Genomic DNA, 143,621 nt, shown 5'->3' on the forward strand with positions numbered 1-143,621 from the left:
TGCCCCCCGAATTGGTTACAATACATAAGAGCAGATCCATCCAAGTGAAAAGAATAAGTAAGAATTAAAGCAGCAGCTGTATCAATAAGCAGTACGAAATGGTAGCTCGAGCATAGGTAATGGTTATGGGTAATGATGTTGAGGCAGTCTCCTGATTAAAGCTGTTGCCCCTTTTTACTGGTCTCACACAAATTTGGATGTACAGGATGGCAATTCTACATTATTCAGAAGCTAACACCTACACTCGTACCTTTACTTGCAGATCATTAACTGCAACCGTTAAGTCAATACAGAGACTGTACATTACATGTCTAAATCTGATCTGTTGGCGTTGATGTGAGCGTAACCCAGTGAACACACATGGATTTCAGTTCATATGGCCTTCTTCCCCTTGGCATGCTTCTATCTAACGTTCTGAATTGTGAGCCAAGGTCACAAAAGACATTGATGCAGCAGTTTGTTAACACAAATCATCATGTCAATTGTGTCATGTTTCATGTGATCTGTGTCTTCCCGTTGCTTGTACATGATCTGTTTATGGGTATTTTGAGGATATAATTGCATTGTAGAACAAATTTCAGGCCACCTATTTTAGAAAAAAAATATGATTGGGGATGAAATTCCACAAAGAAGCGGTGTTTTTCATGAACTGTCTTATCCAATCAATCTTAAATGTATTGTTTAATGTTGAAAAATCCAAAAAGTTTAGTCCTCCACAATCAGTAGTATTCATAATAACAGTTCTTTTTACAAAATGTGTCTTGTTCTTCCATAGAAAATTAAACAAAAGGTCATCAATCTTTTTATGCAGTTGCATTCTCAACAGGTAAGGAAAGAGCAGCAGTCCACCAACAAGTGCAGCAAGTGCATGCATATCAACAATGAATACATACCTAAAAAAAAGTTTTATTTTACCATTAAAATAGCTATGGAGTGGATCTCAATGCCCCAAGTCCTTGTAAGAGTAAATAGGTTTGTGTAAAACCTGTTATTTGATGAATGCACATTGGCATTAACTAAGCTATTACTTTTAATGAGATTGATCACACTAACTGAATTCAAACAATTAAACAAGGTTTTTAAATATTGCATATGCCCAACTTCACACAATGCCCGTTACCCGTCTTACTCCCCTGCATCAGCGGCCATGGTGAGGACATGAAACGTCACATGCTCTATCACGTTCCCCAGGAAAGCCCTTTCTGCCTGCAACCACGGCTTTGTATGCATGTTAACCTGCAGGATTGTAGGATTGTAGCTTTAGCGTGTTTTGGAGATCCAGCAGTGTATGTCTGAGAGAGGGATCTGAAGATGATTAAAGAGAGTAGGCTGTTTTTGCAGGAAAGGTTATTACAACTACCACTGTGCATCTTCTGAAGTCCCTGAGGCTTATATATACATATATAATGGCGGCAAGCTCCTTTGTGTCAAGTGAAAATTGTTTTCTATTCTCCAAATCTAAAGAAACTATATTATGGGTAGCAGAGACTATTTTCAACTGATAAGCAATCATTTCCTATACACACTCACGCACAAACAGAGGAAACACCACACATCTCAACGCAGCGAAAGTAAATTAAGAAAAGGGAAAGCGGAATGATTAATAGGGCTGTGTCTGAGATCTGTCAAATCAAGTTTCAAACTGACAACAAAAAAAAGAGGCTGTAAATCTGATTAGGGAAGAAAGGAAAGGGGAACATTTTAAAAATCTATGGCTATAGCAATGAGCTCCTCAAACTATAAAAACAATAAAGCAGTGAGAAAGGCCAATACATCTGAATTACAAGATCTCGATTAATCTTGTCTAGGCTGCAGTTTGCCACAAGTTCAGCGCAAACACTCCGGGGAGACGGGAGGAAGGGAGGTGAGAGAAGCAAGATGTCAGCGTGGAAAACATCCTCCGAGTTTATAGACAGCCGGTAAACAATCTTGAACTGAAATGTGTTAAGTGTTGTCACAGTATAAATCGACCGTAAAGCCATTAGCCTCTGGGCTAGTAGCCGTCAGCTTTTGTTTGCAGTAGTTGTCATCATGTCATCTGTCTAAACAAAGACTAAGCTGTTCTTCCAAGGGGAGAACAGAGGGAAATGAGAGAGCTGGCAGAGAGGTCCATGTCATGTGGAACATTCTATAACGGGCATCGTTTGAGTGAAGAGGGGGGGGCAGTGACACACACACACACACACACACACACACACACACACACACACACACACACACACACACACACACACACACACACACACACACACACACACACAAACAGGTGTTCACTGTCAAACACAGGTTTATTGTGGTTGTGTCAACAGTTCACCTGCCAGGCTTCAGTGTGAACCTATCAGGCCTAGGAATGTCGCAAAACTGGAGGGTCAGTATATATATATATATATATATATATATAGAGAGAGAGATAGATAGATAGATAGATAGATAGATAGATAGATAGATAGATAGATATAGATATATATACGTATATATATACGTATATATATACATATATATACGTATAGATAGATAGATAGATAGATAGATAGATAGATAGATAGATAGATAGATAGATAGATAGATAGATAGATATAGATATATATATCAACACGGATATGCCTGATGAGTGCGAGACGCACGAAACGAAACAGGCCTGTACTGCTATGCATTCAAATCTTTTTTCCTGTATCCGTGTTGATATTCCGCTCCTCATTAGCCGAGCACTCAACAGCATCGACGGTTTCGGAAAAAACGCTTGAGCGGGTTTTTTTCCGGAAACCATCAATGGTGTTGATAAAAGTGCTCAACAAATGAGGAGCAGAATAAATGGCTTATTTGTAATTGCAAATTGTAATTGGATATATATACTGCTCAAAAAAATAAAGGGAACACCTAAAAACACAATATAGACCTCGATGAAGGAAATATTTCAGCTGAAAATCTTTATTTATTAGACAGAGGCATGTGTTTAGAGCAAAATAACCTAAGAATAATCAATGGAAATCAAAATCATTAGCCCATTAAGGTCTGGATTCAGAATCATACTCAAAATCAAAGTGGAAAATGAGAACATAGGCTGATCCAACTTCTGTGGAAATTCTTCAAGACAATTCAAAATGAGGCTCAGTAGTGTGTGTGGCCTCCACGTGCCTGTATTCACTCCCTACAACGTCTGGGCATGCTCCTGATGAGACGACGGTTGGTCTCCTGAGGGATCTCCTCCCAGACCTGGATCAGGGCATCGGTCAACTCCTGGACAGTCTGTGGTGCGACATCGCGTTGGCGGATGGTACGAGACATGATGTCCCAGAGGTGCTAGATTGGATTCAGGTCTGGGGAACGTGCAGGCCAGTCCATAGCATCAATGCCCTCGACATACAGGAACTGCTGACACACTCTGGCCACATGAGGATGAGCATTGTCATGCATGAGCAGGAACCCAGGGCCCACTGCACCAGCATATGGTCTGACAATGGGTCTGAGGATCTCATCCCGGTACCTAATGGCAGTCATGGTACCTCTGGCTAGCACGTAGAGGTCTGTGCGGCCCTCCAAGGATATGCCTCCCCAGACCATCACTGACCCACCGCCAAACCGGTCTTGCTGGAGGATGTTGCAGGCAGCAGAACGTTCTCCACAGCGTCTCCAGACTCTCTCACGTCTGTCACATGTGTTCAGTGTGAACCTGCTCTCATCTGTGAAGAGCACAGGGCGCCAATGGCGAATCTGCCAACCAAGATGTTCTCTGGCAAAGGTCAATCGGGCTGCACGGTGTTGGGCTGTGAGCACAGGCCCCAATTGTGGACGTCGGGCCCTCATACCATCCTCATGCATTCTGTTTCTCACTGTTTGAGCAGAAACCTGCACATTAGTGGCCTGTTGAAGGTCGTTTTGTAGGGCTCCGGCAGTGCTCCTCCTGTTCCTCCTTGCACAAAGGACCAAATAGCGGTGCTGCTGCGGGGTTGTTGTCCTCCTGCGACCCCCTCCACGTCTCCTGGTGTACTGGCCTGTCTCCTGGTACCTCCTCCATGCTCTGGACACTGTGCTGGGAGACACATCAAATCTTCTTGCCACAGCACGCATTGATGTGCCATCCTGGATGAGCTGCACTACCTGAGCAACTTCTGCAGGTTGCAGATACCGCCTCATGCCACCTCTAGTGGTGAGGGCACTAGCAAAATGAAAAACTAACCAAAGATCGGCCAGAAAAGATGAGGACAGGCAAATGGTCTGTGGCCACCACCTGCAAATCCATTCCTTTTATAGGGGTTGTCTTGCAAATTGTCTAATTTCCACCAGGTGGAAATTAGACAATTTACCAACAGGTGAAATTGATTCACAAATCAGTGTTGCTTCCTAACTGGACAGGTTGATATCTCAAAAGTGTGATTGACTTGGAGCTACATTGCATTGCTTATGTGTTCCCTTTATTTTTTTGAGCAGTGTATATACACATCCATTATCCAAACCGCTTATCCTGCTCCCAGGGTGGCGGGGATGCTGGAGCCTATCCCAGCAGTCATTGGGCGGCAGGCGAGGAGACACCCTGGACAGGCTGCCAGGCCATCACAGGGCCCCTGTGATATTAAGATAGATGTAGGAAAAAAAACCTTTAATACACTGCAGTACAAGCTTGTCTCATGCGTCACGCACTCATCAGCCGCCAATGATTTTACACAACAAAGAAAAATACCCAGCCAATAAATACTACGCTGCCCCGCGTCACGCCCCTAGTTATGGTGCACAGCAACCAATGGGAGGATAGAAAACATCTGAAAAATTACATCAGAAACATTACAACCAATGGGGTAGGGATTGGGGCCCGTTTTGAAAAAGCAAGGACTTAAAGGACCAGTCCACACAAGAAAACCCATATGAACGCCCATATGAGTAGCTTCAGGAATGAGCATTTAAGAAATGCAATGGCCTTAAGCCGACACATTTGGTCATTGGTGGACAAGAATATTAGTTACTCTATCTCATGGAAAATCCTCACAAAGAACAACGCATATTCAATTTACAGCAAAAGATGCAACCTATGCTTGGCAGAGGAATATTTTATCATTTGCCAGGCTGATATATCTAGTACCTTGAACAGTAGAAATGAATTGGCCACCAGCTGTAGACACAGAAAAAAAATATCTGCTATGCAATTACAAGTAAACCAGTGTCTTTAATACCCCCCCGTTAGATGATATACATGTGATGACCTTTATTAGATGCTATATTTTTATGATTTAACTGTCTGCTCTTCCAACTGTGCTCCAGCACCACTCCACTATATGATATACGTAAAGTACCCGATTTGACGTTGTCTTGTTATATTCTAAATACTTGCTTTTTCAAAACAGGCCCCAATCCCTACCCCATTGGTTGTAATGTTTCTGATGTTATTTTTCAAAAGTTTTCTATCCTCCCATTGGTTGTTGTGCACCGTAACTTGCCAGGCTGATATATCTAGTACCTTGAACAGTAGAAATGAATTGGCCACCAGCTGTAGACACAGAAAAAAAATATCTGCTATGCAATTACAAGTAAACCAGTGTCTTTAATACCCCCCCGTTAGATGATATACATGTGATGACCTTTATTAGATGCTATATTTTTATGATTTAACTGTCTGCTCTTCCAACTGTGCTCCAGCACCACTCCACTATATGATATACGTAAAGTACCCGATTTGACGTTGTCTTGTTATATTCTAAATACTTGCTTTTTCAAAACATGACGCAGGGCAGCATAGTATTCATTGACTGTGTGTTTTTCTTTGTTGTTTAACCACATTGGCAGCTGATGAGTGCGTGACGCACGAAACAAACTTGTACTGCTATATGTATAAATATATACGTGTGTGTATATATATATATATATATATATATATATATATATATATATCGGGTTTTTTTCGGAAACCATCAATAGTGTTGATAAAAGTGTTCAACAAATGAGGAGCGGAATATTAAGATAGATGTAGGGAAAAAAACTTTAATTCATAGCAGTAAAAGCCTGTTTCATGCATCACGCACTCATCAGCTGCCAAGTTGGCTATACAACAAAGTCTTTGTATATGTATATATATATTAGCCACCTGCCTAATATTGTGTAGGTCCCCCTCGTGCCACCAAAACAGCTCTGACCCGTCGAGGCAAGGACTCCACGAGACCTCTGAAAGTGTCCTCTAGTATCTGGAACCAAGACATTAGTGGCAGATCCTTTAAGTCCTGTAAATTGCGAGGTGGGGCCTCCATAGATCAGACTTATTTTTCCAGTACATCCCACAGATGCTCGATTGGATTGAGATCTGGGGAATCTGGAGGCCAAGGCAACACCTTGACATCTTTGTCATGTTCCTCAAACCATTCCTGAACAATTTTTTGCAGTGTGGCAGGGGTGCATTATCCTGCTGAAAGGGGCCACTGCCATCAGGGAATACCATGGCCATAAAAGTGTGTACCTGGTCACCATGGACACTGACCGGTCTGTGGCTATGTAGCCCCATACACAGCAAGCTGTGATGCACTGTGTGTTCTGACACCTGTCTATCATAGCCAGCATTATCCTTTTCAGCAATTTGAGCTACAGTAGCTCTTCTGTGGGATCAGACCAGACAGGCTAGCCTTTGCACCAGTTGTCTTTCCTTGGACCACTTTTGGTAGGTACTGACCACTGCATACTGGGAACACCCCACAAGACCTGCTGTTTTGGAGATGCTCTGACCCAGTCGTCTAGCCATCACAATTTGACCCTTGTCAAAGTCTCTCGGATCCTTACACTTGCCCATTTTTCCTGCTTCCAACACATCAACTTCAAGAACTGTTCACTTCCTGCCTAATATATCTCACCCCTTGACAGGTGCCATTGTAATGAGATAATCAATGTTATTACCTTAGCTGTCAGTGGTTCTAATGTTTTAGCTGATCAGTGCATATACACCATCTATGTGCTGCTGTGCACATGCATGTCAGCACGTGTTTTCTTGGTGAACCCTGTCTTGTCTCTGACTACATAATACGTGACAAACAACAGACATATCATATTCAACATTTTGTTCATTCTACTCCACTTCCCTCAAGACCAAACAGAGTCGCTTCTTCAAAAGGGTCATTTACAAAGACCCGCAGGAGAGCACCACCATATCTAAGTGTCATTCTAGTGAAGCGCGCGCGCGCGCACACACACACACACAGGCCAGAGTTATTGGAGTAACAGGCCATAGTTAATGCATCGCTGCTGTTGTTGCTGTTGTTGTACTTGCTGACTCTCCGTCCCTACTGGTATGTCATGGGGATACAACTAGCTCATAAACCTTTTCAGCCAAGGATCCCCCCTAGATACATTTAGTCTTCCCCTGGCAACCAGACTGACTGGAAAGATCCCATGCAGCGTTGATTCAAAGATAAATAAACCAGGGGGTCGTCCGGGTAGCGTACCGGTCTTTTCCATTGCCTACCGACATGGGGATCACCTGTTCGAACCTCGCTGCAACAGTCGAAATTGTGAAATGTACCTTTAAGACAGGGGCGTACTGTGTCGCCTAGGAGCGACGTCATTAGACAGCGCCTTTGTTTCTGCCTTGAATCGGTTGAGCAGCGCACACAATAAATAGACGGGCGGGCATCGCCCACCTGCTGTTTATTTTGCCTCTCAACTCAGCAGTAACGTTTAGGTTACGTGTGGCCTCGGTTTTGTTCGTGTATGATAAAATAGCAGCCGTACAACCGGGCTTGGTGAGGTTGGTGTGTAGTTATTAAACGACGAGCATTTGTTAAATGCCAACACTTACGTGGATGTGAGTTTGTTGAGTTTTTGCCTTAGTTCTCCACTGCCTCAGCCAAGACACACGGACCTAAACCGTTAACGCGTTACCGCCGGCTTGGTCGAGCGTCCCTAGAGACGCAACTGGCCGTGTCTGCGGGTGGGAAACCGGATGTGGGTATGTGTCCTGGTCGCTGCACTGGCGCCTCCTCTGGTCGAGCGGGGCGCCGGTTTGGGGGGGAGAGGGGCAACTGGGGGGGATAGCGTGATCCTCCCACGCGCTACGTCCCCCTGGCGAAACTCTTCACTGTCAGGTGAAAAGAAGCGGTTGGCGACTCCACACGTATCGGAGGAGGCATGTGGTAGTCTGCAGCCCTCCCCGGATCGACCGGGAAGGCTCGGAAGAGTGGGGTAATTGGCCGGGTACAATTGGGCAGGGGGAAAAAAGGGGGGGGGGTCACAAAAAAAAAAAGGATAATAGAAAGCTGATCATAAGTTGTAACCAACAGTAACATGTAGATGCTAGTGAAGACGGGAGACTGACTAAACGTTTGCGCGCTTATATATAAATATAAATTAAGCACAAAATAACCCAGGGACCAAGCACAAATAAAACTTTAATTCCAAACGCTCCTTTGTGCCAGCTTCAATAGCCCTGTATATCCATGTTCTCTCCCTTATTAGCAAAATACAAGCATGAATTAAATATCTCACTTTATTACATTAAAATTAAATAATGATTAAAAAAAGACCCTCTCCATCATCCCTAATTAGATTATTTCTCGGTGAGGCACTTCAGAAGTCATTGTGTTATTATGAACTGCACGGGCTGTTGGCCTTGAAATATAAACAGAGCAAATGAAAAACCAATGGAGAGCACAGGTTAGCAGACCGAGTAGGTGTGATGGCGGAGTCTCTCCACATTTGCAGCGTCATCCACTTTGGTGTGATATTGAATCAGGCTCAGGCTGGTGAACAACAAGATGAGAGGGGCGGGGAGGAGGGTGTGTGTGTGGGTGTTGGGGGGGTCAGGAAGAGAAAGAAGAAGAACAAGGAAGAGGAACTACAGAGAATGAGAATGTGTGAGAGAAAACGAGAGAGAGAGCGAGAGACGGGCAGATGTATGGATTAGAGGGAGGTAATGGGGAAGATGGAGAGCAGACTATACGTGGGGTCCCTATTCAATTCACATACTGACACTGGGTCATGAGCAGCCAGCTGGCAAACTCAAACCCCCGCCCCGTCCCATACACTCCCACTGCCAGCCCTCACATAAATTCAGCTACACTGTCCCTGGTGCCATCAGTTCAACCTTCCTCACTAGTCTCTTCCAATTGATTTACAATTCCAAGTTCAAATATAAACTAACTGTCGACAAACACAAGACACCAAGACAAACGTAGACAGATGAGAGACAAAGGCCATAAAGCCAATTCTCTACTCTCTCTCTCTCTCTCTCTCTCTCTCTCTCTCTCTCTCTCTCTCTCTCTCTCTCTCTTTCTCTCTCTCTCTCTCTCTCTCTCTCACACACACACACACACACACACACACACACACACACACACACACACACACACACACACACACACACACACACACACACACACACACACACGGATAAGGCACGTGGGGTTTGCTCTCTCGCTCACTTGGGCGTTCAACCATCAACATGAGGCAGTTCGATTTCATGCCACTGATGTTATGAGTTTGTGCTCTGTGGCCAATTGCGGGTAAACCCGACACATCTTCCCCCCCCCCCTACTGACAGACCAACAGGCATATGGGGCTTTTTTTTAAACTTCCATTAAAAAAAAAACTGTTTACACACTCTGCCAAGTGGAACCATGTCTTTCATTAAGGAACTCTATTTACAAGTGAGCGGGGGAGAGGTGGAGGAGCAGATAACGGCTGATTAAATCTTCCTGTGGAAACATATTAAGCCCCTGTCTGTCATTTCAACATCATATAGCTGTTGAATATTATCAATGGAAGCGTGAGGCGTGCCATTTGGTGGCTGTAGATGCTTTTAAAATTGTGCATCAAGACAGCTATTGAGGTATTCCTGTAAATCGCCGATCAGTGAGTGATCCCGCCTCCGAGCTCTCCAGCTGGTTGTGGTCATTGGTGTACTTGTGAGAGAAGGAGGTTGTTAAACTGCGGCCCCACCATCTGTGCATGTGTCACTGGCAATTTGGCTGATGGACAGGTGTAACACAATATGTCCACAAAAAAGGAGGGAAGAAAATATACCATTAAAAGATATACAATACAGGTTCAACAACCCATGTTAGTATTAACAATCGGTACTTTTGCACTGCTCGCCGCTGGTGATGTCATCACCCAAAACTCTTCCATGTGCCTTTAAAACTGACAGGGCGAGACAAGACAAGGCAGCCCTACATGCATCACTACAAAGACAAGGGCTTTCATTTCGCTGATCCATTAACTGCCAGTCACCTGGGTGGCAGACCATTCATTATAAGTGTGCTTAACATTGTCTTGGGGGGTAATATCATATATCTATAACTACAGTTCCGGTCAGCATTGTTGGCACCCCTGAATTTTAAGCGGCATGTGCAATATCTCCTAAAAAGATGCATAGTGAAACAGCTTTGGTCTATATGCACTCGTGTTTGACACAGAACTGCACAGGATAAAACAATTACAACTTTTAAAAGAAATAGGAGGAAAAAGTATAAAAAAAGGAAACATTACTATGACACAATTATTGGCGCTCTTTTGAGGAATTCAAATCAATTTGAAAAACAAAACAAAACAAAATGTGCTACTCGGTGTACAGAAACTAGGTTTGGGTCGAAGATCATGGGTCCTCCAACAATGCTTACAATGGGTGTTTTCCCCACTGTGTTTAAGCAAGCTTGGGTCACCCCTCTGTTCAAAAAACCTACACTCAACCCAGCCCAGGTTGAAAACTACAGACCAGTTTCACTCCTACCCTTTCTATCAAAAATAAAAAGCACATGGTCTTTAACCACATCTCTGAATTCCTTTCTGAGAACAATCTGTATGATCCGAATCAGTGTGGCTTTAAGCAGGGTCACCCTACTGACCCTGCACTCCTGTCGGTAATGGAATAACTGTGTCTGGTTAGAGCTGCTGGTCAGTCCTCAGCTTTACTGATCTAATCTTGTAATCGTAATCTCATTCCCCTGTATATATGAGACATGCATATGAGGCAATGACAAATAAAAGCAGTCTAAGTCTAAGTTTATTGCTGCTAGTTTTATTGCTGCTAGATCTGTGAGCTGCCTTTGACATGATTAACCACTAAATCCTCCTCTCCACACTCACTGAGCTTGGTATCTCAGGATCTGCCCTCTGCTGGTTCATGTCCTATCTCTTGGGGAGATCTTTAAGAGTATCTTGGAGTGGAGAAGTGTCCAAACCACACAGTTTATCCACAGGGGTGCCTCAGGGGTCAGTGCTTGGTCCCCTTCTCTTCTCAATATACACCACCTCACTTGGTGGAATCATCCGCTCCCATGGTTTCTCATACCATTGCTATGCTGACGATACCAAGCTCTTCCTATCATTCCCACCAGATGACCTCACAGTCTCAGCACGGATATCGTCATACCTTGCTGATATCACTGCATGGATGAAAGAAAGCCACCTTCAGCTTAACCTATCTAAGACTGAGCTCCTTGTCATCTCAGCCAGTCCATCCTTACAACAACAGATCAATATCCAGCTCGGATCAACCCAACTCATGCCCACAAAGTCTGCCCACAACCTGGGTGTCATGATTGATGACCAACTAAACTTTAAGGTTCATGTGGCCTCAATTGCTCGGTCATGCCAATTTGCCCTGTACAACATCAGGAAAATTAGACCCTACCTGTCTGAGCATGCAGCATAACTCCTGGTACAGGCTCTTGTAATATCACGCATTGACTACTGCAACTCCTTACTGGCAGGTCTCCCTGCATGCAATGCGTCTGGTCTTTAGCCAACCCAAAACAGCACGTCACTCCCACCACTGGCTCCCAGATGCTACTCGCATCAAACTCAAAACCTTGATGCTCGCTTACAAAACAGCAACTAAAACGGCACCCGCCTACCTGAACTCCCTCATTCAGGTCTACACTCAGTCCCGCTCACTACGCTCTGCCAATGAAAGCCACCTGGCACTTCCGCCACAATGGGGACCTAAGTCACTAGCCAGACTCTTCTCTTCTCTTATGTAGTTCCCCGGTGGTGGAACGAGTTACCAAACTCCATTCGATCTGCTGAGTCCCTCTCCATCTTTACGAAGAAGCTAAAGACCCAGCTCTTTCATGAACACCTCCACACCTGATGGTATATTGAAAAAAAATCTTCTATGCACCCTATGCATTGCCTTTGTGCCCTGCCTGTTGACACCTATGTCCTATTGGACTTGAACCTAGTTTTTTTGGCACTTACTTGCATTGTTGCCTCTTGATTAGATCCTTGCTTGTGTTGTATTAACTCTCAGATGTACGTCACTATGGAAAAAGGCATCTGCTAAATGAAACTTTAACATTGTAACATTGTAAGATAAGGACCCAAGGCACACATCCAAAAGCACAAAAGAATGGTTGAAAAGGGGGAAAATGGACTGATCTGAACTGGCCAGCAATGAATCCTGATCCCAATTCAATGAAAAATCTTTGGAGAAAGCTGACATGTGCCATTGGGAAAAGAAATCCTGCAAACATTGATGAGCTTGAACAAATTGCAATGGAAGACTGGGAGAACCTACCAGCAGACAGGTGCAAGAAGCTTACAGATGGCTACAAGAAACGTTTGGAGGCTGTCATTGTTGCCGAAGATTGTGCAACCAAATTGTTGGCAAGGGTGCCTTTAATGATGGGAAATTATGATAGCCTGATCCCTGTCATTTCATGTCAGACTTGGTCCCTTTTGTGTGAGGGTCTGCCAATGAGGCTGCACATCCACAGACTGACAGGCAAAACGTTTTTATTAGGTAGATTTTTTAGCTTGAGCTCTGCATATTAACAACTTTTCCCCCCATATTTCTCATTCAAACAACATAGATGCTGTGCAAAAGTCTTATAATGGTAGGAAAAACAATTTTTTTTCTGTCCATGTGTGTGTGTACAGAGAAGGGGCGATACGTATGCCTGGCGGGAGACCTGCACTCTACTGAGGGCACTCCTCTAGTTTTTATGTATATAAATTCTGTACTTTTTTTAATAATATTTTATATAACTTATGTAAAGGGCTTACTGTTTGTTTGTTTGTTTGTTTGTTTGTTTGTTTGTTTGTTTAACTAAAATCCCAATAAACAGACATAAAAAAGAAGTGTACTTAACAAAACAGAGGCTTTGACAAGGTGCAGTGGCACTGTGCATGTGGCAGCTGAAGAGATGGTGGTGGCAGTGGTGCTGGGAGGGGGTAAGGGTGCACCCCTAGACCGTGGGACTTTAAATAATGCCATTCCTATTCTACGCCAGATGGATAGTGTCGGTTTAATAAGCTCATTAAAAAAGACAATTACATTAAAGGAAAAAAAAGGAGTCCTGCTGGGGAACCGGTGGCTCCCCATTGTGAACGCCTGATACTTTTAATCAGCGGCATCATCTAAGTTAACCTAAGATCAGTCCTGCCCACTTTTAGTTTGATAAGAATTTATGGGGTGATTTTAATACATCAAGTAACACCAGGCTGTACCCTATTTCAAAATAAATAAATTTCATGAGTTGTGAGGCTTATATATACTTTGAGCAATGTTTTTCCCTACAACAGTGAAAGTGGGGTAACCTGCTCCCCAAAACCCCTTAAAGAATTTGATTTACAAAGTTCCACTGAGGAGAAAAGGTGAAACAAAGTCTTAGCAGGGTGACACGGATGTTTCTTTGCCATCAGAAAAAAAAACTTAAGGAGGAAAGTGGTGCACGGAGTATGTGCAGACATGTGAAAGTATTTAAATACTAAGCTTCTGGAGCATTTGAACGGGCCATTGGGAGCCGGGTTTGGCTTTTAGCAGCACATGTCAACACAAAGGGGACAGTGTGGACACAGACGTATGCACTCGTGCGCACGCACACACGCACACACACAAACATACGGCACACTACCCTCGCCATAGAATCAAAGGGGGGGGGGGTCACCTTATAAAGTCATTTCACATTCCAATAAGTTTTACCCTATAAGTCAAAAAACAGGAACCAAAAATGTATTACGAGACATTTGCTGAGGTTCCAGGCCCAAATACAGACAATACTGTTGGAGAAAAGGTGTCGGTGTGCTCTGGCGACTCTATGAGATGATCCAGGCTTTCCAAACAGTGCAAACGTGGATACTTCCACACTAGGATGTTAACATTACAGGAACATTCCCAGTCACCTTAGATAATTCATTTGCCTGTCTATGCTGTATATAAATCCCTTCACGAAGCCCCTTGTGCATGACCACGCAGTGTATGAATGCAACAGAAAGGAACACAACTTTTTTTTAGAAGCCACCTTACATGACCAACTATGACAAATGTACAGTGACGTAATGGAGGAAGACTATTGTATAACACCTTGCAGCGCCTTACATGGAGATAACAGGAAATCAAATACAAAGTCCACGTTGGGTTGCCTTTCAGGTAAGCAAATAAAAATAAAAAAATAAAAAAAACATTTTTGGTTCATTTCCTTGTGTGATATATCAATTATTAACGTGTAACACGGCTTATTGGACTAAGCCCTCTGCGTAGAGTGTGGTCCATCCTTAAAAGCCACGAAAATCCTCTAAAACAACATTATAGGGAAACTGTGGATGGGGTCTTTGTGGCTGCTAGCTACGAGCGCAAGGAGGAAACTGCAAATTCCAAACACCCGCTTCTTTTGTGAATTTTGTAGCCAGTGTGTATAATCAGACAATGGGGATTTCTGTCTTTCAGGATCGGTTTGTGTGTGTGTTTAATAGATAGGGTGAGACTGTGAGATAGAGAAAGAATGTGAGAAAGAGAGAAAGGGGGGGGGGGAGAGAGAGAGAGAGAGAGAGAGAGAGAGAGAGAGAGAGAGAGAGAGAGAGAGAGAGAGAGAGAGAGAGAGAGAGAGAGAGAGAGAGAGAGAGAGCATGATGCACCTGCTATTCTCCTGACAGCTTCTCCTCCACTTCATTAGACCTCTACTCTGTGTTCAGTCTCCCTGTTTGTTGCGAGAGATGGAAAATACGAATCAAAGTATTCCGAGGCTTGGTCTCTTACTTCTTGCTAGGAGAAGAAGAGAGCACTTACACTGCAACAAAATCCTCTCTGGGGAGTGAGGAGAAGAGTGAAAGAGCAGACGAACACAGCAACACAGCACTTTCAAAACACCCCCCTAGGCCAACGCTATAGGATATGGCTGGGCGATGTGGCCTCTAAGTAATATTACGATATTTTTAGGCTATATCGTGATACACGATATATACCTTGATATTTTGAAATCTCCTCTAAAGCACTTCATAAATGCTCGATTTAAGCCTTGATTCACGCAGTCACACCAGCGTGATGATTCTAGTAGTCCCCTGCAACGTGTCCACATTAAAACATTCTTGCTTATATTCATCAGTGGTTTCTATTTGAGCAATTTTAAACTTGCATGCAAAAAGGGGGAAATCACAACCAAGTTAAATTTAACAAAACCGTATTTATTCAAACCAGACACAGCTGTTAAATGAAAATGAATAATGGCATGATGTAGGCCTACATACTGTAGCCTAGTTCTACGGAGCGTAAGCTCAACAAAGACCCTTAACAACAAGCACACAAAACCGTCCACCATGGCACTATTTGTTGTCCCTCCGTGTGTCCATACAGCAGTTGCGAGTGCATCCAACTAAACGTCCCTCTCAGGTTGTCCATGAGTGAGTGACCACAATTTGTGGCACATAGCCCATGGCGGCAGTTGCGCACGTGCCGTGGAAAAACAGAGCTCAACGCAACAAATCCAGTGCTGTTTCTTTTCGGGAACCAGTTCGCCCCGCCTCCATTTTCTAGTACTGTTCCCGAACTCAACACGCATAAACTCGCTTTGGGTTTCACTTCTTTCGCTCTCTCCAGGCTCTTTCCCTGTCCCCTCCACATACAAAAAACACACGCCTCACCACATCACACACATTCGCCCAGGAGAGTGGTCTGGATGGGCAGACGAGTGTGTGCGACGTATGTATTTGAGTTTTTTCTCTTTTGTCTGCGAGAGGGAAAGCGAATAGAGACGTGAGAGAAGCGAAACACAAAAGCGAGTCTTAAACAAAGTGCGTGACATTTGGCACTCAATGTTGGATACTACATCCCACATAGAACAAGCCACAATACATCGAGTATATTTGATATACTGCACACCCCTAATATAGAGTGATAGTTGTGTGTACCTAAAACACACAAATTCTGGGTCAAATAATTTGCAGGAGAGGTCCTCCCAAATCTTTTGAGATTTGCAAGGAACAGTGATGTGAAGAAAAGAAAAGAAAAAAAAACACCAAAAAAGTATAAGTACAGTCCCATCTTTCTGCTGCTGTACCAACTTCCCTGAAGGAATAGACAGAAATGTACTGCACAGATGGAAAGACTTGACAGATCTGATGAACTGAGGAGCTACAGTCATCCCCAGACATCTTGCTGCACAGCTAACAAATTCAGTCCCATGCTTGTACTTAATATAAACTCATAACTTGGAGGTGCACGAATCATAAAAGTTACACGCACACCTTGACATCTTTTATAACCTGGATAATACACACGGATGGACATTACGGTCCGTACAGATCAAAATAACTTACATGCAGACCTCAGCAGACATCCTCATCTACACACCTCACAAATCTTATGGATACACGTACCTTGTGTTTCACCAACAAGTGTAACGGTGTTAAATATAGCTCTCAAAGGCTGTGGAAAATATAGGCTTTTGGTGCTTGGGTGGCACAGTGGACTAATACACTGAAATTCACAGCTCAAATCCAGTGTTACCTCCAGCTCGACCGTTGTCCCGCATGGAGTGCGATTGGTAATGCTCCTGGGAGGGGAGCCGGCAAGGATACCCTGTGTCACCATTGCAAATTGTAACTCCTATAGATGGTTGGGAATCTGTACAGGTATCGGGGGGGGGGGGGTAGCACAGGCCTCCACATGCATTACTTTCTGATAGAGAAAACCTGCAGCCAGAAGGTGAAAAGAAGCAGCCAGCTGGCTCCGCATACATCGGAGGACATTGACAACCACAGAAATGGATATGCCAAATTGGGATGAAAGCCAAGAAAATTAAAACTGAAAAAAGGACGTGTAGGCTTTTTTTTCTTTTTTGGATTTCCCCTCTTTTTTTCTCCCCAGTTGCATCCAGCCAATCATCCCACTCTTCTGAGCCTTGCTGGTCGCTGTTCCACCCCCTCTGCCGATCCGGGAGGGCTGCAGACTACCACATATGCCTCCTCCAATACATGTGGAGTCGTCAGCCGATTCTTTTGACCTGACAGTGAGGACTTTTGCTAAGGGGGACGTAGTGCATGGGAGGATCACGCTATTCCCCCCAGTTCCTCCTCTCCCTCCCCCGAACAGGCACCCCTGACCAACCAGAGGAGGCACTAGTGCAGCGACCAGGACACATACCCACATCCGGCTTCCACCCTTCCCACTCAGACATGGCCAATTGTGTCTGTAGGCGCACCTGATCAAGCGGAGGTAACACAGGGATTCAAACCGGCAATCCCCGTGTTAGTAGGCAACGGAATAGACCACCACGCCACCCCCGGACTCCCCCAAAATATGTAGGCTTTTAACACTCATTGGCGATGTCTAGGGTATGGAAGGCAAGTGTATATTTAGTTACCCTGTATTTTGAGACTGTGTGAGCACCTTACAGCATGTATCCCGATGTGTACGCTGTGTTAAGCACCAACCCTATTTACAGTTTGTCTCTCAATCACACACACAACACCAGAGAGGTTTTACCCACCCCCCCCACCCCACCCCCAGGTCTTCAGCAGCCCCGTCATTTCTCTTCCTCATTCTTCACTGAGAAGCTGGGGGTCCCTGAGGTCAGCCCCTTAACAAATGGAGCAAGCCATTGAAGGGGAGGATGGAGCGAAAGAGAAGAAAAGAATGAAAGGATATTTGTAGCTGCCAGACCGGGCGGCGACCTCACCATTTGGACAGACCCCTGAAACCCCCTCCACTATTCCCCCCCCCCTTTTAATCTGAAGTCCACTTAAGGATATTCAAAGCAGTGCCACACGAATAAAGGCTGTGAATTGACGAGGCCCGCTTAATGCCTGTGCACAGAACACTCTCCATCCCTCGATCATATTCTACCCAATACACATTTCAGCTCGCCTTTCCCATAATCCCATGGGACACTGATCCCCATCTGAAAGTGTGAGCCTGACACGAGCCTCTGAATCAACCCTTACCCTCCTCCCTAAAGCCTGCCACACACACACACACACACACACACCACACACACATACACACACACACACACACACACACACACACACACACACACACACACACACACACACACACACACACACACACACACACACACACACACACACACACACACACACACACACACACACACACACACACAGAGTCGTCTCAGGGAAGAATATGGGGCCCCCGGGGCAAGCAGGTGCTGGGGCAGACCAGTAGAGAGTAGAGTGGTGGCTGTGTTGTGTGTATGTGGGGGGGGGGGGAATAGAGAGGGGGGTAGAAAGGGAAAGACAGAGAGAGTGAGAGAGAGAGAGAGAGAGAGAGAGAGAGAGAGAGAGAGAGAGAGAGAGAGAGAGAGAGAGAGAGAGAGAGAGAGAGAGAGAGAGAGAGAGAGAGAGAGAGAGAGCCGTTTGCCGTCTGTCAGCCCAACCTGCTGCACCACTGATGAGAGTCCCTATGGTCCCTGGCTACATATGTATGTGTGCATAAATGTGCGTGTGTGTGTGTGTGTGTGTGTGTGTGTGACACACACACACACACACACATATTGTTACAAAAGGCATATGACTGACACACCAATGCACCCGGGATTATGTAAAGTTCTAAGTGTACTGGTGTGAGTCGGTGTCAGCGGGGGTGCACACCCCTAACATGCTCCCCCTGTATGCTTTGCTCCCACTCCTCTGCAAGCACCAAGGGGCTTCACTCTGGCTTCGCGTCCGCAGAAGTTTGGTTGGACAAAGCCACAGCTGGGTTACATGTTATCCTGCGGGTGTTGTCCAGTAAGAGGACAGGATTCAACTATGTCTGTTTTATCAGCTAATCTTACAGAAGTCGTAGCAATTAGGCCACAATATGCAGAATTTTTTCTTATTTTGATTTTGAGATACTTTGTTGATCCCCGTGGGGAAATTCATGTTCTGCATTTAACCCACCCTAGCTGTGTAGCTAGGAACAGTGGGCAGCCTCTGTGCAGCACCCGGGAACCAACTCCAGGTCTTCTTTCCATTGCCTCGGCCAGGGGCACAGACAGGAGTATTAACCCTAACATGCATGTCTTTTTGATGGTGGGGGAAACCGGAGCACCCGGAGAAAACCCACCGCAGACACGGGGAGAACATGCAAACTCCACACAGAGGACGACCTGGGATGACCCCCAAGGTTGGATAACCCGGGGTTCGGACCCAGGACCTTCTTGCTGTGAGGCGCCAGCGTTAACCACTGCCGCCCAATACTGTACCTATACCATTTTGCTAATATACTATATTCATATTTAACAGACTAACATGCACATTGACTTTATCCAAAGTTTGCAAAGCTGACAATATTGCCAAACTAAATTGCCCATGTGTCGTGGTGCAAAACACTGCTACGCCCCCACTAAAGAAAACACTGTTTGACATTTGGTACCACAGATGAAGCCAGAGCACCAGTCATTTATCATGCAGTCAACTGAAAGGCATCTCAACTTAAAATGTCTAGACATGCAAATTAACAACAACAAAATAAATAAAATAAAAATAAAACATCTTCACAGACAGAATGAAGGCCTGTTAACCGCAGTACATACCTTGTCAAACAGAGACTTCCATTGCTGAGACAGGGATGGAAAAAGAGAGAGAGATCAGCAGTGAGTGACAGCAAGGAAGAGACGAGAAGGAAAAAGTCAGTCAGAAAGTGACGTCACTTTAGCAACCTGTTCGGAAAGGGTGAAGCGTGCGGACCACTATCCCTAAGTGCCACCACCTACACGCTGCCAGCCTGCTCTCCCTGGCCACGGAGGTGCTACCACGTGACTATGTGAGGCGAGGACAGCTCTCGGACGCGACTCTGGGACACGAGGTTCCCCCAAATAAATCAACATTTTACGCCCGTTTCGGGTGGTGTGGTGTGAGACTCACGTCCTCCACTGCCACGGGCAGAACGTCGGTGCTCTCCAACACCTCGATCTCCTCCCCCTCCGCGTTGGCCGCCACCGCGGGCGAGGAGTTCACCGGCACCTCCCGGGCTCCGCCCGCCATGCTCCGGCCGCTGCTCCGGGTTGATGAAACAAACAAGCAGAATATCCTTTTAACGGGGACTCCTCATCGCCCCGTGGTCCCGCTCCGCGTGTACTCCAGAGAGACAGGAAAAGAGGGTAAAGGTGTGGAGGGGGGCGCAGCGCGGGGGGGGGTTATTTGGACATCTCTCGGACAAACTTCACCCGTCGTGTTGCGGAGTTAAGTTTTGCCCGGTTGCGTTTACTCCGCGGGTTAGAGCCCATTCCTTGAGTATTATTTTTCAGAAAACAAAAAAAAATTTTTTTAATCCGCCGACAGAAGTAAAAGTTGAGTATAGCCTACCAAGTTGCAGCATGCGTTTGTTTTCTTTTTCCTTTCTTTTTCTTTTAATGTGCTGCCGCCACACCGCCAGACCACCGGTGGTCTCCTCATAAACTGCAACGATGAACGGGTCCAGCTGTTATTTCTTATTAGAATAAAAAAGAGGCAGCCACGGAAACTTTGCAAGCCGGAATAAGTGTCCCTTCAGAGGGATGCGATGACGGACGTCGTCGCCGTCATCATCGTCATAACCAAACGCACGCCAGATTATTTCTATTACAGAAGTGGGAGACCGACCCTCAGGGTCCCAGCTGGAGTCCTCCTCCGTTCAGCCGCGGAGACCTGCAAGTCGCCGTTGTCCAGGTTGTGTGTGAGCACAGCGCTCCCTGTCCGGCTTGTGTGCTCGGGGGGAGAGAGCGAGAGAGAGATAGAGGGGGAGAGAGAGAGAGAGAGAGAGAGAGAGAGAGAGGAGAGAGAGAGGAGAGAGAGAGAGAGAGAGAGAGAGAGAGAGAGAGAGAGAGAGAGAGAAGAGAGAGAGAGAAGTCAGGGGAGGCAAGTGCCAATTTATGGTGCGTCACGGTGCCCCGGTGGCGCAGCGCCGCTCAGCCGCAACGCCGTCCGCCCCCTCCCACCCCGCCCCGCTTGTGATGATGAAAGCCGCGGACGGACTCCCGACGGCTGGCACAGTCCCGCAGGAGGAAGCCCGGCCCAGAGCCACATGCACAGCCGCATGCGTGCCTCACTTCGCAGGGGAGGAAGAAAGGGAGGCACAGGGAGAGAGGGAGAGAGAGAGAGAGTAGTGATTGGGGACGCCACCCACACACAGAAGGGTTTCGAGGAACTCTTTCCCTTTACACCATCTCTCCCTCTCGCTCTCTCTCTCTCTCTCTCTCGCTCTCTCTCTCTCTCTCATAAACACGTACGCATAGGGACAGCGTAGCGGTTATTATTTATTATTCACGTGGGGTAGCCCTCTCACCAACACGCACGCACGGCGGTGTATAGCGCGCACCCCAGACATACTTTCCGGCGTGTGTTCGGTTTTTTTTTTTTGCCTCCTCGTCACGTCATTATGTATATGCGGGACGCATTCCGTGCAATGCAGCTCTGTCGGACACGACCTGAAATCTACCTCTCATTCATCATCGTCATTCATCTCACCAACTTCCTCAGCACGCACACCCTGTGCCATGGAGTGCCAAGGGTATGCAGCTTTCCCCCCTCCAAACCGACAGGCTGGCTACCAGGTAGTCTCACACGTCAGTCTGTCCTCTCCGGCTGAAGGACAGCATACTCGGTGAGATCAGCTGGTGTAGTGACAGGATGGAGGGATACTCTTGGCACTCCATTGGCACATGGTTGCCAGCGTCGTTGACGTCGGCGGAGATGTCTGAGCACACATTTTCCTGTAGCTGACCAATTTTCAACTCGCGTCATGCAAACGTGAAACAGGACATCGATTGTTGACCAACTGACTGATGGACGAGTGAGTCCCCAGGACTCTAGCAGGGAGATATCCACGTACAATACGAGATGAGATAGTATGGATTGTTTGTGCACATTGATTACCGCGACAGGGCAGTTACTCTCCCACTTTATCATGCATTCTTACGTAAATACATGAAGACGTATGTATGCAAGATCAATAATGGACAGGACTGCTACAAATGCAAAGGCTTTGATGGTTTATTTGTAAAAATCTGTGACAAAATCTACCAAGCCAGTGCAGCAGCTGCAGCCTGTGAAGCGGCGTCACGTCACATATTTAGGATCCTCCACTGTGTGTGTGTTGCTGTTTTTTGAGCTTGTTGGGAACTTTGATATTCATAAATAACGTTTCATCTTAATTCCTTTGGTATGACATCAATTTCTTCACCGGTGTAATTTCCTGCTTCGGGTCAAAAAAAGAAGGTTGTGTTGCTCCAGTTTGTGTTGCGGAGGCTCCATCCATCCTGACAGCCACCGACCTCTTAGAGATGCATCAGTTAAAGTGATCATCAGGTGGATTTCACCATTGAGAAGAGTTGGCTTGTTGGCGGCGTTGTGTGCTTGCCAGTGATGGATCTTTGTCTTGTGAAACTTCCTCGGTTAATGAATTGCATTACCATGGAAACAAGGTGCTCATTGAATATGTTTAACCCTTGGGGGCTTTTTTTTCTTCTTCCTCCCAACAAACACACAGCAGTTTGAGGTTAAAGCTAATGGCGGCTACCCTCTTCCTGATTGATTTCCAATGTACATTTTTCTTTACAGGTTGGACTGAGTATTAAGGATGCAGCGGACAAAATATATGAGTATTATTCAAATGCAAGGACCAAAATGCAAGTCCTCTTTGGAGTTTTTTTTTCTCTTTTTGTTAAATTTTGCATAATCTAACACTTAACTACACGACTTGTCTACAGTCAATCTTGCTTATTTTCTTGTCTTCCGGGACCCACTTATACAGCTCAGAACCCATCCTCCACATCACCACCAAGCACACAAATGTGCGCCGCTGGCCCGCCTCGCCACCTGCAGCAGTTAAAAACAGTAGGCACAGCCTATTAACAGCAGCTAATTGGGTAAAAGGTGCTTTCACAAGGCTTAGGCTTCATTTTTGCAAGTCATTTGCTGGCACCTGCTCGTGAACTGCATCACAGCTCTGGAGGGCACGGACAGGGGGGGAGGGAAGAAAGAGAGAGAGAGGAAAGAAAGAGAGGGGGAGGAAGAGAGTGCAAGAGAGAGAGGAAAGAAAGAGAGGAGAGAGAGGAGAGCGATGAGGGTGAGGGAGCAGACAGGTGAACACAGACAGGAGAATCACTGCTATGTGTTATGACGTCACGAATTGGAAGTTTGCCGCTTGTCACAACATGAACAGGTGGGACGTTCTGCAAACATGCACACAGACACGTTGTTTCTCTCCACGACTATGTACCCCTCTCTGCTGACCCCCCACCTCCTCTGTGTGTGGACAGTTGAAAGCCCCTGTTGCATACACATGAACACACACTGTGAGGACAATCATCAGCGCATCAGTGGATGCTCTGCAGAGAAGCAGAAGAGTTCATTTTCTCATACAGCCTCTGAAACTACTCGGCTTTCAGTTTAGGCTTCAAGTTTCGAAGAGTTCATCGAAGAATTAACTTGCACTCGTGCACTTTCTCTGACGATAACGTTATATACGTAGGGGGGTGTTGTGTATTGCATATTGTGCGTTACACAACAGTGTATTTTCATCTTGCACTGTACATATGGTGACATATTTGTCTTTGTACGGTGTCCTTCATAGGTCAAGGCAGAGAGAGCCAGAGCAGGAGTGCTTCGTTGTATTTTAATACGGCTCGTTGTATTTGTAGTGCACATGACAGTAAGTTGAACTTGGAAATATTTTGTTTTAACAAATTCCCCGGTGGTGTGCAACAAGTGAATTCAGCTTCCTGCACGCTCCTTTGATTTTGAAATGCAGCTAGAGCACAAAAAGCAGCCCATCAGATCAATACAGCGAGGGAGGAGATCGGTGCTGACATTGTCGGCCTGGAGGCCAGATACAATGCTCTCTGGGATTACTTATTCATGGGGAATATGGCAATCTGCCCAGCTGGATTGGCCGTAGCTACTGTGAACTTTTATGCTAATGGCAGGTTCTCCCGCTCGCAGTTTCTACCTCCACGATTACGGATCGCTTGCATTATCATGTTTTGCATGGTCAGTGTGAAATACATCTTCATACCAACTCTTGATGTATAACAAGATGCAAGGCACGTCTTCGTGCATGCTCAATAATCCGGGTAAGAAAATCGAAGGAAGTTGAATCAGTTCATCTGATTTACTCAGCGAGTGACATCAATACTCATCTAAGTGACCTTAGATGAGCGATGAAATGTATCTGTCAATAAACGCTGTATCCGGACGAACTGATTCAGCTTCCTTTGAAGGGGCAAGGCAGTCACATAGGAGGGAGAACTTTCTGACAGCCACTCAATACAAGTCCAAAAAAGATAGGTTAATGGAGTTTGTTTTTACCTGCCAGTGTATAAAGCATTAGTAGATCTCACCTACATGACATTTTATGTTAGTCTTGACATTATCAACTCCTAATCTGACGTATTCCAAGACGCTCGTGTACAGCACTGCTACGCCTGGTTCAACTCCAGAGGCAAAAAAAAAATGCATTGGCAAGCACGACACTGTACTTTTCAACCGACACAATAGATTTCCAATAAAGCAGCACTAAAACTTCACTCACAAAAAACTTTTCGATGAGGACTTTCCAGTTTGAGCAATGCTGCCACCTTGTGGTTGTGTACACATATAGGAGTGAAGGGTCAACTACCCCACAAGTCTCTCCATCCCAACAGATCACGCGTTATTTTGATGAAACATTCTTGACCTTTTCCAGCCATGCCTTAGATTTTGCTGTTTTTCTTTTTTTTTTTGGTGGGGGGCATTGTCCTATAGGCGGACGAGTCTTTGCCCCGGCTGCAGAGCTCCATCATCTTGCCCCCTGATGCAACAAGCTGTCAAGTCCTTCCTGCTCCCTGATGCTGGGCTGTGTTTGGTTTTTGTATGTTTTCAAGCCCACCACCTGAGTCCCATCAGACAACAAAACTCTCTTCTAGCAAACTGTAGGTATGAATTAATGCTTGGGGTTTCTCAGAAATGGCATCCGATTAGGCACACTTCCAAAATATTAAAACCACCTGCCTAATATTGTGTAGGTCCCCCTTGTGCCACCAAAACAGCTCTGACCCACTGAGGCATGGACTCCACAAGACCTCTGAAGGTGTCCTCTGGTATCTGGCACCAAGATGTTAGCAGCAGATCCTTTTTAAGTCCTGTAAGTTGCGAGGTGGGGCCTCCATGGATCCGACTTGTTTTTCCAGCACATCCCACAGATGCTCGATCAGATTGAGATCTGTGGAATTTGGAGGCCAAGGCAACATTTTGACCTCTTTGTCATGTTCCTCAAACCATTTCTGAACAATTTTTGCAGTGTGGCAGGGCGCATTATCATGCTGAAAGAGGCCACTGCCATCAGGGAATACCGTTGCCATGACGGAACGTACTCGGTCTGCAAAAATGTTTAAGTAGGTGGTACGTGTCAAGGTAACAGCCACATTAATGCCAGGACCCAACGTTTCCCAGCAGAACATTGCCCAGAGCATCACATTGCCTCCATTGGTTTGCCTTCTTCCCATAGTGCATTCTGGTTCCATCTCTTCCCCAGGTGAACAACACACACACACCCGGCTGTCCACATGATGTAAAAGAAAACGCGATTCAACAGACCAGACCACCTTCTTCCATTGCTCCATGGTCCAGTGCTGGTGCTCACGTGCCAATTGTAGGTAATTTCTGTGGTGGACAGAGGTCATCATGGGCACTCTGACCAGTCTGCGGCTATGCAGCCCCATACACAGCAAGCTGTGATGCACCGTTTGTTCTGACACCTGTCTATCATAGCCAGCATTATCCTTTTCAGCAAATTGAGCTACAGTAGCTCTTCTGTGGGATCAGACCAGACAGGCTCGCCTTCACTCCCCACGCGCATCAATGAGCCTTGGGCGCCCATGACCCGGTCGCCGGGTCACTTGTTGTCCTTCCTTGGACCACTTTTGGCAGGTCCTGACCACTGCATATCAGGAAACCCCATAAGACCTGCTGATTTGGAGATGCTCTGACCCAGTTATCTAGCCATCACAATTTGGCCCTTGTCAAAGTCACTCAGATCCTTACATCTGCCCATTTTTCCTGCTTCCGGCACATCAACTTCAAGAACTGTTCACTTGCTCCCTAATATATTCCACCCCTTGACAGGTGCCATTGTAACGAGATAATCATTGTTATTCACTTACCTGTCAGTGGTTTCAATGTTTTGGCTGATCGGGGTGTGTATATATATATATATATATATATATATATATATATATATATATATATATATATACACTACCGTTCAAAAGTTTGGGATCACCCAAACAATTTTGTGTTTTCCATGAAAAGTCACACTTATTCACCACCATATGTTGTGAAATGAATAGAAAATAGAGTCAAGACATTGACAAGGTTAGAAATAATGACTTGTATTTGAAATAAGATTTTTTTTACATCAAACTTTGCTTTCGTCAAAGAATCCTCCATTTGCAGCAATTACAGCATTGCAGACCTTTGGCATTCTAGCTGTTAATTTGTTGAGGTAATCTGGAGAAATTGCACCCCACGCTTCCAGAAGCAGCTCCCACAAGTTGGATTGGTTGGATGGGCACTTCTTTGAGCAGATTGAGTTTCTGGAGCATCACATTTGTGGGGTCAATTAAACGCTCAAAATGGCCAGAAAAAGAGAACTTTCATCTGAAACTCGACAGTCTATTCTTGTTCTTAGAAATGAAGGCTATTCCATGCGAGAAATTGCTAAGAAATTGAAGATTTCCTACACCGGTGTGTACTACTCCCTTCAGAGGACAGCACAAACAGGCTCTAACCAGAGTAGAAAAAGAAGTGGGAGGCCGCGTTGCACAACTGAGCAAGAAGATAAGTACATTAGAGTCTCTAGTTTGAGAAACAGACGCCTCACAGGTCCCCAACTGGCATCTTCATTAAATAGTACCTGTTAGAGCCTGTTTGTGCTGTCCTCTGAAGGGAGTAGTACACACCGGTGTAGGAAATCTTCAATTTCTTAGCAATTTCTCGCATGGAATAGCCTTCATTTCTAAGAACAAGAATAGACTGTCGAGTTTCAGATGAAAGTTCTCTTTTTCTGGCCATTTTGAGCGTTTAATTGACCCCACAAATGTGATGCTCCAGAAACTCAATCTGCTCAAAGAAGTGCCCATCCAACCAATCCAACTTGTGGGAGCTGCTTCTGGAAGCGTGGGGTGCAATTTCTCCAGATTACCTCAACAAATTAACAGCTAGAATGCCAAAGGTCTGCAATGCTGTAATTGCTGCAAATGGAGGATTCTTTGACGAAAGCAAAGTTTGATGTAAAAAAAATCTTATTTCAAATACAAATCATTATTTCTAACCTTGTCAATGTCTTGACTCTATTTTCTATTCATTTCACAACATATGGTGGTGAATAAGTGTGACTTTTCATGGAAAACACGAAATTGTTTGGGTGATCCCAAACTTTTGAACGGTAGTGTATATACATACATACATATATATATATATACTTATATATATATAAGTGCTACATAAAATGCAACTAGATTGATTTATTGGTTAATATATAACATGAACTAATAGATCAGTGACAGTGATAAGCCACATCAGACAGCAGGTAAAGTGAAAGACTACCAAAACACAAAGTGATATAAACTTGTAGATTTATTAGAAACCTTTGGAAAGGCAGGGGTGTGTAAATGACTCAAACAACCTAGAGGTGGCAGGAAATGTACTGGAATGAAATAATCTTACACCATGTTTACAAGCTTCTGTGAGCAGGAATACGGATCCAGGACCACTGTGATGGCCACATTACAATATGAAATTAAAAAACAAACTGGTTTCGACTCGGAGCTTGTATTATAATAAATTTACAAGACTGGATTACCATGAACTAGGAGGATTATGGAAAGGAGGGAAAAATGCAATGCTGGCATTGCCCTTTTTTTGAACAAGTGGTTCTCCAAAACTGGAATTTGACTAGAAATCTGTAAGCATGCAAAAAGCTCTCAAAGATTGAAATGACTACGGTGTAAATTTACCGTAGGTGGTAATAGAATGGGTGTGTGTGCAGTGTGAGAAATGACTGTACACTATAAATTATCATACGCGGTAATGCATTGAGTGTGTATGCACAATGCTTGTGTACACACATGCACACACACAAAATAAAGTGACCGATGTGGGTAGGAGCATCGGCTAATGTTTTCACAGGTTCAGATGTGATAGGATGCAGCTAAGACCATTCAACATAGTAGCATATGTTAATTCAGCATGACTCCTTTTGAGATATGAAGACGTACAAAGGGAGAAACCAAGCTTTCTAACGGATATTGAAAAACCTGGTTGGCAACACAGCAGCAAACCGTTGTCGAATCGATGTTGGTGATCAACAGTCTTGTCATTTACTGAACCGAAATTTGAACCAACACACTGGCATTCAATGTTTTCAGTGCTCATACTGCACAACTTGTCCCTTTTGAACACAGACAAAGAAATTTTCAATCTAATATCTTATATACAGCATTTACATCGTTCGGCCCAACTAATATCATTGATACTATTGTGTACCTCACAGATCAGTCTTTATCTTAAGCAGTTAACATTAAGTTGTCCATGTTTGAATCAGCAGGTAACCAGAAAAATATCTAATTATACTGCACAACTCACTAAGCCTCATGACCACTTACTATACTTCTTATAGTACAAATAAAAATATATTATCTATAGTTTGAGCAAAATACTTGCAGACAAAGAAATAAAATGAGCAACATACATAAAAAATAAATTATTTTCACTTTTATACCCACATGGGGAAAATATATATATACATAATTTTACCGCAATGAAGAAGGAAGATGATTAAGCCAAGTATGCTCAAGATTTTGTTTTTCCACTGCTCAAGACAAATTTTTCAGATTGGGACACTTTTGCAGCCTTCTGAACTTCCTCCATCATCTAACAGCTTTAGAGATACCTCGAGTTTGTAACTAGCTTCAGTTCTGATCCTGCCGAAACGCCGTCAGTGTGTATTGGGTCAAGCGAGGATCACCGTGGTTTGAGGAGGACTCTGTACATGGCAAAGCCCAGCACTGCAAACACTGTGGCCCCGACGCTGGCCCTCAGCCAGAAGGTCGAGCTCTTCAGGTCTGCCTGGCTCACGTGTCTGAGAGAGAGAAGACACAAAGAATGACATAACTAGAATGACAGACTTACAAAGAGGCTCAGAGAGAGAGAGAGAGAGATCCAAATGCAGTAACAAGACATGTGACAGTGATAAAGGAGATGAACGGACAAAGAAAGAAAGAGACAGTGAGACGGATTAACTGAGACAGTAAGGAGGAATACACAAAATGAAACCAGCAGGAAGGTAAAGACATAAGAGGCCTCAAAGGTTGTGTGATGGTACTCAACTACTGATTTCTTTTCTTTTGGTTGTTTGACTTTGAGATACTTTAATGATCCCCGTAGGGAAATTACGCTCTGCATTTAACTCATCCTAGCTGTGTAGCTAGGAGCAGTGAGCAGCTGCTGTGCAGTGCCCGGGAACCAACTCCAGCTCGTCTTGCCATGCCTCGGTCAGGGGCACAGGCAGCAGTACTAACCCTAACATGCATGTCTTTTTGATGGTGGGGGAAACCGGAGCACCCGGAGAAAACCCACCGCAGACACGGAGAACATGCAAACTCCACACAGAGGATGACCTGGGATGACCCCCAAGACTGGACAACCCCAGGGTTCGAACCCAGGACCTTCTTGCTGTGAGGCGACAGCGCTAACCACTGGACCACCGTGCTGCCCACTTGAGCCTGTCAATATGTTATGACGTGATTTGTGATTATCAAAGAACAAACACACACACACACACACACACACACACACACACACACACACACACACACACACGCACACGCACACACACACACACACACACATATCATGTAACATTATTTACATAACCCAGTATATTAGAACATAAAATAATATGGGCACTCTGTGCAAAAAATGACTCAAAAACTAATATTAATAACTTAGCATCACGAACACACAGCTCTCTAAATGTGATCTTATAAAAAAGGAAAATAGGACAAATAAATAATGTGACATGGGCTTGTGGAAAAAACAACCAGGATGAAATGAAGTAAGAGGATGAGAAAGGAGGAACCTTAGACTGCAGAGATCTTGAAGTAAAAGCCAACAAATGTGAAACGTAGTTTCAGCAGCACGACATCGGTGCCAACAACGACCTATGACCTCTGTGGTGCTAGTCCACACAGGTTTAACCACAGGTATGAAAGCAAAGCAGACCAAGATGATAGACAGACACCAACCGCTCTACAAGTAGCATGCAATAAAAAGGATGAAATGATTCTAAGTAACAGAAAATAAACTTGAACCTTAACTCAACCTAATGACAACAGCAAAATGAAGACGAGAAAAAAAAAAGGTGATGATATCTGCATGAATGTTTTCAGTTTGAAGGTAAAAAGTAATGCATGTTGCTGATAAAATAAACAGAAACAGAAATACAGCGAGAGGATGATGATGTAAGTAGGAGAGCAGGGCATGAGAAAGGGAGCGGACCTGCTTTTACACTGAATCATAGAAAAATAGAGTATAGAGGTGAGAGGAAAAACTGTTTGAAGAAGAAGATGAAGACGATATCCAAGTGACAGAATTTAATGAGGAAAAATGGCAAGGTGGAAAACAGAAATTTAAACGAAAGAGGAAATGGGGAGACAATGCGACTCGGAAAGCCAGATACAGACTCAGAAAGCCAGATACAAGATATAAAAAGAGGACAGATGGAGCTGGAGGCGGTAAAGAGGACCTGCTGAGTACCACAGCGTAGAGTTTGGCCCTGACCGTCTGCAGCAGCTCGGAGTTGAGGAAGTTCTGACACAGGCAGAAGGTGCACCTGTTACACGTGCACATGCAGCGCAGCCGGGCGTGACTGAGGAAGGTAAGGAGGGAAGACACACACACACGCGCACGCGCACACACACAAACACAGACACACGAGCAAATGGGGCACACATTCAAAAATTCAAATTTGGTAAAATTTCGTAAAAAGTTTTGGAATTTTTTTTTTGGAATTTTTTGAAAAAAATTGGGCACACATTCAAAAATATGAAGAAGTTAATCAGAGTGGTAATTTACAATACCATCACCACGACAACAGTGAGTTACATCACTAAGAATGATAGTGCAAAGATAGGAGGGAGGAAAATATTTATCTAGTGAGATGACAAAGCTCGACTGGAGTTACTTTACAGGAAAGATTTGATCTGCGATGAGAAATATCCATAACTATAATCTAATCATTTCACACTGGCGCGAGTCTTTCACCAGCTGAAGTTCAGTATTTGATCACTGCTATAGATTGGTGCCTCTTCAGGGATAATTTTCAGCTTGCTACCTAAATCAGTGACATCCAGTTCTGACCAGCGATTTAGATTCATTATATTCTACAACTACAAACAAACAGGATCCAAACCCATAGAACTGGACACGCTGTAATCAAAAGAGCACTGAAATCTTCCAGCTTGTCACATCAGATGACAGTTGACTTGATGACACTGTGAGACATCTTCCCTGACTCACGAGACTAGAAATCCTCTCCATAGGCTGAAATTGAATAAATGAATGAATGAATGATTTTAATGTCATTGCACAGCTGTACAACGAAATTATGTGCAACTCCCCAGTGGTACAATTAAAAAAATTATTAAAAAAAATACCCATGACAAAAACTACAGTTCGAAAAAATACATTGACGAGTGAATCAATCGCATGAAAAAACGCCCCTGGTGCCTTTAACCTGCTATTTGTGGATGACACCCTGAGGAGAAAAAAAACCAAACATAAGAGATGAAAAAGTCATCCATCCATCCATTTTCTTAACCGCTTATCCTGCTCTCAGGGTCACGGGGATGCTGGAGCCTATTCCAACAGCCATTGGGCAGCAGGCGGGGAGAAACCCTGGACAGGCTGCCAGGTCATCACAGGGCGCCCCCACCCCACCCCACCCCACCCCACCCCACACCACACACACACACACATTCATTCCTAGGGACAATTTTAGTATGGCCGACTCACCTGACTTACGTGTCTTTGGACTGTGGGAGGAAACCGGAGCCCCCGGAAGGAAACCCATGCAGACATGGGGAGAACATGCAAACTCCACACAGAGGATGACCTGGGATGACCCACCAAGGTTGGACTACCCCGGGGCTCGAACCCAGGACCGTCTTGCTGTGAGGGCGACCGCGCTAACCACTGCGCCACCGTGCCGCCCTGAAAAAGTCATACTTGATCACAAATTCACAAAGTCCTTCCTTGTTTAAGGCGATGGTAAATGTGATGTAAATATATGCACGGTGGCCATGTGGTTAGTGCGGTCGCCTCACAGCAAGAAGGTCCTGGGTTCGAGCCCAGCAACTGCTGGAATAGGCTCCAGCATCCCGGAGAGCAGGATAAGCCGTTAAGAAAATGGATGGATGGATGGATGGCAAAATAAATAAATTATATATATATATATATATATGTGTGTGTGTGTGTGTGTGTGTGTGTGTGTGTGCGTGTGTGTGTGTGTATATATATATATGTATATATATGTATATACGTATATATACACACACACACAAATAGACAAAATACAAATAGAAATCGTCTGCAAAAGAGATAGTTATCTAGCCTTCTTAAAAGGTAAACCAGTAAAGAAAAAGCAATTCAAACTTACAAACACAAATATTTCCCACAGATGAAGTGATAAAAATAAAAATAAAATGTATTTCTTTTCCATTGCATCCCTCATTTGAATTCTCGATTTAACTGAATGAAAATACTTTTTAGATTGATTTTATGTTCATGGGTGTGAGTGGTAAACTGGGGTCACATCTGTATGTTTGTGTGCTGTGACCCCCCCCCCCCAACTCATTTCTTACAAATTTTCCTTACAATTTTCCTTACCTTAACCCCTTCAGGGGAAGATAACTAAAGTTAACCTCTTCTCAGATGTGCAACCTGCAGGGCTGCATACTAACACAGAGGGCAGGACTTCCTAGGACTTGTTGGGATACGGGTGGGAAAGTGTGTGTGAGCTCTGCTGCACTGTCTGTCGGTGAAGTTCAAGAGTCTGGGATTATGGCTGACGGAGGAAGGGCTTTTCGACTGTTTGTGAGCTTATGTAACCTGGAGACAGGTGGTGTGTGGTCACAATGATCACTCTGACAGGAGCCGACATTATAGCTCAGTGGGAGTTAAGTCATCCTACTCTGTAAAGAACAACAAAAAACAAAACTGAACTACTGAGAAGGTAACATTTCCACAATGCTTTGAGCAGCAATGTGAAATTAAAATGGTATATTGTAGTTTTCTCTGCAGTGTGCATTGCACAGTATGACTGCATTGCATACACATTTCATGGATTATTGAGTCCATGAAGTATGTCCATGGTCTGAAAAATGAGGAAAAGGTGAGTGTAAAATATAATAGACCTACATAAGTCAATATCTTCTTAATGTTTCAGTGCAAGCATAATTCACTAGGTTCAAGGCCAGTTTAAATATCCCTTATCTGAGTTGAGCAGCATTATGAGGCTCATCAGCTACCTCTTTTTGGGACAGCCTTTGTCACCGAGCAAGTGACATCAAGCAAGAGACAGCTCTCCCTGAGCACCTGTGAGTCAGGCACAGACCTGGGCCATCTGTCAGCTAATAATAATACCCTTTGCATTCATTATAATTTGGGTTTTGTGACTGGAGGTTGTGAGTCACAAATGCATCTTCGCCCATACTTTGTCAAAAACCACAGTATGTGTTCCATATTGGCTATAACACGAATAACTTCCAGAAACTCAGCAATTTGCATATGGACAATCTAGATTATTTTACTTTGAGATGTTTGTTAGTGAACTAATACATTGCTATTCCATTGTTGTGTTTTTCTGGTTACTGAAAAGTGTACATATACAAGAACTTTCGTTTTCATGGACCTGGAACAAGATCTAGACGTTTATGGAGAGACTGCATCTCACATAAACTCAATCAAATAATATTGCATTTGGATCGTGTCAATATCCTTTCATAAACTCGCCACTGTTGACTGTTGACCCCCATGGTTGGACAGCCTCAGGGTTCGAACACAGGACCTTCTTGCTGTGAGGCGACAGCGCTAACCACTGGGCTACCAGCATTACGCAGGTAATTCAGAGGGGTTGAGCATAAGTTGCGTTTTCCCTCAGATGTAACAATAAACATAGATTTTTCCCCTCAGGCCGGTCATGTATGTGATACATCTTTTATTGTCGGGGAGATCACTTCTACCATCCTAGGCCCATACCAACAAGTTTTCAGCTAAAAAAAAAAAAAAAAAAAATCTAAAAATGGGTTTACCCCTTTAAGTGCTTGTATACATACGGGTACATGGCCATGGTGGTGAGTTTGGTATAGATGTCTTTGCTGGGGGCTGCAGCGGTGTTACAGGTGAAGGACTGAGGAGGGGGCATCTTGTGTTTCCTGCAGAATTCCAGTGGGCTACAAGCGTACAGCTGTTTGACCTCTGGCAGGTCTGATTTAGTTGCTATCATCATACATGGGGTCTTACTGTCCATGAAGTATTGCTGTGGGGGAATTGACAAGACAGCACACAAAATCATAATTTTCATCAGCAGCAACATTTGGGACACCAGAGCTAAACTTCTATCAAGAATCAAAAGTGGTCGACACCAAGTGACTACCTTGAAGACTTTGGCGCAATAGTCAAAGGAGAAAGGGTTGCTGGCGTCATAAACCAGACAGACAATGTCGCAGGCCAGGTCAGTGTCGGACAGGTAGTCGACATCTGGGAAGACCTCGTGAAGCTGAGCACAGGGAAGGAGAGTCAGGCCCACAACATAATCCCATTTGAAGGCAATTGAAATATACAGTATGGTAAACCATGAGAGAAGAGAGCGTCTATGTTTATTTCAGAGCAGCAGGGGTTATTTTCAGGCAGGGCTATGAATGTTCCATTTATACTTGATAATCCAAAATACTGCTAGCTGCTCACTCCTCCAAGCCTCCAGGGCTAAACTCTTCACCAAGGGGACAATCTTTTTTCTGCACAGTTGGCCTCATATCAAAGAATAAAAAGCCACGCCATCTGAGGACATGCCTCCTCAGAATCTGGGCTCTTGTCACAGCAGCCCTCAAAAGCCTCTCCCTGTGCAAATTAGCTGATAACCCTCCACATCTTTTCCATCAGAGTTCTTTGTATTTACTTTAGTTTTTAGTTTATTGTTTATTTGACAGGGACAACGCACAATTTTACAACTGCACCTATTTTAGTTCAAACACCCACACTCGCACTGCATGCGTTCGCCAACTGCATCTCTCCGGCCGGCAGTCTCGAAGGAGACGCCTTGCCACTTTCGTGACAAGGCGAATCCAGGCCGAACCACTGCTTTTCCCGACACACCCAGAGACGCATTCATGTGACGAACACAAGCCGACTTCGCCCCCCTCTCCCGCAGACAGTGTTGCCAATTATTGCTGCTTCATCGAGTCCGGCCATAGTCGGATCTGACGAGACCGGGGCGTGAACCCTGGTCCCCAGTGGGAAACTGCATCAACACAAAGCCAATGCTTAGACCGCTACACAACCACGGACTATGTTTGTGCTGATTTTAACCAAAGCTTAAGACGCTTTTTAAACACCGCAAAGCTGGCTGACTCTCTGACATTAGGGGGAAGGGAATTCCACTTTTACTGAAAATGCTGATTGACCAAAAGTAGTCTTCCTAAACTGTGGTACCCAATCTCCCCTTGAATATGCTCTGGTCCTGACCGTTACAGTTCTGTCACTGTCGAGAGAGGCCAGGCATGCTCTCTAGAAAGTAAATCTACTTTACTTTCTAGCTTTGCCCTGTCCACGTCTTTTTAGTTATTATTCATGAAATTCTGTGATAAAAAAAAGAACAAAAAATAAGACCATCACAATTAAAACAATTACAGAAAGAATATCAGCAGTACAGATACAGAGATAACAGTGATACTCACAAGCAGGTACTTCTCCTGGCCATACACATAGGTCGTGCTGATGGCGTAGTAGGATCTGTGCTCCTCCCGAATCAATTTTTGCCGCTGAAAGGACAGCATGGAAAACAGTTCATGTGCAGTTCACCTGGTAACATCTGACACTGGGCTTTTTACAGTCATAGGGGGGGGAAATGCAGCAGCATATGGTGAAAACTGTTTTTATGACATTATCTCTGATTGTCATCCAGCTATGTGTGTTCGTGAGAAGCTGTGTTGAGCTGTTACACTTCTTTTTTCTCTCTCCCCTTTTTCTCCCCAATTGTACCCATCCAAATACCCCACTCTTCCAAGCCATCCCAGTGGCTGCTCCACCTCCTCTGCTGATCCGGGGAGGGCTGCAGACTACCACATGTGTCCTCTGATACACATGGAGTCGCCAGCCGCTTCTCGTCACCTGACAGTGAGGAGTTTTGCTAGGAGGACGTAGTGCATGGGAGGATCACGCTATTCCCCCCAGTTCCTCCTCCCCTCAAACAGGCGCCCCGACTGATCAGAGGTGGCGCTAGTGCAGCGACCAGGACATGTACCCGCATCCGGCTTCCCACCTGCAGACACAGCAAATTATGTCTGTAGGGACGCCCGACCAAGCCAGAGGTAAGACGGGGATTCGAGCCGGCGATCCCCATGTTGGTAGGCAACGGAATAGACCGCTATGCTACCCGGACGCCTGAGCTGTAACAATTCTGGCAAAACTTTAGCAATTAATGGTTATGAAAACACATTTGAGAAAGAAACAATGAGCTGGCAGTGTTCAAGAGCTTAGAGAGTTCTGTAAATGGTCTGAGAATGTCTGCTGAAAGTCTGTCCACCATGAACTCCCAAAAATGCTAGAAAACTGTTGGGTTTGTATAGTTCCATCCCCATGTAGTGTGATGAATCATCAACAAACACTTATTGACATTAAAAAAAATGTGCACAGCAAAATTAAACTCTTGAAAAAAGACACCCCATCTTTCAAGAGGGTGTGCTTTTTAAATGCAGGTCTTTCAACTGCAGATCCGACTAACTTGCAAATAAGCACACCTGATTCATTCTCTTTTCTCATTATATCAAACTTCTGCCTATGAAAAAAAAAATCACCTGACAGGAGGACAGAAGCATTGCTAAAGAGTTTTTCAGGAGAATGGGAACAAAATAAGATGCACAGATACAGACTAACAGGTTTTCCTTTTTGCGCTGTCGGTGGAGCTAAACAACTAATAAAAGAGTGAAAGCTCACAAAGAGCGAGAATATTTAACAGCAGATTATGACGGTCAACCTTCATAACAAGATTAGTCATTATCGTGTGTATTACAATCAGTATTTTCATTAGTCACACGTGGTTGAGGAAATGCAGAGATATATAAAAACAGAAATAGATAAATAGGGAAATGAATAAGTAGGGAAATAAATAAAAACGGAAATAAATAAAAACAGAAGTAAATTTAAACGTAAAATAATGAATTGGGAAAGAATTTCATTAATTTGATAATAGAGGTTTTTATTTCAACATTTCTTTATTATTTCATTTTTGCATTTATGTGTGTTTATTTATTATTATGGCAATTTCAGTCCTCCATACTCCTGTGTGAATGAAAAAAATAAGGAAAAAATACAAATAAATGTATAAATGAATGAATAATAATAATAATAATAATAATAATAATAATAATACTAGCCCTGTGATGGCCTGGTGGCCTGTCCAGGGTGTCTCCTCGCTTGCCGCCTAATAACTGCTGGGATAGGCTCCAGCATCCCCGCGACCCTGAGAGTAGGATAAACGGTTCCGATAATGGATGGATGGATGGATGGACTTTCAGTTGTTTTTGTGTTTCAGTTGTCAATAAGCTGAATAAGCAAAATTGAAATAAAAAGAAAAATTCAATCCAATTTATTGTGCAGGCACATGTTAAAAATGAAATATTGAATTAAAGTTTTTCCCCTCTCTTGAGGTCCAAATTTTTCCATGAGTGACAAAGAATTTTTGAATTTCTCCTTTGGCAAGTAATTCTTGTCAAGCTGTCTCCATTTTTGTCTTGTATGTTTTCTTAGTGGTAGTAGTCACATGCTGCGCAAAGGAAGATTATTTATTCTCTTAAAAAAAGGTAAAGAAAATGGACCAGACATGTATTATAACTGTCTGGACAAACTTTGCAACATCGGGGCGGAAACATGGCTAATGATGGTGTTTGTCTCAGCTCACCATGAGGTTTCTACCCAGGAAAGCTTGGAGGAAGCCACTCTTGCCACTGGCGACATCTCCAAAGATGTTACAGCGGAAAACACTGCGTTGGGTCTGCTTCTTCTGCAAGTCGATCTTCTTATCCCTGGTCGCTGCAGGGGCAGGCCACACAGCGGTCAGCGGATCAAGTTTAGACCGTTAAAGCATTTGTAATTAGTAATTAGCCAGTTTTGGGTAGGTGCCCCACAAGATTTGCAACTGTATCTGACTGAGACGTCTCTGTGATGATGTAAAAAAGTAGTGAATGAAGTGAGCTTTCACATCAACTGTGTGACTGTGTGGTAAAGCCAGCAGGCTGCCCTAGTCATTTTTCTCAAGGCATGAAATAACATTAAAGACAATTTGATAGGCTGATTAATGTTATTCAGGACTCTGCTGATCAAATGAGTTATTGTTTATCGGATCTACATGACGGTGGATCGCTGGAAAGAACTGAATGGTCAAAAACCTAATAAAGACCTCGTGACCTGCTTGAATAAAAATCTTGTCATGCTCCTAATAACAGACTGAACATGCTGACAAAAGGGAAAAAGGGTGATTTAACTATTTACCTGTTATCCCCGCAGCCTGGGAGTCCTGCTCAGCAATAATGGAGTAACCAAGATAACCCAAGTACTCCAGGCATCGTTGGACATCCAAGTATGTTGTCAGTCTGAGAACCCACAAAATAGGAAAAGGTAATGTCAACCTAACCTTAAGCCTGACTGATTTATGATGATATATGTTGTGCACACCCACAGGAACAAGTACACTGATCAAGGCTCTTGCTGGACCAAAGCCAGTTCTGAAAGTAATTAAGGCCCTTATTTTAAGATTTAATGTCGATTTATTGATTTTGAACACTTCACTTACGTCCACTGTGAGAGGTATCCCTGATAGGTGATCCACCCCTGGTCATTGGTGCATACTGTGTTGTTGACATCTGGACCCCAGGGCATGTAGGGAAATACATCAAACAGGTCCTTCAGCTCCTCTGGCGACAGGGCGCAGTCCCGGTCCTAAAGTAAATAAAAATGTATTCTCAGTATTTGGTGATGAACAAGCAGTAATTTAGGACCGGATGAAAAGAACTGAGTTTAAGCACTTCTCTTGTTCACTACAAACTTTAAAGGAACAATATTGTGATTAACAACAGTTCACGAATCTCCTCAATGTGCATCAACAGTGTAGAGAGGTACTCAACAAAACATAGCACAAAGCCCAAACTTATCAATGTTCTCCAAGAACCCAAACATGATCCCTGAAGCGTACACACACACTTTGCCACCGATCACATAAGAGGAAACAGATCTTGGCATACCCATCTAACTGTCATACTAGTCCCATGGCTATTTTCTCTCCTGCCAATCTCTCCTGAGCAGCAAGTTTAAATCCAGCCTCAGCAGGTGATTAGTAATAACTGTAGGGGTGTATTCTGGTACTGTTTAGTCCTGGGCACCGACAGTCTTTCTTTAAGTGCCTCCATGGGCAGAAAGTAAAAGTGAAAAGAGCATTTGGCTCCGTGTCATGTTTGGTAACCCACCTGGTCATGTTTATCAAAGACACGCTGAAGAAAGAGGTAGGCATTGTGGTTGAGCTCTGTGGTGCAGTCTGGAGGAATTTTCAAACTGAAGAGAGTGAAATGTAGACATGGTGAAAATAAGGAAGGATTTAAATAGATAAAAATATGTAAATGCCACTAACCCTCCTGTAAAGATAAAAAAAATAATGTTTTGATTCATGACAATGAAAATCAGTGAAAGCTGAATGAGCAGGTAGATACATTCTAAAGCGCACACACACACACACACACACACACACACACACACACACACACAATATACCACAATCAGTACATAAATCACAAGACATCAGTAACTCACTGGATCAAGACACCAGAAAAGTGGGTATAGAGCTATATCACTACCAGAGCTGCAACTGACAATTTCATTATCAATTAATCAATTGATTATTGTTTTGACTGATTGATCAATCGACTGATTATTTAGTCTATAATAGACCAATAATGACAGACGCCCATTACAAGTTACCAGAGTCCAAAGTGGTATCTTACAACTGTTTACTTAGTCTAACAAGCGACCAAAACCCTTAAGTATTCATTTTATTATGACGTTAATCGGAGAAAGGCCAGCAAATCTTGGCATCTGTGAAGCTGTAATCAGCAAATATTTGGCATTTTTACTTGATAGCAGTCTAAAATGTTTAACCGACTACCAAAATTATAATTGATTAATGTTCAGCTGACTGACTAATCAACTAATCCACTAATTATTTCAGCGCTAATTACTACAGAAAACTACATACACTAAACAGCACTGAGAGGGGGGTAACATCGCATGTGAGGATGGTTACAAATGTAATAATACTGTCTCCTGTAAAACAGAGCACTAAGGGAGATAATCAGTCAGTTCATCTTAATAGAAAATTGCCCAGAGGTGCAAAAATGAACAAAACTTTTATTTTTTTCAGGGAGGGCAGGGCTACAGAGCAAAGGACGCGATGTGAGAGATTTGACTAGTGCACCAGGTTCAGAGCTAGACTCACAGAGGAAAGAGGTAGTCCTGATGCAGCTCCAGGTCATCGTCGTAACCAAACCTCCTCAGTACCGTCCAGGTGGTCTCATGCCGACCTCTCTGGATAAACAGGGTGTGGAGAAACAGAAAACCTGGGGAGGAAATGCAGAGTGACACACAAAAAGGGAAGTTAGGAGTGGTTTCAGAGTGCTTTGTCTGTGCTTCCAGGTTTTTAACATTCCAGCCAGTGAGATAGAGCATCTGTCAATCTAACCATTATTTAGTCAGTCAGCCCTTTAGTCAGCAAGCTGGTCCATCAGTTCATCAGTCAATATGTCCATTAGGCAATTTGTAATACATCACTCCTCTAAAATAGGCAGTGGGTAGCCAAATGCAGTTGGAGGAGGCGTCAGAAAATCACACACTTGTGTAGCTGTGCAGAGAAGTCGAAATGATTGAAAATGCATAACATCATTACAAGTGTGAAACACATATGCATAAAGCCACTTATGCTTGCGGCTTATGGTGCACGGAGTAGCACCTTGGAAAAGATTTAAAGGCTGAAATCTGTTTCACTGTGAGTGACACGACATAACTTTGGGGGAGCAGATGCATTTTCTGACCATCCTTGGAGATGTGTAGTCAAAAAAAAAGCCTTCCTATAGTTCCCACAGGATGGACGAAATTCAGAGTCACATCTCCCAAGCAAGTTGGACATTTCCAATCATAACATGATGAGCCAAGCAAGCAAGGTAAATAAACTGCATTTTATAAAGCACTTTTTCAGCTGCAATAGCTACTCAAAGCGCTTTACAATTAATGCCTCACATTCATCCGCATGCACGTAGACAGACACAGAGAGAGAGAGAAAAAGAGATATGGTGGTGTCAACCATGCAAGGTAACAACCAGCCCATCGGGAGCAGTTAGGGGTTAGCTGTCTTGTTCAGGGACACCTCAACATTTTTGCCAGGAGGAGCCGAGGATCATACCGACAACCTGCTCTACCTCCTGAACTACCACTTAAGACAAAAATGACTGAGTATCTCCTCCCAGCACCTTCTCTTCACACAGTGCAAGCTCTCCCCTCCACTAGCACTGGCAATGTTTGGAATGAGCCATCCTGCAGAGGACGTGCAGCATTGCATCTGAAACTATTAACTGTTTTTCAAAATTTCTTTGCTTTCATTTTCAAGCTTCATAAGCCTTGCTAAAAACATTTTAACTTGAGCGGCCTCATTCACTTTTTTCGTTTCTTTGTGCTCCACTAAAATTATACTTGTGTTGTTTATTACCATTACATCGACATTTATCCCAAATTGTCTTTCGTTAATCTTTAATATGAGGTGCAACTTCTCAAGATGAAGGAAAATTAAATCTATGCTTCATTTCCAGATTATGATCATTGTTCTGTATGAATATTTCGATAAAGCACCTAGACAGAAGAACCGCACCATCCCTCCACTGAGAAACCTTCTGGGTCAAAATTCTGTTTTGTGGGAGTCCGGGTAGCATAGCGGTCTATTCCATTGCCTACCAACACAGGGACCTCCGGTTCAAATCCCTATGTTACCTCTGGCTTGGTTGGGCGTCCCTACAGACACAATTGGCTGTGTCTGCGAGTGGGAAGCCGTATGCGGGTTTGTGTCCTGGTCGCTGCACTAGCGCCTCCTCTGGTGGATCGGGGCACCTGTTCAGGCGGGAAGGGGAACTGGGGGGAATAGCATGATCCTCCCATGTGCTACGGCCCCCTGGTGAAACTCCTCACTGTCAGGTGAAAAGAAGCGGCTGGCGACTCCACATGTATCGGAGGAGGCATGTGGTAGTCTGCAGCCCTCCCTGGATTGGCAGAGGGGGTGGAGCAGCGACCGGGATGGCTCGGAAGAGTGGGGTAATTGGCCAGATACAATTGGGGAGAAAAGGGGGGGGGACCCCCCAAAAATTGTTTTGTATTCCCGATTCAATTACTTAACTATGAGCGTGCTCACAGGTATTGGTTTAAACTGCCCACAACTTGCTTAACTCATGTCAGCCTCGTACCTTTCAGAGTGAGGCCGTTGTCACACACGCCGTCATTCACATTCTTCCTCACCACGTTCTTCACATCCTCCAGGGCTTGGGGGGCCAATGGGGTGTTGAAGCACGTCCTCTGAACATGGCACACGTGTGTAGATACAAACAATCAATCATATTGTCTAAAAACAAGAAACGGTTTGCAAATTTCACCACATATTAAAATCCATTGAGTCCTTATTGTCTGATACAATGGCCAGTCAGCGTACCTGGAAGAAGTTTAGCTCGTTGTCATTGAGAATACCATCGTTGTCAAGGTCAGACACTTTGAAAATTCGAGTCAGGGCTTTAACACAAAGCGGCTTCATCTGGGAATAAAATAGGCCATTTATGCAGTCATCAAAACAAATTGGGCAAACTCAAGATTTCTCAATAATGGGATGCTTTTAATGTAAAACCACCTAAGAGCCATTGAGCTGACTCAAACCGAGGTACAAACTATTCAGTTGCTTTATTGAAAATACTCTGTTGATCTTACGTCTTTTTTTTCTGGACAGTAGAGGGGACCAGTTGGGTGCAGAACAGCTTTCTGGGCGTAGTAGAACAGTTCAGAGATATTCTTCAAGTTCTTCGCTGAGCACTGTGAATGTGGAAAGGGGAAGTTTTACGTGTATGCATGCACACTCAATTACAGGACAAATCTGTAACCTTTAAGGTATCTGGGCACAAAAGAAAATGTCTTGAAACAATGTTGAATGGAGCCAAGTATTCGTATAGTCAACCCTACAAGACTCACTTCAGGCATTCTTTCTTGACGTGTTGGAAGATGCCTTTGTTGCGATTATAATGTACAGCTTAGAGTTACCTGGCACAGTGAGATCACACCTGCCTACCCAACAGTGTGTGTGTGTGCGTATGTATTTATGTGCGTGTTCGTCTGAGCAAGAGACAAGCAGGGTATTAGCACATGAAGGTGTCTGAGGGACACTGTCTGGTCTAATTAACCAGTGCGACAAAGCACTGCTGCTGATCTGTAAAGAGATAGGCTACTATCCACTGCTCAACAGTGATTAACATGTTAAGACCTAATACAGCCAACCGAGCAGTGGTCGTGGCTCAAATGGTTTGAGACAATGTAGAATGTTAACACAGACGGCGTCAACCGAGTTGGGAAAATGACTTAAACTTGACAGACTTGTGGTGCCCTGGTGTTCATGGGGTACAAAACAGCCATTTTATGACATTGTAAGTCCAACTCATGACCTGTGCTGCATATAAAAACTCTTTCAGACACCCACCTTTACTGTTACTCTCTACTATTTACCCTCTAATATATAACAGAAATTCCTTCTAAAGTATATTTATGGGTTTGTGTTTGCATGTTGAACCTTTTCTGATGCTTAGGCATTTTCATTCAGTTTTTCTTATTTGCAAGGTTCAAAATTTGCAAAAAATTAACTTCATGGAAATGTAGGCCCTGTGACCTGACCAGGGGTAATCAGCGACAGGTGGGCCTTGGTAAGGACTCCAGTCACAAAGCTCCATGTAGACAGACCGAGGTCTCACCTCAACACAGGTTTCTATCTCACTGTACTGGTTCATGACAGGAAGTATGGTCTCCATGCTGCTGTGTTCCACCAGGTCGGACTTGTTTCCCACCAGGATCAGAGGAACCCTGGACATGCAGACACATAGACACACACGCTGCATTACAAAAATGTTCCTTTGACCTCCTCATGATACAAAGCCATTCATTTTGCAGTAAGAAGTGAGGAGCTAATGTTGGGTTAGAATATGATCATATAAGCTGCTGCACTGCCACTGTGACTTCTCATAAAAAAGTGACGGCGAGAATTTTCCTGCGAGTAATGCATATCTTTCCAGAAGATAGCCTGATATATTATTTCAGCAACCATTCTTCTGGCAACTATCCAGAGTATTGCTAATTGGTACAGGGTGGGGTGGGGGGGGCTCTTTCTTTCAGGCTGTCTGTCTGACTAATGGTCTGTCTGACTAACTGGCTGTTTGTTTCGTTGGCTAATGAGCCGTCTGACTTAATGAAGTATTTGAAACCAAACTTTGGTTAACTATGGCAAATTAGAGAAATGTCCTTAGTTTTCTCTTGTACACACACACACACACACACACACACACACACACACACACACACACAAGCAGGATCTTCAACTAAACCCACATACCTGCTATCCTTGTCTGTATTCTCAGTAATGAGGGGAATCCAGTGGCTGGTAACCTGTTCAAACGATATGAACGAGAGGAAAAATGGACAGGAAAAAGAAAATTACTGTTGAAAGACCAGCAACATTCTTTTTAAGTGTTGTACAATTGTGCTGTAATGTGTGATACAATAAAAACAGAATGGATTAGGTGACAGCAATACTGATCAGAATCACAACCGCAATACACCAAAAACTCACACCACTATTAACTGACCTTCTCAATGGACTTCTTGTTGTTGACAGAGTAGACAATGCAAATCACATTTGCCTAAATGGACAGAGTCAGAAGAGACATGTCAATTAGGCTTCTACCCATAAACAGTAACTTATTCTGTGTAACACATTGATAAATAGTGAACTAAATGACCTTGGAGATCTCCTGAAAAAGTTGTTCATCTGTCTGCTCTGCCTCTGTAGGTGTAAAACAACCATATTACAAACCATTACTACACCAGGTAGAGTCCATTAAAAAACAAATATCTTCACTTTCATCTGCAAAGCAAAATCAAAGTCATCATTAGCTGATGATTACCTGAATAGTCCACTATGTGCGTGGGAACTCTTTCTGGTGTAACATCAGCAGGTATGGTGATCTCTTCAGCACGGTAAGGAACCTGGGACAGACAAAAAAAAATGGCACACCTTATTGTCACATACTACCACACAATCAACTAACAACAGGTCTTCAATAAATAATTAACTAAATTCAGAGTTGTAAACTCCACATTGGCTTCACAGGCAGAAAAGTATAAAGACGAGTGAGGAAGGCCATATCATAATTGACCAATAAGTGTCAGTAGTACATGTCTATCAATATCGCACACTTTATGGAAGAAGAAGGAGCTCTGAGCATTTTCTCATACCACTTCTGGGAACTCCTCGCTGACCAGAGACATAATGAGAGAGGTCTTCCCAACTTTGGCTGTGGAGGGAGAGAGAAAATAAAGAGCATGACAGTGAAAATAAGGATGAGAGCGACAGAATGCCTCTTGTTAGCTCTTACCTTACTACAAACATAACCATGTTGTCACCACTGAGGATTGTGCTTAATACCTATGAGGATAACACTTCTCAAAGCAGAGGTGAAATGAACAAATCCATAACAATGTCAACAGCAACTCCTAGACACAGTTGTGGGATTTTAGTGAGTAGACGACACCATAGGCTCATATTTTTAAAGTAAAGATAAACCGGTGGTTTCTTGAAGCCAAGTGATACTTTCTACTTCGTCTCTAACAGAGGTGTGGACTTGAGTCACACGACTTGGACTTGAGTCAGATTCAAGTCACAAATTTGATGACTATCCATCCATCCATTTTCCAAACCGCTTATACCGCTCTCAGGGTTGCGGGGATGCTGGAGCCTATCCCAGCAGTCATTGGGCGGCAGGCGGGGTGACACCCTGGAAAGGCCGCCACACTATCACACTGGGCTGACATACACACACACAGACTCACACACATTCATACCTAGGGACAGTTTAGTATGGCCGATTCACCTGACCTACACGTCTTTGGACTGTGGGAGGAAACCGGAGCACCTAGAGGAAACCCACGCAGACACGGGGAGAACATGCAAACTCCACACAGGACGACCCGGGACGACCCACAAGGTTGGACTACCCCGGGGCTCGAACCCAGGACCTTCTTGCTGTGAGGCGACCATGCTAACCACTTCACCACCGTGCCGCCCCAATTTAATGACTACACTTTGCAAAATTTAAAAAAAACTTGCAACTCGACTTCGACTTCAAGACCACAACTTCACGTGGACTTAAGCCTTTTGACTTTAATGAGCCAAAAGATCAAATGCTTTTCATAAATGTGCAGCCAATCTACTCTTAATTTCCGTATAGATCCACTATGAATCCAGCCATAATAAATACAAATCTTAAAAAGCTTTCATGACTTGCACAAATAAAGTAAATCAATTATCACTCTGTTGTTAACATTTTGAAATGACGTAAACCTACATTTGACAACGCGTGCATAACGACTTGTTTAGGACTAGTCAGTCTTGACTTGAGACTTACTTGGGACCTGGACAACAATGACTTGGTCCCATCTCTGACTCTGCCATTATCAAGTGCATCGGAACCCGGGGGGGGGGGACTAGTCCCCCACCAAAAAAGTCCCCCCCAATAAACAAGAACATCCACTTAGTAGTGGATGTTCTTGTTTATCAGCATATATACATACAATATGTAAATAATACAATATGTAAATGTGTTAGTTATTAACAAAAACAACAACAACAACAACAACCCCCCCTCCCCATGTCTTTGCTACTGGAGGCGCCCCCCCTCCCCCATATAAAACTCTCTCCTACGCCCTTGGCCATTATCCTGATATACTGTGTTCATACCAAGGGGCCTCTCTCGCGCGCGCACACACGCCCCCCCACGCCTGTATATGTCTGGTGAGTTAGTTGTAACGTAGGTGACAGAATCCACACAACTGACTTGACTTGACATAGCGGGCATACTATACACACTGTGTCGCTGGGGGACGTCGGCGTCGGGCGCCGAGTTGCAATACTGAGAGAGGAGAAAGCCGGACCGACTGGAGGACCCGCAGCCAAATGAAAACACAGTAAAGCCCAGATTTACTTACGCTCTCCCACCAGTAAAATCCTCACGTCTTTGCGCATCTTCGCCGCGGTTAAGAAGCAACTCGACGAAGCCGTTTACGAGAAACATGGATGCACTTGTCAAAGATGAATGGAACGACCGGCCCGCTAACCATGGGCTGGCTGGTTAGCTAACGCTACGTTTGTATTGTTGATCCCCGCTGCATCATCAAAAGACGAAACAAAACAAAAACACCCGGTAACGCAGTACCAGATCTATGCAAAACTGCGAGGTATCCAATACGACACTAATCTAAAAAAAAAAAGTATTCTCTAGGTGTCTGGAAAAACTGCCTTCATGTTTGATGCTGTCACACCGACAAATCTGACCACCACTTGACTGTTACAAAACGCGTCGTTAGGGGGCGCAAGCAAGCCCGGCGCCGTGAGACGCGCCCCCTTCGTCTACGCTTACGCTGATGCACATCCGCATTTCGGAGAATTTTATTTTATTTTGTTTTATTTATTCATTTGCAATAAAGTCATTTCTTTACCTTGGTATAAAGCATTTGGTTACAGCTTATGTTCTCCATTTTTTTATACAAACATCGTTAACAGGTATCCCCATGCAATTATCCATTTGCTAATAAAGGCTATTGATACATGACGTCACTCTCATTCATAGCCATCTTATGGAGTGATTTGAAATAAAATGTCAAACGACAGGTGAACACTATTGCGTTTTACATTATAAGAGATATAAAATTCCAATATAATCTGAGACAACAGCCTTGACACAAAATACATGATAAAAACTTAGCAGCATAATTCCATTTTACAAATCATATTAGCTGTATGAATAAGATAACCCAGCTATCTAATCACGGTTGGTTAGTAGTTACAGTTTCTGGGCTGTCAGCATCACACCAGCACCTTTATTCCTCTTTGTGTATTTGAATTTTATTTGTTCGTGACTTCTCAAAATTTAACCATTCTAATTTTTGCGTATAGTATTTTGGATTCATCACATTTTATAATCATGAATATCTCTGACAATATCTGAAAGAATCCAACCCCTTTCCAGTCTCTCCTCCTTTGAAATATATTCTTTGCATTAGGGACCCTTAGGTAACAGGTAACTCTTGATGATTTCTTCAAGTGAAGAGGAAAATAAGACTTCAAATGCAGAAATATGGAGATTTTGTATCCATCTAGGCCAAGAATTTATTTCAAAGATAAAATATAATTGGAATTGATTAAGTAAAAAATGTTACTAAGGCAAAAAAAATCAAATACAAATCTTTCTTTTTCAGTATGAATTGCCATGGCAAATGTACAGCATCAATATAATGAAGTCAAAATAAAATAATGTGCATGAAGCCTGTTATGAACACCTTGGGCTTGGACAAGGATCTGGATCCTGCCAGATACAGACAAAGTAAAATGCAAAGTGCTGTAGTTAATAAATTAGAGTAATTTAAAATGATCAGTGGTGTTGTTGTAAATGTAACTGTTTATGCAGTTATTGTTTTTTTTAATCAAAAACGATGAAATCACTAGTCAAACATTGTTGTTGAATAGTATTCAAAAAGGATGCTTTCTCCTTATATCACATCCTGAATTCCCACAAACCAGTTTCTTCTCTTAAAGCTGTCCGCAGTCATTTCCCTCTCCTCCAGCTGGCTTCAGCTGAAAGAAAGAAAGAATGAAAATCACAACTGAAAATAACCCACATTCCATCATTGTGCATGGTCATCATATGTCTCTATGGGATTCCCGTAGCAAATCACCAGTTGAGACTGGGCATGTGCATTTTGGCTTAGCAATTAAATTTTAAAAAAAATCCATTAATCTATTTGACATCTCATAAGGTGGAGGTGGGATTACATCAAGGATCGGCTCTGAACCCTTTCTTGTTAGCAATGGTGATGGACAGGTTGCCAGACGATATCAGGCAGGAGTCTCCATGGACTATGATGTTTGTGGGTGACATTGTGATCTGTAGTGAGAGTAGGGTGCAGGGTTGAGGAGAGCCTGGAGAGGTGGAGGTATGCACTGGAGAGAAGAGGAATGAAAGTCAGTAGGAGCAAGACGGAATAAATATGCGTGAATGAGGGGGAGGACAGTGGAATGGTGAGGATGCAAGGAGTAGAGGTGAAGAAGGCGTTTGAGTTTAAATACTTGGGGTCAACTGTCCAAAGTAATGGGGATTACAGAAGAGAGGTGAAGAAGAGAGTGCAGGCAGGGTTGCGTGGGTGGAGAAGAGTGTCAGGAGTGATTTGCGACAGAAGGGTACCAGCAAGAGTTAAAGGGAAGGTTTACAAGATGGTTGTGAGACCAGCTATGTTATATTGTTTGGAGACAGTGACACTGACGAAAAGACAGGAGGCGGAGCTGGGGGTGGCAGAGTTGAAAATGCTAAGATTTTCACTGGGAGTAACGAAGAAGGACAGAATTAGGAATGATTATATTAGAGGGACCACTCAAGTTGGACTGTTTGGAGACAAAGCAAGAGAGGCAAGATTGAGATGGCTTGGACATGTGTGGAAGAGAGATGCTGGGTATATTGGGAGAAGGATGCTGAATATGGAGCTGCCAGGGAAGAGGAAAAGAGGAAGGCCAAAGAGGAGGTTTATGGATGTGGTGAGGGAGGACATGCAGGTGCCTGGTGTAACAATGGAAGATGCAGAAGACAGGAAGAAATGCAAACGAATGATCCGCTGTGGTGACCCCTAACGGGAGCAGCCGAAAGTAGTAGTAGTAGTAGATATATGAATATGGGAAGTTATCTGCTATGTGTATCTGGCTACAGTATTGTTACCTATTGTAATGACAGTAACATGATGTCGTACTTGCATAGTCTTGTGGGGTCATAGGTTGAGAGATGACCTGTTTGAAAGCCTCTAGCCACTCTTTTTGGTCCTGCTCCTGCTCACACATAAATACAAACTGCCTGCCTGGCGTCTGTAAGGTGATGCCAAAATGCCCCCTCCCACCTCTTGTGCCACTGGGTGAGCCATCAGCAACAGAGTAGTTATGGCTCTCTGTGCCAATGAAGACAGCACCCAGCTCTGTAGCATCCTATGGATAGAAAAATACACATGTATAAGAAAGAAAGCCACTTTATTTTGTCACTGTATTCTTACAAAAAAATTGTATTGTTACAAAAAAATTGTTTTCTGCATTTAACCCATCCTATTGTATAGGAGCAGTGGGCAGCTGCAGGGCCCGGGAACCAACTCCAGTTCTTTCTATTGCCTTGCTCAGGGGCACAGGCAGGAGTATTAACCCTAACATGCATGTCTTTTTGATGGTGGGATGAAAACGGAGCACCCGGGGGAAACCCACGCAGACACGGGGAGAACATGCAAACTCCTCACAGAAAGGACCGGGAATGACCTGGGGTTCGAACACCGGACCTTCTTGCTGTGAGGCAACGGTATATGATAATGAAAAGATACAAATCTATACACAACCAAACACACACACACACACACACACACTCACACACACAATATTAAAGCAGTCTTCATTACCAGTGGAGTTTTAAAGTAGAGAAGCTTCCTGTCCATTGAGCTCAGGGTGAACCACCTTTTCTTGAATGGCTCCCATTGCTAAATATTCAAAAGTGTACACGCACAGAGAGAGAGAGAGAGAGAGAGAGAGAGAGAGAGAGAGAGAGAGAGAGAGAGAGAGAGAGAGAGAGAGAGAGAGAGAGAGAGAGAGAGAGAGAGAGAGAGAGAGAGAGAGAGAGAGAGAGAGAGAGAGAATAAAAAGCTTAGGTGGGCAATCAAGTCAGTAAAATGGAAAAATAATTTAAAGATGAATAGCTAACTAACCATCGGACCAGTTTTCTCCATGTAGCCTTCCTTTAGGTAAACTTTACTGATCTGAGATATGAGCTACAGACAGAAACGGGCAAAAAAGTGGAATTAGAATCAGAATGACATTAATTGTTGAGGACAGCAAATTTCTTGGTGTGGAAATATAACAACTCAAACAGTAAAATAGCTGATTACAGACACACGGACAACAGCGCCTAAAGTGCAAGGGGGGCTGCAAAGAGTAGAGCAAGAAGCAGGATTAATGACATGAAGAAACTGCAAAGCTAGGACTGTTACATCCTTTCAAAAACCTCAAAGTTGGGGGAGCTTTAGTGCTGAAACTTGGAAAAGCCTCACATCACTGTCTTGAGCAGCCGGATGTCTCTTCCGCAGATACGCCAACCGTGTTTTACGAATAACATTGAACCAGGATACAATCACCTATGTGACATTGGGATAAGAGGACTGAAGTCAGGGAGACTGTTTTTAGTGATTACCATGGCGTCTACATCAGTCCATTATCTCACCTGCCCGTTCTGATGGTAAAGAAACAAATTCCTAGTACGTTCCTCCTGCAAGTAGGAGATCTGTAGACCATGAGCATGACCTATCTTCTCTGGTTGGAAAACTGCACTCAGATCCTTCATGGAGATGACAGCTTTTGGAGACTTGGACTGTTGAAGGGCGAGGGTTTATAAAGGATATTTCAGAGAACTGAAGAGAAAAATGTTTGGTTTGCAGCCCAAGTATTCGGATAAAGTGTTGTGCAATAAATGGTCACATGGCAAAAAGATTTACCCACATCCTCTCTAACAAAGTATCTGAGTGTGAAGTCTTTCTGGGACAGCTGGAAGGTCCTCTTCAGGAACTGCTTGTTGTCCTTGCCCTTCTTCCATAGAGTTGACTCAAATGGATCTGGATTAGATGAAGTCAAATCAAATCAATCACATACAACTGACTAAAGAAACATACCCAATTGACCTCCTATTAACTTTACAGAAAATAATCTTTATGCTTGGCATTCAGAATTAGCTGCCCCCCCCCCCACACACACACATTTTTCTCCCCAATTGTACTTGGCCAATTACCCCACTCTTCCAAGTCGTCCCGGTCGCTGCTCAACCCCCTCTGCTGATCCAGTGAGGGCTGCAGACTACCATATGCCACCTCCGATACATGTGGAGTCGCCAGCTGCTTCTTTTCACCTGACAGTGAGGAGTTTCACCAGGGGGACGTAGTGCATGGTAGGATCATGCTATTCACCCCAGTTCCCCCTCCTCCCTGAACAGGCGCTCCAATCGACCAGAGAAGGCGCTAGTGCAGCGACCAGGACACACACCCATATTCGGCTTCCCACCCGCAGACATGGCCAACTGTGTCTGCAGGGACGCCCGACCAAGCCGGAGGCAAGATGGGGATTTGAACCTGCAATCTCCATGTTGGCAGTCAATGGAATAGACCGCTACGCCACCCAGATGCCCCGAATTATCCATGTTTTGCTGATGGAAAAAAATGTTTGAGGAGGCATCAACACAATGGTAGGTTAATTACCTGAATTATAAGTTTGCTGAAGTAAGTTGTTCTCCCCTGTGAATTCCTGTCTCTCATATTTAGCACGGATCCATTGATCTTTAAGAACGCTAGGAAGAAATCACAACAGCCAGCTGAGGTTTCAGTGTGTTGAGGTGCTGCTGACGGTGAAGCTACAAATCCACACTTGCCAGTCAAAATGTGTGAAGTCAAATTTCTTGTCAAAACATTGAATCAAGGAAAAACCTTTTGACGGGGATTTTTTCTTTTTCACAATTCTGGGCCAAGAAATGGATCCAACATCTGGTGTTTGTTCCTCTTATATGTTCAACAATATGTCTCTACTTCACCGTGAATGGAGTAGTTGTTGAATCATCATTTTCACTTCTGCCGAGATAATAAAGTTACTCACATGCAGTCTTTTTGCTGTGGTCGGTAGAAAAAGGCAGGAACAAACTTTTCATAAAAGGCCTTGGCAGCAGAATTCCCGCTCTCCCTCATGAACTTAAACAGAAGCATATAAGAGTTCAGGAGTGGACCGGACAGCAAACATCCTGACTTCATTCAACATTTTTACTCTGACAAACAAAAGAAAGATCAGAATAACCCTCAAAAAGAAAATGTTATATCATGCACAGACCAATCTGAAAACAAGGATAAACACAGTAAGGTAGACTGTATATGCCTCTTTTTTAAGTACAGAGGCTCAACCATCATCCCAGTCCACTTATATTAATGAGTAATTGTCCTCCTAAGCGCACACACACATACGTATATACACACACACACACACACACACACATATATATAGTGCATATATATACACACACACACACACACACACAAACACACACCCTTCCTCTCAGCTACACCGCTAAAATACTGGCCGTGTACACAGAACGTGCATGCAACGACCAGAGGAAGTAGTTACTATCAACCTAAGGTGAATATAGACTGTACCTCCACCAGTGAATCCTCCCAGAAATCTAGACGGATAGACTTTACTTTGCTGACAGCAGGCAAATCCCGATGTGTGCCTGAGCAGTTAAGGCACACGAAAATGCCCAGGGTATATGAGGCCCAATCAGGTTCTGTGAATAAGTCATCAAACAATTTTATATGTAAGACAATCAATTGCACATGAAATGTATTGTGTTTGTAAGTGCTGCCTCATTGGTCAGAACTACATACTGTAATGCAATGTCATAAAAACACAAGTTTTCAAATGTGCCTTCCTTTCCTGAACAAAAGTTACACAATACGGTACATTAATTCCTCACACAGACCCACATCTATTTAGTATTCCTGCAAATAGCACTGATAAACTGAGAGTTTATCCTAAAGGAGGAACATGCAATGAGGAGTTGCTGACACTTCCCTATATGGTTTATTTTAGAACTTGACTCAGTTATTAAATAATCATTTTAGGGATACATAGTTCTGCCTAAAGAAATTCGCACGCCCTGACTTTAAAGGCTACTTTAATAAGGTTTCTACTTTTACTTCTTGTTGGGCACTATGGGAGATAATTGCCTATGAGAAAATATGCAACATTTTAAACAAGTTGAAACAATTCCTCTATGAAATCTGCTTTAAAATCAGCAGATAGTGAAGAAACCTCAACTTTTTAATCATTAACTTTCATCATTAACCCTTTTACCATTCCTTTGCCATACTCACCAGGTGCTCCACAATCTGCGCACAAGTTGTTACCAGGCTGTTTCACCAGATCAAGCAGGATTTTCTTATTTCTTTCCAGACTTGCCATAGATAAAGATATTTCACTTCTGTCCAGTGACAATTAGAATTAAGTCCCAACAAAGGAGTTCAGGCACTGAGTCCATAGTGACGCTTTTCTTGAGTTTTTGAACATGACATTGTCTTTGACTGGGCACTGTAGTCCCGCTGCATTTCCTCTTAGTGACACAAAGCTATGAAGTATATTGTTCTACAGGCAAACACCCGAGGTCCAGAAATAACAGAAAGGAAGTGAGGCAGGCGTTACCTAATAGCCCACTGACTTACATGGAGATCTCCACTGTATGTAGGTGGAAGAAATACTATGTGACATCACCTGATGATGGAAAACATGCCCATCTAGAATAAAGCCATCATAATGAGCAGAACACATTACTGGAGGCCCACTAAATTAATTGTGAGTTTAATCAACAATGATATCACAATAAATATCAGGTATTTATTATAGAAAAGAAACAATTTGGATTTTTAAAAAAAACTAATAAAATATGATATTGTGGCGAATTCTACTAGTGTTTCTGCTCCGAGGGTCATTCACATATTACCCACAATGCAACTGAGCTGTCGATGTTTTGGTTATGTTGTGGGATATGGAACATGTTAAAAACGGACATATCTGTCACAGATAGGGGTGATGTGGTGAAAGGTAATGGGGACGTTATGAGAGAAGTTGTATTAGATAACATGCTACTTCCCACCATGAGGGTAAAGAGTAGGCAAATAGATAGGCTCGCTTCGGTGGCCAAGGAGAGTAGAGCTGAGACCCATACAAACTTGTGTTTGTTCTGGATTGCGGTGATTACAAGCTTACTTGTTAATTCTGAAAGGGTGTCTAAGAAGACCATTATTTAACCACGTCACGATATCCTTGTGTTCTCGTGGTTTGAGATTTTTTGTTGAATTCAAGCTTATTCACCATGAAATATGATTAATATGTAATATAAAGTTTGAAAAAAAATAAGATCGATGAAGGCCACAAAAATCCAAGCCAAGTGAAAGGGAAATGCTTGACCTTTCACCCACTCCGTCATCAGGACGATTTAAGTAATATAAAAAGGCACAAATAGCTGTCAGTGATTTGTTGAAGTTCAGTGTACTTTTGCACACTAGAATCTTATTTTATCTATATTCGGTACTTCGAAATAAGTTTCCAAATATTTCTTTTTTTTAACTTTGATAAAGTAGAACACTATGGTTGACTGTTTTCTTTTAATTGAGGGAAAAATACAGCTTGTGAAACACCGACACACGCGTTCACGCGTCTATTGGCAGCTCATATAAAGTTGGCAAGATCTCTTTAATTACGTTTTTCTTATAATGTGAAATTTGACATTTCCGAGTGAGCGACATCGCGCCAGACCCCAAGGAAACGCGGAAACACGAGTCCGGAACCAATATCGCAGTTCCTCTTACACCGTCGGTCCACTGGACGGAGTCGGACAACTACCAGAAAGCGCAACGTTGACGACTCTGAATGAGGTTGTTAAAAAAAAAACGAAAACAAATAAAACAGTTAATCTTGGTGGATGGCGATGTGGGTTGCCCGGCGAGCTCTTTCGTCGGTCATTCAAACAGGTATTACGTTTAGACTGCATCCGCCTTACTTGCTTTTTATACAAATCTGAATTTGCGACCTAGCCTATCAAGAAAGTGCCGGTGCTGTGACGACTTACGTTGCCTTGTCGAAAAATGCTACCGTAGCGCGAATCTCGATAGTAGTCTTAACCCAAACCCTAACCTCTCCTGACCATAAGCACACCCGCTAAGTAGCATGTGTCGACAGGTAACATGTCGCCAGAACACCGGAAGTGCTATCTGTCCGTCTCTCTCGCGCTCTCATTCATAATGTCATGGGTAATGCTGTGTTCCCGCAGGACGCTGTGCGGGTCGTTCTGGTTTGTTCAGACGTCCTCGGCGGTCTTTCCCCGAACTGGAGCTCCGCTATCTTCAGTGCACATGTTGCTGGAGGAGCCGCGTCCCCGTGGCGGGGTTTGAGACCCTGAACACCGCCCTGTTCCCCTCCTCATCTCCGGCTTTCTCGCCGTGCTCGGACGACGGCACGTCCCTGGACGCCTACTACACGCTGGAGCAGCGGGCCGCCATCCTCCAGCTGCTCAACCACGCCACGGAGAAGGAGCTCGCCGGCGTCAAACTCCTGCGGGGCCGCAAGTCTGTTAACATTGTGGATTACAGGAGCAAAAACGGACCCTTCGAAACTCTCGAAAGCGTGGTCAAGGTGCCCCGGCTGAAACACAAAAGCGCCGTCATAGTCTTCAACGCGATTCTCAATCCGCCCAAGAAACGGAAGAGGGTGAAAATTCAGTTTGCTAAGTTTATCAGGCCGGTGATTGACAGATCCTGGCTGGAGGTGAGGCTCTCTGGATGTAGGAACCAGCAGCTTCAGCATTCCCCTAAAATGTTTGCCAACCCCCCCCCAATCCGCGTTTTTAAAAATATGAAATTAGATAAAACACATGTTAAACGTGCTTTACCAAAACGAAGACATTAAGTAGCCAAATATCTCTTAAGAACTGTCTGTGAATGTTCTCATTCATCCAATCAAGTGCAACTGGACTTGGTATACCAAGTCTTGGTATACCAACTGGACTTGGTGCACTTCATTCAATTCCTTTGGCTATCTCTTAAGAACTGGGCTTACTGGTTGTGTTACCAATCGTCAAAGGAAATAAATCAAAGACATCTCCAGCTCCCCAATAGGACTTTCAAAATCTCATTCATGCGTGATTATAACTTCATGACTTTACCAAATACATATCAAAAATTCGATTAACAGTAGAAGTTAAGCTTTTTTTGAGAGAGCGAGAGAGACAATATGGAAAAACAAGGTATATGTGCTTTTATGCTTGTCATTTCATGATGAGCAACCCACTATCACTTCCAGCAGCCAAACGTACCCCAGTTCTAAGAGGAGAGAGGGGCTTATTACAACATAGGGTCATAGGTTAAGTCTAGATTTGGTATAAGGATGTGGGCCAGTGCTAACTTTAAGGAAAGCTCATGTTCCCGACAGTCATCCTGGCTGGCGTTCGTTCTCCTGGACAGTGATTTTTTTTTTTTAAGTTTAGATAAGTGTTTGGATATAGTATGTGTTCTTGTAGTTTTTGGATATGTGTTTTTGTCTTTGCGTTGTACTGCTGTGGGCTGGGGGAAACGATGTTTCGTTTTATTTCATGTGCGCAAGTGCATGAAATGAAATGACAAAGTGATTCTGATTGTGATGTCTAGTAGTATTACCAAGGTGACTTCATCAGTCCACTATCAGCAGTGCAATGCCCTTCTTTCTCCCATCTTAGGTCACATATTAATATGAAAAGATAACCTAAAAGTGCACCACCACCACTTTTAACAATTCTCTCATCTGTATTCAGGAAGCCACTTCCATAGTCTCAATAGTATGTGGGACTAATTCAATTGCCTGGGCACATGTCAGCCGTGAGATGACCGTGTTAGATTGGCAAGAGCTGCAGTGTCCACATTTCCTGAAAGGAAAGTACCAAGCCTCTGGTTACTTGAGTGACGTGAGTACAAGTTATACTTAATTTTATTACTGACAAGTTCAGCGATGCCAATGACTAGTTAAAATATAGTCTTTGAAAAATAATGTTCCTTCACTTTGGTGTAATAGGCTGCAAGCATTTCATGGTGGCAATATTGCATTTATCCTTGTATGTTTTCATTCTAGGGATGCAAAATCACTTTTAGTATATAGAACAACTTTGTTAAACCAACATACTGTGGTTTGTAGTGTTGCTGAAGTTTTGACATCTTTAGACTTTTTCCCTTCTCCATACCCTTGGAAGTCGGTGAAGTTGTGCTAGAGACCCCTACTTTGCATCTACGGGGATGCAAAATCACACTTCTAGTGGTATAACCCAGTGTCCCCCCCCCCCCACCAGATCACCTCAGTATTGTCGGTCATGCCTTCAGCTGACTTCTACATTGTGGAGAAGACCACCTTATCCTTCCAGAACACTTCTCTGTTTCCTGTCTTCGCCCACCTGCGGACAGTGGAGGCCATGCTGTTTGCCTTACTGGAGCCCAGATACCCTCAACCAGACTGCAACACCCCTCCCAGGTGAAAAAAAAAAGTGGAAATACTACACAACACACATAGCCAAAGCATAGTCACAACACATATGCTCTGTCAAATGTGTTTGGCCTAAATACTTTCAAAAGTGCACTCAGTATTTTGCACTTCTGTCCGTCTATACCTTTTCTGTGGCTATAGCTTACACACAAATAAGTCATACTGTCATTGTATACTGCTGCTACATTGACCCAGTTCTCCCCAAGGAATTCTCAGTTGCCCCTGATTAAGTGATGGGTCGTGGAATAACTTGAGACAGAAACTGAATCCCCTCATTCTCTTCCCTCCTTCCCAGAGTTCTGAACATGATGCGTCTGGCTGTGGGGCGGCACTTTGGACTGATTGTGGGCGAGTCACGGACCAGTGGGGCAGAGACAGTGCGTCAGATGATGACGGAGTCAGTCACACAGAATCTGCCCCGGTTAAAATTCCCCCAAGGGCTGCTGGTTAAATACAGAAGTGCTTTCCAGATGGGCAAAGGAAAAGGAGGCGAGGAACTGTGCGATGCCCTGCTCCAGGGTGTAGCCTTTTACGAACTGCTATGTGACACTTCTAGTTAGCCTGAGCATGGATTTGATTTATGTTCCTGTACACAGCCAGCGACTGGACAACCACACTTATGCTTTTGAGTCAGCTGCTTGGCGATTTTTATGATTTTTGTCACTCTGTACATACTGAAAAGCCTCCCCAGGCCTGTCCATGAACAAGATTCAGTGCTTAAAGTGACATTGAATTAGTGAATGAGATTTAATGCACTTTATCACAAAGCACTAGTGAGTTGTTCATGGATGCTACTGACGGTGGGGAGGAATTCATTCAAAATAAAAACTTATCTTGGAGCGGTGATGGTAAATTAATTGTACAGTGTAATTGTTATGAAAACACTTTGCATTTATAGCTATTCTGTGGTTACAGAGAACGAGGATTCTTTGTTGTTTGGTTTTGGTTCCATATAAGGATGATATTAGAAAATTATCCTAGAAGTAATAGTTGGCCCTCTCCAGTCTTGAGCAAGGTCTTTTCCCCCCTCACTTGTGTGAATAAAAAGCTCTGGATTACGAAAGTGATTGAGCCGATTTTTCCCATCACCCATGTCTGTACTAAAGTAAACTTTCCCATACCTCAAACTCAGAATACCTTGAATAATTTTACACAAACTCAGTTAAAGTTTTTATTTTTTTAGGGGTTTTTTTGGTATAGAAAGCTCAGTACACATCCATGATAAGAATAAATAATTAAGAATACAGTTGACAGGAATGTACAGCAAAATAAATATTGACCCAAGTCGAAGAGAACGGAGGCGGTTGTGTACAATGGGTTCTATCTCCCGTCGAGCGACATCTATGGGAAATCTTCTGCTAGGAGCTGAACAGTTGACTTTGAGAGGCCCAGGTGAATACTGGGGTAACTGGAAGACCTGGATCACAAAAAGATGGTAACAAGTAGTTAAAAAAAACTGTCAAAGGGACATTTTAATATTGAAGTTCATTGAGTTAAGTTTTAGAATACATTCAGCTTTAAGTACATCAATGGTCTCTGAGTATATTATCAAAAGAAACTAGTGAGGCTGGCAAATTGAAAAATGGCTCTGGTTTAGATGCAAGTACCACTGTACAATTATGCTGCCTACCTTGGTGTGAAAATGTACACTATATGGGCTCATTTTGATCGATCAAAAGAAAAATGTGTATTGCAATTCGATCACTGATGAACAAGTACTAAGTGTACATATGAAACCAACAGTATAATGGAAAGGAATACCGTGCACTTTGCAGGATTTAAACGCTCAGCTTTAAAAATTAGTAGAATCTCTGAAGAATGTCTTTACACATGCTCAATAATCCAGGTAAGAAAATCACTGAAAGTTAAATCGGTTCATCTCGACACGTTTGAGAGAAACGTTTCATCACTCATCTAAGTGACTTCCATCTCAACTGACTGCAGTGATGTTTACTGTAAATCAACACATACTGATCAGTACTTAAGGTTTGACTCTCATCATCCACTGGAGCACAAACTAGGAGTCATCAGGACACTATCACCGAGCTGACAACATCCCCACCGACACCGGCCAGGGAAGGGGAGAAATCCCACATTAAACAGGCCCTGGTTAAGTGTGGTTATCCTAACTGGGCATTTTTCAAAGCCAGGAAGATGCTCAAATAGTGCACCAGCCGATCGAACAGAAGAGAAGGACAACAGCTGCCTAAGTGTAAACCAGTGGTGATTCTGTATGTGGCAGGAGTGTCGGAACAGTTCTCATCTCATCTTCAGCCGCTTCTCTGGGGTCAGGTCGCGGTGGCAGCAAGCTAAGTGGGGCACGCCAGATGTCCCTCTCCCCAGCAATGCCCTCCAGCTCCTGAGGGATCCCAAGGCATTCCCAGGCCAGGTTGGATATGTAGTCCCTCCAGCAAGTTCTGGGACTACCCCAGGGTCTCCTCCCAGTTGGACGTGCCCGGAAAACCTCCAAAGGAAGGCGCCCAGCAGGCAACCTAATCAGATGCCCGAACCACCTCAATGGCTCCTTTCGACGCGAAGGAGCAGCAGCTCTACTCCAAGCTCCCTCCAGATGTCTGAGCTCCTCACCCTATCCCTAAGGCTGAGCCCAGACACCCTACAGAGGAAACTCATTTCAGTCACTTGTATCCGTGACCTCGCCCTTTCGGTCACTACCCAAAGCTCATGAGCATAGGTGAGGGTTGGAATGAAGATTGACTGGTAGATTAAGAGCTTTGCCTTCTGGCTCAGCTCTCTCTTCACCACAACAGTCTGGTACGTTGTCTGCATTATTGCTGATGCTGCACCAATCTGCCTGTCAATCTCCCGCTCCATCCTACCCTCACTTGTGAACAAGACCCCGAGATACTGAACTCCTTCACTTGAGGAAACAAGTCATCTCCAACCCGGAGGGAGCAATCCACCATTGTCCGGTAGAGAACCATGGCCTCAGACTTGGAGGTGCTGACTCTGTGGCAGGAATGTAGGAACAGTTGAGATGAGTATTTTTCAAACACCGCGTCTCAGTTGCTTTCAAACCCCAAAACACGCTGTGCCAGAAATTGGTCCGCCTGAAAGATTAGGTTCCCCCCGCACAAACAGAGCAATAAGGTGTATGCTGTTAAGTGCTGGTAAGCTTGCCGTGACTTGTACATCAGGGAAACCAAACACACACTGGCCAAGAGGATAGCACAACACAGAAGAGCTAACACGTCAGGCCAGGATGCTGCAGTCTACACCCATCTACAGGCCAGTGGCCACTCTTTCAAGGATGAAGATGTGCACATCCTTGATAGGGAGGAATGTTGATTTGGACGGGGAGTCAAAGAGGCCATCTATGTGAAGAGGGAATGACCATCCCTGAACCGAAGGGGGGGTTAAGAGTACATCTGTTGCCATCTTACAATGCTGTGATTGCAACCATTCCCCAATCCCTGAATAGTACACATGGCCATTGTAACTCTAGTTAATGGTCATGGCAATTTGTATATGAAACCAATCGTTATGTCACTGTATTGTTTATAAGGGTGGGGATACCTGCAGTCAGTTTAGATGAGTGATGAAAGGTTTCTCCAATAAACGTTGTGTTCAAACTGATTCAACTTTCTGTGACTTTGAAGAAGTTGAGGGTGCCACCTCATTACTGAAAAAACAAATCACCTCTGGGTTTTCCTTATTGATTTTTAATTCACAATTCCTCAGGTCACAAGTTACTCACAGTTGTAGCTGAAACATCAGCACAATGACCAGAGGAACTATGAATTAAAAGCAAAGAAATGCATGTCCAGGTAGTGTAGTGGTCTATTCCATTGCCTACCAACACAGGGATCACTGATTCGAATCCCCATGTTACCTCCAGCTTGGACGGACGTCCCTACACACAATTGGCCGTGTCTGTGGGTGGGAAGCTGGTCACTGCACTAGCGCCTCTTCTGATCGTTCGGGGCGCCTGTTCAGGGGGGAGGGGGAACAGCATGATCCTCCCACGTGCTACATCCCCCTGGCGAAACTCCTCACTGTCAGGTGAAAAGAAGTGGCTGGCAACACATGTATCAGAGGAGGCATGTGGTAGTCTGCAGCCCTACCCAGATCAGCAAAAGGGAGTGGAGCAGTGACTGTGATGGCTCGGAAGAGTGGGTAATCAACCAGACACAATTGGGGAGAAAAGGGGGGAAGAAAAAAAGAAATGACAACCCAGAGGTGACTGGTGCGTTCCAGTTCTTCAGGGATTATTCAACAGTTCAATATTCATATTGAAGGCAAATCATTTGCTGTAGGGGAAAATAAACAACCTGCCCCTGCTTCACCCCCTCATTCTCACCTGGCTGTCGGCGCTCCCTGCTGCCGTGTCTTCTCACAGCGGCAGATGGAGCGAAGCGTGGGCATGTAGTCGACACAGACGGCTCGCCTGTTCCCAAACATGCTGAAGGACCTGCTTTGGAGGGCCTTCATGCTCAGCTCATACCTCCTCTGGACCACACTGGAAGGACATTTAAAGAATATTATATAGAGATACAGAATTTAACCATTGGATGATGTCCAAGTTAACCATTACAAGTGGTCCCAGTGATTTGACAATGGCTCACAGCCAAGTGCAATATTGTAAATTAGAGCTAGTCAACCACATGCCATAAGTAATTTTTATGCAAATTCTTTTTCAAACCCAACACCATCTCATTTCATTAATACGCACATTCAAACACACAAAGGAGAAATTGGTGGAAGTAGCTGGTGTCATGTTGAATTGGAAGCAAAACCTACCCACAAATGATTCTTCATGGCACTGTGAGAAATGACACTCCACCATTTATGTAATCCACTAACCAACATTTTAGTTGTAGTCCACTATGCACGAGCTCCAGTATATTCCACTGAACATACATGAAGATTCTTGATGACAACTCAACATTTTAAGAAACACAGTATTGTTTAACGATTCTTGTGAATGTCAGTATTTCTTGTGACTGTAATCAAGGCATAGTCCCCCCTACATAGACTGAGCCAGCACCCTTTGTCTAGTTAGAAGATGCAGGGATACTCTGTGGTGTGAACCTCTCTGTGCACATATTGATTTGAAGAACCTCTGTAACTTTTCAATTCATGTCGTTGACTATTTTATTCCGCACACATTGTTCAAGATCAAATCCAGCACCTGTTGCATGTCTTCCCCTCTTTCTTCACTCTTTCCTGTGCTATGTAATAAAAAGCAAGACCGACAAATAAGAAAAACGTAAAAAATAAATAAAGATACCCGTCTTGACAATTCAATGTGTTGTATGAAAACATGCAATTGATTAGGATGGCAGATGAAGGCAGAGAATCCCGCCAAAACTCATTGTAATGACAAGTTCATGCATTAACCTGTCGAGCTTAAATACCCAGGAAAAAAAAAAAAAAAACACTGAGTGATCAGTTTCATGGTCATGCTGTGTATTGATTTATTATGCTACTCCTAGCAGTGATAGAAAAGTTAATGTAATGCTAGACCAACAGATAAGAACATTGATCAGTTCTTAATTTCGATGGTGCATTGGAGAATAAACCCACCTTGGCTTACACGGGGGCTGAAAACTAAAGTTGAAACTCTTTCCTGGGGAGGAGACTGGAAAAGTCAATCTTTCCACAAGCCGTTCCCACTTTTCCTCCTCTAATTCCTGTCTGTATCGCTCAGCTTCGGTCCACACCTCAGACACTCTCCTCCAGCACTGGCGAAATCCAAAGCCCTCAACAGTTGCCTGGACCTCCAAAAGCCCTTCTTGCCTACACCTCCTTTCCTCCTCCCCCTTGCTCATCTCATCCAGGAAGCCATCTTTGATCTCTGCTCCAGTCCAGACAATCTCCTCTGATCTACACGGGCCAGATACATGTGGTTCTGGAGTTGGCGCTGTTGCATCGAGGTATGACATCAGGTCGACGATATCAGTTAAGGCATACAAACACCGAGTTGCCAGTTTGTTTGCATTTTGCTCAGTGTTGTCATTTGAACTGGGGGTTCTCAAAGGGGTCGCCTTCAATGAGGTGTTGTCTGGTTTGAGTATAACATTAGGGGAAGATTTGGTGTCAAGCACCATTGACGTATACTTCCTTCTGCTCAGCCTGGAGTTCCCTGCAGATTTGTTGATTTTTGTTGCTGCATCTTGGATTTGAGGCTTGATCTCGCGGGGTACTGGTTTACCGTGTAGCACAAAAGGAGGCCCTTCATCTGGGTTGTTGGCCGACTCTCCACAGGTACCAACTGATACATTGAGAAGGAGCTCCAGGTTGGAATACAGCAGAGGTGCACCTCTTCTCCAGCTCTCCGCTAGGATTTTCAGAAACTCGTTCATGTCTGATACAGTCCAAGACTGATAGAAAAATCCAAAGAAACAATAAAAAGTTGAAAATGAAGACGATCCGTCTTTGGACCAAAAGGTTTTAAGAGTGCACATAAGGTAACAAACATTAATGCTTGCCTTTAGCAGATTTAAAAGGCGCTGGTGGGTCACAGTGTTGAGACCCAACATGCAGGCAGTGCAGCCAGCACTGCAGGGAGGAAGATGGGAGTCTGAATAGACTCCCAATTCATCATCACTGGAGCCTAGAATAGAAAACCCGGATGATTTCAAACCAACATCATGGATTGGTCAAAACTGTCATGATTGTCTTTATCATTCACTTAATCTTCAAATGATTTTTTTTTTGATTTGCTCCCCCCCCTTTTCTCCCCAATTGTACCTGGCCAATTACCCCATTCTTCCGAGCCGTCCCGGTCACTGCTCCACCCCCTCTGCCGAATCGGGGAGGGCTTCAGACTACCACATGCCTCCTCCGATACATGTGGAGTCGCCAGCTGCTTCTTTTCACCTGACAGTGATGAGTTTCGCCAGGGGGACGTAGCGTGTGGGAGGATCACACTATTCCCCCCAGTTCCCCCTCCCCCCCGAACAGGTGCCCCGACCGACCAGAGGAGGTGCTAGTGCAGCAACCAGGACACATACCCATACACTACCCGGGCGCCCCATCTTCAATTCACATTTGAGGGGGTTTAACTGACATTTGTCTGAAAGTGTCTTACGGTGCACAGCAGCAAGTTTGGTGGGTAAGACTCTCTTCTGAAACATCTGTCCCCCACCGCTGTGCACCCAGAGCTGGAGCTGAAGTAGAGAGCGTCTGATGTCTCCTTTGGACAACCTCAGGAGGCCGGTAATGTCAGCCAACTCCATCCTCACGTCTTCAGCCAAACAAACCAACTGCAGGTAACTGCAGACATTTGCCTAGAAGTAGACATGTTTTGACAAAATCTGTAACGGTTGCTCTCAGATGATTCAAGCCTTTTGATATGTCTGAGGACTGCACTGAAAGCAATGCCCCCCCCCCCCAAATTAAATCCATTGAATGACAAGACGCTGTACATGCACCTAAACATACACAGTGAAGATGAATGAGCATTCAGCAGTGCAGGCATCACTTACCACTGGTGGCGTTTTGAAAATGATTTCATCCAAGCTGCTGTCAAACCGCTCTCTGAAGAAAGGATCTGAAGAAGAGATTACAGCTCTTGGGTCACGCCTCACCTTACACTGTTAAATTCCTAACCTCCCTTATTCTCAAACAGTCACACACTTAATTGCTTCTTTGAACAGTTTACCGTTGGTGGTTAGAATGACAGGCCTCTTTGTAGTTTTCATGAAAGTCTTGATGGCTGTGAAGAATCCTACATCATCATCAAATACGACGTCGACCTGTGGGAGACGGCAGCTAAATTAAGGACAATTAACGGGGTTTAAACACAGCTATGGTGTCGTGCAAAGCATTTGAATACTGTATAGGGTTTAAGGCACAACAATGGTTACCTCCTCAAAGAGAATGAGTGACATGGCTGTGGTTTTGCTCCGAGACACTGCCTCATCTGTGCTGCCAGGTGACGGGTTGTGCAGCTTCTTGCTCACTGGATGTTTAGATGAGAGGCCACCAAACAGGAAGAGGTCTGCTTTGGCCTTTGTCTTGAAGAAGTTTGCCAAAGTAACAGTTGCTGGACTTGGCTTTCTTTTGTGTTGTGGACGGCCAAGTTTCTGCGCTGGTCTTTTTTTTGAGGTGGGGAGTGTATTTGTGGAAGAGGTAGATTTTCCTGTTGTATGAAAAGTCGAAAGAGTAAAATTCTTCTTAAAATGGTTTTTCTTTTTCGGACCCCCCCGCCTTTTTTTCTCCCCAATTGTATCTGGCCAATTACCCCACTCTTCCGAGTTGTCCCGGTCGCTGCTCCACCCCCTCTGCCAATCCGGGGAGGGCTGCACACTACCACATGCCTCTTCCGATACAGGTGGAGTCGACAGCTGCTTCTTTTCACCTGACAGTGAGGAATTTCGCCAGGGAGATGAAGCGCGTGGGAGGATCATGCTATTCCCCCCAGTTCTGCCTCCCCCCAAACAGGCACCCCGACTGACCAGAGGAGGCGCTAGTGCAGCAACCAGGACATATACCCACATCCAGCTTCCCACCCGCAGATATGGCCAATTATGTCTGTAGGGACGCCTGACCAAGCCGGAGGAAACACGGGGATTTGAACAGGCGATCCCCATGTTGGTAGGAAACGGAATAGACCACCTCACTATCCGGACGCCCCTTCTTAAAATGTTTTAACTACCCCAAACCAAAAAGAAGCCTACAATACAGTCTATCCTTCTAAATTAAAACCTCGTTTATTTAAAATTCAACCTTTTTTGCCGACCTGTCACCGACACATGAATAGACAATTTGCACAAATATTTGAAATTGGAGAAGTCCCATTTTAAAATCAGCAACATCTTACTGGGTAGCGGGTCCAATTTAGCCGTGCAGCCGTTGGCTTTGAAGTGTTTGAAGTAGGCCGGTCTGAGGGGGTCTTTATCAGAAGCCCCCACCAGGTGGGACTGGGTAGCCTCCCTCAGCTGGGACAGAACATTACGGCCGCTGCGCTGGGAGGAGCAGTTCACCTCAAACACCTTGGACATGAAGGGTGGGTCATTATTTAGGATTATTTTAACTGATGTGACAATTTTTTCGCAGAAGTCTTTTCCTTCTACTACCCATTCACTAATGCTGCTAAGGGAGTGTCTAAAAGAAAACTCAATAAAGAAATAAAGATAAAAGAATACCCCCCCCCCAATTGTATCCGGCCAATTACCCCACTCTTCCAAGCTGTCCCAATCATTGCTCCACCACCTCTGCTGATCTGGGGAGGGCTGTAGACCACCACATGCCATCTCCAATACATGTGGAGTCACCAGCTGCTTCTTTTCATCTGACAGTGAGGAGTTTCGCCAGGGAGATGTAGCACGTGCCACGTGGGAGGATCACGCTATTCCCCCCAGTTCCCCCTCCCCCCTGAAAAGGGGCCCCGACTGACCAGAGGAGGCGCTAGTGCAGCGACCAGGACACATACCCACATCCAGCTTCCCACTTGTAGACACGGCCAATTGTGTCTGTAGGGACGCCCAACCAAGCTGGAGGTAACACGGGGATTTGAACTGGCGATCCCCATGTTGGTAGGCAACGGAATAGACCGCCACGCTACCTGGACCCCCAGATAACAGAATAAATTGGAATAAACTCTACAGTTTCATTCCAGTGTAAGTTAGGTTGAATGGCACTTTGGTGTATAGCCCCATCTGAAATCAGCCATTAACAGAACACACATGGCTAAAAACGCTGCACGTTCAAGAGCAGAAAATAAACAAGCCACATCATGTGTTTATGAATCATTTCAAAGTGCATCTGGAATCCAAGTGCACGCTGATGCAAACATATGCTGGCATTTTTGCCACTACGTAGACTACCTTGCCATTGAATTGAATAATTTTAAAACACAGTTTTACACCTCATGGTGTGTTAATTTGATAACCAATTTGTTGGACCCTCAAGAAACAACAGTCAGAACTTATTTTGAGTGAGCTTTCTGTGGTGCTGGGTACACACACTGGTAATAAGGTCGTTAGGACAGTTTCTATCCGGTCAGAGAGGTCAGCTCTCTCGCTCCACATAGAGAAGTTCATCTGTGCAGCACATTTCATACACAAAGGCAGTTCAAAGTGTTTTACATAAGGTATGAAATGACATTAAATATTCATTCATTATCCAAACTGCTTATCCTTACTCAGGGTCGCGGGGATGCTGGAGCCTATTCCAGCAATCATTGGGCGGCAGGCAGGGAGACACCCTGGAAAAGCCCCAGTCCATCACAGGGCCCATGTCCCCCCCCCACACACACACACACCTAGGGGCAATTTAGTACAGCCGATTCACCTGGCCTACATGTATTTGGACTGTGGGAGGAAACCGGAGCACCCAGAGGAAACCCACACAGACACGGGGAGAGCATGCAAACTCCACACACAGGACGACCCGAGACGACCCCCAAGGTTGGACTACCCCGGAGCTCGAACCCAGGACCTTCTTGCTGTGAGGCAACTGCGCTAACCACCGCGCCGCTGGTTTGGTTATACGCTATGAAAGTTATTAAGACCGCTGATGTGTTTGCATAATGCCCATATGAATAAAGAAGAAAGCCACTTTATTTTGTCATTGTACAGGTTACAATGAAATTCGTCCTCCGCAGCCAACCCATCCCACTGTATAGGAGCAGTGGGCAGCCGCAGCACCCGGGGACCAACTCCAGCCCCTCCCTCCACTGCCCTGGTCAGGACATTAAATAAGAAACACAAAATAAGAAAAAAAAATTAAAAGCATAAAGAGATGTAAAAAAAGTAGTGGAATTAAATACCTAGAAACAGTAAAATAATCAAATGCTAATCAGATGGTGACAAAGCATCCCAAAAACGCATGGAAATTCAGTCCAGAAGTGCCGCTATTTTAATCAGGGAGAACTCACTGGAACAGCACTTGTAGAACAAAATTAAGTGCACCTTAAATACACGCAGACTGTGTGTTTGCGTAACGCAAAGAAATTCCCCAAACAAAATGACAAACGGTCACAGAACAAATGAGAAGCAGTCTCTCTCGGGGCAAGACTCAGTTACACCCTAGTATTTAAACTGCACCATAGAAATGTTGCAGCCTTCTCGTATTGTCGGGCCCTTGAGGCCATATGGCTCTCCTAGAGGGACCAGCAGATGTAGGACTGAGAGAACCCACAACTAAGCTTTCATTTGTTCCTATCAGAAGCTGTTGTATTGGCAGGTATTGGCTGCCAACTAAGGCCAAGGAACCAGAGGCTCCGCCACACGGCGGCTAAATTATTCAACTAAGCCAAGTGTTTTTTGTTTCAATAATGACTGGAGGAAGAGCCAAATAACTCTATACAATATGAAGACTGAAGCATGCATCTGGGAAATTGCCTTTGCCTTTTAGTGTTACACAAGTACAACACAACACTCTAATTTTCTTGAACACTAACCTTGAAACCCAGCTCCTGTGCACAGGCGTACACCGAGGCCGTCTTGCCGACCCCCGGAGGGCCTGTGAGCAGCATGGTATTACAGTGACGCTCCCCTCTCTCCTCCACCAAGCCAGTCTCCCCCTGGAAGTCCCCACAGTCCCACGAGTCTGCAGAGCAAAACCACGCGTCAAGTCAAGGAGCAGTTACATAGGAGGAGATCCTAAAAAAAAAACCTTTTCAGTGTTTCCAAACTTGGCAAATTCTATGTCCCCTTATGACTGGCGGCCAAAGCTCGATAATGATAAAAAAAACGTGTCATTTAGGTTCTCAAAATAAGCAACTTCATTATAAATAAATCTGTCAATGGCTCATATCTTAATGGCTCAGAAAACATTGAACCCTTGGTAGTTGGCATTGGACACTAAAGATGAAATATTACTGCAAGTTATGTGAGACAAACAGATGCAAGATAAATTCAGTTCACACCATTGCTGTTTTCTTCATGCGTCCTTTCCAGCTGTTTTCTCATCTCACTGCTGTCAGCTTTCAGTTTCCATTTCTTCAACCAACTGCATTTCAAATACACGTCACAAGAGGCTATGAATAATTCTTAATTCCAATTTCAACTCCAATTCATGGGCGGGTTATGTATCTATTTAAGTCACCTGTGGAGTTTATTCACTGAAGCAGAGTTACCGATGACCTCGCTTGAATGCTGAGGACCGTACTTGTCTGTCCATAGGACATCCTCGCTGTCTCGATCTAGACAGAATAAAAGCACAACCACCAAGACAGGCAAGGAAAGGGGCAATTCATTCAACGTCCTTTGATAAAAAAGACAAAAAAAAGGGAAAACCATTTGATAGGAATATAAAAAGTGCGTCTACCTGTGTGAGGACTGCAAGAAGACGCGAGGGGGTGAGTCTCATGAGGTTCTGCATGAGCAGTCGGTGCACATCTCCAGTCACGGCGGCTTCCCAAGCCTCCCTTCCCCTGTGTTTGCCTCAGTCTGTGAGAGCGGCTCAGCCTGCTTCTCCCGTGTCTCTCTTTAGCCTGGACCGCAGTACAGCTTGGTGCACTTTGCCCAAATCGTTGACGATGGACTTGATCGCAGATGTCCTCCGAAGCTGAGCCGGGTCTCCGTCTCTTAGACGCTTCGTCGAACTCATCTCTGTCACTTGGCTCCTTCCTTTTCGTTGCTGAGCGGTCGTACGCTAGCTGCTGGGAGCTGGGATGTGAGGTTTCCCCTTCTTTGGGGAGAAGATTAAAAAATATTATGGACACACGTGGGCATACAAATTCAAATGTAATGTTTTCGAGCGTAGCTATGTAGCCCGCTTTGTGTGCACGTGGTGGTCAGGGGGAGCTGATGAGGGATGCTGACGGCATCAAAACAGAAAGACGCCTCACCTGCGGACGTCACATGGCATTTCTTCAGCAACACTGGAAAGACCCCTTTGACTGGAAACGCTGGGTTAGACTCGCTGATCTCTCGCAGACCGTCCGAGGTGGAGTGATTTAACCTCCTTCTCTCCGTCACACTGAATACAGCCGGATATAACCCGTGTCCACCTCCCCCCTCTGGCGAGCCATGTCCGCTGGGACCGGTGCACGAATCTCGCACCGACGTCCTCTTCCCCACGAATCGATCGAGCCTTTCTTCGCCTCTCACTTTACCCGAGGCGCGTAGGAAAATGGGCGCAAGTTTGATACCGAGGCTGCGAGGTCGGTGTTCTGCGTTAGCGCAGCCCGCTGAGGCGTCTCCGGGCGTCTTCATGAGGCAGGGCTGAGGTCGTCTCGTTGTCACGGCGACTCGGTTGTGATAAAAATGATTTCATCCGTTGGCGTACTTGCGCTTGGGGACGCGCTTGCCGTAGACTGCTTTGCTTCTGTTTAGTTTCTTTCGCACTGCAGACGGGGCAAAAATAAAAATAAAATAAAATAAAAAACCGCCCCGCTGTTAACTCGGGTTTTGCCGCTTGGGCGCACGGCGGCTTCTCTAACTTCACATTTCGCCGGGCGTCCGTATGCCAGCACGTTATTGAAGCGTGTGCAAGTCAATGGCAGACATGAAGATAACAGATTGAATTCGTGTAGATGCCTGAGGGGGCGGGGCGGGGCGGTATTCAACCAACGCCGTTGATGAAATCTGCGTTTAAGTGGACAAAAAAAAACAAAAAAACGTTTGAATTAACTTCCGACTTCCGCTCAAGGTTCAAGCCGTCCCACTAACACTATGCAGCCGTGTGTGTAGTCGACACAGCGTTGTTTTCGGGGGGTTATCGCATTGTATATGGGGGGGATACCCGCAGTCACTTGAGACTGACGAGGACACCTGGAAGAGGGATGAAACGTCTCTCTCTCAATAAACGTTGTGTCCAACTGAACTGATTCAACCGCTTCCGATATTCTTGGGGATTTCTGAGCAGGCATCAGGACGTGGGCAGCCGACGTTAACTCGAACCAGGCTTGAACAAGTTTGAATCGCGCGCGCGAACCGAGTCATGAAAAGCCCAGAATAGTCGAGTGTAGAAAAGACGATACCTACCATGTGGCAGCGAGAAAACGAGAGCGGTTCTTCTTTCTCAGAAGCACAATCATCTAAATTGGCCAAGTGTGCTTATGCATTTGAGGAATTTGACTCCGTTTTACAGCAGTTTCTAGTACTTACAATATGTCACTCACAAAAAAGAAGAAGCACAACACACACACACACACAGAAAAGATATAAATGGAATAATGAATAGAATACTGGAGGTAAAGTATGTATGCACAACAAGGAACAAGGTGTGTCACAATTATGGCTGATTAATATAAAACATGATGCGTAGCGACCGGAGGAGACGGTCACTGGACTGGCGGCTACGCACTTGGGGAAGCGCAAGGGATTCTGGGACTGTTCACGTTCGTGTACAAGTTGTTTATTAATGTGTTCATGTTCTCAACGCAACTCGAAACTTTATTGCAGACTCGGGGTCCATAACAGATGAAGACAAAAGATAAGAACCATTGGTAAAAGACAAACCCTAGACAATACATAAACACAATAAAATAACATAAAAGGAACAAATCGGTATCTTATAAGAAGGCAGCCATACCAATAGTCCTAATTCCCCCGTGTGACACCATTGCTAACCCGAAATGGGGCTGAAACGCTATTACCCCAGTTCACTTGCATAGTCTGGTGGGCATACAAATCTCCACTCGTCTGGCTGACCCGCATCTCTGATCTTTTTGACAGGTGTGCGCACAGCAGAGTCCTCGTAGGGAACTATTACGCCAGCAGTGAGGAGAGAATTTTAAACGGGTGTAATGCCATCAATCGCTTCTTGTTTTTGACAGGGCCTATAGTCAGATTTAGGCGTGATCACAACAGGTTCTACACCTTTTATTAACCCCATATCCTGTTTTCCTTGAGGTGGGTTCAAAGTTTTCTACCATGGTGCAGATGGGAGAAGAAATAGGGTAGGGGTAATTTTGGAGGAAGAGTATATCAGGAGTTTGTTGGAGGTGAAGAAAGTGTCGGACAGGGTGATGAGTATGAAGCTGGAAATCGAAGGAGTGGTGATGATGTTATCAGCGCATATGCTCCGCAAGTTGGGCGTGAGATGGAAGAGAAAGAAGAATTCTGGAGTGAGTTGGATGAAGTGGTAGAGAGGGTACCCAAGGAGGAGAGAGTGGTGATTGGAGCAGACTTCAATGGGCATGTTGGTGAAGGGAACAGCAGTGATGAGGAGGTGATGGGCAGGTATGGTGACAAGGAGAGGAATGTGGAAGGACAGATGGTGGTGGATTTTGCGAAAAGGATGGCATGCTGTGGTGAATACATACACTACCGTTCAAAAGTTTGGGATCACATTGAAATGTCCATATTTTTGAAGGAAAAGCACTGTACTTTTCAATGAAGATAACTTTAAACTAGTCTTAACTTTAAAGAAATACACTCTATACATTGCTAATGTGGTAAATGACTATTCTAGCTGCAAATGTCTGGTTTTTGGTGCAATATCTACATAGGTGTATAGAGGTCCATTTCAAGCAACTATCACTCCAGTGTTCTAATGGTACAATGTGTTTGCTCATTGGCTCAGAAGGCTAATTGATGATTAGAAAACCCTTGTGCAATCATGTTCACACATCTGAAAACAGTTTAGCTCGGTACAGAAGCTACAAAACTGACCTTCCTTTGAGCAGATTGAGTTTCTGGAGCATCACATTTGTGGGGTCAATTAAACGCTCAAAATGGCCAGAAAAAGAGAACTTTCATCTGAAACTCGACAGTCTATTCTTGTTCTTAGAAATGAAGGCTATTCCATGCGAGAAATTGCTAAGAAATTGAAGATTTCCTACACCGGTGTGTACTACTCCCTTCAGAGGACAGCACAAACAGGCTCTAACCAGAGTAGAAAAAGAAGTGGGAGGCCGCGTTGCACAACTGAGCAAGAAGATAAGTACATTAGAGTCTCTAGTTTGAGAAACAGACGCCTCACAGGTCCCCAACTGGCATCTTCATTAAATAGTACCCGCAAAACACCAGTGTCAACATCTACAGTGAAGAGGCGGCTGCGGGATTCTGGGCTTCAGGGCAGAGTGGCAAAGAAAAAGCAATATCTGAGACTGACCAATAAAAGAAAAAGATTAAGATGGGCAAAAGAACACAGACATTGGACAGAGGAAGACTGGAAAGAAGTGTTGTGGACGGATGAATCCAAGTTTGAGGTGTTTGGATCACAAAGAAGAACGTTTGTGAGACGCAGAACAAATGAAAAGATGCTGGAAGAATGCCTGACGCCATCTGTTAAGCATGGTGGAGGTAATGTGATGGTCTGGGGTTGCTTTGGTGCTGGTAAGGTGGGAGATTTGTACAGGGTAAAAGGGATTCTGAATAAGGAAGGCTATCACTCCATTTTGCAACGCCATGCCATACCCAGTGGACAGCGCTTGATTGGAGCCAATTTCATCCTACAACAGGACAATGACCCTAAACACACCTCCAAATTGTGCAAGAACTATTTAGATCAGAAGCAGGCAGCTGGTATTCTATCGGTAATGGAGTGGCCAGCGCAGTCACCAGATCTGAACCCCATTGAGCTGTTGTGGGAGCAGCTTGACCGTATGGTACGCAAGAAGTGCCCATCCAACCAATCCAACTTGTGGGAGCTGCTTCTGGAAGCGTGGGGTGCAATTTCTCCAGATTACCTCAACAAATTAACAGCTAGAATGCCAAAGGTCTGCAATGCTGTAATTGCTGCAAATGGAGGATTCTTTGACGAAAGCAAAGTTTGATGTAAAAAAAATCTTATTTCAAATACAAATCATTATTTCTAACCTTGTCAATGTCTTGACTCTATTTTCTATTCATTTCACAACATATGGTGGTGAATAAGTGTGACTTTTCATGGAAAACACAAAATTGTTTGGGTGATCCCAAACTTTTGAACGGTAGTGTATTTCAAGAAGAGGGAGGAACACAGGGTGACGTATAAGAGTGGAGGAAAGTGCACACAAGTGGACCATAAATTATGCAGGAGGCGCGATCTGGAAGGGATTGGAGACTGCAAGGTGGTGACAAGGGAGAACGTAGCTAGGCGGCATCGGATGGTGGTCTGTAGGAGGACTTTTGAGATCAAGAAGAGGAAGAGAGTGAAGGCAGAGCCAAGGATCAAATGGTGGAAGTTGAAGAAGGAAGACTGTTGTGTGGAGTTCAGGCAGGAGTTAAGACAGGCACAGGGTGGTAGTGAAGAGTTGCTGGATGGCTGGACAACCACTGCAGAAATAGTGAGGGAGACAGCTAGGAAGGTACTGGGTGTGTCATCTGGCCAGAGAAAGGAAGACAAGGAGACTTGGTGGTGAAATGAGGGGGTACAGGAAAGTATACAGAGGAAGAGGTTGGCAAAGAAGAAGATGGATAGTCAGAGATAGATAGCAGTACAAGGAGATGCGACGAAAGCGAAGAAAGAAGCGGCGAAGGTGAAGGAAAAGGCCTATGGTGAGTTGTATGAGAGCTTGGACACTAAGGAAGGAGAAAAGGACTTGTACCAATTGGCTAGACAGAGGGACCGAGCTGGCAAGGATGTGCAGCAGGTAAGGGCGATGAAGGATAGAGATGGAAATGTGCATACAGAACCCCCGGAATAGCCTGGCCAAAGTCAACACCATAATGCGATTATATAATACGATTATGTTGACAATGGATTATGAAAAAGATTCCAATAGTGATCTTTATGCATGGTCAATAATCCAGGTAAGGAAATCACAGAAATTTGACTCAGTTCATCTGGACAACGTTAACTGAGAGAAACGTTTCATCATCATTTAAGCGACCTCTTCAGTCTAACCTGACTGGTGTCCACCAACCTTATAAACAGCACAGTTGCACAATGACCAAAAACAACGGTCAGTTTCATATGCAAATTAGCGTGACCATTAACTAGAGTTACAATGGCCACGTCACCCCCCTCTGCCTTGCACGGGATGACATTGAGATTGAATTACTCCAAAACACACCACTTATTTTCTCCGGGAATGCGCAGATTTCTTCTGTAGTGTTTTGATGTTTTCCGGCTACTTCCGCCTCGAAAGCTTGACGGGCGTAGCAACAGTAACTAAGGGGGGGGGCTTTGGGTAAGGTCAATTGTTGACAAAATGAAAGTCAACTCAATTACCCAAAGTAGAAAAAGTTTCCTTTTAATTTCTACATTTCGTTTTGGTGATGGGCATTTAGCATTCAATTTCGTCTGTGCCTTCTCTTGTTTGCGTTTTACATTTTCTTTTTGAAAGTTGGATGTAAATTAGGAGGTATGGCCTCCTGTCTGTCAGTACTATGGGGGAAGATTTTAGAGGGAACTTTACCAGTGGTATCCAACACATCAGAGGCAGTCAAACATCAGACGGGTGCAGAAATGACCGTCTAAACAGCGTTTTAGTTTACTTCAAACTAAGGATTAAGGCAAGCTGGTAATGCTAAAACCTTTTATGCCTTTTTTTAACTGAAATAAGTGAGTCCACAGCTCTGGCAGAAGATGGTAGCTCATTCCATCATTTTGGGGCCAGGTGAGAGAAAGGTGTAGGCCTAGAGCTTTGCCCTTTTTAAGTGGGTATATGCAGTAACCTACCAGAGGTAAAACAATGAGGGCAAACAGGAGTGCACATGTTAATATTGGTTTGCAGGTAAATTGGTGTAGTTCCTAAATTAAACAAAATTAGGAAACTCTGGTGGAGGCCCGCAGCGGTCCTGACATGCAAATCGGTCGTCCGGCCTGGGTACAGGGGTGAAAGACTAATCGAGCCATCTAGTTTCCCTCAGGATAGCTCGTGCTCTGAAACTGCAGTTTTATCTGGTAAAGCGAATAACTGAATTAGAAATATACCCCCTCTGAGCAAAATTAGTACTCTTACTCAAAATAATGGACCAATTGTATATCATGGAGAAGGTTATTATCATGGACCACGGAACCAGCAGGGCCCGGGCCCTACCTACTTTTGAACTTCAAATATGAAAATAATACGAATCCATCAGTGGCCATATATCTATTTTATCATACACAGCTCCCCTGTGTGCCCCCACACAGCCTATCAGAAAGCAATAAATGGGCGTCCGGATGGCGTGGCTGTCTAGTCCGTTGCCTACCAACACAGGGATCGTCTGTTCAAATCCCCGTGTTACCTCCGGTTTGGTCGGGCATCACTACAGACAATTGGCCGTGTCTGTGGGTGGGAAGCCAGATGTAGAAATGTGTACTGGTCACAGCACTAGCGTGTCCTCTGTGGTGGTGGCGTTTTGTGTGTGTGTGGTGGTGGTGGTGACGGGGGGTGAAGGGCCCAACCAATTTGAAATGTGTTCCGCAGTCCATGGACTCAGTTCTGTTGGGGCTCTCACGTTGGTTCTCTTGAAAGAGGACTTAAATGTTATTTTTACCCACTTCAGCTCTGGTGAGACCACAATCCACTCTCTGCTCACACTAGTGTCTTTACAACCCAGACCTTTACTGCTTTGGATTATGGCACAGTATCTGTCTTTAGGACAGCAAAGAGTGGAAGGGATGTAAAACTGATGGATTCTAGTTAAGTTTAACACAAACTGTTAGGTGGGAGACTAGAGATGGGACTGTATAGGTGTACTCACTATGGCTAGAAATTCTGGCCAAGTACACGGGCATGGGAGAAACCATACAGCTGCAGTGGATGTGGTGATTCCTCAGACAAACCACATCTACTGTCCAAAACCTATTTTTGTGAGATGAGTGCTTACCAAGTAGCAGAGATAATCATGCAAAGAGCGACAAAAGGAATAAGAACTGGAATGTGAATAACCACAAAAGAAAGCAAGCCCCTTTATTTGACATCGTATTCTTACAACGAATTTGTTCTCTGCATTCAACCCATCCTATTGTATAGGAGTAGTGGGCAGCTGCAGCACCCAGGGACCAACTCCAGTCCTTCTTTCCACTGCCTTGGTCAGGAGCACAGACAGGAGTAATAACCCTAGCATCTATGTCTTTTTGATGGTGGGAGGAAACCAGAGCACCCGGAGGAAACCCATGTAAACACAGGGAGAACATGCAAAATCCACACAGAAAGGACCCGGGACGGTGTGGGGTTTGAACGCAGGACCTTCTTGCTGTGAGGCAACAGTGCTAACCACTGGGCTGTCACGCCGCGCCCAGACCGACACAGTTTGGGCCAAAGTGCTATTAGTTCTCAAAAAGTTTTTGTTCTCAGAAAAAAAAAGGTCCTCCAGTTGATACAAATGCAATACAAAATTTCCGGTCAGGGGCAGGACATTTTTTTTTTTTCAGTCACTTGGATGAGAGACACTGCTGGGCATGAAGTTTTCACCATTACACATATTGAGGGATGATGAAAGCAAGCAAACAACTGAAAAAAATTTCAAAAGCAGTACAGTATATATAATAGTTCTTTGCTTTAGAGGGGCATTATAGTATTTATGAGACTTCCTTCTGAGGACTCTTGTCTGACGAATGCAAAGTCAGCATGTTGCATCTTTCCCTTTCTCACGTGAGTTCCCAGAGGGCATGATTCCCACTCACTGACTGCTGAGAACAAATGCCGAAAGTTGAATTGGTATCTTTTTCGTTTAGTTTTAGTCAGCAAGTGATTTACCACTCACTCTTATAGAACTGTGAAGGATTCAGTGTATTTCAACTCCTTTTCTTTAAAAAGTAAACACCTTTTTTTTGTGCCTTTTCACTGCTCATTCAAATATTGAAAGAGGTGAAAATGAGTAGAGGACAGTGATGGAGGTGTCCATGTATAAAAGATATAAAGGGGTGTAGATGTAGAGGACAGGGATGGAGGTGTCCATGTATAAAGGTTATAAAGGGGTGTCGATGTAGAGGACAGTGATGGAGGTGTCCATGTATAAAGGGGTGTCGATGTAGAGGACAGTGATGGAGGTGTCCATGTATAAAGGGGTGTAGATGTAGAGGACAGTGATGGAGGTGTCCATGTATAAAGGATATAAAGGGGTGTAGATGTAGAGGACAGTGATGGAGGTATCCATATATAAAGGATATAAAGGGGTGTCGATGTAGAGGACAGTGATGGAGGTGTCCATGTATAAAGGGGTGTCGATGTAGAGGACAGTGATGGAGGTGTCCATGTATAAAGGATATAAAGGGGTGTAGATGTAGAGGATAGTGATGGAGGTGTCCATGTATAAAGGATATAAAGGGGTGTAGATGTAAAGGACAGTGATGGAGGTGTCCATGTATAAAGGGGTGTAGATGTAGAGGACAGTGATGGAGGTGTCCATGTATAAAGGATATAAAGGGGTGTAGATGTAGAGGACAGTCATGGAGATGTCCATGTACTATAAAGGGGTGTAGATGTAGAGGACAGTGATGGAGGTGTCCATGTATAAAGGATATAAAGGGGTGTAGATGTAAAGGACAGTGATGGAGGTGTCCATGTATAAAGGGGTGTAGATGTAGAGGACAGTGATGGAGGTGTCCATGTATAAAGGATATAAAGGGGTGTAGATGTAGAGGACAGTCATGGAGATGTCCATGTACTATAAAGGGGTGTAGATGTAGAGGACAGTGATGGAGGTGTCCATGTATAAAGGATATAAAGGGGTGTAGATGTAGAGGACAGTGATGGAGGTGTCCATGTATAAAGGATATAAAGGGGTGTAGCTGTAGAGGACAGTGATGGAGGTGTCCATGTATAAATGATATAAAAGGGGTATAGATGCAGAGCACAGTGATGGAGGTGTGGGTTAGACTGAAGGTGACAGTGTTGTAGTAAAACATCTCGTTCCAGCTTCTCAGAGTTTAGTTGGCTAACACCGGCCTGTCAACTCAAAACATTCTGTAGGTTTAACACACTGGACCCCAAGTATCGCCTACGTTACATGGGTCCGTGTCTTTGATGGCCCCATATGTACTCTGAGGTAGTAGATCATAATGCCCTTTTCCTCAGTAAGTAGAAACGAAGCATAGATTTACTGCTTTGAAGAGGCTGACATGCTTGGATTTTTTAATTTCTGAGAGTAATCAGTTCCATCATCCTAGGTCCAGGTCATGTTCTGAGTAAAAAAAAAGAAAAAAGTACTGCCCCGGTTAAGCCATCAATTTTATCTGACAGACGTAAACTTGTATTGACAAGCCGTTGTGTTCGGACCCATCCGACTTCAGAAACACATTGGGATTATTCTGCCATGGACTCCAAGGGAAAGTGCATAATTTCATAATTTTGTGCCCTCCATGTCCAGGGTATAACCATGTATGATCTCTGAGCATTAGAGCTCAACGATTGTGACTAGGCACGGTGGTGTACATCCATATTAAGCGAACATTTTAGTCTACGTTAATATCCATGTCAAACACAACAATCTCTATATTGCAAGTCAGTTAAAGTTGATGAGCTCATATCTGAACAGTTTTGTCATAGTGAATGCAATCAGTGCCAAGCCCAGCAGCTCCACGGGATCTGACAAATTTATATTTTTATGTGCATCCTAACATGGTATTTAAATCGGCTCAAATATCCATCAACAAGGTCAAACGCGTTTTATTTTTAAATATAAAAAACCCCATATCCAAATTATACAAGTTCACCACTTTTAACATGGTTTTTTTTTTCTGACAATAGTGACAAAGTGGTTGAGTCTCCCAAAGGACAAAGGAAGACATGTAAGAATGGTCGAGGGAGAAGGAAATAGTTAACATGGTTTTCCACAAGGGAAGCCTGATTAAATAACGGTGTCCTTCTGTTTGTGTGCATACAATGATACATAACTACCTCTCTTATGATTGAATGATTTAAAAAGATACAAGAAGCTAAAAAATAATGCAGAACTAATAAGGACTTTGTAAATCACCACCTTTGGCATAAAGTGTGCCCAATAGGATAGACAACCAAGTTTGACATCAAAAATAAACAATCCAATGCTTTTGAGAAAAGAAAAAAAAATGGCTGATATGTTTCGCAATCTGTCAATTATTGGATTCACAATGGGGTACATCTAGATAGGACATTATTACAATGTATAAAATTTCCGTAACTTATAAGCTACTCACAAGCAGTGTTAAAAGAGGGTATCATCATCATCAACTGAATGGTAATGCGTAACAGGGTCCGGCTTTGATCAGAAAATGTCCATACATTTGTGCATATTCAACTCTATGCAGCCTATATGAGGCAAGATGCTGTCGGTTGTTTTACTAAATCTTGGTAAAACACAACATTAGAAAAGCTTTTCGTGTCATGTTCTCTGTGATGACTAGTGTAGGCCACATGATTTGGGATGATGAGCCCCACCAATCAGTGATGTATTGCGTTTGTCCTGTGAACCAGGTTTATAACAACAGATTATCCTTACCTTGACTGCCTAGGAACTCACCAGCAAAGGAGCCACCTCACTTTTTGGACCTCGACTTGGTTTAAGAAAACAGGATTTATCGGCTTTGTACGCTTTAAAACGTGGATGCTGAGTGTAGATTTCTACTGTAAGGTTCTCGTTTTTTCAATACCATAACCCTCTCGGGTTAACATCATTTGTTGCTGTGTAAAACCAAAAGCAAAGTCTTCCTTCAATGGAAAGATAATCTGAGAATGATTCAGACACAAGAATCTACATCTGACTGTGGATGAAGTAAGGATAAAAACAGATTGCATTTTCAAGTTAACAATTCTCTACATACAAATACCAAGTGCTAAAATAACCTAAAAGGGTAACAAGAGCCAACAAGGTTATTGTGAATGCGTACAATTAATCAAGAGTGACAATGTTACCAATAAGAGATTCTTACTGTAGTCATGATACAGATATCTAGTACAATGACAAACCAAAGGCAGTTGTGCCGTGTCATAAAATTCCCAGTTTGTTCACTCTCACCCAATGGCAGATCACTTCAAATGCAAAGTTGCTTCAACTTAGATTATCCACTCCTGAAATGTGCCAATTTGTGTGAATATGGGTGATTCATTGTATATAGTTCATATTTGGTTCAGTCCTGAAGTCCCTACAAGTTTGTTTTTATGTATACTGGTCTGGTTCGAGTCAGATGCCCCTCCCCCAACGATAAAGTCCTCCCACTAAGCACCAAGGGGTTGGAAATGGTCCTACAAAATTACAGAAATGTTTGTGATCGCCATCCTTCCATCCGACCACCATCAGTCTGTTACGGCGCTTTTTGTCCTCTTACCCTGCTTTCCCCCACTGGAGGGGATGGCAGTGCCGTTGCAGGTTACTCCTGTTGTCTGGTCCAGCTCCTGTGTGTCTGGCAGCTCCTCTTGGATCTGACGAAGGCGCGCAACAGCACGGTCGATGGTGGCTATGCTCACTAAGTTGAAATCATGCATGCTGACCAGGTGCAGGAGGAAGTTGCGGCAGAGGTTGCGGCGGGCAATGTGGGAGCCACAGTTCTCCACAAACAGCATGCTGGCCTGGTTCATCTGGTTATCTGCTATAAAACTGAAGGGAGAATGGAAGGCATGGTAATGGTTTGCTTCTGGAGATCCAATACAGTTACAGTATTTCATTAACTGTGTCACTTCCTAAAGCAACAATGAAAAATCATAAAAAAATAAAAGGTTGGAGTTATCATAGTAGTGTCTTTTTTCCATCAGTGTTGCTACCTTTTGATACCGCTGATAACCAGTATTAGATGTTTTTGCCACTGGAGGGGTTGTTGGCCTTCCTGAGTGTGCTTTGCAAATTCTTTGCAATCTTGTTGTACAATAAAACATGTGTAGAAACACCCCAACTTGACTCGTTCCATTGTAATTTCATAGACAAGCGACATCACGCAGTGACACCAATTCAATTACCAATCAGCACATTGTGTTGTTGCATGTGTGGATTTTACCGCGTCATCAAAATTTAGCCCTAGAGCAATACAATTTGCTGACTTTGTAAGGAAGAAATAGTTCGCACAACCTTTGTTGCTCCAGTAAAGCATAGATAGATAAAGGAAAAAACTAAGTCAAAACCTAGTACATGGCTGGATCGTGTGTGGTCAATGTTTGAAACTGTGGCCAGTTTGTTAGCAGGATAGTCAGAGGTTGTGTCTATAATGTGAAATCCTGGATATTAAATGTTCACCTGCAATTTTCTGTAGTGGTCCCACTAATATTTGTGTCCTGAAGTAGCACACCACAAGACATGGTTAAGCTACGTTCGAGTAAAAAAAGAAAAGAAAAGGGGGGGGCGGCTATAAATGCAGTTGCAAGAACAATACTTTCCACTCATATCTTGAGATGTTTGATCTGAAAGAGTACTTAAGGGCGTCTGGGTTAGCGTAGCGGTCTATTCCGTTGCCTACCAACACGGGGTCACTGGGTTGAATCCCCGTGTTACCTCCGGTTTGGTCGGGCGTCCCTACAGACACAATAGTCGTGTCTGTGGGTGGGAAGTTGGACGTGGGTATTTGTCCTGGTCGCTGCACTAGCGCCTCCTCTTGTCGGTCGGGGAGCCCCCCGAATCGGCAGAGAGGGGGTGGAGCAGCGACCGGGACGGCTCAAAAAAAAAAGAAGAGTGGGGTAATTGACCAGATACAATTGGGGAGAAAAAGGGGGTAAATTGAAAAGAAAAAAAAGAAAAGAAGGCATACTTAATTTAATTCTAAGTATATCTATTCTTATCCGTTAGCCCCCCCCTACTTTTTCATCTGTTTCTATCTGTGGATGTCTTTTTTTTCTAACACTCACTCTGTATTGTTTTATTCAAAGTGATTGTTATTTGGGGTGCTTTAATTGTGCGCTCTCTCTTATTCACCTTTTTTTTTGTTGTTGATTTTTTTCCCCTTTCTCTCCCAAATTATACTTGGCCAATTACCCCACGTTTCCGAGCCGTCCCGGTCGCTGCTCCACCCCCTCTGCTGATTCGGGGAGGGCTCCAGACTAACATGTGGAGTCGCCAGCCGCTTCTTTTCACCTGACAGTGAGGAGTTTCGCCAGGGGGATGTAGCGTGTGGAAGGATACGCTATTCTCCCCAAACAGGCGCCCCGACCTACCAGAGGAGGCGCTAGTGCAGCGACCAGGACCCATACCCACATCCAGCTTCCCAACCCCAGACACGGCCAATTGTGTTTGTAGGGACGCTCGACCAAACCGGAGGTAACACGGACACAACATCCTAAGGACAGGATGCTGTGTTGCTGTAAAGCCCACTGAGGCAAATTTGTAATTCATGATATTGGGCTATACAAATAAAATTGACTTGATTCGAACCGGGATCCCCTTGTTGGTAGGCAATGGAATAGACCGCTACGCTACCCTCTTATTCACCTCTACGCTGGGACTGTTGCAGTGTGGAACCAGATGTGGAAAGAGCAGGAAAATATTCGATTCTTAGCATTTCAGTAGTATCCATGAGCAGCAATATATTCAGTTCGTTAGCGTAAGATAAATGTGGAAATAGCTGGAACTGCTGCGCAGATTCATTTGAAAAGAGCAGTGGCAAATAGGGAAAGTTAAGATTTAAAAAAAAAAAGTCCCCCTTTTTCTCCTCCAATTGTACCTGGCCAATCACCCCGCTCTCGGTTGCTGCTCCACCCCCTCTGCTGATTCGGGGAGGGCTGTAGGCTACCACATGCCTCCTCCGATACATATGGAGTCACCAGCCGCCTCTTTTCACCTGACAGTGAGGAGTTTCATCAGGGGGATGTAGCGGTGGGAGGCTCACGCTATTCCCCCCAGTTCCCCCTCCCCCTTGAACAGGTGTTCCGACCGACCAGAGGAGGCACTAATGCAGCAACTAGGACACATACCTACATCCGACTTCCCCTCTGCAGACGCGGCAAACTATGTCTGTAGGGACGCCCGACCAAGGTGGCGGTAACACAGGGATTTGAAAAGGTGATCCCCGTGTTGGTAGGCAACGGAATGGACACCTCATTAAGATTTTAACGCTACTACTACCAATACTGCTTATCGATCTGGTATTTTTATCGGTACTCATTGGTTCTTTTTGTTATTTTTTAAGAGAAAAAAACCCCCAAAACAAATTAAGAACAGAATTAACATTGCTTTATTTTCTCATGTCTAGACAGAGCGTTACTTTTCATCATTAACCCACGTTTGTATAATTTAGTTAACTCCGTGTGGGCTCCGGGCTGCTAGCATTCATTAACATACCAGAGGTGGATGGGGCAACAACAGATGATTTACTAGCTAGGCAGACGAAAACGGCATTTCTCCATCTGTATTTGATGCATTTTTGCTAGATGTTTTGAAAGATTGCTTGTGTTGCCGCCTTTACATGCAAAAGACTTGTTGCACTTGTGGCAACGAGAACTGTCAATGTCAGTGAAGTATAACCAGACTTTTGACCGTTTAGTTCCCTCTCCACCATTGTCACTAAGAGCAGGCTCTGTGTGTGTGTGTGCCGTCTGAGAGGCAGACAGCTGGCCCTGCCCCTCGGCTCGCACATAAACAGGCTCCGAGAGTTAAAATCTCTCTGCATCATAGACAAATGTCTTCATCTTACTGCAAATTAAAAATGGAGTTGGTGAGATAAAGGGTGCAAGATTACGTTTATGTAGCTTAAATAAACAGGACATCTATTTTCTTTATTTCTCCAATTCCGATAGCAGAACCATTAACGTTGGAGCTTATCAATACTACGGTCATATTAATTTAGCACCGGTGCCCATTTAATACCGGGTTTCGGTACCCATCCCTCGTGTCTACCAGCGACGTCATTGGTTAGCCAACGAATCATGTAACTTCAGTGACGAATTTTGGTCACTTGATCCAGTGACCCAATTGTGTAACTTTGTCACTCGGTCATGGACATTCACGTTTGTAGGGCTGGCCCGCTGGTCCGGTCCAGCCAAAAAAAAGTGGAATGAAGGCCCAAGTAAGTTTAACCTCCACAGGCCTTCCTGTGGAGGTTAAACCATGTGGTTAAAGACTAAGGTTTCTCGGCATAAGCTACAGCAAAACAGGAGAAACCATCTCCAATAAACCAGCCAAGTTACCAGATATTTCTAATAGGATAGAACTAATGAAACATGCAAATTGGTAGCATACAGCTGTTCCAACTCCACTTAAAAAGTTAATCTTCATGATTATCTCGGCATTAGTGATTTTAGGGAAACTTTTCCGTTTATGATCTTTATCGATACAGTCACTGTTCCACTTTTAACAAGAAGATTCAATAATATACACAGGGTCTGATGTTAAATCCATTGTGCTGCTCTTCAGGGGACTACACACCAACCCAATCAACAAACCAAGACAGAAAAGTTCAACCAAGTTCACATATTGTATCTGCATTTAAAGGGAGAACAGCAAGCAGTGCCGTCATACAGCTCCATAAACCTGTCTTTGTGCATGCTCAATAATCCAGGTAAGAACAACCCCGGAAAGTTGAATCAGTTCATCTGGACACAAGGTTTATTGACAGATAAATGTTTCATCACTTATCTAAGGGACCTCTCCGGTCTCAACTGACTGCAGGTATCCCCACCCTTATAAACAATATAGTGGCATAACGACCAACAAGAACGACCAGTTTCATATGCAAATTGCCGTGACCATTAACTAGAGTTACAATGGCCATGTGTGCTATTCACAGAGGATTGGGGAATGGTTGCAATCACAGCATTGTAAGATGGCAACAGATGCACTCTTAGCCCCCCCCCCCCCCCCGGTTAAGGGATGGTTGTTCCCTCTTCACAAAGATGGCCTCTTTGACTCCCTGTTCAAACCAGTGTTCCTCCCTATCAAGGATGTGCACATCTTCATCCTTGAAAGTGGCCACTGGCCTGTAGATGGGTGTAGACTGCGGAGTCCTAGCCTGACGTGTTAGCTCTTCTGTGTTGTGCCATCCTCTTGGCCAACATGTGTTTGGTTCCCCCAATGTACAAGTCACGGCAAGCTTACTGGCACTTAACAGCGTACACCTTATTGCTCCGTTTGTGGGGGGGGAACCTAATCTTTGGGGCGGACCAATTTCTGGCACAGCGTGTTTTGGGGTTTGAAAGCAACTGAGACGCAGTGTTTGGAAAATACACATCTCAACTGTTCCGACACTCCCGCCACATACAGAATCACCACTGGTTTACACTTAGGCAGCTGTTGTCCTTCTCCTCTCTTCGACTCGCTGGTGCACTGTTTGGGTGTCTTCCTGGTTTTGACAAACACCCAGTTAGGATAACCACACTTAACCAGGGCCTGTTTAATGTGGGATTTCTCCCCTTCCCCAGCTGCTGTGTTGGTGGGGACGTTGTCAGTTCGGTGGTACAGCGTCCTGATGACTCCGAGTTTGTGCTCCAGTGGATGATGAGAGTCAAACCTTAAGTATTGATTAATATGTACTGGTTTATGGTAAACATCAACAATCAAATGTCCCCCATCACCAATTGCAATTTCAGTCTCAGAAGACTAACCTGTAATTTTTCACATCCTCCCTGGTGAACTTGATGTGGTTGTCCACAGAGTTAATGTGGTCAGTGAAATGTGGTATGTCCTGAGATTTAATTTTAACCCAGGTGTCGCCCACAAATCTGAACCAATGGCTAGGTGGTGTCCCTGGATAGGACATCAGAGCCCAATTTTCCACTTCTCCCATATACTAAGTTGGCCATTATAGGTGAGACTGCGGAATCCATAGCACACCCATACTTCTGCCTATAGTACTGCCCCCTGTATGTGAAGTTGAGACTGAAGAGTCATTTAGATGAGTGATGAAACATTTCTCTCCCAATAAACGTTATGTCCAGACAAACCAATTCAACTTTCTGTGACTCCATAAACCTGGTTCCAAGTGGATTTCTTGGCTACCAAAATGAAACAACCAATGAGAGTACCAAAATGAATTGAGGTCCCCTCTCTCGATATTAACAAGTGTCAGCTAACGGGATGGCTGACTTTTTTTTTTTACTGTGTTGTCGGCAGGCTTGGCATGCAACAGCCCATCTCATCATTAGCTTCCAAAATTCGCATAGTATCGTATCTGAACTGAAGTGTAAATAACTGTTGACATACAGTACATACCCATGTTTCATTACATGCAAGTTCCACAGCTTCATCACCTCCTTCTCTCCTTCATTGACATCAGTGAACTCCTCGAGTTGCTGTGAGGAAAAACATTCCCAGTCAAAAGGAAAGAAACACAGCACCAACACTTCAGTTCAAAGATGGTTAGTAACACTACCCACTGCTATAGTGAAGAGTGATCAATCCAACAGAATAATGCTGTACAAGGAGGAATGTAATTGAGATACTAACCGGCTATTCTCTAAAGAGAAAATACCAGTACAGCTTACTGTATAAAAATTATACCTTTTTTTTTTTTAATTCCAGGTCATCTTCAGTGTTTCCAACACAGACTTTAATTGGGCCCAGGAAACGGCAAAGAATTTTTGGCAACCCATTTTAGCATTTTTTATTTTTATGATTTTATCTGTTCCGAGAACGACGCCATCTGCAACCAATCTCCCCTCACTCTACCCCCCCATACCCGTTTGTTCTACTGAGAAGGGTCTACTGACAATCTCACACAAGCTTTGCAGAGAGATGTTCTCTGGTATTATATTAGTAGACGCAGACTCGGTGGATATTTTACAAGCATGGACCAGATAGAGCAACACGTTTTTTTTCCTTCTTTTTTTTAAAGAAAGCCACATTATTTTGTCATTGTATTCTTACAACGAATTTATTCCCTGCATTTAACCCATCCTATTGTATAGCAGCAGTGGGCAGCTGCAGCACCCGGGGACCAACTCCAGTTCTTCTTTCCATTGCCTTGGTCAGGGGCAAAGGCAGTATTAACCCTAACATGCATGTCTTTTCTCCTTATTGTGTAGTTGTTCTGACTTCGGTAGTTGCTTCGAATTCTATCAACAAAAGTGGCAACTATGCTGCATTGGTAGCTACAAGACTCAAGAGTGCATTCAGAACACGTAACCTGACCATTTTGCAACATGCAGCAAAGTTGTCCTTGCTAAATATAAGACAATGTGTTTTCTCTTGGGGCTATGGCAGTTAGAAAGACACATACTAACTTAAATTAAGGTTATGCTACTAATTTTTCATGCATTTCCTCAGTAGGGTAAGTGCATTTTATCTTTCTTTCAGCACTAAACATATTTTGCATTTAATTTCTGTATAGTTAATTCAAAGCCTATTCTCTTTTTTTTCCCAGGTCAAAACTGACCTAAGAAACAGACTAAAAGGGGAGCATCTGCCTGCCCGTCTGCGAATATCCATAAATGGACCAGCACCAGAAGCGTCGGAGCTTGGAAAAATCTAGAAAGATTAAGTGCTCTGACAAACAGTGCCATCCTTGTACACACTAAAGAGTGTTTTATTCTTATTTTTTTATACTTTGTCTTACTCTTTCCATGTGGGGTAGATACATTGTGAAATTAATTGAAATATTCAATAAATACAAATATTGTGTTAAAGGTCACACGTATTTGTTGTTTGTCACATGTAGTAGACCATTTTTGTGCCGGCTACCACCACAAGTATATTTCAGACCTGTGGGAAACACTGATATTGTTTGACAAATCTGTAATTTTGTGGCCAGACTGGGCAGCACTGCATGCAGTTTGTTTTGTTTTTTGAGTTTGGTTAGATTTTGCTAAACTTTGTTTTGGAAATTGATACCAGTTTTGTTTTCTTTTTGTTTAATTTAAGCTATTTTTGAGCATGGCCAATGAATATGTTTTTTAGGGAAAAAATTACCCATCATTCAACTTAAATGACATTTAAAATGCCAAATACCATCAAAATGCCAGCGGTCTTAGCAAATATTTACAACCATTATGAATGTACACCAAACTTTTCTTGATCACCTTCTTCCCTTTTCTCAACCTAATGCGTGCTATAGCACTTTGCAAAAACTAGAACATGCCACTGTGCATCCTAGATTATGGTCATTGTTGTTATTACAATGCTGAACTGGGTTGAGCATCTTGCTTTTGAAATCGCTACAAGTCACTACAAGGTGTATTGCTGTGTTCCATTGACAACAGCAAGCACTGCATGTCAGAGTTCAGAAAAAAGAACGTTAGCAGTTTCAGTGTTTCTAATAACGGAATCGATCTCGATCAATTAGCTTTTACACGTAGGAAAAAAAAAAATCAACCAAAATTTCAGTTACTCTCTCAGCACTACATGTTATTCAATCATGTGGGAAGAAAATGGACTACTTGAAGGAAACCCACACATACACAGGACAAAAACTCCACACAAAAGGGCTGGCATTGGATTCATGACCCTTTTGCTGTGAGGCAACGGTGCAAACCACTAAGCACCATGCCGCCAAGCAACAAGAAAAGGAAATTATGTTCATGTAAGTAGTATCAATTAAAAAAATAATAAAATGCCTCATTAACATGCAATTTCTTTTTTGTATGAAAGGCAAAATAGCACAAGAATACAGATAGTCCAAATTATATTTTTTCAAGTTCCCCCATGGATTGGGATAACATGAGAACTTGTCCCCCACTTGGGACCAACAGCTGAACAATTAAAAATGTCAACCAGTGAATGATGTCTGGTTGTACCAAATGAGCAATAAATGGCAACAAGGACATTCTGAGGAACAATCTCTCACCGTGGCAGTCTTTTCTCTCAGCCACTCAGGGTCCCTCTCATCCTCACTGTCCACATCCATTTCCTGCGGCCGGAGGGGCATGCAGCTGTCACTGTGGAAATAGAGGCGGTTGTGGCCACTGACATAGGTCCTCTGCTGCTCCAGCTCCCCATCCTCAGACTCCAGGAACTCTGACAGGCTAGGCTTGGTCCTCTTTGGCCTTTTGGGAGTGAACAAAGCACAAGCGGATGTTAAGAGTCAAGTTAAATATGCTAGAGAGATGTCGAAACAAAACTATTGTGAAGAAGTTCAGAGAGACAGGACCACACTTTTGGCCTTGTCTGTATGGAGCTGAGATAACAAATCATAGTCGACCTAAAATAATCGTAAATCAGTTTGTCATAATTAAAATATGACTGACCCTGGTAATGGAGGGTGCTGTACCCAGTCTCTAAAACACCCAACCTATCCTTCATACAAGCTGCTACCACCACTGACTCTTTTAAAAGAGCTCTTAAAGTCAGGTTGATGATAGTAAGTTATTATTACCTTCTTCTTATCATTACTACTAACGACCAAGACGATCATTATGACCGTTTTGCATTTTCAAAATTTAATAACTTTGTGGAAGAAAAAAAAAAGATACAGACCCGCCGCTCCCTGAATTCTCCTAAAATTGCATATATTTGCATTTAAATTAGTTTTAGACCAACTAAACAAAAAAAAAAAAGTTATGTGATAAGATTTACCTAAAACAACCATGAGCAGTCAAAATGGCCGCTCGTAATATGTGCGTGATTGTGCACGTCATGTCATTATTTGTGACGTGTTTTGGTCGCAGCATTTCATTCGCAAAGTTCATTGCTTAGTCCTAGAAAAAAATCTAGTGTTTTCCAGTGCAGAGTAATAGTCTAAATTTGATATTTGATTATTGCCAACATGTCTGGGTACAGACGCCATTTCAGATGCACCATGACTACCACCGACGCGTTGCAGTATTTACAGGTGTTGGACAGTGGCCATTCTAAATTGCTTGAAAAATAGTATTAAAGTTGTTAAAATGTTAATTTTGGTGTCAGTTAGTTTTCTTAACAGACATACTAACATATGTAATGCATTAATATCTCAGTTGGGTATTTATCTTGACAGAATATAGAGTTTAAAAACCGTGGTGGTCAAAATGACCGCCCACGGTCGTTCTAGTAGTTTTTAAGTTCCGGATGTGGTTTGGGACTGTTTCAATATATATTTTCAGTTCTTTTTTTACATTTCACGTTTTATAGGCCTTGTTATGTTTGTTAGACTAGCAATATGTGTTTTCTGTTTTGTTTTTCCAGGTAATATTTTCACTTTTTCAATTTTGCTATTCAACTTCGACCATGTCTCTCTGAAGTTTAAATTGTTTAAAAATAGTACTATAGCTGTTAAAATGTTAATTTTGGTGTTAGTCGTTTCCTAAAAGACATATGCAATGCATTAATATCTCAATTGGGTATTTATCTTGACCGAATATAGAGTTTAAAAACCAGCGGTCATTTTGACCTCCCATGGTCGTTTTGGGTAGGACTGATCCCGGTCGTTCCAGTGTTAAGGCCAGTTCAGTTTCTCACCAACAGTCAGCAAACATTCCATTAAAACTGATTGAAGTTAATTAAAAACTGATGATTGAATAAAAAAACGTTAATTAAAATGTCCAACAAGGATGGGTTTGGTAAAATGTATGACTTTGTACTGAGCTGATGGTTACCTGCACACCAATATGTGAGTGACAGCAGTCCTCTTAACAGGGCCATTGCGGCTGAAAGCGAAGCCAGGTTGGCTGTGGATGTCCTGAGGGTTTCCCACATAGGAGCCATCATAGCACTCATTGATGGAGACATCTATCCTTGCTCCTTTAGGGTGAGGCTGTGGATATCGAAGAGCACCAGACTAGTGAGACTAAACAGGGATAACACTTATTTAGGCTAAAATGCAGAGGGGTTAAAGGTTCTAATGCACAGTGGAGAACTACACAAAAACTTGTCTTTTAAAGATTTAAGAGTTCTGATTGGGGCCCAACTTTATAGACTCATAGTACTGCAAGGCTCTGGACAACAAGACTAGGTCAAAATCTAATATATAGCTGGATTGTGTATGGTAAATGTTCGAATTTGTGGCCAATTTGTTAGCGGGATTTCGAGTGGTAGTGTCTATAATGGGAATTCCTGGATAGCAAATGTTCATCTGCAATTTTCTGTAGTGCTGCCAGTAATACTTGTTGTTAAAGTATACTGAAGTAGCATATCCCATGACATGGTTAAGCTACGTTTGAGTAAAAAAAAAAAGAAAAAGAAAAAAGAAGCTATATATGCAGTTGCAAGAACAATACTTTCCCCTAATGTCTTTGGATTTTTGATTTGTAAGATAACTTAATTCAATTGTAAGTATACTTATTCTAATTTTCAAGTCTCCCTCCTCTTACATCTGCAGATGTGTCTTGGTTTTCTAAGACCCACTCTGTATTGACAGGCGAATTCACAGAGAATGGATTGCGGCCGCTGACAGCACCATAAACTGCGCATTACTTGCAACTGCTATCTACCCCATCTCAAGCTCCGATTCACAAAAGATATTACGCTAATGATATTACAGCGCAAAAACTCATTTTGCAGCTGAGTGCAATTTGCCCTTGTTTTGCTTCTGATTGCAATTATCCACCTGGTATAAATGGTGGCTTTGCCCTAAAAACACAGTAGCTCAATGTCATCCTTGACATCATTAAACATCGCAAGAATTGTTTGACCTGTATCTGCGAATGATTTTGGTCTCAGTTAAATCAATAAGTGAGATTCTGCAAAATATCTGCTCACGAGCATGCCTGGCAAGACAATGCTTTCGCCTAGCTAAAATCTCTGCTGCCATGATGACTGGAAAGTCTTGGCGTCAGTTACCGCCAACTCTCTGAAGACAGCAATAATTTTCACTCTAGCTGCATGCGGCGATTAGCGTTGGTGTTTTGCAATGAGGCTCCTTTGCATAGAAAGGTCCGATTTTGCACCAAATGTATGCATATTCTTCTTCTTTCGGCTGCTCCCATTAGGGGTCGCCACTGCGGATCATCCATTTCCACCTCTTTCTGTCCTCTGCATCTTCCTCTGTCACACCAACCGCATGCATGCCCTCTCTCACCATATCCATAAACCTGTTCTTTGGCCTCTCTCTTTTCTGGCAAGCTTCATTTTCAGCATCCCATCCTTCGCCTAAGAAACCCAGCATCTCTCCTCCGCACGTCCAAACCATCTCAATCTCGACTCTCTTGCTTTGTCTCCAAACCATCCAACCTGTGCTGTCCCTCTAATACACTCATTCCTAATCCTGTCCATCTTCGTCACTCCAAACAAAAATTTTAGCCTCTCAAACTCTGCCACCTCCAGCTCCGCCTCTCATTTTTTCATCAGTACCACCATCTCAAAGCCATACAACATAGTTGGTCTCACTACCGTCTTATAAACCTTCCCTTTCACTCATGCTGGTACCCTTCTGTCGCAAGTCACTCTTGACACTCCTCTCCACCCACTTCACACTGCCTGCACTCTTTTTCACCTCTCTTCTGCACTCCCCATTATTTTGAACAGTTGACTCCAAGTATCTAAACTCATCCACTTTAGCCACCTCTACTCCTTGCATCCTCACCATTCCGTTGTCCTCCCTCTCATTCAGGCGTATGTACTGTCTTGCTCCTACTGACTTCCATTCCTCTTCTCTCCAGTGCATACCTCCACCTCTCCAGGCTCTCCTCAACCTGCTCCCTATCTCACTACAGATCACAATGTCATCCGCAAACGTCATAATCCACACAGACTCCTTTCTGATCTCATCTGTCAGCCTGTCATATTACCTCATGTAAATATGTGCAAATAGCACCAAGATGCTATTTGCTTGGCAGCGCAGCTAGGGGTGTATTTCACTCTTTGCGGGTGCTTTAAGAATTACACGGTTTCTTTTTGTCTTATTTGTGCCGGTTTAGTGGCCACAAAAGTCATGCAATCCTTTTGTGAATTTGCCAGTGAGTGTTTTGTCATCAGAGTGATTGTTATTTGGGGTGCTTTAACTGCGCTCTCCCTCATGCCTCTTGGCTGACCAATAGTGTAACTTCAGTGATGTTGTTGGTAACCTGATCCAGTGGACCAATCGTGTCAAACGTTTTCAGTCAGTGAGTCACTCACTCATTCAGTGACATTTATGTTTGTAGGGCCGGCCCACTGGTCCGGTCCAGCCAAAAAATGTCCCCCAAACAGAATAGTGTTGTGAAGATACAATGAATGCGATATAAATATAGCCACAAGAATACCACTGATGTGGATCATCAGCTCATATACAATGCAACATGTACAACATTTAGTATAGTATGTATTTACTTGCAGATATTATGGGAGGGGGTTGAGAAATTGGAACACAAAGACCTCAAATGCATATCAAGTTCCCTACCACATAATTGAAGATGAAGCGGGAATGGGAGAGTTTGAGGTGTTTCAGCAGACTGTAGAGCTTCCTGCAGTTGAGGGTACACCAGGGGCAGTGAAGATCATCCCTCGCCTCCGTCTGCTGCCGTGTGTTGTTGTTGTACAGGAACTAGAAAGGGACAAATTACATTCATTCGTTCAACAACAATCTTCCCTACTTGTTCCCAATTAAAATAGCATCCTTTCAAGACAATTCAATGTCATATTTTGATGATAAAACCCTTTAATACAGATGATACTTAAAATTCTCAAGGACAACTATACAATGAGTTAAAACGGTCAAGTTTTTTGCAATGGTTAGCCTATTGAAAGAGTTACAATTTACAATGGTCCAACAGGGAAATATTGAAGGGGGTGTTAAAAGTAAATCCAAGCATTTTGAAAATGAGTGGAAGAATGGCTTCAACTATAATCTGTGAAATTATATATTTAACATCTGTAAATTGTCTATTTTGTCTCTTTTTTAGGTATTTTACCTGGTAAAATATACGCAGTTTCTGTCGTGGCTCACATGAGACCTGCTCTCTCCTTGTTTGAATATCTGTGCTGACAGTTTCCTTCACTGCTGATGAGTTGAAATGGAAAAGAGGAGTAGTTATTTCTTTAAGAAAAGACAAAAATTCTGATTTTTGTAGAACTAATAGATCAGATGTCTCAGGGGATAATACATGAAATAACTTTTTATTCTCAAGCGATTCCAATTTAAGCTGACAGTACAGGTATCACGATTAGTTTGAGAACAATGCTGAGTGCTCTTAAGTGAGTGCCTGGTCACTAGATTATCTTTCAAACGGACTGCTCTACACAACTGTCAAAGAATGTGAGTGAAAATCGGAAATCATAGCAGTAAACGTTTTGCTTAGAGTGTGGGAAGGACTAAAGAATAATGTGTGTGTGTACATTATATACACTGCTCAAAAAAATAAAGGGAACACATAAGCAATGCAATGTAGCTCCAAGTCAATCACACTTTTGAGATATCAACCTGTCCAGTTAGGAAGCAACACTGATTTGTGAATCAATTTCACCTTTTGGTAAATTGTCTAATTTCCACCTGGTGGAAATTAGACAATTTGCAAGACAACCCCTATAAAAGGAATGGATTTGCAGGTGGTGGCCACAGACCATTTGCCTGTCCTCATCTTTTCTGGCCGATCTTTGGTTAGTTTTTAATTTTGCTAGTGCCCGCACCACTAGAGGTGGCATGAGGCGGTATCTGCAACCTACAGAAGTTGCTCAGGTAGTGCAGCTCATCCAGGATGGCACATCAATGCGTGCTGTGGCAAGAAGATTTGATGTGTCTCCCAGCACAGTGTCCAGAGCATGGAGGAGGTACCAGGAGACAGGCCAGTACACCAGGAGACGTGGAGGGGGCCGCAGGAGGACAACAACCCCGCAGCAGGACCGCTATCTGGTCCTTTGTGCAAGGAGGAACAGGAGGAGCACTGCCGGAGCCCTACAAAACGACCTTCAACAGGCCACTAATGTGCAGGTTTCTGCTCAAACAGTGAGAAACAGAATGCATGAGGATGGTATGAGGGCCCGACGTCCACAATTGGGGCCTGTGCTCACAGCCCAACACCGTGCAGCCCGATTGACCTTTGCCAGAGAACATCTTGGTTGGCAGATTCGCAATTGGCGCCCTGTGCTCTTCACAAATGAGAGCAGGTTCACACTGAACACATGTGACAGACGTGAGATAGTCTGGAGACGCTGTGGAGAACGTTCTGCTGCCTGCAACATCCTCCAGCATGACCGGTTTGGCGTTGGGTCAGTGATGGTCTGGGGAGGCATATCCTTGGAGGGCCGCACAGACCTCTACGTGCTAGCCAGAGGTACCATGACTGCCATTAGGTACCGGGATGAGATCCTCAGACCCATTGTCAGACCATATGCTGGTGCAGTGGGCCCTGGGTTCCTGCTCATGCATGACAATGCTCGTCCTCATGTGGCCAGAGTGTGTCAGCAGTTCCTGTATGTCGAGGGCATTGATGCTATGGACTGGCCTGCACGTTCCCCAGACCTGAATCCAATCGAGCACCTCTGGGACATCATGTCTCGTACCATCCGCCAACGCGATGTCGCACCACAGACTGTCCAGGAGTTGACCGATGCCCTGATCCAGGTCTGGGAGGAGATCCCTCAGGAGACCATCCGTCGTCTCATCAGGAGCATGCCCAGACATTGTAGGGAGTGCATACAGGCACGTGGAGGCCACACACACTACTGAGCCTCATTTTGAATCGTCTTGAGGAATTTCCACAGAAGTTGGATCAGCCTATGTTCTCATTTTCCACTTTGATTTTGAGTATGATTCTGAATCCAGACCTTAATGGGCTAATGATTTTGATTTCCATTGATCATTCTTAGGTTATTTTGCTCTAAACACATTCCTCTGTCTAATAAATAAAGATTTTCAGCTGAAATATTTCATTCATCGAGGTCTATGTTGTGTTTTTAGGTGTTCCCTTTATTTTTTTGAGCAGTATATATATATATATATATATATATACACACACACACACACACACACACACACACACACACACACACACAGTGCATCCGGAAAGTATTCACACCCCTTCACTTTCTCCACATTTTGTTATGTTACAGCCTTATTCCAAAAGGGATTAAATTCCTTTTTTTCCCCATCAATCTACACACAATACCCCATAATGAAAAAGTGAAAAAGGTTTGTAGAAATTTTTGCAAATTTATTAAAAATAAAAAACTGAAATATTGCATGTACATAAGTATTCACACCCTTTGCTATGACACTCAAAATTGAGCACAGGTTCATTCTGTTTCCACTGATCATCCTTGAGAGGTTTCTACATCTTGATTGGAGTCCACCCGTAGTAAATTCAATTGATTGAGCATGATTTGGAAAAGCACACACCTGTCTATATAAGGTCCCACTGTTGACAGTGCATGTCAGAGCAGAAACCAAGCCATGAAGGCATGTGGACCTCCAAGACAGGATTGTATCGTGGCACAGATCTGGGGAAGGGTACAAAAAAATGTCTACAGCTTAAGGTCCCGAAGAGCACAGTGGTCTCCATTATTCGTAAATGGAAGTTTGGATCCACCAGGACTCATCATACAGCTGGAAGCCCAACCAAACTGAGCAATCGGGGGAGAAGGGCCTTGGTCAGGGAGGTGACCAAGAACCCAATGGTCACTCTGACAGAGCTCCAGCGTTCCTCGGTGGAGATGGGAGAACCTTCCAGAAGGACAACCATCTCTGCAGCACTCCACCAATCAGGCCTTTATGGTAGAGTGGCCAGACGAAAGCCTCTGCTCAGTAAAAGGCACATGACAGCCCGCTTGGAGTTTGCCAGAAAGCACCTAAAGGACTCTCAGACCTTGAGAAACAAGATTCTCTGGTCTGATGAAACCAAGATTGAACTCTTTGGCCTGAACGCCAAACATCACATCTGGAGGAAACCAGGCACCTCTCATCACGTTGCTAATACCATCCCTACAGTGAAGCATGGTGGTGGCAGCATCATGCTGTGGGGATGTTTTTCAGTGGCAAGAACTGGGAGACTAGTCAGGATTGAGGGAAAGATGAATGGAGCAAAGTACAGAGAGATCCTTGATGAAACCCTGCTCCAGAGCGCTCAGGACCTCAGACTGGGGTGAAGGTTTACCTTTCAACACGACAACGACCCTAAATACACAGCCAAGACAACGAAGGAGTGGCTTCGAGACAAGTCTGTGAATGTCCTTGAGTGGCCCAGCCAGAGCCCAGACTTGAACCCCATTGAACATCTCTGGAAAGACCTGAAAATAGCGGTGCAGCGACGCTCCCCATCTAACTTTACAGAGCTCGAGAGGATCTGCAGAGAAGAATGGGAGAAATACCCCAAATATAGGTGTGCCAAGCTTGTAGCTTCATACCCAAAAAGACTTGAGGCTGTAATCGCTGCCAAGGGTGCCTCAACCAAGTACTGAGTAAAGGGTGTGAATACTTATGTACATGCAATATTTCAGTTTTTTATTTTTAATAAAATTGCAAAAATTTCTACAAAACCTTTTTCGCTTTGTCATTACAGGGTATTGTATGTAGATTGATGAGAAAAAAAAGGAATTCCATCCATTTTGGAATAAGGCTGTAACATAACAAAATGTGGGGAAAGTGAAAGGGTGTGAATACTTTCCGGATGCACTGTATATCCCCCCCCCCCTTTCTCCCCAATTGTACCTGGCCAATCACCCTGCTCTCCGAGCCATCCCGGTCGCTGCTCCACCCCCTCTGCCGATCCGAGGAGGGCTGCAGACTTCCACATGCCTTCTCCGATACATGTGGAGTCGCCAGCCGCTTCTTTTCTTTACCTAACAGTGAGGAGTTTCACCAGGGGGACGCATCGCGTGGGAGGATCATGGTATTCCCACCAGTTCCCCCTCCCCCCCAAACAGGCGCCCCGACCAACCAGAGGAGGCACTTGTGCAGCGACCAGGACACATACCCACATCCAGCTTCCCACCCGCAGACATGGCCAATTGTGTCTGTAGGGATGCCTGACTAAGCCGGAGGTAACATGGGGATTCGAACCCGCGATCCCCGTGTTGGTAGGCAATGGAATTGACTGTTAAGCTACACGAACGCCCCAGACTAAAGACCATTTAATGCTAAATTTGACAATCAAAGAGCATATTAAGAAAAAGAAAATGAATAGACAGAAATCCAGCCTTACCCACTAGGGCGGCTCGATGGTTGCTGGTCCTGGTCTCCATTGGACTAGAGCTGTCTGAGTTGCGGGTGGCCAGGGGTTTGGCCACAGGGGCGGTGGACTTGTCATTGGCATCCCCCGTCCAACGCAGTGTGAACTGCAATGTGGGTCCCTGAGAGAATGTCTCAAATGGTGGCAACCTCTATAGGGGCAAGACACTGGTGGTACTGATCAATAACACTATGATGAGAGCAGGAAAACACATAGCAATAGCCGAAAGCATAGAGCAAGAGCACAAATATCCATTTTTTGTCGAGTAGGTCAAGAACTGCATAGAGCCTGCTGGCTGTTTAGAAACTGAAAGAGAATGTGTGTTGGGTTATTGCTAGCAGCACTTAAAATGGAAGCCTTAATTAGACCGTGAACTTATCTTGCGACTGCCCAATCAGTTTTTTGTCTAGTGAGAAACAAACTTGCACAGTATTCATCTCTCAAGTGTCCTTCCCAAAAAAAGGCCAAGTATTGTAGATATCTTTCCGCCCATATACACACCTTCCCATCCAGAATGGTCTCCCATGTGGCTCGCTTCTTGCTTACAGGACTGTCCTCCATCCCTTGCATTGACACCTCATACTCCCCATCCAGCAGCTGCAATCTCCTGTAGACAGACAGGATTTTTTTTCTTTTTTGTGGCCTCCATCTGCCCACCACTTTACATTTCTTTTAAAGTAACAATCCTGCAAACTGATTATAATTAACCAACACCTGTGGTAATAGTGGTATATGCAGTGTTGTTTGACCACTCCTAATCCCGGAGATCCACTCAAGATGAAACAGAAGTTAGTGCCGTTCCAGCACCTTCCCCGTGGCAAACAAAAAATATCATTGTTGAACCTGAGATTAACTATGTTATTGTTACACCTATACCAACAGATTTCACATCATAGTTAAATCTGTTAATAAAAGGTATTTTTTGAACGTTGTCTGCCTCATCAATTTGGCTGCTATGGTGAAGACATAAAATTAATTCTTCCTGTCAAAGTTTGAGTTGAATGTCACTTTTAAAATAAGCAGGTACAAAAGCATTAATGATTTGGATATTCATGGATTAGCCACTGCCTTAAAAACACCAGTATTCAGAAAGTATAACAAAGGTCATTTGTTTACTTTAGGGTTGGGCTGTGCAACAGTAATACTTCATCCCTGGGGATCTAAAGATGATGACAACAGTATCTATTTCCAGTCTGTTCACAACTTAAAACAAATCACACTTGCCCATTTGGTCAAAGAATTACACGTTTCACGTTCTGTGTAAATTTCTGTTTGCGACCGGGCTTTCTCAACTGCCTCACAACAGGTGCTTTTGCAATTTAAGAACAGAACCGTGTGCAATAGAAAACTTGAACTGGCTCAGTGGCAACACACACGGATCGGCCAAAACATTGACCACCTGCCCAATATGCTGTTGGTCCTTCGTGTTCTGCCAAAACAGCACCGACCCACCGAGGCATGGACTCTTACGAGACCCCTGAAAGTGTGTTGTGGTATCTGGCACCAAAACATTAGCAGCAGATCCTTCAAGTCCTGTAAGTTGAAAGGTGGGGTGGCCGTGGATTGGACTTGTTGGTCCAGCACATCTCACAGATGCTTAATCGGTTTGAGATCTGGAGAATTTAGCAGCCAAGGCAACACCTTGCCTTTGTGCATCGATGAGCCTTGGGCGCCCAACACCCTGTTGCCGGTTTGTAGTTTGTCCCTCCTCGGACCACAGTCGGCGAGTACTCGCCACTGAATGGGAGCACCCCACAAGCCTTGCCATTTCAGAGATGCTCAGACCCAGTCGTCTGGCCATACCAATGTGGCCATTGTCAAAGTCACTCAAGTCTTTACTTCTACCCATTTCTCCTACATCCAACATGTTGACTATGAGAACTGATTGTTTGCTTACCATGTAATCTACCCAGACCTTGACATGTGCCCTTGTTTGGAGATGATCAACGTTATTCGGTTCACCTGAGTGGTCAAAATGTTTTGGCTCATCAGTGTATATAGCCATGTGTCACACTTCATACAATGGAAAAATTGCAATTTAAAGCCATGATCCAAACACTTGAACCACTTCAAACTGCCTGGGAGGATTTATTTTTTTCCAAAACCACCATCCCAGACTTGTATAACAAAGTTTGACTGGATATCCCTGAGGATTAGTTAATAAGTATGGAATAATCCAGGACAAGGCATGCATTAAAATCCTGTAACGCACACCTTGTCGTGGATTACCCCTTACGTAAACATCGCAAGATTGTTGTGACCACATTTGCAAGGTTGTGTAACTTGACGGCTCCCTCCAGCCCCCTCTAACATCTGCCCGCACCGAGACCTGGCCATCACCATTGACAACACTGTGGTGACGCCAAATCGGACTGTGAGGAATCTGGGTGTGATCCTGGACGACCAACTGTCACGTTGAATTGGTTGCTCGCGCCTGCAGATTTTTTTTCTATAACATCAGGAGGATTCGCCCATTCCTCACTGACGAGATGGCACAGGTGCTCATCCAGGCTCTGGTCATCTCCCGGCTGGACTACGGCAACTCCCTCCTTGCTGGCGCCCCGGCGTCGGTCATCAGACCTCTTGAGCTTGTTCAGAAAGCTGCAGCTCGTCTGGTGTTCAACTGCCCTAAGTTCTCCCACACAACTCCCCTTCTCATGTCCCTACACTGGATCCCAGTAGCTGCTCGCATCCAGTTTAAGACTCTGGTGCTAGCCTACAGGGCAGTGAAAGAAACAGCGCCTTCCTATCTCCAGGCCATGGTCAAACCCTACACCCCCGCCCGACCACTTCGCTCTGCTGCCTCGGGACGCCTGGTTGCCCCGTCGCTCAGAGGCCCTTGCTGCCGATCGACCCGGTCACGGCTCTTTTCTGTCCTGGCCCCACAGTGGTGGAATGAACTCCCCACTGATGTCAGGACAGCGGAGTCGCTGCCCATCTTTCGGCACAAGTTGAAAACTCACCTCTTTAAGAACTACTACCCTGTTACTGGTTCTTAGCATTCATTGTATTCACTCTTAAAAAAAATCTCTTTCTTGCACTTTTACTTTAGCACTGGTTTTGCTCTTAGATGCTTGTTTAGATGCACTTATGACCTCTGGTGACTAGTAGTTCTCCTGATTTCCTACGTTAAATGCACTTATTGTAAGTCGCTTTAGATAAAAGCGTCGGCTAAATGACTAATGTAATGTAATGTCTTTTTTTTTTGGCTCAAGTCAACCTCAAGTGATGTCGCTACATCCTGCCCCTTACCTGTTTTTGTCAAAGACAGTCATCTGTGCAACGTAGGTCTCTATGTTTTCGCCCTCTTCTCTGTGGGAGGAACTTCTCTTTTTTCTGCTCAGAGTCTCTGTTACATCTATACACACACACACACACACACACACACACACACACACACACACACACACACACACACAACCGCCATCAATCCAACCTCTTCTATTCTCCAATTTCTCCTAAAATCTAAAAGGCACATGCCAATTTGACATTCTATCCTGCTATTTAGTTCTATCCTTTATCATGTGAAACACTTTACCATCTGAAATCCCTTCCAAACAAGGCAATGCAGGACTAGCACATTTATCATCATGCTTAAGAGGGTTATGCCCAGAGAGGGGGATCCAAATGATACTGTGGGTCCTAATAGCGCTTCTGTACTGAACGGTTTTCAGATTTTGCCGTGGTCAGTTTCTGAGGCATTATCCAAACTGCATATCCCTGTCAATGACAAAATCTTTAATCTCTTGGTTTACCTACTTAGTCAAAATAGTAATCTACTGAGTTTGCTGCATACACAGACTCAAATTCAAGAAAATAACAGGTCCTACTAAGGCAAAAAGGTATGGTGTGAATGTTGAAATTTTACATACCAATGTTCTCATTGGCCTCCCCATTCACCAGACCGTTGCTATCCCTCCTCCCTGTGCGTGACACCCTGAACAGGAGTGAGTAGGACTTGACCATGTGGCTGTTGCTGGGCTCAAACTCATTGCTGGAAACCAGTAAGGAAGGGTAGGAGCCAGGCTTGATTTGGTTGCTGTCAGGATTCAAAGGCACCTGCTTTTTACCTGTAGGCACTTGCTTTACCGGGCAGCTTACATCCTAAAACATAAAAGCATTTGCACTTTGTTTAAAAATCTGTCAACCCAAAAGTCTGGCAGTTGATGAAATATATTTTGTTCTATTGTGAGGATATGTCTTTGCAAACGATTGCAATAAAACACAGGCAGTGGTAAAGCATGTATGTGGGTTTACAAATTATTACTTGCACATGCATTGACCTAGTTTTACTTTACCTTGCGTTTTTTATGGCAGACTTTGACGAGTAGCACCTCAAGGGACACTGAGTTTTGTTCATTTTCTGAATTCTGAGATGGCTTTTCTGAATGGCAAAAAAAATAATGTTATATGTTTTTCCTTAAGTGAAAGAGAGTTTGAAATTTTAATTAGACACAGAATACAAACTTTAATTTCTTTAGAAAATAGTCTGACTTCTACCCACCATCCTTATGGAAGAACCCAGTGAAGGTAAGCTGCAGATGTGAAGACAAGCTAAAGAGACAAAACCATAACAGGAGTATTTCAATTTCACCAAACCTAAATGATGATGACCCTGTGTAGCTACCAAGACATGACAGTTATTCAGGGGTGCAACTGACTCATTTAAAAAGACTATACAGCATTGGTAGTCAATCGTGTCTACTCCCAAGCCATGTATATGTATGTGGGTTTTCACTGAAATCCAATTCAATGCTCTGCCATCTAATTAGTACCCCGTCTGGTTGAAGATGTGCCAATTAGTATATCAGTTGATATAGAGCTTGGTTGGAATGAAAACCTGCACAAACAATGCCCTCCACAGTACATAAGTACTACAAGGCAAGTACAAGCATAGGGTATCAAGAGTCCAGCAATACTGTGCCAACATACCAGTAAAAAGTGATGCAAAGCAAATTTTGTCAGCGCCAGTGTAAATGACCTTGTGTGGTTACCTTTGAGATTCCTGCTCTCCCTTCATCTTCTCCACTCTCTGCAACATATCATCCACTTTGAATGTTTTCCTGGGGACAATATCAAATGAAAGTAAATCAGTTCAAATGAAGTTCAGGAGCACGGTCATCTTAGTACAAATGTGAAACTTAATATAGTTATGATGAAATGCATCAGCATTTGCATGCTATACATTTTATACATAAAATCCCCAAAAATTGTACCTTTTGGCATTTGTTCGAGTGTTTCTATGAGACATGAAGGTGAGCGTCCTGTGCAAGAATATGGGCTGAAGACAAGTAAACAAACAAATGAATCATACACACTAAAACCAAGTGAAATAATTAAAATCTCAAATTAGAATATATTGACAAATGAACTTACGGCTATCAAGTTTCGTGTGCGGAGAAATCTATATATCTGAGTTGGTTCTGAAAAATAGAAAGCGTTAATAAAACATTTCACAATGTCACTTTTGATGATCTAGAAGCAAAATAGCGCTGCTTTGAGTGTAACAGAAATTTAAGAAAAATGTAACTCTTTATTGCAGTGAATTTTAGAAGAACTGTCAAAATTAATGTAAGAATTTGGCAAAGATAACTAGCAACTTGTTGGTGGCCTCAGACCATTTCCTTGAAACACACCTTACCAGCAAGTAAGAACTGATGTAATATGTACATTATTAATGGTATCAAAACTGCGGGGAACAAATCAAGCCAATTCCTGTCATGTTACCAAATCATAATGTATTTCAACTAAACAAGTTGACGATGAAAAATGTATGCAACAACCTGATGGGTTGCCCCCAGCTCTACTTTAGAGGCCTGCCAGCAATAACCATTAGGAGAGAAAATAGCGCGTGTGTACAAAATGTCCCTTAAAAAGTGTTGAGAAGTTCATTCGACACTGCAAAACACAGCACAGCTCGTTCTGAACTGATGAGTCAATTAGACTCACTTTCAAAGGCCTGCAGGAAGAGCTCATGGTCGGCCTGAATTTGCTCCATCTTCGGTTTCTTCACCGAGTTCATCACGACTGATGAGGCGGGGTACACAGCGCCGTTAGCTTTACAACTCGCCCCACTCATAATATGACCTGAGCGCTACAAATGAGAAAAACAAGGACAAGAACATAGGCGAAAGGGATGAAAATGATCATAACAACCGCAAATTAGCTTAGCCAGGAGGCAGCGGCTGCTAATGTTAGCAGTCGAGCTAAACTCTACTAAAATCACAATGCTAGTTAACCAACACGTTAGCCAGTACCGGGAACGCTTCTTTTTTGGCAAGTTATGTGCTCTTTCGGCAAGTTCAGGAGCTATTCCTAGGAAATAAAACACACCAAAAGGAAAAGCATCCCAACCTGGGTGATGGCATTTATTAGCCACAGCTGCCTAGACCACAAGCCTTGCCCGGCAGACTCACCAGCAGGAGCCCCCTGAAAACGTAGAGACGCGAGAAGAGATGCAGGCTAGCTCGATAGCAATGCTAGCATTCTCGGGTAGAAAATAAAACTCGATATGTCCGAGTTTTCGTCCCACTTGCCCTTCTCAATACTAACAAAATACTGTCTGGCTTGAGGAGTTGAAGAATTTTCAAAGAAAATATTGATTAGCTGTCTTAAATTTATTGCCTGTTTGGTTTCCTCCGATTTGTACTGAACAGTGGGGCATCAGAGACTTCTCGTCCAACGGGAGCCGGGCTCCGTATTTGGAGAGCTGTGATTGGCCGAGCCCGACTGTAAATGACTCACAACCCGCTCTCACTTTCCTCGATTTTGCGGGAAATCCAGCCGTCCGTATTTGCATAGGAGTTTTACCATTAGGTTACGTCAAAGTTTACAGAATTATATTTTCTTCATTTCTTTATCGGAAAAAAACACTTTTCAGTCCATACATACAAGTGTCCTGTGTTTGTATAAATCTTCCGAAGATAAAGTTGATTTAACAGCATTTTCCTACGCTTCGCAATGCCCCAAGGGACCGCTTATTATCGACGGTATAAATCGAGTTCCTCTCCATCTAGATGTATTCAAAGGTTTGAAGAAACGTCTCTCAATTTCTCATCCGTCGTGTCAGAAAATTGTTCCAAGTCAGTCGTTCAAAATTACGTGTTTCCCCACGGAACCATTTGGAACACGGAACCGGAAACGCGTCGATCATAACTTCCACGCATGTGGAGAAAGTGGTGCGCGCCGTGCTTGGGTTTTGCGCTTACTTACTTATTTGTTAATACTCAATAACGCTTACATCGTTTGCAAGATTTACCTGAAGTCTCCGCGGAGACACAAACATGGCGGAGGTCGTTCAACAGCGAATCGAGGAGAGAATTCCCCAGTTGGAGCAATTGGAAAGAGTGGGACTGTTCGCCAAAGAAGAAGTGAAGTAAGATAGCCACTTTAACCATGTTAACTAAGGGTGTTCCTCTAGTGAATTGCCAAGTAATCCACAAAGCTCTCCCTCCCTTCAGTGTCTAGGCTTTTCAGTTTACCATGATAAGAAAAAATCCTTTGCGCATGCCTGTCAGTATTTAAGATATATAATATCACAACTTAAAAATGCGCGTAGTTATATGAACCTAACTAAATCGATGTATTTTCTCTAATGCAGATCAATAATTAAGAAAGCAACGGCCCTAGAATACAAGCTTCACAGGTTAATCGTGAGAAAAGAGGATTTCATTGGATACATTCAGGTAAATAGAAATCATGGCAAATGTCTTAACGTCACCCCTCATCTTAGATCTCATAACCATAGGCTATGAAAATATTTTTAAAAAGAAGAATATTAACCTCAGATTTGCTTAATTACAGTATGAAATCAACGTGTTAGAGCTGATTAAGAAGAGAAGAGCGGTAAGCAACAGTTGATTTCTAGTGGTACAGACAGCTAGCAAAAACTATATTAATTAACAATTATTCCACGTCAAGATTCACTTAAGAGAATATCGGTTCTGGAAATACTTTTTAATTCAAGTCCTATTTGCTCCTATTAGCGATAAATTTGAATAAAATAGTCGTGATTTGATGGTGTTGCGTAGCACTGACGGATGTACAAACTGTTTAAAGTGGCCCTTTGGAATAACTAGTATTCATTTGACTAGTCTTTACATTTCATTTTCAGCATATACATTATCAATTTAAAAAAGAGGAGATTGAGTACCCCATCATCCAAAGAATAAATGGTGTCTTCCGAAGAGCAACAAAAAAGTGGAAGGTATATAAACCATTTATTATGCAAAAATAAACATTTTTACATTACAATTAATGATACAAAGCAGGTGGTTGTTTAGATTGAATTTGAAAAGGAAAAGAACTGAAGTATTTGACAAAGTCATTTGGGAAAGACAATTTTTCAGATTTGTTTTAACTAGGTTGATGCCACAGCCCTCAGTCCCACTCCGATTACCTGCTGCTGCAATACACCAAATTATTTTATCACTGAACAAACAGATAAGCATTTTTCTTTTTCCACAGGATGATGTGCGGCTTTGGCTTTCTCAAGTAGCTTTCTGTAAGAAATGGGTATGTTAAGAATACATTGTTTGCTCTCCATACAACAGCATCTTACCTGTCCTTGTGCCCTGTGTTATTAATGATCTCTTTTTGATTTCATATGATAGGCCAGCAAGAATCAGCTGAGTAAAGTGTTCTCGGCCATGCTTGCCATTCACCCTGACAAACCAGGTGGGTGAGATAATGTTTCTGTTTTTCATTATTTCTTCATTGTATCCATCTGTGACATACGTATGCCTGAATTTACAATACAGGTACATTCTGTCCCATAAATGTGAACCTAAGTGTTACACTTGTTGCAGAATAGTAAGAGAAATGAGATGGTGCATTTGTACTGGGGATTTTTACTCTACTTACTTCTCTTAAGCCCTGTGGATTATGGCAGCCAAAAATGAGCTGGAGGACAGGAGTTCTTCAGAAAGTGCCAGGCATCTGTTTCTGAGAGCTCTGCGCTTCCATCCACACAACAAGAAGGTCTATCAGGAGGTAAAAGAAACAAATTGAAAAAGAAGTTACTTGAATTGCCCCTTTTTGTGTGTCAGAAAACTCTTGATATCAAGGCTAGCTTTACCATAAATATATATCAGAACCTAAGTCCAGTGTACTTTATCAATGGCACCATCACAGACTTAAAAAAAAAGTAGAATAAGGTGGCTGAAGTGAAAATACTTTGGGGAAAAGAGTGATGATGAAGAAGATATACTTTATTAATCCCCATGGGGAAAGTCATCCTCTGCATTTAACCCTAGCAGTGGGCAGCCGCCATGCAGCGCCTGGGGACAAACTCCAGTTCTTTTTGCCATACCTCAGTCAGAGGCACAGACAGGAGTATTAACCCTAACACATGTCTTGGATGGCGGGAGGAAACTGGAGCACCCAGCGGAAACCCACACAGACACAGGGATACTATGTAAACTCCACACAGAAAGGACCTGGGACAACCTGGGGTTCAAACCTGGGACCTTCTAACCTGCTATGATAGGACCTTCTATGATAGCTGTTGTTAGTTGTTAGCTACACACTGGTGTTCAGTGTTGATCTTATTATCTAGTCAAATGCGAAGTGACTGCGCATTTGTCCTTAATGCTGCTCTGAACATAATTGTGTTTTTGTGTGTGCAAATGCATGTTTGTTTTAGTACTTTCGTATGGAGCTGTTGCATGCAGAGAAACTGAGGAAGCAGCAAGAAGAACTAAAGAAGGCTGAGAGTGACTTGGTGAGTGTAGATGCAGAAACCAACACCCACACCAGGTCTCTTTGTATTTGAAGCCTAAGTGATGACTCTTTATACCATACTCTAGGGTGAATATGAGTTCTCTCCAGAGATTCTGTCCGGGAAACTGGCTGAGATTGTATATAAAAACGCTACAGAGAAAATCCAAGGTGGGCATTTTTTAATCTTGTTCATAAGCCTATGCACACAGAAGTTCAGGAGAAAAAAAACATTTTTGCTAGATGCTACAATCCTGTAGATTAACATGCAAGCAGATGTCCCCTTTGATACATTCTGTCACTGGTATATTGAGACAGTGGCCACTAATATGTCCAAATCATGCTTTTGTAGTTTTTCTTTTAATGGTTACTGTTGGTAGAACTTCCCTGGGGAAAAATTATGGTATGTAGCGTTTTACATTTTCACCATAGCAGCAAAATGAGGAGGATTTATAGCAGGTAGTGGTGAGTTTGACAAGAAGGCAAAGTTGTTGTGGCTGACAAGCAGATATAGCAGAGTAACCTTAAAGAAAAGCTTTACCATCAGATACAAAAACATCAGTAGCTAAAAATCTTGGTCACCCATGGTTTTGGTGGTTGGCGATGGTGCTGACAAAAGAGCATTGTTGGGTTTTGGAGTGGTCACAAACATGGAATGACCAGTATCAACATAGCTGTTGTCAGGTAAAATCAAAATAACAGTATTCAGGGCTGTAGCTTTAAAGTGTAATTTGATTTAAATCACAAGACATTTGAACCTCCTCAAATGTGGCAACATTTCTTCTGAAACTTTTGTGTATTTTAAATATTAGAAACAGATGCATCTTGTTTCCCAGGTACAGTTAATTGCTAACTCTGTTATTTTGTCTTTTTCTCCACAGGAGCTGAATTTACCCTCTCGTTATTCAACATTGCAAGCATCTTCGACTTCACCAAAGAACTCCAGGATAGCATCCTTCAAGAGTAATCCATTGCCTTACTTTGATTTAAGAATAATAGCCTCTTTTAACATGTGTGTGTGCGCGCACACACACACACACACACACACACACACACACACACACTTTATCTCATCCCCCTCACATGGGACTTATGGCTAAACAGAAATGCACTTATTCAACCTAACCTTGTTTCTAGCTTGCGCACCAAGTACACAGAGGACAGCGCAACATGGGATTTCATGGCTAAACGAGAGCTGGAGGCTCCTGGGGCAGGTGAGGAGCTGCAGAGCGCCAAGGGGAGAGCCTCTGACATTGCTCGGAGAGAGGGGCGCTGCTGCCAGGTCTATGAGGAGGGTGTCAAGACCCTTAACACAGGTAAGTGCTCAAACAAACTCACTTAAACACCCAAAGAAATTCAGTTTATTTGTTCTCAAAGTAGGATCTTCAGCTTAGCCAGCAGTTTGCTGCATATATTTTGGTGATTTAGTTATTAAAAAAAAACCTATATGTGGCTTACCCTAATTGTTTCTGCTTATGTTTGTATATGTTTATGCTTAAATGTAAGCGTGTTTTGTTTTTTCATGTGTCGGTTCAACACAGCGTTGGTGAAACACAAGTGCCCAATCTTAAGAAAGACCATTGTGAAAAAGGAATTAATCCATATAACATGTTGGAGTAACAAGCTTGTGTTGTCTATGTTCTAGAGCCTATGTGGACGTGCTATGTTTCCTTTTGTTTGGAACGTTTCAAAAGGAAGACCAATATCCAGGAGCTGAACGACAGGGTAATTAATTAAATTAACTGCTGGAAAATGAGTCACTATCCACAGACATTGGTGATTTATTTTATTGTTTCAATTAATTATCTAATTTGAAGTAAGTGTGTGCGGGTGTGTTTTACAGAGGCAGGAGAGGCTGCTAGGAGTGCTTCAGCGTGCTCACGACTCCTCACTGCTGAAGGAGGATTATTACAAGAACTGGGTAAGAGTGATCAAGGCAAGAGAGATGTACAACACTGCAGTGCATATTATATATATATATATATATATATACACACACACACACACTATATGTACAAAAGTATTGGGACACGCCTCTTAATCATTGAATTCAGGTGTTTCATTCCGACCCATTGCCACGGGTGTATAAAATCCAGCAGCTAGCCATGCAGTCTGCATTTACAAACATTTGTGAAAGAATGGGTCGTTCTGAAGAACTCAGTGAATTCAAGCGTGGTACTGTCATAGGATGCCACCTTTGCAATAAGACAGTTCATGAAATTTCTTCCCTGCTAGATATTCCACGGTCAACTGTAAGTGATATTATTGAAAAATAGAAGCGTTTAAGAACAACAGCAACTCAGCCACGAAGTGGCAGACCACGTAAAGTCACACAGCGGGGTCAATGAGTGCTGAGGCACATAGTGCGTAAGAGTCGCCAACGCTTTGTTGACTCAATAACTGTAGAGTTCCAAACTTCCTCTGGCATTAACATCGGCACAAAAACTGTGTGCCGGGAGCTTCATGGAATGGGTTTCCATGGCCGAGCAGCTGCATGCAAGCCTTACATCATCAAGCACAATGCCAAGCGTCAGATGGAGTGGTGTAAAGCACGCTGCCACTGGACTCTGGAGCAGTGGAAATGTGTTCTGTGGAGTGACGAATCATGCTTCTCTGTCTGGCAGTCTGATGGACGAGTCTGGGTTTGGTGGAGGCCATGAGAACGTTACCTGCCTAACTGCATTGTGCCAACTGTAAAGTTTGGTGGAGGAGGGATAATGTTATGGGGTTGTTTTTCAGGGGTTGGGCTAGGCCCCTCAGTTCCAGTGAAGGGAAATCTTAATGCTTCAGCATACTAAAACATTTTGGACAATTCTATGTTTCCAACTTTGTGTGAACAGTTTGGGGAGGGCCCTTTTCTATTCCAGTATGACTGTGCCCCAGTGCACAAAGCAAGGTCCATTAAGACATGTTTGGGTGAGTTTGGTGCGGAAGAACTTGACTGGCTCTCACAGAATCCTGACCTCAACCCCGTCGAACACCTTTGGGATGAACTAGAACCGAGACTGCAAGCCAGGTCTTCTCGTACAACATCAGTGCCTGACCTCACAAATGCTGTTCTGGATGAATGGGCAAACATTCCCACAGACACACTCCAAAATCTTGTGGAAAGCCTTCCCAGAAGAGTGGAAGCTGTTATAGCTGCAAAGGGGGGACCAACTCCATATGCCTATGGATTTAGAATGGGATGTCATAAAAGCTCCTGAAGGTGTAATGGCCAGGTGTCCCAATGATTTTGCCCATATAGTATATATATGTGGTACCAAGAGGTGACTTAATTACCTGGTGTGCTGTTCTTTGTCACTCCTTCAATCCAGCTGCCATAGTTTTTGAATGGAAGGCAAAGTACAAAACTGTAGAGACAGAAGTTCCTCTAACAGGGAAATCAACATTATCTTCCATATCTGTCCAGCTGCAGATCCTGCTTTCACACGGAGATGCTGATCGAGTGACCAGGGTCGCCATGGCAGCCACACAGCGCTACAGCCAATCAGTGACAGTGTGGAGCTTGAGCCTGCAGACATTAATGCAACTGGGTAGTGAAGGCGTGGACAGCATGTTTCAGGAAGCTCTTGCACACATTAGTCCCAAGGTATTCACAAATACTTACCCTATTCCTCTCGTGCTCATATGACACAAGCATAGTCTGCTACCTTGGTTTTATCAAGCACAACCAGTGTGCTGTGCATCTGCTGAGGTTAAATTAGTTGAACTTTGTGTTATTTAGTTAATCCTTTCATGTTCTGTATTGACAGGAGAGTCTACCACTGTGGCAGCTCCAGGTACAGTGGAGTGAGACCTACCAGAGTCTTGAGGAGACAGAAGCCCTTTTCAAGGTAATGCACCTGAATCGTCCAAAGTCATTTGGGTCACTGACAGTGAGCAACTGTTTCCCAAATACATTTTGCATGGAAATGGCTGTCTTCCTTTTTATTGAATTATGGGAATATTTAGCCTCATTAACTGGTTCCCAGTGAACCTGCAATCTAGAATATCATCAGTCATTTCAAGTGTTTTTACCAAAATAGGTGGCCATCAAAAGTTGTGATCATATAATTTCCTGAATGCACAGAAAGCACCACTTTAAAGTTGTCACTAGATGGCGTTACTAAGGGATGCCATATCTCCCAGATGCAGACCTCAACCATGCTAAACACATACCTAAAGCCTAACCCACCAAACCCTTACCCTTAACTTTAACCCAAAGGCGGGAGTACTTGGAGGTTTCTGTCAGTCAGCCACCCAACTCTCTTGGACTGTTCCTCAGTTTCTGCGTTGCTTAAACACGGTCATAATTTTCGAAAGCTGCAGATTTTGGTGTAACACCTGCATCACCATGAACAGGCTCTGTTCACAGCTCTGTTTGACCCCAGAACAAGATGATATACTTATGCCGTAATGAAAATTAATGGGCTAAAGAAAGGCTAGGCATGTATTTGGTTGTGGAATTCTTGTTGCAGTGGCTGTTTTTTATTTTTTTAAATCAGTGGATCTAGGCTAAAGATGTTTGTTGTTACTGACATCATCTAAAGTAAAAGGGATTAAAATCTATAAAATAGTTATGGTGGTGTTTGGAAATGTTTCATAAACTTCTTTTTGAATAATTACCATTTATGAACATGCCTTAGTTTGTACCCTTGAAACTTAGAGTAGTAATTTATAAAAAGAAAAAAACCCAGCAGTTAACTGGTAGGTTCTCAGACAGTTATTGACAACGGTTAGTTGGCCCCTAAAACAGCCATTATTCCCATCCCTAGTTGTCAGTCAACAAATAGATAAAACTTCCATATTTCACTCTTGCTTCTCCATTATGAAAGTAAAGTCACTTTACTGGGCCTTACCTTTCAAACATGGACACACACACTCAAGTCAGAAAAAGAAAGCAACTGATTATGCTTGACTGGAAGAAACAAGGAGGGTTAACTTTTGTAAAGCAATAGAAAATGTAACGCACATACATGCATGGTTCGGTAGCTTTTAATATTGAGAGCCTGTAATCAATCAATCACTCAATCAATCAAATCTTACTTTATTCAGACACAGGTCCATATTAAAAAACAACAACAAAAATACAACACAGGACACATAGTGTCACTTTGTGTAGACTCAGTTAAGAGCATTATAATTACATTCTTGGAATCAATTAATCGACGCATAAATTTGTACATAAAATTCCTCAACACAGCATGAAGAGTGGGAACATTACTAGTCACAAACATATGACTTGCACTTGTCCATCTTGGAAGCTTGAGCAAGATTCTGAATGTATCATTAAGTGCTACCTGCAGCTTTTTCATTTTTGCTTTGCTATAATGGCACCACAGGTGGGCAGTATAGAGTGGCGTACAGTGGGCCCTAAAAAGAGCAGTTTTAACATCATCTGTACACGTGAAATTTGCGTGCCAGCATATTGACTTGTGCATACAGTTTGCAACACTGGCGCTGCACATCAGAGTTACAATAGCCATGAATACTATACACAGAGGCTTGGGGAATAGTTGCAATCACAGCACTGTAAGATGGCAGTCAAAGAGGCCATCTATGTGAAGAGGGCATGACAATCCCTGAACCAAAGGGGTAGGGGGCTAAGAGTTCATCTGTCACCATCTTACAATGGTGTGATTGCAACTATTCCCCAATCCTCTGTGTATAGTACACATTGCTATTATAACTCTAGTTAATGGTCACGGTAATTTGCATATGAAACCATCATTATTTACGGTCGTTATGCCATTGTGTTGTTTATAAGGGTGGGGATAACTGCAGTCAGTTGAGACTGAAGAAATTACTTAGAAGAGTGATGAAACGTTTCTCCCAATAAAAGTTTTGTCCAGATGAAGTGATTCAACTTTCTGTCATTTCTGAGAAAGTGGAGTATTTTTTATGGCTGTTCTAATACCACTAGGAGGCACCGTACAGTCTGCTGGAAGAGCGATGCATGCCATCACATAGGGTCAATGCTGACTAATGGCGCCCTGCAATACACAAAGGGCAAACTCCACTAGCTGAAATTACTTAGTGTCCTTTAGCGCGGTAAAATGGTGTGAAAAATGGTTGGTGTAATGGCCTGCAATGCCAATGCTTTAGCCGTGTACTGAGCACGTGCCGTCAGAACATTTTCGCAACTGAGTCAGATATCGCTGAGTGGTTAAAGTAATTTCTACTACGGCAGTTATGAAATTGACCATGATAAGAGATTTCTGCTTAAAATTTGACTTTTGGATATCTTAATTGTATCAGCTCAATATTTTCAATTATTCACATGAATCCTTAGTTCATATCATCTCTCTCCCTAATCATATTTCTACCATTTCCTTTTCCTTTGAAATGTCTGTCCAAATAAATGAGAATGTCTTACGGACAGTTTGTACTCTTGTTTGTTTCCTAAGAGGGGTCTGGTGTCTACAGTGGAGGCGGTTTCCATGACAATGAAAGAGCACTACCTTGATTGGTCGTATAAGACCGGAGGCTACAAGAAAGCAAGGAAGACTTTTATTAGGTAATGGCGAATTTAACTCATGATCATGGTCATTAGAATCAGCAACGATTCAAAAGCCTTTTTTTTTTTGCTTTTACTTTATTTGGTTAAAATATAATCAAAAATTGAATATTGAATTATAACATATTGCATATAAAAAGGAACTTGCATCAAAAAAACTACATAGTTTTGAGTGGACTGTAATTGCAGTGTACAGTATCACAGAGTGGTGTAGTAGTTCAAGTACATTTGAATGCATTGTTGAGCCTTTTTCAGGTGTCGTGGGCCTAACTCACAGGGTTTCTACGCAGTATGGAAAAGTATGGAATTTGATTTTAGTGATTTCCAGGTCTGGATAAGTATGGAAAAAAGAAAAGAGCATGGAAAAACATTTGTGTTTCCAGACTATTGCCCCTATTCTGTTTCCTAAAATATAAAATTCAGAATTTCTAAAAATAAGTTGCTCATACAAGCAGAGTGTTTTCATGGCGTTTGGAGCAGGCAGCCAGCACAGCTAAAATGTTTACCACTGTGAGAGAGAGTGCGGGCCAGAGTGAGTTTGATGTCATTGAAAACGAGGCAAGAAGTACGGCATGCAACTGAACGAACACTCCTACGCGGAGCAGCCTGTACGTCACAGCCTGCAAAACAAGCTCTGCCCAAGTGCCTTATAACTGTACCAAAAACGGACATTAGCTACCAAATTAGTGTGAAAGAAAATTCGGCAATATCTTTGAATTGCATATATACTGTACATGGAATCACAAATAACCAAATATGAAGCTTGTCTGAACATTTATGAGTTATGCAGTGATGTAGTTATCAGAAAAGTAAGCGGACCATCTTTTCTGTGTAAGGAAACCATACGGCTGCATTCATCGTCGTTTCCATGGACACAGTGAATAAAGAAGGCTGCAAAGATGCCGTGACAAATTATTTTACTTTTCCAACTCATTTTCAGTTCTTATTTATAAAAGAGACCAAAAAATATGGGGGAACAATAGTGTAATATTATTTATTCAATAAGTTAAGGGAAAATAATATGAGTGTAGGTAGCACCGGTTAGTCTACTCCCTCTTTGAGCAGAGAGGATTGACAGTGGAACATGGTCCAACTTTCTGCGTAGGAGTGCGGACTGAACGGCCACAATAGGTAAATGCAAGTTTTCTGAGGGCTTGCTTGACAATCCCGAATATAAAGCCTGGTTGTCTGAGTCTGAAAAATCTACAGAGAAGTCTGGAAATTTGAGTCTGGAAAAGTATGGGATTTTGAAATAGAAACTGTGTAGGAACCCTGAACTCAACCAAATACCAGTGAAAGAAGGTGCACACTTGATAGCTCAAATGACATGCCAGCATGCACAGGCTCAAACCTCCCATTTCTGGTTTAGGTAGATTAGTAAATGATGCTTCCAGTGAAATGGGCCACTACATTCATGATGATACAGCCTGATGCAATTTATGGTAAACGCTGACAAAACGGCAAACGCTAACTTAGTACATTACAAGGATTCTTACATATTTGTTTTGCTAAAAGTAAAATTGCAGACTTGACAACCTCTTTTTTTCCCCTTACTTTAGTTTACATGAAAATCGGCCCTTCTCAAAGGTGTTTTTCACTAGAATGATCCAGATTGAGAAGGAAAAAGTGAGTATATCCATGACGTCACATTGTATGTTAACACATTACCCGTAAGACCATCTGGTGCAAAAAAAAATGATTTAAACCCACCCATTGTTCAACAAAAATCACATGTGCAAAAGCAAGATGGATGAATATAGGCAACAACATATGCACAACATAAAGTGCATAAAAGTTTCAGGATTAGTATTAGATTATTAGTATCAGATGGAATGTTGCCTTTTTTTGTTTGTTGGGTCATTCTGGGGTTTTGCAAAAATATGACAGAGCAGTAACTTGCTATCTACTAAGTATTACCATCAATCTTGAACTACTTCAAAAAGGGAACACTATCAATCACGTTCACTAACACACAAACTGTTACTTAGTTACGAGTCTTGAGAACTATACGAACACTTGAAAACTGAAGCAGAGGTTAGCAATAGGCCTTTGTAAAGCGTAGCAGTGACAAAGCGACAAAGAAAAAAAACCCATCTATGATAAGCTGTTTTGACTACTTTGCACTCGACAGTTCCAATTATAGATGTCCATTATGCACTTTTGATTGGTCACAAGTCATAATTATAGTTGACATGTAATTTAAACTAGTCCTAATTCCAATCAAAGATAAAAGTGAGGAAATGGCTAATTATTTTAATAACAAATTAGTTTATAGGCTAAGCAGCTGACATGGTGAAAGAGGACAGACTCTTGACAAGAAAGAAGGTTGTCCAGTGTCAACAGAGCTGAGAGAATCTACAGCATGCAGAGTCGTCTGATAATGTTGTCTGATCCTCCAGGAGAATCCAAAGATGAGCAACCTGAGAGACTACTATGAGAGAGCCCTGCGAGAGTTTGGTTCCTCAGATCACGGTGAGAGGAATTTATGAGTTTTCAGTTGTCAAAACTAAAAAGTAAAAAAAAAGTTTTATAAGTAGGTGATTATGTATGTATGTGCATAAATATGTATGGTATTGTATGTATTTGTGGTATATTCGGTATAGTACATACAGTATTGTATTGGTACATGGTGTTTCTTTGCTTCTTCCAGTGCGCCCATGGAGTTAAATTTTGCAGGAAAAAAAAAATTCCGCTACTTGCTTTGATGCGGTCCAAATTAAAGTAATTTTTATGTTTTCCATTTTAGATCTGTGGCTCGAGTACATCCAGGAGGAGCTGGGACCATGGGGTCAGCCTGAGAATTGTGGCAAGCTTCACTGGAGAGCGATGAAGCTGCTGGAGGGGGAGAGTGTGGAGAAATTCACTTCCAAGTATACCCTAATTCAGACTGGACACATCTAAATTCATCAGCCATGTCCAAACTAGATACCAAGTGCAGGACTAATGATGGAATAAATGAGTTTTGTTTTTTTTACACCATGGTCTCTGTATTTGGTGTCTAGATGATGGACAGATGGACGAGCAAACTTTTAAAATGGGACAAATGCTTGTTTCGACCAAATGGTTACCCCAGTCATGAAGAATGTTGATTGTATTCCAGCCCAGGATTTGTTAACTTCCTGAAATTTGGATCTCACCAATGTAACTGCTAAACCTCAATGCACACCAGGAGGTGCACTACTCATTCTAGCTCTAAGGTCCCATTTGCAGAAAATGTTTTATTTACATCATCCTCTTCAGTACTTCACTGTTTCGAGCTTTGGATTGCAAAGTTTTACTTTATTTACATTTTATACACAGTATATATTCATGGTTTATGGTGCCATTGTGTGACTTTTGAAGATGTGGAAGCTCCAGTTTATTTGGAAGATTTTCACATTTTTGCATGTTGAGCTGACAAATGTTGAGGCGGAATTAAATTGTTCTTTAATCCTGTGTGTTTTCTCTTCCGTGGTCCTTCTGAAACGTTAGTGAAGTCAGTTGGTTTTTAAATGTGTAAAATCTACCAACAATGGCGAAAGTGTTGAACAAAGAATAAAGGAAAAAATGAATATAGGGCCAACAGGCAGGTCAGAGATACAAAAGCTAAAGATTGAGCAAAATGTGGATGTGGGATATCAAGAGATGACTAGAACGTTTAATTATATTCAAAAATATCACTTCAAGTACGACAAAACATCCAGATGTTTATATGCACACTACGACGATACAAAAATGTTAATTCCAGAGATTTCTAATTTAATTCAGACTAGTCATGTATGTGCTTTTATCATGCGGTTATGTGTAACCTGCTACTAACTATCTACATTACATTTTGGCATTGTTACAGTATGGCTGTCATCTTATCCGACAAAACAAAACAAAAAAATGCTGTGCGGTAGCTTTTCTTTTCCCATCACAGTTTAGACTGTAATTGAATAGACAGGGAAAGCTCCACTGAAAAGACTTGATGGAGTCATGAGTTTGTGGGCTGTGTGTCTAACCATTTAAATGCTGTAGAGCAGACACTGGACTTGTATAATGTAAAGACCGAGAGAATCTATAACTTTCAACAGAAGGCTGGTCATTTGTTTAATCTTCTAGGCATCTCCAAAGAGGAGCTACCTGAGAGAATACTATGAGACGGCCCTGCAAGACTTTGGCTCCTCAGATGACATTGACAAGAACTGAAATTACTTTCAGGTGCACTTGAAAAAAGGAGAAAAAAAAAAGAACATGGGGAAAAAAAATCACTCATTTCTTTCGTTGATGTTAAGTATTAGTGTCGTTTGTGCCAGTTTTCATTGTGAATGAACAGATTTCGGTATGCAAGTGTGAATATAAACCAGTCATATGATTCCACGCTGTTTTGATATGTCAATCTAATCAGACATCCAGAGCCAAGAAAAGGCCACTTGTAATGTTCCATAATCAATTCTGTCTGTTCAGTTATAGTCTCGAGATGGTACGTTTGGCCAGTGGCTGACAAGACACTGTAAAATATGGATCAGTTTTAGCTGTCTGAAAATCTGGTCCAAACTCATGTGCAGTGGGTTGTCTAAGCTACAAGTTAAGATCTGCAGTGGCCTGCCTCTGACAAGACACCACACCAAGAGCACCAGTTTCAAGGTGGTAGCTACTAGAGTTTTCAAATTTAAGTCAAGAGGCTTATAAAGTTAAGAAGCAGCAAGGTTCGGGTCATATGCACATCTTACTTGGTGCTGGGTTAAACATGACCCAAAAGAGAACAGCTGATAGAATCCGCAGTCTCTCCTGTAGCTTAATTTTCCTCGTTTAAAATAAGACGGGACAGCCCACATAAGGTCTAAACACAAAATCGGAGACAAAGAGTATTTCTAAGACATGGAGGTAAAAACCAGGGGGAAGTTTTGCACCTATACACCTGTCTCCATCAAGTGTATTTACCCTCTAGCAGGCATGCAAACTGGTTAGGGGTGGAAAAGGTGAAAAGGATGCCAAGTACAGAAAAAAGACCCGCTTGGGGGGGGGGGTCCGGGGGTATGCTCCCTGGAGATTTTCTTTTAAAATAAGCTACTAAATGCTCATTTCTTATGTCTTTTAGGATTACTCTGGTGCTGGTCACAAGCTAACAGAATAACAAGACTGAGCACAATAAAGTATAAATGTACCTTTACATATGATACAGTGGTGCTTGAAAGTTTGTGAACCCTTTAGAATTTTCTATATTTCTGCATAAATATGACCTAAAACATCATCAGATTTTCACACAAGTCCTAAAAGTAGACAAAGAGAACCCAGTTAAACAAATGAGACAAAAGTATTATACTTGGTCATTTATGTATTGAGGAAAATGATCCAATATTACATATCTGAATGGCAAAAGCATGTGAACCTTTGCTTTCAGTATCTGGTGTGACCCCCCCCCCCCTTGTGCAGCAATAACTGCAACTAAACGTTTCTGGTAACTTGATCAGTCCTGCACATTGGCTTGGAGGAATTTTAGCCCATTCCTCTGTACAGAACAGCTTCAACTCTGGGATGTTGGTGGGCTTCTTCACATGAACTGCTCGCTTCAGGTCCTTCCAGGACTGGATTAAGGTCAGGACTTTGACTTGGCCATTCCAAAACATTAACTTTATTCTTCTTTAAAGTGATACTGACATCAAAATCTGAAAATTCCTATTGATAGGCTATATTCCGAGTTGGAATGTGACCACAGAGAAATTCAGTGGCCAAAACAACGCGTCTGCGGCCACTCGAGAGAGATCTGTTATTGACTGTAGATGGTGTCCAATGACAAATTGTGCCGGTGGATATGTAGACACCAGTCAATTTGCATATAGGGTGTGTCTGTAGCGAGATGCTATAAAACCCCGTAGAAGCCCTCTTTCACCTGCTAGCTACTTGGCTCGAGTTTGTGCTATTTTGCTGAGACTTTATTATCGATCTTGCTACGGCATATTGCTATCTATCTATCTATCTAGCTATCTCAGTGATTCAAATCCTCGTGCCACTGAATTTCTCATTTTTTTTCTATGGCTAGTGATGAGCGGTACTGAGACCCACCCACCCAGGAAGACAGCTTTGAATTCATAAAACCACACCTATTTTTGGTTATGATTCAAACTCCCAATGTTAAAAAATGTGTTCAGAAAGGGCATGTCAGTCTCTCTTTAACTGTATTGTTTGTGATAATATATGGAGTGTCTGTTGTTGTCCATGTATGTATTGTGCTGCAGAGTGTAAAATGTAAAGTGTACCAAAAACAAATTCCACCGGCCTTGGTTGTGTGGCTAATAAAATTATCTATCTATCTATCTATCTATCTATCTATCTATCTATCTATCTATCTATCCATTCTTTGGTAGAACGACTTGTGTGCTTAGGGTTGTTGTCTTGCTGCATGACCCACGTTCTCTTGAGATTCAGTTCACAGACAGATGTTCTCACACTTTCCTTAAGAATTCGCTGGTATAATTCAGAATTAATTGTTCCATCAACGATGGCAAGCAATCCTGGACCAGATGCAGCAAAACAGGCCCAAACCATGATACTACCACCACCATGTTTCACAGATGGGATAAGGTTCTTATGCTGGAATGCAGTGTTTTCCTTTCTCCAAACATAACGCTTCTCATTTAAACCAAAAAGTTCTATTTTGGTCTCATCTGTCCACAAAACATTTTTCCAATAGCCTTCTGGCTTGTCCACATGATCTTTAGCAAACTGCAGATGGGCAGCAATGTTCTTTTTGGAGAGCAGTGGCTTTCTCCTTGCAACCCTGCCATGCACACCATTGTTGTTCTGTGTCCTCCTGATGGTGGACTCATGAACATTAACATTAGCCAATAGAGAGGCCTTTAATTGCTTAGAAGTTACCCTGGGTTCCTTTGTGACCTGGCCGACTACTACACGCCTTGCTCTTGGAGTGATCTTTGATGGTCGACCACTCCTGGGGAGGGTAACAATGGTCTTGAATTTCTTCCACTTGTACACAATCTGTCTGACTGTGGATTGGTGGAGTCCAAAGTCTTTAGAGATGGTTTTGTAACCTTTTCCAGCCTGATGAGCATCAACAACACTTTTTCTGAGGTCCTCAGAAATCTCCTTTGTTCTTGCCATGATACACGTCCACAAACATGTGTTGTGAAGAACAGACTTTGATAGATCCCTGTTCTTTAAATAAAACAGGGCGCCCACTCACACCTGATTGTCATCCCATTGACTGAAAAGACCTGACTCTAATTTCACCTTCAAATTAACTGCTAATCCTAGAGGTTCACATACCTTTGCCACTCGCAGACATGTAATATTGGATAATTTTCCTCAATAAATAAATTACCAAGTATAATATTTTTTGTGTCATTTGTTTAATTGGGTTCTCTTGATCCACCTTTAGGACTTGTGTGAAAATCTGATGATGTTTAGGTCATATTTATGCAGAAATATAGAAAATTCTGAAGGATTCACAAACTTTCAAGCACCACTGTATGCTCACATTTACAAAGAAAAGTAACAAAGGGCAGCCCCACTACATACACAACTAATTACAATTATTTTCAAAATTATTGCTCTCCATACTTGCTCTGTGCCAGAAACCATGTTAAAATGTGAAAATAAAAACAAATGTGAATATGAAAGAGTGTCCTATGCTTTAGGACTGGTGGGGGGACAGGGCTAGAAGGGTCTGTCATTTTTTTCTTCTTGGCCTAGACCAGTGTCTCAAGATCCTGTTTCCTCTGTTTCGCCGTATGACTCAGCTTTGCCCTCTTTTTTCTTTTCTTTTTTTTTTAACATGGTGATGCTGGTCGTGCGGCTTGGGTCCTGGGCCATTCTGGTGGCGTCTGGACACTGCTTGGCATCCTGTGCATCATATTCTTCATAAATTTTATAATTATTTTATCCTCTTTCAATGTTGTATTCTGTAAATCAGTGTTTCTCAACCCAGTCCTCAAGGAACCCCTATCCTGCAGATTTTCTTTGCAACCCTGAATAGGTACGTGTTTGTAGTAATTCGGCAGTGAATGTCAGAGTTTGCGCACCTTGCATAATTAAGTGCTGTGAGATGATTGGTTGAGTAAGTACAAGCAGAGCTATCTATGCAGGGTTACAATGAAAATCTGCAGGGTAGGGGGTCCTTGAGGACTGGGTTGAGAAACACTGCTGTAAATTGTGTACACACAACATCCATTGCATGTTGTCCGTCTTGGGAGATCCCTCCTCTGTTGCTCTCCTATTTTTTCTCCCTGTTAAAGGTTTTTTTGGGGTTTTTTTTCAGGGAGCTGTTCTTATTCGATGCGAGGGTCTAAGGCCAGGATGTTGTGTTGCCCTTGAGGCAAATTTGTCATTTGTGATATTGGGCTATACAGATAAAATTGACTTGACTTCTCTTCAGCCGTCTGCCCTTCGCTCTCCTGAGCTCTGCCAGATGGTTGGCAGACATACTTAGACTGCTGCCGTCTCTTTTCCAGCAGACTGCTGCGTCTGTCAGTGGTTCCTGCTGACCGGAAGTTCATACAGTGTGCGGTCCACCTCTCCGTAGCCGACATCCTCCCTTAACAATGTTAGCTAGCTTGCTAACAACTCTTGTTTCCCCCCAGTTTGATCTCTTACCTCAGGCTTTCCGACTGGCAGGTACGTTTCGGTTTTCAGTTGACGCCTGCTCTGTGGTTTCGTGGCTGGCAAGCGCCACTGTGGCAAATTCGTTGGGGCTTTTTCCACACAGCGGGTCACAGACTGACAGCCTGGGCTCGCGCCTTACTGCGACTAGCAAGTTGATTGGCTGCTGCCTTTTGTTGGCAGTCGACGCACGCGCATCCATGGCATCAGATGTTCGCACTCCGTCGTCTTTCTATGGAAGTCGCTTTGAGTAGGCAGGCTCTCGACCCCCCCCCCACCCCCTAAATTACTTCTCCGCGGATCTGCACCAATCACGTCGGTGACCTATTCTGGAATTTCGCCGAAAGTTAACGTGCCTGTTTTAGGCATCTCATATCTCATTTCAAGATACACATTAGAATCACACACACACACACACACACACACACACACACACACACACACACACACACACGATCAATTCAATACCATCACAATAATCCAAATGTCAGAAGCCAGTCGTCCATTATTCCACACGGTTGAAAATATAACCTGTATGCAGTGACGGCTGGTGGTGATGTTGGGTGGGTGGGCTAACAAATATAGCGACGTACAGTTCACACTGCAGCACCAGCAACATAACATCTGAGATACCAAGTTAGAGCAACGACACTATACACCTTGTTATAGCAAGTGCTCTACAACAACACTATAGAGACGTATAAGAATGACCTGATGCCAAAACTCTCTCTCTCTCTCTCTCTCTCTCTCTCTCTCTCTCTCTCTCTCTCTCTCTCTCTCTCTCTCTCTCTCTCTCTCTCTCTCTCTCTCTCTCTCTCTCTCTCTCTCTCTCTCTCTCTCTCTCTCACACACACACACACACACCATTTGGCTATTTTTCTCTGTACAAATTAGCACATGCCATTTTTAACGAGAACAACATATGCAAGGACGATGGAATGATATGCTACATGATAGAACAGAATGCAGAATCATGTAGCCTACAATGTCAGAAAAGGCTCATTTAAGGATGCACAACAAACTGTGTCCCAACTGAAACGACTGCCAATAAATACTTCAACTGTTTTTATCGTAACTTTTTTTGCAACACATTGTGTCAAACATGTCCCGAATAAAACAATTTGGTAAGCACAGCAAAAATAGCGGTCATTATAGAAGAGAGAAGCAATATGAAGACAGGAAAGCTAAACGTGTCTGATGGTATTTTAAGAGGTCTATAAGCTTGAGCCTACCTTATTTGAAGAGAAGCTCACATCGACGACCTTTCTGGGATGCAAACTGGTTAATCACCATGTCACTGAAGTCCGGTGATTTTTGGAAGAAGTCCCGCTCAACAGCCTATCCTGTCCCATAGTGCTTCGGGGGAATGATTTGACCCTCTTAAGTGCACTGAAACACCTCTCTGCAGATGTCATGCGGGTTGTGATGGCTATTTGTGTTAATTTCAATGTCTCAGGAAAAGTGCTCTTGAAGGTCCTTCTCGGATTGTTCCCTGAGCACAATCACGCCCTGGCTTGCTTACACACGCCACATCGGTTGTCTCACCAGCTTGCACAGCCACACATGGTGCCTGCGATATTTCATCAGCCAATGTTTGTCTATAAACAGCTAACATAAAATCAAGCAACTCATTTGGCTTGTCTTGGACGTGTACTTGGCAACCTGTGTGTTTGACAGGTGATCGGCTAACTAACTGGCTATCCAAAAAAAAAGCGAACTGGTTTACGAGGTCCAGAAACACGCCCCGCTGGAGTGAAGTCGGAGATTCGCCGGACCGCCGCAGAGCAAGCTCATGTCTCCCTCAAAATGTGACATTGTCCACAGTGACACAATCCGAGATAATGAACGCCTGTTCTTCTTTACCAGCTCGTTGTGTCTCTGTACAGAAATGCGGTGGCCTTCATCAAGTTGACAGGTGATGTTAAATTCACTCAGCATTGATAGTGTAGCGAAGTCGGGGGAGGGGTAACCACAGGAACTGCCGCGGCCGAGACGCGAACCCGTAACGCCCGCACCGCAGCAGACGTCGCTAACCGCTCGACCAAAGTGTCAGACCCGTCAGCTAGCGGCCAACGTGTCTACTTATCCATGCACGTTACAATTGCTTTTCATTTCCAAGATGGCTTGTGCTGCATTCATGTTACCCTAATTTTGTCGGATAAATGTGTTCAAATCCACAGTTCCGTGTTGTGTCCAAGCCGTGTCTCCTCCAAAAAGCAAGCGTGGGAAACAGAAAAGTGAATTCTCAGCTGCACTTGCCGTTAGCCAGTCCTTTCGTTGAAACCCAAGTAACACAAAACTTACCATTTTGTCGTTTGTCCTTTTGTGTTATTTGAACACCGTTTGGACAATGACGCCCCCCAGTCTCAGTCACTTCCATTTTTTCCTCCAGAGACACTGAAGAAAATGGATGAGAAAGTAAACAATCCACCTCATTCATGCTAAAGGCCGCGGCCGCCATTGGCACAGTCGATCGCTTTTCTCCTTTCCCACTGTCACACAAGTAGCGCTTCATTGTGTGTACTGCCTGACTGTGCTGTCATTGGTCAAAAGTCAGTGGCCTGTGGCTGATTGAATTTAGCCCAAATGATCAGCAAATCAAGGGTGCGTGCCAAGACACATGTCACTCACGTAACACGGAGACGGAAATGGAAGCTGACGCAATTGTGTTTGGGCTGTAAAAAATTAGCCCATTTAGACGTATTTTGTGTCTTTCTTGTGACTATTTAGTGCTGTTGCTGCTCTTAGGTTCCACCAAAATTGGAAATAATCTGTTCTAAGGTTTTTTTTAACAATATTTTTCTCATCTTTATTGTAAAAGATAGGGAGGGCTTAGCCCTGTTAGCCCATTTATACCAGCCGTCCCTGCTTGTATATCACCATAATGGCCCTATCCAAAAAGGAATTATGTTGAATTCTTCATTCAGTCCATTGGGGACCAATTTTGCATCCATACATCCACTTAGTCTTTGTCGTTGGATTCTTTCTAGGCTCTCCCTTCTTCTGCAAGTCTTGAAAGTCTTACCTTGTTTTACATTAGAACAGGTGGGGTCTATTTTATATAGTTTATGTGAGTGCACATATGTTTATTGGGATTATGTATTCGCTGTGGTAACTGTGCATGCATTAAACCATGTTTCTATAACGTAAATTAGAAATATGAAGTGACTGACGTATTTGATGGAGGAAGGTGTAGGGGTCCAAAACCTCACTCTGGTTTTCATTTCCCCTTCCTAAAAAGCCCCCGTCTCAGATTTTGACTTCAGACCTGATGACAGCCCACAGTCGGCTGATACGCTGTCTCTTTTTAAACATGGAAAATAGAGGGTACATGTGAATACGGGTTGCATCGCTATTTTTCCCCTTAAAAAAATTAAGAAACCTCATTCTGCACCACAGGATGCATTGACTGAGCTTCTTGATTGAGCCCTCAGACTTAATTTGTTTTTTTTCCCTCGATGTTGATTTTGCGCTACATCTTTTGCTGCAGCCCACCCTGAAATCATGTTTTTGTTTTCCTGGGAACATAAGCTCAACCCGAGACCTATTGAGATAGGTCGATTAGTCTGCAGGTCTCTTAACATGCATTTGTTTGGAAGCATTTTGAGAAAACACCATCTCCTGGGATCAAACCTAGAGCCCCTTTACTTTGAGGCAACAGCGCTTTCCGATAAGCCACTGTGTTACTTTTTTGTACTCCAAGATTTAAATATACGGTATCCAAATAGCAAAAAACAGCAAAAAAAAAAAAAAGTCGAGCAGATAGAGAACCAAATGTCTGAAGAACAATATAGAGGACTGACAATTGCAGACCAGCACAATACCATGAAGTGGCTTTGGAAACAGCTCCATATTTATTCTGCATGTTGAAATGGCAAATGTGGATGCTTTCATAATCAAATGTAAACAGTATGTTTTCTATTGAAGTCCCTGTGAGGTAACAAAATGTAAATCCACCCATGTATTGGTACAACAGAAGCAATACCCTTTACATAGTGCCGTCACATTTCCTTTTACTGACCACCGAGGTCATGATTAGTAGCAGTTTCCAATGACCAACTAATATAAAAAAAACCTTTAAGGGAGGTTAGTGAAAGTAATTATTTAAAACACAGTTACAGAGGCAAACTCTCAGTATACTTAATAATCTCCTTTTTTCTTGTTGTATACTTTCTAATTGTACACATACTTTGTAGCTGGGCACTGATAAACTCATGTTGATGCCCAAATGGAATGTCTCAAAATTTTGCTTTCAAAAATACACAGTGTACCATAAATATGAAGCAGTAAATGTTTATGGAGCAGTGGTATGTCCACAAAGTCATCTTAACAAATTATGAAATGTTAAGACGTGTATAAAACATTTACAGTCCAGGAACAACCTGTATGTTGCGTTTTTAAGGGCACTTTGGATTACTCTTTCCAGCTTTTTGTTTTGCACTGAACTTGACTATGATGCAAATAATGCTGACAATGAAAAGTATTAATTGTTTACATGGTGATTGAAATGAAAAACTCTTACACTGGCATGTATAATGAATGATACAAGTACAGGCCCATAAATTATGCGGAGAAGCATTACAGGCCTTCGGAAAAACTGCACCTTTCTCGCTTAATGCCTTAAAAAAAGCTTAGCCAACCAATGCTAAGTTATGTAGTATGTGTAATTGTGTACTGAACACAAACTCTTGATTTAGCAAACCTCAGAATCCACTGAAACAGAAATGTATCTTAAGGCAAGCTCTGTCAAGCCCTGGTAATGGGGCATTCATCCTATTTGAGGGGGAATGGTGCCATTCTTGGCTATTGCACTTTCTGATGTGCCCTCTTTTATTGCATGTGTCATCATTGCTACCCCCTAGTATGGTCCTTATTTGGTATTCTCCATGGAACATGTCTACCATTGCTGGTAGCTTGCCTTTGCACTTACTCGGTTAACACGACATCCATAAACAACTCATACAGAAGTGGAGTCTGGTGAGACAGCCCAGAGCCTATTGTCACCCTATTGTCAACCTCAGCCAAAATGGATCCCCATCAGTCTGAAAAGGTGGTGAGCAGAGGAGCTTCTACCTGTTCCCCCCATCCCTTGCCCTCTTTCAGTGTTTCTTGAAGAAGATGTAGGTGAAAAGCCCCACCACGCCTGCGGAGAGGAGCCCGATCACACACTGATGGATGGTGATGATGTTCTCCAGGGCGTGGATGCGTTCCTCCATGGCGCTGGTGTGGATGTAGTCATAGATGGAGGCCCCGATGCTCCACACGGCCCACAGTGCATCCACCACCGCTTTCATAGTTGGAGAGACCATGATGAGAGTCACCTACAGCTGGGCACCAGCCCAATCTGCTGCCTGCCTGTGGACCCCACTGGGGGGAGGTGGGGGTGGGAGGGGGGGGAGAGAATGAGTTGGAGGGTTGTAGAGCTATCCTTAAATGACCTTTGTCAGGAGATGGGGGGGAAGCATGTATGTGGACACTGACAGTGTCAGTGAGGCTAATTTCTTCATCAATGGTTTAGGATCTGTGTTAGCACTTTTAATGTTGTCTCTAAATACACCCCCACCCCCGAGTCTTCTGAAAACCACCTGACCAGTCAATCATCTTGACGTCACGTCACTGATAAAGAACTTGATCGACTACTGAACTAAAGTCATGTGACTTGTGGTTACGAACTGAGAGTTTATACTTTATCGGCGACCTGTGATTGTGGATCTACGTGAAGCGCAAACACGCAGCAAAGAGCCGTCCATCAAAGAAAACGGAATCCCATCCGTACCGTGAGACTACAGGCTAGTACCCCGCCGCTGCGCTGGGACCTGGCGAGGCCGATGACGCGATGCGGAGCAACTTTTGGTCCCTGTGGAAATACTTACCGACGTGTTCCTGCTGTTGAGAAAGCCAAGAAAACGACGCGGGGAAAGGTCCGAACAGCTGCCGCTGGACAGATCTGTTCTGCCGCTATGAGAAGCAGGTGTCGCCGTTCCAGAGTCTGCTATGGAGTCCGGCATATTGCTGCTGCGCGAGAGCGTCACCACACAGGGGCTGAAAGTAGGACGTGATCTAGAATAGAATAGAATAGAGTATATTAGTATAGTATAGAATATAATAGAGTAGAATAGCAGTAGAGTGTAGAATAGAATAATTTTGTATAGAATAGAATAGTATAGAATAGAATGGAGCAGAATAGTATAGAATAGAGTAGAATAGTAGAGTATAGAATAGAATAGAATAGAATAGAGAGTATAGATTAGAATAGTATAGAACAGAATGGAGCAGAATAGTATAGAATAGAGTAGAGAGGATAGATCAGAATAGTATAGAATAGAATAATATACTATAGATTAGAATAGTATAGAATAGAGTATATTAGTATAGTATAGAATATAATAGAGTAGAATAGCAGTAGAGTGTAGAATAGAATAATACAGTATAGATTATAATAGTATAGAATAGAGTAGAATAGTAGAGTATAGAATAGAGTACAATAGAATAGGGCACACCTCTAATATCGCTCATGCTTGGATCTGCGCTCACTTTTGTACTTTCTTATAATTTCTGACGTCTAACCTTATTTAATCTTATCTAGCTGTGTACACGTGTGTAGGCGTATTTTATGCGTAACGGGGAGCAACGTGCCAAATAAGATTCCGTTTGTGTGATCAGACTTGGCCATTAAAAACTGACCACATCACATGATGGACCCACATCTCCTACCTATAGGCTACCATTGCAAATGAGTTCAAAATGTTAAAGTGGTAAGCAAAAGGCAATGTTCACAAAATCCACATATCTAACAACCCCCCGACCCCCCCCCCCCGCATCAACGTAATCATCGCCATACTCAGTGAATTTAAAAAAAAAAGACCGTATCTGAATGCTCCTTTATGTGAATCGTCGCAGGCCAATAATCTACTGTCACCACGAGGGGTCACACCACACTAGGATGTGCCGTCCGCGGAGGTAAAGGGAGAGGTGAGATAATCCGGGATGTAACCTCGGCGTTATGCATACGGAGAGGGGGGGCGGTGGACACCTTGAGAGAATCGCGGATCACTCATCCGTGACCCGCCGGAAAGATGATTAGCCGTGCAGACGGTCACCTAGACGGGCAACTCAGCAGAGCACGGTAAAGTGTGTGCAGTTTACAGGCAGACATGTGTTTCTTGGCCATTTTCTCCTCATTCAAAAAGCGGCAGACATGCATTGCATTGCATTGCGCTGGATTGCTGCGCCCCAGTCTCGGCGTCGGAAACCTATAATTGGAGGCGAGTCGGAGTGACGCGCTCAAGTTACCACTTAGCACAAGTCCATTTTGGGGAGGGCCCAACACGAGGGCGCAATACCATATATCAGCTCTGTCCAGCTGTTGGTTATACCGGGCTGCAACATGACAAGAACATCAGCAGCTCTCTTTCCACTACTATGGATATTTCGGTGCGTGCTCACGAGGTCTTCTTCTTTTTTTTTTTTTTTTTTTGGTTTTTGGAGAACGCCAAAACGATACGCAGAAGCTTTGGGGATAAGGCACAACGCGCTACACTGTTGCGTCTCTTCTTTTTTTCTTCTTCTTTTTTTCCCTTCTTCTTCTCCTGAGGCGAGAGGAAAGGCCATGCCATGCAGACAGTCCGACTTATTTCAAAATACAATTGCTGCAATTCGTCCCAAAGGATAATCTTACTAAATGTGGGAGTCGTGCAATACCGGCGTGAGTGATCAAATATATAGGGGCGGTGGTGATGAACAGAGAAGTAAAACTTCACAGGCAGCCACGGTATCCTCCCGACAGAAGACACAGAGCCTCCCTCCCGTGATATTCAAGTCATATGCTGCCTGCGCGGAATGCAGACAGCAGCTCGGTTGATGTCTGCACCCAAATGTGACATCGGGGAGAAAGAGAGAGAGAGAGACAGAGACAGAGAGAGAGACAGAGACAGAGAGAGAGGGAGAAGAGAGAGAGAGAGAGAGAGAGAGAGAGAGAGAGAGAGAGAGGCCCAGAGACAGAGAGAGAGGGAGAAAGAGACAGGCACAGAGAGAGAGAGAGAGAGAGAGAGAGAGAGAGAGAGAGAGAGAGAGAGAGAGAGAGAGAGAGAGAGAGAGAGAGAGAGAGAGAGAGAGAGAGAGAGAGAGAGAGAGAGAGAGAGAGAGAGAGATAACCTCAGCCCAGCAGCAGCATCTCGTCCACATTCTGACAGAAAGCAAATCCAAAGGTTTGTATAGGCTCTGCTACAGATGCATATTGGGACTGGAAACGTCTTGTTGTGCTCAGGTTGCATTTAAAACGTTGAGTTGTTCAGCCGCAGAAAAATGACAAGTGCAGGTGAGAGCTCTCAGAAATGAGGGGGGACATTTTGACCTGGAGTCTTGGACCCGGTGCCGGTGATGTTGTGTGTCAGAGGCTGGGTCTTTGCGGGCAAGGTGAGTCCTTATTCATTCAACTGGCCTACAAAGTCCCAGTTTCTGGCTCATGTGACTTCGGTGTTATAGTGAATCCATAATGTCACTGTTTGTGTTAATTGGATGAGCGATGCTAAAAAAAAAAAGGAAAAAGAAAAGGGTCGTAAGCTGCGTTAGAGAGCTTTGCAACTAAAAGTAAAGGCTAACATGAGGGCTCCTACTTGCAAGTTCCCCACCTTTATGAGAAACAGGAATCAGACGGTAGTACTGACGCATGACTATCTGATTGTAATGTCGTTGCTTGAGGATTTATGAGAAAAAAAGTCAGCAAAACTTTGAATTTTCTAGTATGCAAAGGAAACTTGTTCGCCTTATACTGTGTGAAAAATCCCACCTAGGCCCAATATCCATGATGAATATCATGACAAATACATTTATCATGACATAATCTCACAGAAAAAGTTCACACGTCCTTGTTAATGGAAAACATTTTAAATCAAAGCTGTTGACACATTTAATCGGCAAAGGCGTTAACTTTTTCTTGTAGGTCCACTTTACAAGAGAGGGAAAAAAAGCTAGTTGTTGGTGCTGAATTGTGGAAAATTTTTTTTACAGTTCCAGAAAAATGAGAAGATTTATCGAGCTATGTAGTGTCAGGATCAAGAAACATATTCGATTAACCTCCAATCACAGACGATACTCTAGTATCAAAAACAAAAAACCCAACAAAACCGGTATTAGGTGCATTGATAAGAATATAAACCGTGTTAGCGATCCCCTATTTGGGTTTAATACTTTCTGACACCTTTCCGGGGCCAGATCGTTAAAAGTCAGGCTATGAGAGGTTGAATATATGTTAAAGAAGCATGTCAGCTATAGTGAAGGGGTTGCTTCTATATCCGTCCTGACCCTAGCATGCCGTACATACCCCGCTAATGAATTTAGCATCCTGACACTAGATGCTTTATGTAATTGATAGAAGAGGTGGCCATGGTGGCATCTCCATGCTGCAAGTGTCACATAGGTAAGACATTTGCTGAAGCACAGGATTTTTATTTTAAAACACGAGACCTCCGAGTGATTCTTGGAGCACACATAGAAGTGGCACACTGCTCCCTCTCTTCCTACCGGCCCAGAAGCAACCAGAGGCCTTATCAGCACCCTGGGGTGCACGTTCACATGGTGGCTTCTTAAGGACTGTTAACGTCGTTATCGCTCCGAGCCCGCGTTTAACAAACAAGCGGCCGGTCCATTTGATTTTACAAGGCTTTGTTTCTACTTTACCGTCTTGCTGCTTTGCTTACTTTCGGCTCTGATGAATTGACTGCAGATGATATCACAGTGCCAACAGGAAGCAGAAATATAATAGTGATTTCCTTCCATTAATCACACAGAATCAAACTAGGATGAGTAAAGTTTTAAAAAGTTATGATAAACAATTTGGTAATGAAGTTTCGAGTGCAGACACTAGGGCTGGGCAATATATCCCCATTACATCGATATCATGATATGAGGCCAGATACCGTCTGGGATTTTGGATATCGTAATATCATGATATGACATAACTGTTGTCTTTTCCTGGCTGCATTACAGTAAAGTGATGTAATCTTCTGAGTTTACCAGACCATTTTAGCTGTTATATTATTTGCCTTTACCCACTTATATTGACATTACTGATGATTATTTATCAAAAAAATCTGATTGTGTAACTGTTTTGTGAAAGCCCCAGTAGTCCTCCCTACAATATCATCAGAACATTGATATCGACGTATCTGGTCCACAAATATCGTGATATTTGATTTTGTCCATATCGCCCAGCCCTAACTGACACACACACTAGAAAAAAAAAGAAAGAAAAAAGTTTTGCTTTTTTTTTTGTATAGCATACTTCAGGAGTTATGCGGTCAGCTATTGCCACACGTGCTCAGTAACATGGCCTATTTAAGCACAATGACACATCACAGAAAGCAGAGGAAACACTCAAGCCAAGGCCTCTCCATTTATGCGCTGCAGCAGCTCGGCAGCCAGGGAGAATGTGAGCGCTGAGGGCCTAGTAAGGCAGGCTGCTGCTGCACTCGGCCTGGTTTGAATAAGCAGCACAGCTACGGGGAGCTCTGGGAGAGTCACCAAGTGTGCTGATTAAAGTAGTAATATTAAACAGTGCTGGCTGTTACCGCCTGCCAAGCCTCCCTCACTGGCATTTCACATTGTTTTAAAAGGTCCAATCGGACTCATCTCGCCACTTACGGCACCGGTGTTGCTTATATACACACACACACACACACACACACACACACACACATATATATATATATATATATATATATATATATATATATATATATTATCCCCTTACAAAGGCCTGCTCATATTCTCTCTCTTCACACCACGCATCGGTAGAGTTAAGGGGCTATTTCTAATTAGAAATATTCCCGGCGTTTCCTAGTTAGTTTCGTGAAATGGCTCACCAGCTTTACGGACTTCTCAAATTGAGCACAACCGTGGACGCATTAAAAAAGTGAACCGTGGTGTGCAATGGTGCTGTGGCATCTCGCAGGGAAACTCGGCTCGTAGCAACAAAAAAAAAAGCCTTCGATTGTGTGTACCCTCGTCTGTGAAAGTTTAAATCCTAATGAACACGAGGAGCCCTCTTTCTCGGAAATGCTGCTCTGAACTCATTCGACCCCCTTTAAAAACGTCAGCGTAAATCCCAATAAAACTCTGCCATTACAACTATACAATTCATAAATACTGGCAAGCGCGTGCTGTGTGAAATAAATGACCTAGCCCCCGCCAAAGTTCAAACTTCTAAAAGTAATGGTTGCTCCAGGTTGTTACCTTAATTCAGTAACGGTGGCAGTGGTACCAAAGTCATAAAACCCAAAATTTCCTTTGACGAGCAAGTAAATTCTGCAGTTCCATCTCAAAACCTTGGAATGAGACATGAGAGGACAATTAAACTAGCAAGGGAGCGAGAGAGAGAGAGAGAGAGAGAGAGAGAGAGAGAGAGAGAGAGAGAGAGAGAGAGAGAGAGAGAGAGAGAGAGAGAGAGAGAGAGAGAGAGAGAGAGGGAGAAAAGGCAGCAAGAAAAGTGAGGGACTTTTAGGGGCAGCTGTGTTTTATTAACCCAGTCATAATGCCCCTAAAAATCCTTATTGCTCTTGCAATGGTCAACAATTCTCCTGTCGTAAACATCTCCACGCAGCGTGCACGGCCCATATCGATGGTCGCGCTGGGAGGCTTGGGAAACAAGTCAGTGTTGGGAGGTCGACGCCAGAGGGTTGCGATTAACAACAAAAAATGAGTGCAGAGATTGCAGCCCTTGTCAAACTGTTCTTCCAAGCAATCAGAGTTCTCATAGTAGTCTCGTCGCTACAAAACAGCGAGCAAAGCGCCCCGGGGGGCACTCGCCTAAAGGTTCACAGCTAACGCTGAAGGTGCTGAGTAGCATTCATGCTAATGTGAATGAGGTGGGAAAGTGTAGGGGGGTATGAACACCAGCTCCCGGTTCCTCGAAAAAGAAATGACAGGAGACTCATCGGTAACAGGTACCGAGGTCCCTCTTTGGCAGACGTCTAAATTAAGCTGTTGTTATAGTTCTGCCCGAGTCTTCGTGATTTAACATGCAGATGAGGTGAGCTAACGCTCCATGTCCTTTGACTTTGACTTTGCAATCTTTTGCCAAGGGACACGCATACGGGAAAGCAGACAGTCAGAGGCAGAAATACAAACAGAAAAATGGACTGACAAGCAGACCTGCAAGATGACAGACTAATAAATTGCGGGAAAGACACGCTGGAAAGAAGCCAGGCACGCAGACAGATAGACAGACAAGACGTCGGCAGACGGACGGTAAAACAGATGGAATATCAGACAGGCAGAAAGAGAGAGACGGCGAGGCGGAAACGGGCACAGCCAGGATGAAGTAGTCAAGACAGGTAGACAAATGCATAAACAGGCAAGGAGACAAGTTGGTATGCAGATAGAGAGAAGAAGAAACTGACAGGGAAGTAAGCAAGAGGACAAAGGCCGACAGTCTGACAGACATACCGGATGGCAGCCACAGACACAAAGACATAACAGACAAAGGGACATTAACTAACTGGCAAACCCAGGCGAGCTGACAGACAGACAAAGAGACAGGCTGATAGAGACATGAAGACAGACATGAAGACAGACAGACAGACGGATACACAGGCAAGCGGGCCCTGGACAACTGTGATCCAGGCTTGGGTGTGGTGTAGTGGGGTGTTGGGGCTGGAGAGCTGGAGTGGAGCTCTCGATGTTGGTGAATGAGTCATCAGAGGGAGGCTATTCTGCTAAGTTTTCCTCTGGGACCGCTGCTGTGGAAGGAAGGAAGAATCCTCTTCACCGTAGAGAGAGCGAGAGAGCGAGAGAGAGAAAGACACAGAGCAAGAGAGAAGAAGAAGAACAGAGGGAGAGAAAGTGTGGACGATGACTCAGGGGCACGAACTGCTCAGTGGGGGAAGGAGAAGAGGGAGAGGACTGGAGAGAGGGAGGAGCAGAATTACTCATCATAGCATGTGGAATCTCATATGGCTATCATAGGACTGAGTGTGTGATTCCCCCACGGCGCCTGCTCACCAGTCACCCGCCCACCGTCATCCCCCGGCGCTGACCTAGGATCAGCCTCGCAGTCCCAACCGAAACGAAAGGTGGGGTGTGGTGTGTGTATGTGTGTGTGTGTGGGAGGGGGATGAGCAGGAGCCAAAGTGATTTTAGAGTAGTTCTCAAATTCTTTTTTTTTCTTCTATCAGAGCTGCTGCATCCCTGCCAGTTTTAGTGCTGTTGGCCCATCAACGAGGACAAAACTTGACCGTGGCCTTTTTCGGCTCCTTCATCAAGCCCGATGCTTCTCTTATCGGCCTCCCATGACGCGTTGACGGGGGGCGGGGGGGGGGGGGCACAGTCCCACTTGGAACGCCGGTTAGATCTCGCTACGCCATCTAACCCGCCTATCCCTCCCCGTCCTGCTTCCACCGTGTGTGAGTGACATGTGGGACGTTAAAATCCCATCTACATTGTTTTTTCTTTCCAGTATCATTGTGAAATCGCCCTCGCTATGAGCCAAAGCCTTTTGAAAGTGAACAGAACCTTTTACTGCCCCCAGTTAAGCACTTTTCAGCACAGCTCCTCGCTCCTCAGCAGAGTGACTAATGTAGTGTTTGTTCTGGTTAAGAGTGACTATGAGCTAGTTAACTCATTAGAGCCCGAGTTGTAGGTGGGAACTCAATTAAATACTAGTTTCCATAAGTACCTGAGTGTGGGTGGGGAGATAGGGTAGTTGTGCCGGCTCTAAATTAAAGACGGAAAGACAGGTTTTTGCAGTTCACTTTAGTTCGGCGTGGGCAGCCGAGAAACGCGTGTTCCTCATAAGCGGTGGTAAATATTTGTCATGCAGCGGGATCAGGAGCAACGTCCTGGTCTGTCTGCATAAATTTGAGTTTTAAATTACAGCGAGCCGGTGCATGTCTCCCTACTCTTGCCCTGAGCAAAGTAGTCAAAGTACTTCACAAGAGGAACCGTCGACATAGACAGCGCCTAAAACCGGCTCCATCGGTGCACATTCAAATAGCAAACAAAGGGTGACCTTTTAATCTGGATCCTGATTTTCTCTTTTTTTTTTTTTGAGAGAGAGCTGTTCAAAAAATGACATCTTTTGTGCTTGTGTAAAATCCATTGTTACTGCAAGGGAATGTGTGTTTCCATCTGTGTTTGTCACCGGTGCAATCTCTGGATGTCAAAGTTGTATTTGCTGAGTGATGACTTGTGACGGCAAAGAAAATAAAAAGTGGTGAAAGAACCACAAGCATGAAATGCACCGTGGCCTCTTTTTGTCAGCTCGAGACTGCGTAGCCCAACCTGTAGACTCCCTCGTGAGTGAGTGGTGGTGATTCAGGTGCTGACAGGTAGCCAAGCGGTGCTATGGGAGGGAATCGGAGCCCTTGAACTCGTGTGTATGTGTGTTTATCTTGCCAAGGTTTATTTTATATGTGTGTAAGCAGCAAAACGAGGGGGATCAGCGCAATATGGTGGCATGACTCAACAAGAGCAAGGGGCACGCCCTAGAGAATAAGTCCCCCCCCCATTAGCATTGGTGGCGCGGTCCCAGATCCCTTCAACTGGCGTTACCATTAGGGTGTGGGCTGACAAAGCTCCAGCATGAAAAGGAACCACTCAAAATCCAGCGCAAACACGGCAGACAAAGGCGGGGAGGGTGAGAAAATCTGGAGCAGACCTTCCCCGTGTGGATCCCTGTAGTGCCCCTCCCGCATTAATGAGCACAAACCCACCTGACCTGGTTTCAGCCAGTTAGCTTGTTCAACCTGGCCTAGGTATGACTAGATGAAGCGCATGATGGGATAATCTAGCAGAGCGTCTGCACAACGGGGGGGGGGGGGGGTTCTTCAATAACGAGTCGAGCTGCAAGTACCGTGAAGCTGTTTGGCGTGCCGTGCCTTTTGTAATTTCGTGCACTCTGCTGCGAAACGACAGGATTTGAGAGGCAGTCCAACATTTCCACTTTGATCGGCGTCAATAAATCAACTTTGTTTTAACAGAAGGCAATAATTTTAAACACCGCGCTAAAAAAAGATATCAGCGATTGCAGCCATGGTAAACAAATGAAGTAGCAGGCTGTGCTATGCAATGTGCTAAGTATAGAAGGCAAGACCGAAAGGTTGAAATAAACACTAACTGTGACTCCCATGCTTCAGCTAAAGGTGAGGAAGGGATCCGTCACACATGCACAAAGAATTTCACACAAATAAACACACATGCACACACACACACACACACACACACACATGCACACAGTGTCAAATCTCTTAGCCGTAGCGTAGATGCATGTGAGCACACACTACCACACAAACCACACAACCACACAGACAAACTAGCCCCAATTTTAATTGCATACTTTATATACCCACAAAAATATGTCCATGCATATAGGAGTAGACACGTTGTTACGGCAGAGGTTCACACAGAGAGCTGCGTTAACTCTTCACCCCTCAACTTCTTCACTCGCCGCTTGTCTCTCATATGGAATGTCATGCTGCTGGCTCGCGTTGGACGTTTCTGCTCCAGTGGAGTGCACAGGGAACGCCGTGCAGTGCAGCCCGGACCCCGCTCTCCCCGCTGTTTGTCTTAGTGATTATATATGTTTGTCTATACAGTACATGTGCAGAAACCTTGTCTTTATATTTGCAGTGTCAACGTTTGCATTGTGTGGAAGTATTTGCCAATGCTGAGAAGAGAGAATTGAATCCTCCCTAGCCGCAAGGTGGTCCATAGCCTGGGAGAAAAGGGGGCCTCTGTTCAGCACAAATATTTTGAAAAGTCATTCCGGCACTCTTCTCTGCTCTCCTTTGCCAACCACCAGCAGGAATGCACAGTTTTGCCACTGTTTGCTTGTTGTTTCGGGTCAGCGATAGATGTTAGCAAAGCTTGCTGGCACTCTCTCACTGCAATACGAAAGCTTCTGGGGTCTGAACTCAGCTCAGCTCGGCTCGGCTGTGTGTGTGTGTGTGTGTGTGTGTGTGTGTGTGTGTGTGTGTGTGTGTGTGTGTGTGTGTGTGTGTGTGTCTGTGTGTGTGTGTGTGTGCGTGTTGTGCAACAGTGAATTCCGCGGGGCGATTGGAAGTTGTCTAAAGTTGTTTGATGCAGCAGATAAAGTCATACCATTGTGTAGTGTCAGCAAGCGAGTGTGTGGGCATGTGTATGTTTACGGGGGCGTCTGTTCTGGCAGGAGGATTATTTGCCATGAAATGGTCCGCTTCGTTGCCAAAACTCACCACACCTTCAGCCGAGTACCATTTATCTTTCAACCTCTTCACCAGTCATAATGGAGTGGTTGCCATTTTACTAACTGCCAAGCTCTTCGCAGCCCTCTCTTACGCTAAGTGGGCACGTCGTCAGCCTTGAGGTGTTTCTGCGAAGTCCTTGGCGGGTCACCCCCCCCCCCCCCCACCCCCCGAACGTATAAAGCGGGATGGCAGTCGAGGATAAGCAGTGTTCTCCCCCCATCGTTCCTTTAAAATCTGTAGTAAACAAAGAGGTTGAATTACACATGTTTCAGTTTCACAGGTGGGGGACCCTCATCTTCTCCGTCAGTCCTCCCTCATGCGGACTTACTCCGGTTCCACCGACGTCATGATACGAAGCGTAAGAATGTAGACCCGTCGTCTTGCCCAGGCCAACATCCAGCGGTCCAGAGAGCCTCTCTGCCAAGCACAGTTTCTGTGGATGTGGCAAACAGGAGGCCCATGCTCCCCAAAACTATCTACTATTAGTGAGGGGAGGTTTTTCTAAATCCCTCGAATCCATCAAGAGAAGAAGCCATTCCAATCATTAAGAAAATATTAAATGCTGTTATTTTTCAATCTCCGTCTTGACTAAGGCATTAGTCTTGGGGAGAGCGGTTGGTTTTAGGAAGAGAAGGTGTGTGTTCACATCTTTTTGAATTGCCAATATGCTGTGTTTTTCTTTATTTTAATGAAAACAGTACCGGTCTGCATATGTACAACCGACAAGTCTGCTAAATATCAGCATTTTTGCAGCTCACGCTTCTGTGACCTTTGCGATTGATGTGGACTTGGGTAAATTATTCTAATGTGTGTGTGTCCGTGTGTGTGTTTATGACCTGTAAGTGTTGAACAAACAGCTGTTTTCTGTTGCCACTAGAGTAAAAGCAGCCACAATGGGACAGGCAGGGCTCAGGCCAACCTAAGCCTAGCTATGGGCCTCACTGGAACTTTCCCTCTCATTCCTTGGGCAAGACTCCAAGACCAACAGCATTCGTTGGTATCTTTTATATCTGGTGCCCGAATACCCTTAAGTGTTTTGACTACACCCTTGTTTGGCTTGCATTATTCTGATGTCCCTTTTGTTTTCTTGTCATATTTCATATCTTTGTCTTGGCTGATCCTCTTCGGGCCAGATAATCTTGGCCATTTGCATGTGTGTGCACTTTGGTATTGCATTTGCCGGGCCTATAATAGAGCTCAGATGAATGTGAGATGAACGCTGGCATCCTCCTCTTGTCATTTTACCAGCTCCCATTGTCATTGACTTACAGTGCCTGGATTGGCCTTACTCATGCTTCCAGGAAACCGCACAACACCCCGTATCGCACGTCTCTTTAGATTTCATAGCGTATTGAACACAGAATTGGCCCTCGGCTACTACGTACACAGTAGCCTATTCCCAAATTATCTAGTCTCGCACACACGTGGTGACATATCAACCTCTCTGGGAGCCAAACTGCTGAACTGCCCATGGCTTTTTTAAGCATGGTGATGATAAAAATGCCTCGTGGCCCATGCTGGAAGCAACCTCGACAGGAGAGATGGAAGCTAAAATTAATGCGACCGGCATAGTCCTTATCCTGCCAGCAGAGCCTTAGCAACAGCTACAACCATTTCATAAATCAACTTGAGATTAAGGAACATGTACATAATAGAATAAACATTCCACAGTTCCCAAGGCCATATGGGAGGACTTGGGGGAGGGAGGGAGGGGTGAAGTATGGAGGATGAACCCAGCTCAACTTTTCCTCATCCATGTACCCAGACCCCTCCCCGCTCTTGTAATCAGAATGTTAACCTGCTCCAATATGTTAAACTCATGTGAAAGAAAAAAAGCAAGTGCCAAGTGTTGGGAGGATGTGTTTGGCAGCTGTTGCTATGAAATTAAGACAAGTTTCATGACAAACAAAGATATTCCTCATGCTTTCTCTATTTGTTTTGTGATAATAGGTATGTAACATGTCAAATAAACTGGGAGTCTCTGTTTTCAACACCATCCATTTTTGTTTGTAGCATTTCTTCTTTGTGCTTTGTCAA

General features: G+C 43.6%; 7 protein-coding genes and 1 long non-coding RNA gene across 11 annotated transcripts in view; 2 read left to right on the plus strand and 6 right to left on the minus strand.

Annotated features, from left to right (window-relative positions):
• rhbdl3 (rhomboid, veinlet-like 3 (Drosophila)) overlaps positions 1-20,330 on the minus strand; it is a 110,382-nt gene extending 90,052 nt beyond the window's left edge. Inside the window, exons 1-2 of one of the 2 annotated variants that reach the window (XM_056280687.1) lie at positions 20,053-20,330; positions 19,722-19,745 (exon numbers count right to left, since the gene is read on the minus strand). In XM_056280687.1, the coding sequence (XP_056136662.1) occupies positions 19,722-19,745; positions 20,053-20,172 (144 nt within the window). In that variant the 5' untranslated portion in view covers positions 20,173-20,330. The remainder of the gene's footprint in view (positions 1-19,721; positions 19,746-20,052) is intronic. The other variant, XM_056280688.1, reaches the window with a different exon arrangement.
• Positions 20,331-28,846: 8,516 nt separating this feature from the next.
• rhot1b (ras homolog family member T1) lies at positions 28,847-47,836 on the minus strand. Its single transcript, XM_056279823.1, has 19 exons — positions 47,797-47,836; positions 46,048-46,106; positions 45,717-45,798; positions 45,552-45,595; positions 45,399-45,452; positions 45,146-45,198; positions 44,511-44,619; positions 43,483-43,584; positions 43,214-43,312; positions 42,972-43,080; positions 40,964-41,084; positions 39,942-40,026; positions 39,272-39,417; positions 38,971-39,071; positions 38,381-38,511; positions 36,159-36,242; positions 34,859-34,981; positions 34,539-34,741; positions 28,847-29,284 (listed from the first exon to the last, which is right to left on the minus strand). Exons 1-19 carry the CDS (start codon positions 47,831-47,833, stop codon positions 29,167-29,169), a joined length of 1,860 nt encoding a protein of 619 aa, XP_056135798.1. The 5' UTR covers positions 47,834-47,836; the 3' UTR covers positions 28,847-29,166.
• Positions 47,837-48,250: 414 nt separating this feature from the next.
• LOC130112632 (arf-GAP with dual PH domain-containing protein 1-like) lies at positions 48,251-55,046 on the minus strand. 2 transcript variants are annotated; one of them, XM_056280082.1, is made up of 12 exons: positions 54,787-55,046; positions 54,067-54,197; positions 53,519-53,610; positions 53,128-53,216; positions 52,379-52,491; positions 52,104-52,250; positions 51,934-52,017; positions 51,592-51,654; positions 51,289-51,366; positions 50,605-50,833; positions 49,640-49,807; positions 48,251-49,441 (listed from the first exon to the last, which is right to left on the minus strand). In XM_056280082.1, exons 1-11 carry the CDS (start codon positions 54,872-54,874, stop codon positions 49,641-49,643), a joined length of 1,281 nt encoding a protein of 426 aa, XP_056136057.1. In that variant the 5' UTR covers positions 54,875-55,046; the 3' UTR covers positions 48,251-49,441; position 49,640. The 2 variants fall into 2 exon arrangements, with proteins under 2 accessions (XP_056136057.1, XP_056136058.1); XM_056280083.1 differs by lacking the exon at positions 49,640-49,807.
• Positions 55,047-56,297: 1,251 nt separating this feature from the next.
• tefm (transcription elongation factor, mitochondrial) lies at positions 56,298-60,039 on the plus strand. Its single transcript, XM_056280830.1, has 5 exons — positions 56,298-56,439; positions 56,739-57,232; positions 58,254-58,403; positions 58,782-58,960; positions 59,268-60,039. The coding sequence occupies exons 1-5, from the start codon at positions 56,391-56,393 to the stop codon at positions 59,530-59,532; spliced, it is 1,137 nt and encodes a 378-aa protein (XP_056136805.1). The 5' UTR covers positions 56,298-56,390; the 3' UTR covers positions 59,533-60,039.
• Positions 60,040-60,253: 214 nt separating this feature from the next.
• On the minus strand, positions 60,254-72,099 carry atad5b (ATPase family AAA domain containing 5b). Its single transcript, XM_056280540.1, has 14 exons — positions 71,733-72,099; positions 71,210-71,572; positions 70,988-71,084; positions 70,809-70,891; positions 70,341-70,489; positions 67,758-67,929; positions 66,802-67,076; positions 66,597-66,690; positions 66,421-66,485; positions 66,024-66,222; positions 65,422-65,546; positions 64,517-65,313; positions 63,291-63,449; positions 60,254-60,389 (listed from the first exon to the last, which is right to left on the minus strand). The coding sequence occupies exons 1-14, from the start codon at positions 72,097-72,099 to the stop codon at positions 60,314-60,316; spliced, it is 3,021 nt and encodes a 1,006-aa protein (XP_056136515.1). The 3' UTR covers positions 60,254-60,313.
• Positions 72,100-81,339: 9,240 nt separating this feature from the next.
• suz12b (SUZ12 polycomb repressive complex 2 subunit b) lies at positions 81,340-107,188 on the minus strand. Of its 2 annotated transcripts, none has more exons than XM_056280125.1 (17): positions 106,985-107,188; positions 106,518-106,662; positions 105,945-105,991; positions 105,785-105,849; positions 105,563-105,631; positions 105,073-105,122; positions 104,867-104,952; positions 104,441-104,672; positions 103,821-103,926; positions 101,070-101,175; positions 100,542-100,719; positions 96,318-96,406; positions 95,807-95,950; positions 93,087-93,244; positions 91,361-91,559; positions 88,792-88,871; positions 81,340-83,262 (listed from the first exon to the last, which is right to left on the minus strand). In XM_056280125.1, the coding sequence occupies exons 2-17, from the start codon at positions 106,645-106,647 to the stop codon at positions 82,962-82,964; spliced, it is 2,040 nt and encodes a 679-aa protein (XP_056136100.1). In that variant the 5' UTR covers positions 106,648-106,662; positions 106,985-107,188; the 3' UTR covers positions 81,340-82,961. The 2 variants fall into 2 exon arrangements, with proteins under 2 accessions (XP_056136100.1, XP_056136099.1); XM_056280124.1 differs by having other exon boundaries at positions 106,923-107,188.
• Positions 107,189-107,743: 555 nt separating this feature from the next.
• Positions 107,744-120,213, plus strand: utp6 (UTP6 small subunit processome component). Its single transcript, XM_056280632.1, has 19 exons — positions 107,744-107,943; positions 108,169-108,253; positions 108,372-108,413; positions 108,682-108,774; positions 109,035-109,082; positions 109,181-109,244; positions 109,441-109,559; positions 110,212-110,289; positions 110,375-110,456; positions 111,167-111,248; positions 111,423-111,601; positions 111,931-112,010; positions 112,129-112,206; positions 113,698-113,877; positions 114,041-114,121; positions 116,675-116,784; positions 118,344-118,410; positions 119,184-119,256; positions 119,531-120,213. The coding sequence occupies exons 1-19, from the start codon at positions 107,852-107,854 to the stop codon at positions 119,683-119,685; spliced, it is 1,788 nt and encodes a 595-aa protein (XP_056136607.1). The 5' UTR covers positions 107,744-107,851; the 3' UTR covers positions 119,686-120,213.
• Positions 120,214-129,202: 8,989 nt separating this feature from the next.
• On the minus strand, positions 129,203-132,439 carry LOC130113364 (uncharacterized). The gene is made up of 3 exons (XR_008810280.1): positions 132,398-132,439; positions 131,238-131,424; positions 129,203-130,731 (listed from the first exon to the last, which is right to left on the minus strand). It is a non-coding gene; the product is annotated as an uncharacterized LOC130113364 (long non-coding RNA).
• Between the last annotated feature and the right edge of the window lie 11,182 nt (positions 132,440-143,621).

Source organism: Lampris incognitus, chromosome 5, assembly GCF_029633865.1.
Source record: "Lampris incognitus isolate fLamInc1 chromosome 5, fLamInc1.hap2, whole genome shotgun sequence".
Classification (NCBI taxonomy): domain Eukaryota; kingdom Metazoa; phylum Chordata; class Actinopteri; order Lampriformes; family Lampridae; genus Lampris; species Lampris incognitus.

Excerpts from the sequence above, each read along its gene's own strand:
- rhot1b (XM_056279823.1), bottom strand. The coding sequence starts at position 47,833 with ATGCGCAAAGACGTGAGGATTTTACTGGTGGGAGAGC. Across the intron at positions 43,081-43,213 it reads ACGAGCTAAACTTCTTCCAG|AGGACGTGCTTCAACACCCC; the intron begins GTACGCTGACTG and ends TGCCATGTTCAG. Across the intron at positions 36,243-38,380 it reads TCCTGGGTAGAAACCTCATG|CGGCAAAAATTGATTCGGGA; the intron begins GTGAGCTGAGAC and ends CTGTCCTTTCAG.
- LOC130112632 (XM_056280082.1), bottom strand. The coding sequence starts at position 54,874 with ATGGCAAGTCTGGAAAGAAATAAGAAAATCCTGCTTGATCTGGTGAAA. Across the intron at positions 54,198-54,786 it reads CGCAGATTGTGGAGCACCTG|AACCTGATTGGGCCTCATAT; the intron begins GTGAGTATGGCA and ends ACTTATTCACAG. Across the intron at positions 52,018-52,103 it reads TTTACCATCAGAACGGGCAG|GTGATTGTATCCTGGTTCAA; the intron begins GTGAGATAATGG and ends AATGTCACATAG.
- tefm (XM_056280830.1), top strand. The coding sequence starts at position 56,391 with ATGGCGATGTGGGTTGCCCGGCGAGCTCTTTCGTCGGTCATTCAAACA. Across the intron at positions 56,440-56,738 it reads TTCGTCGGTCATTCAAACAG|GACGCTGTGCGGGTCGTTCT; the intron begins GTATTACGTTTA and ends GTGTTCCCGCAG. Across the intron at positions 58,404-58,781 it reads CCTCTGGTTACTTGAGTGAC|ATCACCTCAGTATTGTCGGT; the intron begins GTGAGTACAAGT and ends CCCCCCCACCAG.
- atad5b (XM_056280540.1), bottom strand. The coding sequence starts at position 72,099 with ATGAAGACGCCCGGAGACGCCTCAGCGGGCTGCGCTAACGCAGAACAC. Across the intron at positions 70,490-70,808 it reads GCATGAAGAAAACAGCAATG|ACTCGTGGGACTGTGGGGAC; the intron begins GTGTGAACTGAA and ends TTTGCTCTGCAG. Across the intron at positions 67,077-67,757 it reads TAAATTGGACCCGCTACCCA|GAAAATCTACCTCTTCCACA; the intron begins GTAAGATGTTGC and ends TTCATACAACAG.
- suz12b (XM_056280125.1), bottom strand. The coding sequence starts at position 106,647 with ATGAGTGGGGCGAGTTGTAAAGCTAACGGCGCTGTGTACCCCGCCTCA. Across the intron at positions 105,632-105,784 it reads ACTCGAACAAATGCCAAAAG|GAAAACATTCAAAGTGGATG; the intron begins GTACAATTTTTG and ends TATTGTCCCCAG. Across the intron at positions 101,176-103,820 it reads ACTGTCTTTGACAAAAACAG|GAGATTGCAGCTGCTGGATG; the intron begins GTAAGGGGCAGG and ends GTCTGTCTACAG.
- utp6 (XM_056280632.1), top strand. The coding sequence starts at position 107,852 with ATGGCGGAGGTCGTTCAACAGCGAATCGAGGAGAGAATTCCCCAGTTG. Across the intron at positions 108,254-108,371 it reads ATTTCATTGGATACATTCAG|TATGAAATCAACGTGTTAGA; the intron begins GTAAATAGAAAT and ends GCTTAATTACAG. Across the intron at positions 116,785-118,343 it reads GCAAGGAAGACTTTTATTAG|TTTACATGAAAATCGGCCCT; the intron begins GTAATGGCGAAT and ends CCCTTACTTTAG.